General features: G+C 40.0%; 2 protein-coding genes, 1 long non-coding RNA gene and 1 pseudogene across 9 annotated transcripts in view; 2 read left to right on the top strand and 2 right to left on the bottom strand.

Moving 5' to 3' along the window:
- Positions 1 to 4,375: 4,375 nt before the first annotated feature.
- On the top strand, positions 4,376 to 64,448 carry Tmem255a (transmembrane protein 255A). Of its 5 annotated transcripts, none has more exons than XM_063246341.1 (10): positions 4,378 to 4,616; positions 10,995 to 11,137; positions 24,808 to 24,870; positions 27,156 to 27,245; positions 32,906 to 32,974; positions 34,375 to 34,446; positions 34,852 to 34,940; positions 49,128 to 49,287; positions 55,934 to 56,077; positions 62,102 to 64,448. In XM_063246341.1, the coding sequence occupies exons 1-10, from the start codon at positions 4,559 to 4,561 to the stop codon at positions 62,258 to 62,260; spliced, it is 1,047 nt and encodes a 348-aa protein (XP_063102411.1). In that variant the 5' UTR covers positions 4,378 to 4,558; the 3' UTR covers positions 62,261 to 64,448. The 5 variants fall into 5 exon arrangements, with proteins under 5 accessions (XP_063102413.1, XP_063102411.1, XP_063102412.1 ...); XM_003465587.5 differs by having other exon boundaries at positions 4,379 to 4,616; positions 49,125 to 49,287; XM_063246343.1 differs by lacking the exon at positions 55,934 to 56,077 and having other exon boundaries at positions 4,376 to 4,616; positions 49,125 to 49,287.
- A 254-nt stretch (positions 64,449 to 64,702) lies between these two features.
- Zbtb33 (zinc finger and BTB domain containing 33) lies at positions 64,703 to 72,848 on the bottom strand. 2 transcript variants are annotated; one of them, XM_063246340.1, is made up of 3 exons: positions 72,665 to 72,843; positions 70,866 to 70,974; positions 64,703 to 69,724 (listed from the first exon to the last, which is right to left on the bottom strand). In XM_063246340.1, exon 3 carries the CDS (start codon positions 69,720 to 69,722, stop codon positions 67,701 to 67,703), a length of 2,022 nt encoding a protein of 673 aa, XP_063102410.1. In that variant the 5' UTR covers positions 69,723 to 69,724; positions 70,866 to 70,974; positions 72,665 to 72,843; the 3' UTR covers positions 64,703 to 67,700. The 2 variants fall into 2 exon arrangements, with proteins under 2 accessions (XP_063102410.1, XP_003465634.1); XM_003465586.5 differs by lacking the exon at positions 70,866 to 70,974 and having other exon boundaries at positions 72,665 to 72,848.
- Positions 72,849 to 119,730: 46,882 nt separating this feature from the next.
- On the bottom strand, positions 119,731 to 121,168 carry LOC100716802 (unconventional prefoldin RPB5 interactor 1-like; annotated as a pseudogene).
- A 92-nt stretch (positions 121,169 to 121,260) lies between these two features.
- Positions 121,261 to 121,896, top strand: part of LOC134475368 (uncharacterized) — a 15,456-nt gene continuing 14,820 nt past the window's right edge. The window contains exon 1 of one of the 2 annotated variants that reach the window (XR_010046477.1): positions 121,261 to 121,393. This is a non-coding gene — a long non-coding RNA (uncharacterized LOC134475368). Of the gene's footprint in view, positions 121,475 to 121,896 lie in introns of both variants that reach the window. The other variant, XR_010046476.1, reaches the window with a different exon arrangement.

Below are 121,896 nucleotides of genomic sequence, written 5' to 3'. Positions count from 1 at the left end.
AATGCTATCACCCGTCAGATAGAAGAGACTTTCAGGGGACATTTTAGCTCTAAACTATAATAAACATTTATTGTAAAATTCAAAAAAGCACTATGTAGTTTTTAAAATATCACACTGTCCTCGTGTATTCATTGATTCATGTATTTTTTCTGTTATTGTTTTATGCCCTTAAATTAGGAAAAAGTTAAAGTCTGTGAAAAAAAATCATTTGACCTTAAAAAGAAACTACTTTCTTCTTGTAGTAGGAAACATTGCATGTTTTCCAGAATTCTCCTATCATGAACTTAGTAGAAATATATAGATCTACATCATTTTGACGTTTTGCTAATGCTTCCAATCAATGTATTTTGAAATTTTAAAAAATCTGCTTATATTCACTTTCATATAATTCTCCAGATGTTTTCTACTACATATTAGCAGTTAGAAAGGAGATATGGAATTTCCATTCCCTGTCTGTAGTAGGTATCATAATGCAAGTTCGAGGGGGTTTACTGTATAAGAATGAACTACTGCTGAGTTTGATCAATTGAATGACTTTGATGTGGTGGTGTGTTTGAAAGCTATTAAATATAAGCCACAGGGGCTGGGGATTTAGCTCAGCGGCATAAGCGCCTGCCTTGCAAGCAGGCAGTCCTGGATTCGATCCCTGGTACCGATAAAAAAAAAGGAAAAAGACAAAAAAAGAAAAACAATATATAAGCCACAGTGCTTAGTCAAAACATTTTCCATTTTATTATTTTGAAAATTTACTTTTTAAAAGGAATGTTTAATTCTCAAAATAATAAACAAAAATAAAAATTTTTGCAGTTTAACCTGTAAATCATTGTTACTGCTGGGGAGTAGAATTGTGTTTCGGGGGACAATTTGCTGCATTGTGTACTCTGCAGTTGTTCAGCGAGTAATAAAGCAGTAAATGAAAAGTGTCATTATGTTCACAAGTATCTAAATGCCAGCTCTGCACCATGCATAACTAAATGATCATTATAGAAAATTTGAAAGGTAACTATAAGGAAGACTTTGGGGATGTGCAAAGAATGTGCAGAGAATAATAATGAATACAATAACGAAAACATTTAAGCAGTTGGAGGCTTCTAAGGTGCTTGTGGACCATGACACAGTGTTGATTGCTTGTTGGACATGTCCTCGGGCTCTGGTCCCTAGATCTATGGATTCTGCCAGATACATTGTGCTCACCTGAACTCCAAGCTGGCTTCTTGACTGGCCCTAACTATTGCTGACTGTAACTGAGTGTGTTTCCAGGGCTAAAACTACTTCCTTTTTAACTGAAAGCCAAGAGGGTGTGGGGGCCCAAGTCTTTCACGTGCTGACAGTGGGAATGTGCTTTGACACAAATGTTTTGGAGGACATTGCGGCAATAGGTATTGAAAACCTTCAAAATATTTGGGCTTGATGGTACACACCAGAATAGTGCTAACTTCTAGGAAGGTGATTGCAAAGGGGGCTCAAGGGAGCCAACTGGGATGTTAGACAGTTTCAGTACTACGGCTGGTGGTTACCTATAATATTATATATGTATAAATATATCAGATTTATCAGTATGTATATTTTAGTATGTATACTTTAATATAAGCATGCAATTAATAATGTATTTGGAATTTTTTGAATCAATAATTGTACTATACTGTTGTATTCCACAGTAAAAAAAGATGCAAAGATTTAATTCATTACATTATTTACAATGTTGAGAAACAGAAAACCTCTAAGTTCTCCAATAACAGTGAAGTGGTAAGTAAATGATGTTCAACCCACTTAAAATCTTATTATCAAAAAGATTTCTTATTGATATTGGAAAACACAATGTTGGATAACTAAAGCAGATCACAAAATAGAAAACAGTATAAAAATTTATATACCAGTGCTTGGTACCTAGTGCTGTGGTTATTTTCCTGGTACCCAAAGAAAGTTGCCAGCTGACAGTGGAAACCAGTCAATCTTCATGGTGAAATAGCACCCTTAATCATAGTTCCACTGGGCATTGTGGCACATGTCTGTAATCCCAGCACTCTCCTAGGCACTCTCCTCAGCAGGAGAATAGCTGTAAGTTTGAGGCCAGCTTGGGTTACATAATGAGTTCAAGGACAGTGAACTCCACTGAGAGGCCTTGTCTCAAAAAAACAAAACAAAACAAAACAAAACAAAACAAAACAAAAACATAGTTCTCTTCAGTGAAGAATCAGCTGTTACGGTGCCAGCACTGACTAGTAGGTGACCTAAGGTAAGTACAATTCTGACCTTAAAATTCTGACCTTAATTAGGGATGTTTGGAGTCTTCAAGGTGCTTCATTATTTTGACAAATCCTTTCTGTTCTTGGTCAACTAAGTCTGGAAACTGAGAGGCAGTTGGTAGTGACTGGGCATGTGTGTAATTGCTGAGATATGTATGTATCTGTGCAACTGTGAATAATTGTGTGGCCACCATTGTAAATACGCATGTGTACATGTACATGTATATATATTTGCAGACATAACCCCTTTAGCCTATATTCTCAAGTTTGGAATCTGGAAGGTACTATGATAATTTAAATAGTCAAATATATTATCAAAATAGGGAGTGATCAAGTGTTATGGCTATTCCCAGAGTAACTAAGAGTAACTACTAGAGACAGAGCACCCGCTGACATTTTTTCTAGTGGTTCAAAGGCTTCTGGCAAAGGCCCTCATCTTTGGTTTGAAGAAGACAGAAAGGAAAGGGCTGCAGTCTTGTTGCTTTCTAAAGTAAAAAAGGTCTATTCTGCCCAACGAAGCCAGCATGGTACAGTAACAAGTCTCTATTTGGCTTCTTTCAGTATCTGTAGCTCATTGGTTGCTCTAGAACAGCCGAGCATCTCTAAAGAAGGTGTTAAACAGTCTGTTCTATCCTGTATAAAACCCCTTTTCCTCAAAGCTACTTTCACAGAAGTGGAGTAAGTTAATTATGAAGCCCTCCTGAGAAATCAGTGCTGGTTGCAGGAGTTGTTCACATTAAATACAAGGTATTTAGAATGGGAAGAGGAGGAGATAAGTAAACAGGACTGAAATGCAATCATTTCAAGAGTATAAATATGGGATTTTTCTCTGCCTTTGCAGAGCCTATGGAGACTGATCCATAAGCCAAGCATACTTAAGACACACTCCTGTGCAATAAGGGGCGTCATGTCTTTATATCTAGGACACATATCACAGATTTCTAAACCACATTTGTAGCATAGGCCTGCTAATAACACTTGAAACAGCACTGAACCTGTGCCTTGAGGTGCTCAAGCTCTTCACAAAGGGTTTCCTTTTTAACCTTCAGGAAGCATCTTTTCTTCCTTTGAAAGGTGGGAAAGGGCAAGGGCCTTTGATTTCATTTCCTTCCTGGATAAGGAAGCAAAGCTTTACAATAGATTAACAAGGCAGATGTGGAAAGAATCATGTATTCTCCTCCATTTCATTGGTTCTCAGGAGAGTTTTATATTTGACTTGGTTTAGGTTGTGTTGGGGAATTAAGGAGGTATGGATGCACCTGCCATAGCAAAAAGAGTGTTAAGCTGGGAGTCCAATAGATCTAGGTGCCAATTCCACCCCTGCCACTAAATAGCTGTGTGGTACATGCGACATTTTCACCTGAGACTCACTTTCTTCATCTATAAAATGGGGTTATTGAGAACTCCTCTCTTCCCCTGCGTAGCTGCTATGATGAAAAAATGAGATTGCTGATAGAAAAGCACCTTGAACAAAAACGCCAATTGGGATGCTGATGCAGTGTTCTTTCCTTCAGCTGAATCTCTGTCCTGTTCTTTAGGGGGCTCTTGGTTCTATAATTCTCAGGTCTGGTGACTAAGGCTGTGCTCCCTCTCTGTTTATGCGTAATTTTGTACACTCTGGTCACATCCTTTCCCAGCCTTCATCGTTCTAGACTAAAGAGTGTGCATTTGTTTCATCTGTCTTCATATGGCAGCCTCCCCCCACCATCCTCTTGATATAGAGTGGCCCTTCTCTTGGATTATCTCCAGCTCCATTATGTCATTCTGGAAGCACTAAGACCAGACTTGCACAAGTGTGTGTGTGTGTGTGTGTGTGTGTGTGTGTGTGTCTCTTCATCTGACTTTGTCCCCCTCCCCAACTGTAAATCCTAGAACAGGATGATTGTCCAAGACTCTCTTTTCAAATTACAGAGAAGGCACATTGGCCCCAGGCTGAAGCGTCCTTGTATTTCTCGGCTCAGCCCTGGCCCCAGGGGGCTAAAACGGCTCCCTGTCTGGCTTGGGAGGCTGGGAGGTGGATAACTAGGATGGGGAGGCCGAGGGAGGGGGGGTCTTGCGCAAGCGCAGGTCCCTGCACGGACCGCCAATGCTGCTGCCTCCAGGAGGAGAAGGAGGCAGAAGAGGAGGGAGGGAGGAGAGGGGAAGGGAGGGGGAGGCGGCACTTGGTCTGCAGCGCTCTACCAGAGGCAGTCTCTCTCAGCTTTCCTAGGGCCCGGGAGAAGCTGGCGTGGAGTAGGATGGTCTGCGGGGCTCCCTGAGGCAGGGGAGCTTAAAGCAGCTTCGGGGACTGGGGCGACCCGGCAGCTTTCACCATGCATCAGTCCCTGACTCAGCAGCGGTCCAGCGACATGTCTCTGCCCGATTCCATGGGTAAGTCTAACCGCCTTTCCTGCCGGCGGCAGCAGCAAAGAGTGAGTGCCCTGCTCTGTACTGAGTGCGTCCATGCCATCTCCAGAGTCCGAGAGCGGGAAGCGGGTCTAGGGGCTCCGCGTGCCCCAGCGTCTGGGTGGCCGGCCAGAGAGCCCTAGGGGAGCGGCCCAGCTGCATCGCAGGCGACGCGCGCCAAGCTAGCTAGCATCGGAGAATCTCTGCCCCGGAGTGCGGGTGTGTGCGTGTTTGTGTGAGTGTGTCTACAGACTTGCAGCCAGTGGTAAATCCCAGCTGTCTGGGGATCAAAAAACACTTCCCTTCAACCTGCGCCTTCGCTTTCCATTCGACGCTCCCTCTTTGCAAAGTCCTCTTCACTTCTAAGAGCTCACGACTAAAGATAATTAGAAGAAGCTGGATCCTCGCTCCCTCTCAACTCTCTGGAGCTGCAGTGGTGGGGCCAGATGGTTTGCACCTCGCTGATGGGGGGTTTGCGCAACTCTGGGGGATGGGCGGGGGGGGGAGGGGGAGTAGCGTTGGCGGGAGGGGAATTCCTGAGGAATCACTCGAGACAACCCGGTCCTACCATCTGCAGCGGCAGGATCAACATTCCTTCAGTTTGATTCCTATTCCGTTCCAAATGCACGGAATGTGCGTGAGTGTGAAATGGGGTGGGGGGCGAGTGGAGCGCGAGAAAGAATATCGAGCCCGAGCCCGCGTGTCTCCTGAAGCCGCGCTTTTCCTCTCCCAGTGGAATGGAGGGGGAGGGGCATCTTTCTACACCTTTCCTAACAGACAGTCAGGGACTACTACCCTGGAGAACCACTTGGAAGCCCCTCCAAGCAGCTTTTCGATAGTTACAAACCACAACACAAATTTCAGTGCCCCTCAGCTGTTAGGCACTTTCCCAATCCCTATTATTTCACTGGGCGGAGAAATTAATTTGGAGCCCAGGAGAACGGGAGGGGATTGTCAAATGGTGATCCCACCGAATCTTAAAATTCGCCTCGGATGCACTTCAACCAAATGAAATTACCTTTTTCCAACATACTTTACATTCTGCAAAATCCCTCTGACCCGAATTCCTGCCGTCCAGACTGTTCAGGTCGTCTACGATGAATTTGCGGGAACATTTTCAGGGGAGGGGGCGAGAAGATCGAATCTCCTATATGAGCGCCCTACTGCTTCCAGAAGACGCAGTGTCAACAAATTTCGTTCACAGAAGGAGCCCCAGAAAGTATTATCTCCTGGATGGTGGAAAGATCTGCATTCTCAAAGGTTTTACTTATTCAGCACAAGAATTTACTCTTTTATTTTTAAGGACACAGTTATTTGCAGTGTCCAAAGAGGCCAACAACGCGGTCCGAATTCAGAGCCCAAAGGCATAAGATTCTCTCTTTCTGCCTCTCTCCCTCTCTGTTACTTACACACCAACATGCACTCCTTACCTTGGCCAGCTGTGGCGCCAGCGCAGCCCTGGCTTCCCCGCGCCAAGCTGTTGCGCGAGGGTGGCTGGGTGGAAGAGTGCGAGGCTCTGCAGAGACATTCGCGCTGCGGACAACCACCTGCAAACCAAGCTTCCCGGCCCCGGCCCGTCTGACTGCGCAGAGTGGAAAGACGGGAGACCCAGAACTTAAGGGGCTGCTACTTGGCACGTTCTGGGTTGGGAAGAGACCGACGGAGTTCTTTCTTGGACTCACTAGACACCCCAGACACTTGATTTGTCACAACATCTGCGCAACAAGCTGAGTGGGCTTCACCCTGTCTCGACGCTGCGGGAAAGGATCCATAGATCTCTCGCAGACGCTAAACCGGCACGCACCACCCGTTCCGCTTTTTCAAGTCAGCAGACCTATGGCACAAGCAAATCCCCGACTGTAGTGGTAACCCTAGGTTTTAGAGAAGTCTCCCTGTAGTTCCCGGCACTGGTTCCATACAGTCCAGGCCCGAATCAACGTCTAGGTTGCGTAGGAACTACTCCCGTTTAGCTGTGGCAATGCCACCTTTCCTTGCATGCGTGGAGGGGGAGAGTGAGTGGGTGGCTTAGTGTTTCAGCCTCCAAGCATTTTTTTCTCGGGGTGGGGCCAGATCCCTTTCCAGTCAAGACACAACCGCAGCCAAAACAAAATTTTAAACACACACTGCCCCAAGGTACCTGCCTTGCACGTTTGCCTACGTGTGAGCAGCTAGTCCAAGACTCGAAGCTGAGCAACCAAAGGGCAATTACGATGGTAATGTGACTCCTGCGCCCTTCCATCCCCTACCAGCAACCCCTCTCTCCCTTTTGGCAACACTGCCCCCAGGCGCTAAGGCACCTTTACTACAACCGGAGTTCCTTCCCTCCCAAATAACACATTTGCAGTTCACCTGGAGGCCCAGGATTGTCTCCTTCAAAGAATTGACTAAAAGAATGGAGGTGATGGCTTTCAGTGCCTTTAAGGACATTTCTGAGAGACTGGCAGGGCCTGGAGGCTCTTCTGCGGGCAGCCATCTGTTTCCTCCAATGTTCAAGATGGGAATTTCCTAGGTTCCACCCTGTGTAGTAAAACTGATCCAGGTAAGCAAACCCTAATTGGTTCAAAAGATCAACTTGGAGAATTACCTGCCAGTCACCACAACTTGGTGTACAGAACAGGATACTGGGCTTTCATTTTTGCTGCACACCCATAAAGATTACACATCCTACCTACTCTCTTGGGAGAGGATAATCAAGAAGATACATAAAATAAAACACAAGTGAAAAGAGACAACATTCTATCTTCTAAGCGATCCACATCTTGGTTCTTGTCAGATACATATTCCTGGAACTGGTGGACATCATATGCAGCGCAGGCCAGACGCAGTTAGAATTGTAGCAGTTACAATTAATATACTAATTGAGTAGTGTTTAGGAATTTAAGGATGTGAAATAATGAGTGACTCCATTGGGCTTCATCAAGGAAAACTTCTTGGAGGTGACTTTCCAGCAGGATGCAAATGGAGAGACTCAGATTCAAAGACTGTAATGAAGATGGGGGCTCCAACTGAGAGGAAAGACCAGAAGAGGGGAAACTTGAAAGGGCTGAGACAGCAATGACTGGATACCTCTAGAGCTATGAAGTATCCTGGTCTCCATGATTCTGAGATAGCGGCAGGGCACTGCAGAGAGGGAGGATTGCAGTAATTCTGCAGGGAGGCTGCTCCGTGTGTGTGTGTGTGTGTGTGTGTGTGTGTGTGTGTGTGTGTGTGTGATGCCAGTGATGAGATTTCAGATTCTCACTGCTGGTGGTTGCAGGAGTTGTTAAGTAGAAATGTACTGGGCACCAAGTAGATGGAGTAGTAAGCGATTTAAGGTTGTGACACTAGATAGCCAGAAGGCTTTCAGTTCTAGGGAGCCCTCAGATTTACAAAATCAATTCTATGACCATAGGAAATATTTATTCACACAATTCCTATAACCTTTTTTAATGAGAAGAAAAGCAATTCTGAGATGTTCTTTGTTTATTCAAGTATTGACTGCCTCCAAGGTTTTAAAAATGTGATAGGCACTGTTTTCAAGTACCTGCTGTTGTTTTTAATTAGCTCATGATGTCTGAGTGTTTTCATGTGTTGACTTACTAAACAAAACTGGAAGAAGATGGTCATATGTTCACAGGTACACAGGTACAAACCTACATTGTATCCAAATAACAACAGGGCTTTCCTTTGCCTTTCTAAAATGAACAACCACCAGGAAAATTGTCCTAAGCAGCTACAATAAGCTGCTGCTTAAGATCCCTGGCTATATCATCAGAGAACCTACAGATTTGTTTTGGTTTAAGTAGATGTGGATTTTATTAAGTCAAATTCACATTGAAGTTAAATTGAGAGGTAAGTCATTTGAAAAGGATTTACCTAGGAGTTCTTTCAAATAGTTAACTCCTCAGGTGCAACTAGAAATTATTTTATATAAAGTAATTATGTGGCTGATAGTGTAAAATAAGGGGTGACTATGGAAGTGTGAGGGAACAGCGAGTAGCTATCAAACTGAGTGATGGGAGAGTTTTCCTAGCAATTTTATACAAAGAAAATCCTACTTTGAGGCAAGCCCCCTGTGGAGTTGTCAGATCTTGGGGTTTCTCAACTGAGTTTTCAGTTCAGGTTCTAAAGAGAAGGAAAAAAAATAGATTTTCAAATGACACTATGTGGTTTGCTGAGTCACTTTTCTGACCTGGCTCTTGTGCTTTTAAGATTTACAGTGATATTTTCAAAGAAGACCCAAGAGCTGTGAGTAAGATTAAAGGTCAGTTGGTAGGGAAGGCACAGGTGTGGGTTAAGCAAACACTAGAAAGACCATGTATACATGTGCTCTTCTCCAGTTTAGTTCAAAGGTTATGCGTGTGAGCTACCCTCTTGATGTATCCGGATGTTCACTCGCTCTCTTTTGCCAATTTAGGCCATGGTAGAAGGTGAGAGATTCTGTAAGAGTAATAAAGGAGAAAGGAAGACAAAAACAGAAGATGGTATTAGTGATTTTACGTTAGAGCCCCTCTGTGGAGCCAACTCACATTCTTAAATATGTATGTATTATCAAATACATTTAGGGGTCCTGGTTTAGAGATTAGAAATGAAATCAAGAGGAAAGATAACTAACTTGCAGGTAAACAGAAGAAATAGATTGTTTACCAAATCCCAGTTTCCTGGCAGGTTGTAGGTGGTCTGAATCACTAGCTTGGTTTATCCTGTCTACCCCTAATCAGCTTGCCATTTGCATATCCAACAGCCATCTCACAAAGAGGACCCTCGTGTCTCTGGGCTTATGTCTTTCCCCATAAGAGGATGGACTGAAATATCACTGGAGAAAAACTTTATTTCCCAAGTCTCTTTACCTCACCTCCCAGGGTTAGACCAGTGCTTTACTGTATGGGTGTCTATAAGTGTTCAGACTACCCCTACATTTCTATGTAAAATAGTTTTAGGATTGTCCTGAATTAGAAATGGCCCTGATGAGTCAAGCCCTTTATTTTCTAGGCTGACAGCAGGGAAAATGGCCAGGCCCTCCCAGCTCCGTTGGAGCCTTGGGCTGGGATCAGAGGGGGAAGACAAGAGGGATGGTGGGGCTAGCCCTGGGTGGAATTCCTGACACTTTTTTTTCATACAGGAGGGGTCACCTGCGGGGAGCTGCAAAGCCAAACACCACCCCAACAGTAGCAGGCCTCCTGAGTGGCATCTGATTTTCTCTCTTCCTCTCCTTCCTTTCCTCTCTCTTACCTCCTAGTGGTGCAGTCTGGGTAGCTTCTGTCCCCTACTGATTTCTGAGGCTGCAGCAAGGCCTCCCAGAATGACTGGGTCTAATGAATAGACCCTAGGGATATCTTTAAAGCCATAAATGACAGTCAAGCCACCCAGGTAGGTAATGCTATCATAAGGCTCTCCCCACTTCTTCCTTCTCCTCACCCTCCATACCTCTACCAGAGAACTGGACTCTCTAGCACTCCCCATTGGATCATCCTGACCCCCAGCCAGCTCTCCTCTAGTATTTCTTGTTGAGGGGCCCTTTCCTATGCCAGAGAGATGCCTGCAGAGTGGGGAATAGTATTCCATTTTTAAAAAAAATTAAATTGAAAATTTCAGCCAGGATACCATTTTTCTATCTGACTTAATAAGCCTGTTTTCGAAAAAAAAAAAAGCATTGGTTTGTGTTACCATGTCAGATAAGCTCTGAGTAACAGAATGAGTTTCTCATCGTTTATATTTGTGCCACACTCACATAACCCTAAATATGTAAGTTATAATCCTTCCCATCTTCCTGCTCCCATACATATCTTTGTGGACTAATGGCCTCTAGACCCTTACTTTATTACACACATTTGTTATGTGACAAATCTTGCCAACACACCATTTTAAAATGTATACATGAGGTGGCAAATGTCAGAAATAAATGAGAAGAAAATCCAAGTACCTGGTTTGGTTCTGATATTTACACTGAAAATGAAATTTCCTATCTCTAGATCATGAAAAAACCCTCCTTAGTTTCATATTGGTTTTAAAACATTTTTATTTAATATCTCCACACAAACTCTTCCCATTCATCATGTGCCTTACTCTTTGGCCTTAAAAACAGACTGTTAAGTGGGTATGACACATCTTTTATACAGTGCCAAAAGCACAAAATCTGTTTTGTTTTTATGTTACTGGTGAAATTTCTTCTATTGTTTATTTTCAAACTGGAAACATTTTCATTATAAAAGAGACACCAATGATTGCAAAAAATAGAAGCACCGCATCTCCCCATAGCTCCATTCCCTAGAGAGAGCTCTAGTTATCAATAGGTGTGGGAAAGAAAACTCTTCCTAATAATTTTTTGAAAGTTCCTTCTTTCCATAGCTGAAATGAGCAATTTCAGTTTCTCTATGCTTTCAGGAGCTTTCAACCGGAGGAAACGAAATTCCATCTATGTCACCGTGACTTTGCTCATTGTGTCCATGTTAATTCTCACGGTGGGCCTTGCTGCAACCACCAGGACCCAGAATGTGACTGTTGGAGGTTATTATCCAGGAGTTATTGTAAGTACAGAAAGCTGCCATAGGTCTCTGTAGCTTGCTGGTTGCCGAGATTCTGGCTCTACTTTGATGGTTTTCAATTCTGTTTGAGTTTGTAATGTTTGTTCAGATTTCCTTTTCATAACTCTTTCTATGTATAAGAGAGGTAACTTTGGTCCTGTTTAAGAACTGGACTGAGATTCACAAGAATCTTAGTACCATCCCTAAGTAGTGTGATCATATTCTTTAGTACGTTGGTTTTCCAGTTTAAGAGATATTCCTAATTAGCAGTGTCCAGGCTAAGATCTTTTCTCTCTGGTCATCTGCTTTCCTACACATGATAGAGGGCATTTGACCTTACCTGCAATCCGAGAATCCTAGCAGCTTGACATTCTGCAAACAACAGCACTGATCTCTTAAATGATCCTATATTCCTATCAGGAAAAACGTGTGTTGGGGGTATAGTTCAGTGACACAGCACCTGCCTGGTAAGTGTGAGGTTATGAGTTCAAATCCTGGTACCAAAATAAAAGGAAGAATGCATGGACATTATACTCCTAAAACATGTATGTTTATTTATTTATATACATGTACATAAAACATACAAAAATGAAAACTCAAAAATTTGATGAAAATGAAATAATAATTTTTAATATTTCATACAAACTAAACAAAATCCTTATAAATCCTTATTTCAAATGACCCACTAAAATCATTGTGGATGCTTTTGACTGGTTTCTTAATAGATATGATTTTTTTGTCATTGGAAGCCTCATTTTGTTGTTGTTTAGTCTCACAGTGTGGCTGACAAAAGCTTCACCCCAGGATTTAGGAGCATCGACTCAGCCACTTTGCTATTCTCTTACTGCTCATGTGTGCATACATTAGTAAGGTCATCTTCAATTGATGGTTTTTCACAGAAATCTCTCCAAGCTTCTTGTCCCTTTAGTTGGAACTACTTTAATTAAAACTGGATAAGACAGTCTAGGTAAGACATAAAATGGCCTACCATTAACCCTTGGTCACATGGAACTTGCCCTCTTTCTGAACGATAGCTCACTTGATCATTTGACATTGACACTAATGGTAGATGCCAGTGACAGTCAGTTTATTGAACATTAGTAGCATTTAATTTCTTTTCTTTTGGTTCTTTTAGACAGGGTCTCTACTATGTAGTTCAGGCTGGCCTTGAACTCACTACGTGTGCCCCAAACTCATGGTGATACTTCTGAGTGCTGGGATGACAGGAGTACACCACTGGACCTGGTTCTTCTTATTTTAGATGAACAATAAATATGAAACAGATGTTCTAATGGTTTCTTGCCATATTTGAGTAGATTGTTTTACCCACACCTGGAGTGCATGCAATCCATTTTGGATACAGTTTAAATTCATCAGATTAAAAAGACCTCATTTGCCAGCCTGGATAACACAGGGGAATCCTGTCTCAAAACAAGAAAAAAGAAACCCAACCCAATTCAGGTTTATGAACATTTCTCCTGAACCTGAAAACCTAACTCTGGAGGTTGGATCATAATTTTAATATCAATTAAATGGCTCTCCAGTTGTATTTGTTAAAGAGCAGGAAGGTTATGATGGTTCTGTCTTTCTATTAAGACAGCAAAGAGCTAAGATTCTTGTTGTTTTGTCCCCAGCTCTTCTCTCTTTTGAGTGACAAGGATTGGAGAAGCAAAGGTAGAGAAGGGATTCAAGATGATGCCTTTGACAAGCTACCACTGTGCACCATCACGCCTGGAGCCTGTTGCATAGGTCACCGATTCCATTCCATAGTCAGTCTCTTTAGCACCCCTTGTGAGACTGGGGCCTGGTGTGGGCTGTCTGGGCTGTGCTTCCCAAGAGCTGGAGGCTGCGTAGGGAAGTTATTTCTCAGCTTTTGGGCAGGCAGGACACCCCTATGCCCTAGTCAGGGGCAGGTGTCCCACGGACACCCGTTGGTGTTCATTGCCCTCTGTTAAACATGTGATGTGAAAACACCCAGTCTACTTCCTGTGGTGAGGCAAGAAAACCAGTCGTCAGCAGAATTGGGTTTTATTTTTAAACACAAGCAAAGGAGGAGGGAAGAAAAGGGGTTAGGAGAGCATTTTGGTGGCTTAGAAAAGCAATTTATAGGGTCTGTGTGACTTTGTGTGCTTCAGGTAGCTACATTAGTGAAATATTTTTGACTGAAGAGCAAATTCTCAAGCCCAAGATTCAGTCTACGTGGGTGAGGGGAAGGTATTTTCCATGTCATATAGGAGCACAAACTCCTATTCATGAACAGTGCCTGTGAACATTCTCTGTAGAATATCTGACCGTGGGTGGCTGGCTGGGATACATTAACAAAGAAAGGAGGGCACATGATTGTTGTTGAAAATTCAAGTACCTGATGTTCAGCTAGCACTGGAAGGTGAGGCGGTGGGGGTGTGCATCTGGATGTGTGGCTTTCACTAACAGCTGGCATGGAAGTGTTCATAGGAGAGCCCTCCTGAGTGGACAGTCTGTCCCCATGGCTTAACTTTTAAAAATTTTTCCCTCATAGTTCCTGTGGATCATTTCTTTAAGATTGGTTTTAATGATAGAAATTGAAGGGGAGAAAAGAGCAGATTGAAAAGTTGAAAAATCCATTTGCATTTATAGGTCAGATCATGTTATAGCAAATACAATTGGGACTCCTGTCTCGGATACAGTAAACATCTGAGAATCCAGACTTGTCTGGGAATAGGGTGCTTTCACCAACCGAATAGTTTGGTTATTAGGAAATTACTACAAAAACTCTAAGGCAGTATTGTTGCCACCGAAGTATGAATAAGAATTGCCTGGTGAACTTTTGAAAAACACAGATCTCTCCTCCCTCCCTGAAGGGATTCTGATTCTGAGTGGGGCTTATGAATCTGAGTTTTCACTTTAATGAGCTAATCTTTGGTTGAAAGAATAATACATGTTAAGTCTAGATTTTATGTATGTATTTGTTTATCTTTGCTACAGGATCTTGCTATGTAGTTCAGGCTGCCCTTGAACTCACAGCAATCCTCCTGCCTCAGCCTTCCAAGTGCTAGGATTACAGGCATGCACCACCACACCAGGCTAAATTTACATTTTAAGATATATTCCAGGGCATCCTAACTTAGGTGGACAGCAACCATCTTGAAAACTAAAACAAAAAATATGCTTAGTATAAAACCGTAAGGAGTATAATGTGGCATTTTAAGATTCTGTGCCGTCAGATTGGTCTCTTTGTATATAAATTACCATTGTAGTGTTAGACCGGTGTCGCGAGGAAGACTCCAAGGGCCTCGCTCTCATGTAAAAACAATGGGGTTTTTATTATTCCGTGTACACGGGGTCCTCCAAACAGGTGGAAACGGAGAACCCTGAGTTGGGGCAAGGCTGGTGTTTTTAAGGATGAAAACCGCAAAGCAAGCAAGCATTGTTACAGAAGCCAATCATAGCAGTTAGAGCAGAACAGTTGGTGATTTGTCCATTTGTGATTGGTCAGATCATGAGGGGCGACCAGTGGGTCAGAGTTGATTAACTGTCTTGTTTTGCACAGCTTATTTTTAGGTCACCTAGCTCCTGTGTGGCTTGGTTCTGACATACTTCCCAATCTTGATTAGCATAGTCAGCAGACTTTATCTCTGAGTTTCCTGACATAATTACCTTACTTTAGCACCATAACCTTTCTATTTGTAGAGGGCAACAATGGTTAACATATCAATTGGGTAAGATTTTACAATTCTTTACAGAAGAGAGCATTGATTAACATATCAATCTTTTACCCAGGGGAAAAGGAAGACACACATTTACAGTTACAGGTATTACTATGATATAAACGAAGCTATTTCTGTGAAGAATGTACAATCTAATACAATCTGATGCAATTAACACAATTTGTGACGGGGCTACCGGATAGGGAAGACCCAGGATGTCAGGAGCTAGTACCTCAGGCCTTTGTTTTATGGCCTTTAGGAAGTTAAAACTTAACCTAGTTGGATTTGAAGGGAGAAGGGGAGGGGAAGCAGCAGATGGAACGAGCTTTCTTCGTCTCTTCATTCCCCCCTTTTTTTTGGGGGGGGGATGACCTCTAATCTTAGAGGTTTGTTGTAGCTAGGGGTTTATATTGGTGACGTATGACCATTAATTTGACCTGAGAGACTTGTCCCCTTATGAATTGGGTAATTCAGTTAATGAGGCAAGGGACAATGGCTAGGATTAGGATTAAGGTCACTAATGGTCTTATCAAGGGAAGGAGATAGGGGAGAATTCCGTTTTATATTTTTTAAAGGGGGCTCCTATACAAAGATCTTTAACAATTGTTTTTTTTTTGCTTACAGGGGGACCAAAGCCGCCATGTAAGGTCGGCATTAATGTTATTAAAATCAAAACAAGCAAGCTAAAACAGTTCATGACCAGCATAATCTAACTATGTTTTAGTCAATTTTTAACTTTAAGGGTTACCAGTCTGTTGTGTAGTCCACTGAGTATGTCCCTCGTTGTCTGCTGTTTCCAGTGGCTTTACATGAGTGTAGTGAATCCGCGCAGTTTTTCCTGCTACCTTGATGGCAGTGGGGGTACTGAGCATCACGGTGAAAGGTCTTTCCCAGTGGGGTTCGAGGGAGTCATGGTGGTGACATCGAACCAAGACTGGAGTCCTTGAGGCCTTGGTCTCTGAAGGCAGGTCCAAGTGTTTTTGTCTAAACAGCTGGTGGATCCAGGCCAACACAGGTTGGAGTGTCTGTAGGGACTTAAGATCTCGATTAGTAATTTCAGCTAATTTGTCTTCTGATAATCTTGGAACCAATGGCGGGGGCCTCCCAAACATGGCTTTAAAGGGGGAAATTTTAGAAACATATGGGGTATATCTAGCTCTTAACAGTGCAAAGGGAAGAAGGCTCATCCAATTATTGTCAGTTTTTGAAGACAGCTTAGCTAAAATGTCCTTGAGACTTTGGTTCATACGTTCTACTTGCCCTGAGCTTTGTGGCTGATAGACACAGTGGAGTTTTAATTAATCTTTAATGCCTGGGCTAACTTTTGGGTGACTCGGGCTATGAAAGCCAGGCCATTATCGGACCCCATTGATAGTGGGAGGCCAAATCAAGGTATGATCTCATGTGATAGCCTTTTAACTACCACTAAGGCTGACTCAGATTTAGTAGGGAAAGCCTCTACCCAGCCAGTAAAAATGTTTATTAATACCAAGAGATAGCGGTGTCCCTGTAAATTAAGTTTTACCATGTCTATGAAGTTTATTTCCCAATGTTCTCCTGGAACAATTTCTTGATGTCGGGTGGTCTCCAACGCAGAGCTCTTGGCTGAGTTGACTAACAAGCACTGTGGGCATCTGGAGCTCGAAGAGGTGGTCAGTTTGTAGAGTTTTGGAATAAAATACTGAGTTCTGAACAATTCTGCAAGGTGAAACAGCTCCCACCCTAGTGCCTCCAGTAACAGTACTTGTTTATCAGGTAACTGGTATTAGCCCCTTGGGGTGGGAGACTTTATTCCAAGTTGAGATGCCAACTGTAGGTCTTTCTTTGTGTAGACTAGTTCTGACAAGGTCAGAGGACTAGTATCAGAGCAGTTACTTTCTTGGTTGACCCCTCTGATGTGGTTGCTATTTTTTATCTCTGGTTGGGTGAGCCTTGTAAGGAATAGCAACCCATTGAGGCAGCCAGACAGCTGCCAGCAAATCTAGAATCTGTGGAGCATTTTTAGATGGCTTTCCCGTATATGTACAGTAGCAAAGGGATGTCTTTAGTAAACAAAATGTTTATCCTCTTTTTTGTGGCTAGTTTTAGCCTCTCAGTCAAAGCAACAAGCTCCGCCTTTTGGGCAGAAGTGCCAGACTCTACCCGCTTAACCCAGAGTACCTCCTTTTCGGCGGTCACTGCTGCCCCGGCCACTCGTTTGCCGTTTTGGATGAAGCTGCTTCCATCGAACAGTTGTCGGCATTTCCCAAAAGCTGGTCAGTAAGATCAGCCTGTAGGTTCTGCTGCAGTTCGAGGATGTCAGCACACTCATGGAGAGGTGTCCTTTGTTCCTCCGGATCATCATCAGGCATAAAGGTGGCTGGGTTTAAAGCTGAAGAAGTCTTGAATATCATTAACTCTGGGTCTAGAAGCAGGGCTTGACAGTAGAATTCTGGCATTTGAGAGCCTTTTTTTAGGAGGGGTTTTGATAAGAGTCTCTAAACTGTGAGAGGTTACCACAGAAATCATTTGCCCAAAGCGAGTTTCTTTGTCTCCTTAAGTAACATTGTCACAGTAGCTAGTATTCTTAGGCAGGGGGCCATACTCCTGTTACTGGATCAAGTCTTTTGGAGAGGTAGGCTATAGGCCTCTTTCAAGGGCCAATGTCCTGAGTTAGGACTTTTTTGGCAATGTCCCTGAGTTTATCTATGAACAAGATGAAAGGCTTGGTAACGTCAGGGAGTCCCAGGGCTGGGGCCTCTGTCAAGGCCCGCTTGAGCTGTTGGAAGGCCTGTTTACATTTATCAGTCCAGTTCAGCGAATTTTGAGTTTCTCCCTTATGGGAGTCAGTCATATAGAGGCAAGCTTTTTAGTAAAATTTAGCCTACAGTATCCAACTGCCCCCAGAAACTCTCGTCTGTTTTTTAAAAGTTTTTTTCTCATAGAGCAATTTTAACACCTTGGCTATCTTTTTGTAAATTTTTTAGTTTTCAAAGACCTTTTTGTGTTATCTCTATTAACTGGCTGAGGGGCATTTTTTTAAACCTCTCAAACCTTTGTAATTTTTGTCTAACATGTGGGGCCGACTGAGTTACAAAGAGAACAACTGGCAATATTGGGAAACCTCCTTACCTCTGGATGTCCAGTCAGGGTGGCACAAAAGGAGAACATGGTTTTGGCATTCCGGATCAGAGAGCCGGCTTCATCTGGATGGCACACTGTTTTTTGTCCAAGGGTGTCACGTGACAGGCCATTATTTTATTAAAATTATATTCTTAACAAAAAGGGCTTTTTTATAGGTAACAAAATTGTGCTGTATAATCTCCCAGATGTTTACAGCACATGTAAGAACTTGTATCTTATTTTTAATATCACCTATAATCTCATTTTAATGAAAACATTTTGCAGCAAAGTACAATCTTATGTATACTTTTACCAAAACTGATCTAATACTGTCAAATTTTGAACACATTTACTTTTTGTCAAACCTGTTATTTGTAGTACTATAAACCAAGACAAATAAAATTCACATCCTCTTGAGCCTTTTACAACTTACAATAATACCTCTCAAACTAAGTTTTAATCTTTTTCTACATTCTGGCATAGCCAGATACCTTTACTTGAAGACCACTCTCTTTGTCCCTCTTTTTACTATTACCAGTCAATTACCTTTTTTTTCACTTCTCAGACAACATCAAAACTCTCAACAAAACCCTTGAAGTCACCTTCTAGTAGTCCAAAACATACTTATTTTATGTTTTTTTACCACATAAAAATGTTGTATTTTAAAAACAAAACTGTAACCTTTTAACTGGCTCAAATATAGTACCGCCTGGTTTTTACTTGGCAAAGTTGACATGACTCTTAACAACCATAGATATACATATATATGTGCACATGTTTACATTTTCACCAGAGAGAAAAAATACTCCTTTTAAAAGGCATGCCGAGGTTGCAAGCAATCAATTGAAGTCTTACATATTAAACAAGGTGCCACAACATTAAAGACACAAACAAAGGGAGCTTCTTGCATAGTTTGGTCAGCTAAAGGAAATAATTTTTCTTATCATGAACCTTGAATCTAATAAGCCATATGGATCCTGCAACAGAAATGGGCAACAAGCCCCTAAGTTAGTAATAAGTTTAAACAGGCAACCAAGGAGAGGGCGGAGGAAGGAAGGGTTTTACCCATGGTGGGGGCTTCTCCCTGAGGTCCTGCCATACCAAGATGTAGGTGACCCAGTCGGGGTGGCTCTCTCGTCCAGGGCGGAAGATGATGTTTTTAACTGCTAAGATGAGGGGAAGGTGGAAAGTCCCCTCCGGTGGCCAATCCACGGAGAATGTGGGCCACTCAGACGAGCAGAAAGTCTGCCATTTACTTTTTTTAACCTGAAAGGAGAGATTGTGAGCCCTCTCTCGAACCTCCGACCAATGGTCGAGGGTGAGGGACAATGGGGACGATGTCATTTGTCCCATGGTGTTCTGAAGACAAAGAGTGGTTAGCGTACGCGCGACACAACAAATAACCGATCACAACAGTCACAACACACAGGACAAACAGGCCGGCCACCTCACTCTCACGCATTAGTTTCACATCAAACGAGTCACCTTAAGGGGTGCCTCCAGATTGGCCCGGACGGACCACAGATTGGGAATGAAATTCCCCAGATTGGCCCAGACGGACCACAGATTGGGAATGAAATTCCCCAGATTGGCCCAGACGGACCACAGATTGGGAATGAAATTCCCCAGATCGATAGGAAAATCCTATCGCAGACGGTGAGTCACGGAAAACCGTGTGGGGCGTCCCCCGATCACCCAAGAACAGAATTTGCCCGTGAAGTAGAGCCGGAGTTCGGCCTGGGGCGAAAGGAAATGGCGGATCGATCCAAAATGAAAGTAAACAAAAACTGGCCGTACTACTTACCCCAGAGAGGTGCCGTTGGGGTCTCCCTCTGCGAGGAGGTCTCTTCTCAGTTTGATCTCGCTAGGGCCTCCAAAATGTTAGACCGGTGTCGCGAGGAAGACTCCAAGGGCCTCGCTCTCATGTAAAAACAATGGGGTTTTTATTATTCCGTGTACACGGGGTCCTCCAAACAGGTGGAAACGGAGAACCCTGAGTTGGGGCAAGGCTGGTGTTTTTAAGGATGAAAACCGCAAAGCAAGCAAGCATTGTTACAGAAGCCAATCATAGCAGTTAGAGCAGAACAGTTGGTGATTTGTCCATTTGTGATTGGTCAGATCATGAGGGGCGACCAGTGGGTCAGAGTTGATTAACTGTCTTGTTTTGCACAGCTTATTTTTAGGTCACCTAGCTCCTGTGTGGCTTGGTTCTGACATACTTCCCAATCTTGATTAGCATAGTCAGCAGACTTTATCTCTGAGTTTCCTGACATAATTACCTTACTTTAGCACCATAACCTTTCTATTTGTAGAGGGCAACAATGGTTAACATATCAATTGGGTAAGATTTTACAATTCTTTACAGAAGAGAGCATTGATTAACATATCAATCTTTTACCCAGGGGAAAAGGAAGACACACATTTACAGTTACAGGTATTACTATGATATAAACGAAGCTATTTCTGTGAAGAATGTACAATCTAATACAATCTGATGCAATTAACACAATTTGTGACGGGGCTACCGGATAGGGAAGACCCAGGATGTCAGGAGCTAGTACCTCAGGCCTTTGTTTTATGGCCTTTAGGAAGTTAAAACTTAACCTAGTTGGATTTGAAGGGAGAAGGGGAGGGGAAGCAGCAGATGGAACGAGCTTTCTTCGTCTCTTCAGTAGAGATCTGCAAAACCAACAACAACAACAAAAAAAATCAGGTTATTCGGAACTCTGATGTATTGGACTCTGGTTAAATGCATTAACAATACATGAGAATTTAAATTTTGAAAAGAGACCAATTAGGGAGAAGTTATTAGATCTATTGCATAGACCTACTATACAATTCATGTAAATATTGAGCTTGCTGGCATTTAAAAAATAATCAATTCAGTTTGCATAACTTTATGTCATCTGAGACTTTGCCGAAGCATTTTTATTTTGCCAAACCAGATGCCTTTATCCAGCAAGGTACATAATACTAGCACGTTAGCTTACTGTACTTAAGCTGGAAGGTAATACTCGGTCGGTATCATCTTCTAAGACACATAGGCACACATGCACCTTTAAAAATGTGCTAATCTATAAGGGATGAACAGTAGCCTTTAAAAATTAAAACTGACAAAGGAAAACTGGCTTAAGATTTTACTGTCCTTGAACATTCAAGACACATTCCATTTCAGAAGAGTTCTGGTGCGCTTTCTACTTTGAAAGCCTAAAAGGCTCAGCACCTTAGTTGTTTCACAAGTCTAAAAACTTTAGGTGATGGTGCACAAATCCACAAACAGTGGCGAGGGAGGGTGCTCCTTCCCTCTCATCCTCTTCCTCCAGAATAAGGCCCTTGGCTGCATTTCCTAAGCAACCCACAAGATGGAGTTGGCCCCCTGATGGGTGGGGAAAGCCTTTTTTTTTTCTAGCACCCTCTCCTCAGGTGTTGCAGTGTCCGGTCCATACTTGCCTGAGTTTTCTTTCTTTCGGGAGAGACACTGACAATTTCTGTTCCATCAGGTGACTGAAAAATCGCATCAGAATACAATAGGCTATTGGGAGACAGAGATGACAGGAATAATTCCAAACAATCAATAGTCTAGCAACCTCCTGGCCAGTGTGGCTTCAGCTTCACATATAAACACAAACACTCCTTTGATAAAAAAGAAAGAAACATGTATTTTTTTCAAAATAGTTTTGAATAATTTGAATGCTTAGGAAATATAAAAGACCTCTGGATAATCACTTTTTGAAGCATATTGTAAATTAGGCAGGAACCTACTTCTTATTGAAAATGTTTCTAAAATCTAGGTTCCTGCTAAAATCTAAATTCCTAACTTAGTAAGTACACTTTACAGTTGACACTTCAATCATGATTTGCTGACTTTTACAATGCTACAAGTTCTTAGCTTCCATTGGTTCCCTGTTGTTTCCTTAGCATACAATTTAAAACATGCAGGAAATGCCCATAACTGGCTTCTCATTACTTTTCTTTTGCCAAGACTGCCACACAACCCTGAACATGCCTTACTTTTTTCTGTCTTGGTGCAGTCATTTGTGCCATTCCCCAAATGTCCTCCCTGCTGTCTATCTAAATGCACTGTGTTCCACCCTCACATACAGACACAGCAGGAACACTTCTCACTACGGGGCTTCACGGTTGTGTCTTACTACACTTACTAGACACAACGGTGTCTCATGGTTCCTGGGGATTCCTCATGTTTTGCTTTGTGATGTCTATTGGGCCATATTCTCATTTAGCTTGGTTTATACAGGTCCACAATCTCTTATCTGGATCATTGGGCCAGATGTGATTTAGAATTTGGACTATATTTGTTTTTAGAAATATTTTACAGTGCTGGGGCTGAGAATTTAGTTCAGCACCATAATTGCCTACCTGGCAAGCATGAGGACATGAGTTCAATCCCCGGTACCAAAAAAAAAAAAAAAAAAAAAAAAAAGAAAAAAAAAAGAAATGGTTTACAGTGCGTGTATCATATATTACTTAATACTCCAGTAGGGTCTTGAGAAGTATGCCATAATAAAATATCTTCATATTTCTGTAATGAAATATAAAATTTTACATTAAATGGAATAATGATTGTAAAGTAATCTCACATCAGTTCAAGGTCAGGATTTGCTGCCAAATTATCAGAAAACTTTTTTAGTTTTATGAGCTTTGTAGATTTTGGAATTATGGAAAAAAATTGTGAACTGTTTTACCTAATTATAGTGTGAGTTCCTGAATCTCATTGGTTTTGGTGTCAGATCCCACCCTAATTCCTGGCCTCCAAACCACAGAATAGTTGTCCAAATGTAACCTACTAAGCAAATAGTCCTGAACCTCAGTCCTGGGTGTCTGGGGCAGTGGATGGAAAACAGAGATAACGAGGTGCTGTCCAAAAAGAGCCCTTGAATCTGACTTCAGTTTCTAATTATTTGTCTTTTTTCCTGAAAAAGTAGACGGTAGGCAAAAGAAAGCAAATAGCTTATTTGTTCAGATAGGAAGAAATCATGATGGTGGTTCAAAGATCTGAACATTACATGATTCCCTGAAGTTCTTGATAGGAGACCATAGAACTGACATTTCTGAGGTCTCAGGAGAGAATCAGTTGGTTAGAAGCAGCTGCCCATTTTCAGGAAGCTCTGTTGGTTTCTTTCTTTATTTCCAATCCCTCAGCTCTGTCTCAAATAGTCCGCCTCCAGCCCTGCAGAGAACTTCTTCCCTAGGGGGCAACAATGAGGCCCTTGTTACTTGAAGGTCACTAACACTGGCTGCAAGGGCCACAGGGTGTGGCTGAAAGAACACCAGATGTTAGGGGACTACAGGGTTAGTTCTGGCCCTGCTATTAACTTGATCTGAGAATAGGTAAGTCCTTAAATTTCTCAGCCTCACCATTTTCCTGTTTAATACATTGGAATGATATCAATTCTGCCAAACTCTAGAATATTCCTTTGACCAAAATGAGGAGCAAGTGCTGCTTTAACATAAAATGCTTCAAATGTGGTCTTTTTTAGTGAGTTCATCATCTTGTCTCTTTTGTTGTTTTCTTCTTCCTCCTCCTCCTCCTCCCTCTTCTTCTCAATCTCTCTCTCGACTCTCTCTCTTTCTCTCTCTCTCTCTCTCTGTCTGTCTCCCTCTCTTTCTCTCTCTCTCTGTTTCTCGTGTGTGTTTGTGTGTGTGATACTAGGGATTAAATTCAGGGTCTCACACATGCTAGGCAAGTGCTCTACCGCTCAGCTACATTCCCACCCTTTAATTTTGTTTTAGTTGAGAGAGGGTTTCACTAAGCTGCCCAGGTTGACCTGAAACTCGCCATCTTCCTTCAGCCAGCATCACAGTAGTGAGCATCGCAGGCAAGCCCCACCTTGCCCAGCCATTCTCTCTCATTCTTAGGGTCCTGCACTGCTCCACCAAATCTAACCCTGGGTTAGATTTCCAATCTGTACTGAAATAGATGCCCCTGTGAGTCAAGGATGGCCGCTAAGAAATCCAGACTATTTGAGGCTAAAGGGAAATGTAACTAAATCACTGAAGTTATGTTAAGACTTTTTGGTCTATTCTCACCACTTTTTACTCTTCCATTTTCATCTCCATCAATAGCTCTTGGTTAGTAATGATTTTTAGCTGGGACTGGCAGATTCAACCCACTAATGGTGAAACTGCGCAGACAGGAGAATCTGCTACACTGAGCCATAATCCTAGCCACTTAGACAGGGAAATTGTTTTTCAGGGTTATACACTGCCATTTCTGTTCACCCTTTAATGAATGTTTTCTGTCCATAAATGAAGCCGAGATGGAAGAAGAGGTGAATAAATGCTAACATAAATTGCTGTGGGTCAACCACAAATATAGGCCTTTCTTTTTATTTTTTTAGCGTGGGTTAAGGTGCTTGCTGATTTCTAAGTATTTCTAGAGTTTGATTAGTATGCTAGATGCATCAAAAATTGCTATTACAAACCTGTATTCTGTAACCCATGCATCAGAGTGGAAGGTCCTTTTCAAGAACAGATAAAGATCAGAATATAATGTGTGCTTTTTAACATTAGAGACCTCTTACTGACTCACTAGTCACATGATAGGTAATGGATATTGAAATTGAAATAAGCAAGCTCCAGAAAGCAATAGTTGACCTTTACTTTTAGTTTTTGAGCATATGAGAGGGGATTTTTTGTTGGTGGTGCTGGTGTGATTCATTGCTACAAAGGAAAATTGCCAACTGATGGAAGAAAATACTTTTACTGCATATTCTGTATTTGTGTAAGTAACTGCACATGATTTAGCATCCTACTCTAGTTCTTTTCATCATTTGAGTCATATCCAGGAACCAGAAGCCAGCAACGAGAATGATTGTGTTGTCAGGTTATCTTTCCACATGCCGTGTATGCCATGTTGTCTTTTAGCTTGGCTTCGGATCATTCCTTGGAATCATCGGATCAAACCTTGTGGAGAACAAGCGGCAGATGGTAAGTTTTTATCTCCACAGAGTTAATCTCTTCATCTGAACAAAAGCTCAACATTTATATGGCTAAGTAGCACATCTCTAAGTTTGTGAGAATTTGGCCATAAAAGAAACTGCTACCTGGCCTTTTCTCCTAAGCCTCCAGGGAACTTGCTGTGTTGTGGGACTTGATGTCACCTTGCCTAATGCTTCTTCACTGGCCTCGCTAGTCTCCGAAAGCCATGGGATAGAATATTCTGAATCATGCCCTTTGCTTTGTTTCTCACTCCAAAAGAGTACTCCAGCCTGTTCATTCAGGCTATTGTCCTTGCCTGGAATGTCCATGCTTCTGTGATTTCCCTTACTGCAGTCCTGCATAATTGGTGACCCTTATATTGTCGTTTCTGAGACATTATCTTGTGGGAAATGTTGGCAGAGGATTCTTGCTTTTTAGATTACAACCTAGGGGACTCTGATTAAGATAACAGATGTACTTGAGACTCAAATGAAGGAGACATAAAGTTATGAAGCCAACCTAAAGCAACTCCATTACCCATAGTTCAAAGCCAAGTTTGTCCTAAATTTGAAAGGAAAGAACATATAACAAAGACGAAGCTTTTATTTTATTTATTTATTTTTGAGTCGGGGTCTCACTATGTAGTTCAGGCTAGCTTTGAACTCTGTAGCCCAAACTGGCCTCGAACTTGAGGGATCCTTGTGCCTCAGCCTCTCAAGTGCTGGAATTACAGGTGTTCACCACCATGCCCAGATGAAGCTTTTAACGTTTAAATGTCCAAATGGGGTACCCCAAGGGCAAGCTGTTGTATTTTCCTTGTTCAATATGAGCTTTCCTGGAGGGGAGGAGTAGAAGGTACAGACTAAATTGCAAGCATATTGCAATTTATAGACTTGTAAATCAAGAGCCTTGGTGAGTGGTCAGATGGTGGACTGATTAGGCTTCCCAAATACAAGTCTCTGTGGCATTTTAGACTCTGATAATGGGGTCTATTTAACAACAAGTTTAATCAGATAATGTAATAGCTTCAGGAATACAGAACTCTAACCATATGTTTTCTCCCAGCAATTCGGGGAATCATTCTCAGGGGACTTCTAATAGTTTTCTTCTTCCATTTCACCTGGATGTCCCCCAACCCCTACCCCTGCCAGTTGTGTTTGCACTTTAGTCTTAAATTATTCAAAATAATGGGGGAGTTTTAATTGTAAGACTGATCATAGCATAGCTAATAATGCCAATTTCATGACATAGTTCATCCATTATTTAGCAATTCTCTGTAGTGCTGTTAAGTAAGATTTATGGTAAGAGGTTTCTGAACAACTCCCAAAGGAGATTAAATATTTCCTCCTAGCCTGTTGAAGTGGGAGAACCCTAAGGTGGCCTTGACTTTGATTTCTTCCTTCTCCCTGGAGAGTAGCTGGGTGTCCTCTTGTTTCCTTCTCTTTCTCTCAAGAAACTTCAAGTAAGAAAGATGCTGACAGTGGGTTCAGGTGACAGGTATCCATGCCTGCTCCTGCAAGCACCTTGAAACGCTTGTGTCCCCACACATTGGGCTGTAGTATCATATTTGTAACAGAAGGCGAATTATTAGGAAAATTTCCTGTTATCTAATATGGTTAGAGAATAGGGAAGTCTGGTTCAAGCAAACTTTTTTTACTTCACAGTTTCCACATATACTGCACAGAATTCATCTGTTTCAGAGACTTCAATCTTTGTAAACTATCCATGAACTGAAGTCTTCATATGCTAAATGCTCCTTTTTTTTTCATTGATGAAGAAAGCTATATAGGGTTATCATTATCTTCGTCACTATCCGCTATGCTACTAACATGCGAGGTAGTGCAGAGGACACTGGCATAGAAGTTGTTGGGCTCTTCTGTGGACTAGATGGACATGTACCCTCACTGTGCCTTCATTTACACATCAATAACATACAGGGTTAGGCTACATAATAGCAAAGGGACAACACTTTTTTTTTTAGTCTGAGTGTGGAAGGGCTACCCAAATTCCTCTGTGCACAGCACATTGGACACCAGCACACCTCCTCACTTGGTGCTCAGAGAGTGAATTTCTTAGCTTTCCTTGAAAATGTAAAAAAAAAAAACCTGCTTCATTTTTTTCTCTCCCTCCTCACCTACTGCCACTCCCATTCATTCTGCATGGCTGAAGAGAGTATTCCCATGGGGTGGCAGCTAGCCTTCTGCTTTGGCTAGCAGTCTCTTGGGATCACCTAATCTTGAGAAGTAGCAAGAGTAGAAGACTAACAGACACTCTTTCTTTTGTCCCCCCTGCAGCTGGTGGCTTCTATTGTGTTTATCAGCTTTGGTGTGATTGCAGCTTTCTGTTGTGCCATAGTTGATGGGGTCTTTGCTGCCAGACACATCGTAAGTACTATTAGCCCTGGATTTAAGTAAGTATGCAATACAGCAAGGCTCTGTTGAATGTGTGCTGGATAGTCAGTGCTATGCCGAGTGCTTTGAGTGGTACACACAGGAGAAAATGCAGATCCCCTTTCTCAAGAGCTGGCAGTCAGGATGAGAACACAGATGGCTGCACAGGCGTGTAGAAAACAGTCTTTGCTGGAGGTACAAACGCCAGGTGCCCTAATTGTTTATATTAGACTTCAGTGGTCAACGAAAGCTTGCCAGTGGTTGCGGGGCTAGAATTAGACCTTTGACAGAGAAGATTTGGAAAGGGAAAATCAGGGGCACAGGAGCCAGGGGAATAGCTTGGTGCTAGGGTTGCAGTCAGCAAGAGAGCAATAGGAAGTCAGATGACTTCCTGAGAGCACTGAAAGTTTTTATGGCTGACCATTGAAAGTTTTATGGATTCAGCAACAGGAGCATATTGTGGGCCCACAGTCAACTTTTCTCACATACCCAAGCGTTGCTGTTCCTACAATAGTGATTAAAGAGCAGTAATGTGGTTGGGGATATTGAGAAAGCCCAGAACCAAAAGTCTCTGTTCAGAGACTAGTCCTAGATTTCTGACTGACAAATGCTTCCTGCTCTGGAGAAGCTATACCTGGTGTAAAGGGCTACTGAACCTCTCAGTGCCAAGCCTGTACTTGGTTTCTAGAGAAGCCTGGGAGAAAGGCTTTCCTATCTGGCCCTCTAGAAAAGCCCTTGCTTCCTTTTCAACACTGTCTCACACTATTCTAGACTTCCGACCGAGGGCCAACTCCTTCATTAAGCAGGGTAAGCACAGTGCTGAGGACCCAGAGTCCCACAAAAATATTAGGATTTCTTTCAAATAATGCCAGGCATGGTGGCACACACTGGTAATCCCAGCACTTGCGAGGCTGAGGCAGGAGGGTCGCCATGAGTTTGAGGCAAGCCTGGACTATATAGTGAGATCGTGCCTAAAAGAGTGAGAGAGAGAGAGAGAGAGAGAGAGAGAGAGAGAGAGAGAGAGAAGATGAACTTCTAGGCTGAAAAAGCTTTTGCCTATAATATAAATATATTTGTCTTTATATCAATGAAGTCATCCAATGTAATTAAGACAAAGAGAATTGTTAGTATTTTTAAAGGAGCCTAGGGCAAGAGCCTGGGGATTGGGGAATCATAAAGTAACCTTAATCTATCCCATAGACCAAAATCGAGAGTGAGCCACAGTAATTTACTGAGTCCATGACAAATTCAAAGAGTCATTCTTTTTAATTGAACCTATCTTGAAAATGAAAATATTGTGTGAACTTTTGGAAGTTATGTTTCCTAAAATAATTGAATTAGAGCAAAATTGTGTCATCAGAATTTCTGTGGGTTGAATGATGCTTTTTCCCATTTTAATCACTGGCTAATTATTAAGGTCCTGAGGGAGTATCATGGGTATGGTTGGATCTGGGTTAGGATGATCTGAGACATCACTATTTCAATTTCAACCCCTTCTTAGACCTTTCTCTCAGACTGAAGAGTCAGTCCCTCATGAGCCAAGGTTAAAGAAGCCCATAGGATCAACATTCACCCAAACAGTCTCTAAAATGGCATCTCAAGAAGTAATTTATGGGCAGAGGGGTGAGAAAAGAGACTTGCCTGGTTTTCATTCAGGACCAGAAATATAAATATAAGTCCTTCTATGAGACCCATCCCTTTTGATTGTACTGAAAGCAGTCCAGTCATCTTTTTCTTCATATTTCCTTCAAGAGCAAATGACATCAGTAACTCTTAACATCCACAATTCTACTGCCCTAACATAGCAATTCCTATTGTTTATGCATATTACTCTATGATTATATGCCTATTTTTGTACTATGGTTGCAGTCAATCATGGTATGCATGCTATTTTGTATTCAGGAGGAACCATCCTTTTTGCCAGTATTGGGAATCAAAGTCAGGGCCTTACACAGGCTAGACAGTGCTCTATCAGAGCCACATCCCCAGCTCTTTCATATTTTGAGACAAGATCTTACTAAGTTGCCTCACTGGCTGGTATAATGTAAGCAGAAACATTTTTTTAAAGATTTATTCCCCCCAAATCCCTGAATCAATTACTAAAGTGAAGTCACCATTGTAGGATATACAGAGGGCCTAGATTCAGGTGAGTGGCTGGTCATTACAGGAAACTTCCCATAAGCAGAATTTGGATTTTTGAATTGCTTTTCACTGAGGTTAATTGTTCTTGAATTTGTGATCCTCCTGCCTCAGCTTCCAAGTCGCTATGATCATAGGCATGTCTACCATGCTGGGCCACAAAAGCCATCTTAATAACACTAATTCCTTGTTTTGTACAGTACATTTAGCTTTGTAGTGTGCCTTGACATCTATTATCTCATTTGAGACTGACAGCAATCCTGTGAGATACATATGTAGGGCAGGCATTATTGTCCTCATTTGACAAGCAGTATTCATTCTGAGACAGTCTCCATGGCAACATAAACCCAGTGGCTAAGGAGCTTGCAGTAGATTTAATGGCATCATGAACTAAAATGGCTTCCTTCTTTTCCCTCCTGCTTTTTAAAAAAAAATCTGTATTGAGATATGGTCCATACCACATATAACTTACCCATTTAGAGGTCTTCAGTGGTTTTTAATATATTCACAGTTATGTGCAACCATCACCATAGTCGATTTTACATTTTCCTCATCACAAAAGAAACCCCATACCCTTTTGCTATTACCTCCCTGTTCACTAACCCTCCCCAGCTCTAAGCAATCACTAACCAATATTATTTTACTATAAAGATCCATATTTTAGACATTTCACCTTAATGCTATGATATGTGTTATTGTGTGATTGGTTTCTTTCACTTAGTACAATGGTTTTGAGGTTTATTCATGTTGTAGCAAGTGTCAGTGCTTCATTCCTTTTTATGGCCTAATAATGCTCCTTTGTGTGAATATACCACATGTTGTTTGTCTTCTTATCAGTTTGATGGATATTTATATTATTTCAATCTTTTTGCTATTATTGACAATTCCTCTATAAATTTTTATGTACATGTTCTTGCATGGACATATACTTTCATTTCCATTTCCATTTCCTGTTTGACCAAGAGTAGTGTTACTAAGATAAGATAACTACGTTTAAGTCTTTGAAGAAATGCCAGGCTGTTTTCCAGAGACTGCACTATTTTGAATTTTCTCCAGCAGTATATGAGGATTCCAATACAATCTCACATTATTCTCTTTATTATCTGACTTTTTGAGTCTAGCGGGCCTGGTTGGGTCTAGCCATCCTAGGGGCTGTGAATCGTTATCTCATTATGGTTTCAGTTGGCATCTCCATGACACTCCTAACATTGTTGATCATTAACTCCAGTGAAAAGCAATTCAAAAACCCAGTTCTGCTTTTGGGAAGTTTCCTGTAATGACCAGCCACTCGCCTGAATCTAGGCCCTCTGTATATCCTGCACTGGTGACTTGCACTATAGTATTTGATTCAGGGATTTGGGGTGAGGCTGGATAAATCTTTAAGAAAATGTTTCTGCTTACATTATACCAGACCTAAGACACCTGGTAATCCTCACTGACACCCAAACATTTGAGGAAGGAAACTTTATTAGCCTATGATGACACTTGCTGATTAACTTAAATGAAAGCCATAGTTGGACCCTAGCATAGATTGGGGGGGTTAGAGCCAGCCTGTCCTGTACAATCATTTTGCCCTGTTCCTTTGGCATGAATGAACCTGAACTTCCTCTCAAGACCTAACTTTTCACATATTCCCCGTATGTGCTCATTCCTTCTCCCTCTGGTCTTGCATTTCCTTTCTTTCCCCACTCCCTACTATGACCATTAACTAACTGGGAAAGTCATTTTACTTTCCATGCCATTCATTTCATTTCTTTCAAATGTATAGAACAGTAGCTTTTCAGGATTAGCATGTGAATGTAGTTCAATATAGGGTATAAACATGCCTAACAGGTCCTGGCACATTCAATATGAAGCAGTTTCCCTTTCTATCCCTTCCTACCAAAACTGGTGGCTCTAACAGATACGAAAGGTCAAAAGCCTTGGCTGAATGACCTTTTCTCATCTCCCAGTTGTTCTTGGTCCTCTTCTGGGACATAATAAAGAATAGAAGCCAGGAGCAGCAAATGGGCTATGATCACACCTCTGTCTTCATTTAGGAAAGTCGGTGACCGAATGCTTTTTCTAAAACTAGGAAGGTGAAGCCTGGTAGGGTGGAGCAAGCATGTAATCTTAGTACCCTGGAGGTGGAGGCAGGAGGATCTTATTGAGTTTGAGGTTAGTCTTGGCTACATAGTGAGTTCAAGTCTAGCCTAAACTATGTAATGAGATCCTGTCTCAAAACAAAAACAAGTCAAAAAACAAACTAACTCCCCCAAAACAAAACACAAAACAACAAGCCGAAACAAACAAAAAAAATCTCAGGAAAGTCAAGAGAACTATGACCAGCATATCAAACCTCTTCTTCAGCAAGATGGTAACAGCTCTGTTTTCTCCAAACATGGAAAATAAACCTCGCCAGCTGTGAGCATGAGAACCCTCATTGCTTTCCAGGGTGATTCCAGGCTGAACTAATAGGGCAGTGTACTTTTAGAACATTGAGCAGCCAGGCGGCTCATGTGGAAAAAAGTGGCAATAGAAAGTCCTAGGTCCTTGCTGGGGGCATTGGCTCAGAAACAACAGGTCCTCGGGTGCTTAGTACAGGAAATTCTGAATCACGTGTGCGAAAAACCATGCAAAAGGATTGCAAATGGCAAGTGAAGAAGGAAGAGGCAAAAATATCAATTCTATCTGCTTGGACACACGCACCACAGCCTTAAGGCGAGTTTGTATACACAGTCCTGCTGCCCTGAGATACCTTTGGCAGGAGACCCCCCTGAAGCTGAACTGTATCCCCAGCTGCAGGTATCCTGGCAGCACTGGCTCTTGTCTCAGTTCTTCCCCAAACTCACGCAGAGGGTTCACTCCCCAGGAAGCTGGCTAAGCCAGGGGGATAAATCGGTTCCTTGAGCTGCACCCTAGTTTCCCAGGCTTCAGTAGTCTGTTTGGAGCTAACTGGTTATATCTAATCTGTGTAGGCCAGTCAAAATGGCTTATAGTTCGGTTGAGTTAAGATCCACAGCACAATCAGAGGTGTCCTTCCTGCAGGGGTTTGTCTCCTGAGGTCTCCCTCCTGAAAAAGCTTTGGAAATGACAGCAGGATGTAAAAGTCAGCCAGCTCTAGTCCCATTCCCAGGTGATAATGAGACCTCATTGTTGGAGCTGTGCTCCATTATACTCCTTTTGGGAGTATAATGTCACAGCACCTGGAGTTTTAAGTCCGTTCCCTGGGGACTGTTTGCAGGAAGAAGTCTACAAGTAAAAGAAAACCAGAAAGGAAATTTCAAGAAACCCATTTCTCAAATCGATTTCCTAATTTCTCATTAACCAAGTAGCCCAGTAGAAAGCAGCTATCAAACATTTTTGTCTGATTCTTACAGTGTAGGACCCTTTAGATGGGCAACTTTTGGAAATTAATTCAACTCACTGCCTACTCTGAGGGGTGTGTGTGTGTGTGTGTGTGTTCAACTATTTTAAAGTCTGCTGTTTTATTTGTCAAAGCTGAAACCCCATTAGTTTGGTCTCTCCCTTTTCAGGATCTGAAACCACTCTACGCTAACCGGTGCCACTATGTCCCAAAAACATCCCAGAAGGAAGCTGAAGAGGTGAGCCTGAGTGAGAATGCCTTTATCTCCTAAGAAAGTTCCTGTTTTACCTGAAACCTCATCTCTTTTACTCCTTTTCATGAGTCTAAGGTTTACAATGAGGTACTTTAACGTATTTGTCCAACAGGTAGAACATAGTACTATGTAATAAGGCCACAGTCATAGATTTGCACTTTATGACACCTAATCAGGTTTGTCTTGTTCTGTGGCCATAACCTGGCCCTAGGACGCCAGCCTTTCAGTGTGTGGCTGTGATTCCAAGAGGGTCAAATGAGACTACATCTTGTAGGCCCCCATTTTTGCAGTCCTGGTAGATGGTCATTTGGTTGCCTGGACTTGGAAGAAAGGTGGGAGCCCCACCATATGCTAGGTCTGGACAAGACAAGAGAGCCTGACCTCCACACATGGCAAGGGGCTGAGGCCAGATGAGACTAACTGAGCAGTACGGTCCTGAAGACTGAAGAGGCTCACTGGCTCCTCTCCTGACGCCCCCAGAGGCCAGCCTATCTGTGCTTGAGTGGGCACATGAGGGTATCTCTTTCCTGCCCATGCATCTCTCCTTCTGTTTCATGTTGCCTCTGACAAAATGAGAGGCAATGGGCAGTGGCAACAGGTCAGTTTTGGAGAGCTTTCATTTCGGTACACCGTGTTCCTCTCCAACCCAGGGAGTCCTTAGTGTGAAGCTCTCCCTCCAGCTTCCCAGAACTCTGATAGTTTGGTATATTATTAACCTCACATTGAAAGTCAGCTCGCCTCAGAATGGAAAAATGATAAGCTTGTGATTTGGAAGAGAAAAGGAAGGCATGTGCAGGCAAAATGGCCACGATATTGTGCAACTTCAGGGGAAGCCATTTTATGTAAAACATAGTGCGAATGGTGCCCTTGGAGTTGGGCAGGGTGATAGTTCTATTCTTGAGACATCGGGGCAGATATTTCTATTATGGTTCTGCTATCCACTTACCCACTTTTTGCTTTACCAGCCACAATGTACCACTTTTCTAATTATTCTTGGGTTAGAAAGGAGGAATAAAATTGTGTATGTACTAATCAGAAAGGTAGCAAACATTAGGATGAAGGATCCAATATACAGAAGAGTGCCTATTTACTGCAAATATTCTCTATAACAAAACAAACATACAAACACTTTATCGCATTCCTGTGGCGGAGGGAGCCTGGAAATTTTCTTTCCAATGAGAGATGGTAAATGGAATTTTTTTTTCAGTTTTCAAAAATGTTTTGTCAACTCAAAACGTGTTCAATGTTACTGCTGTTCTCCTGATTTCATTGTGATGGCTTTCTTGTGGTAATTTGATGACTGTAAAAATGTTAATGACTTCCAAGTTTACTTGTGACTTGCACTTGTAACCTTGGAGCCCCTAACCCTATTTTTCCTATGTAAGGTCATAAGTTCCTCAACCAAAAATTCTCCTTCCGCGAGGGTTATGAGGAACCTTACCCAGACAGCTAGAGAGGTACTACCGTACTTCAGCGTGCATGTGAGAGCCCCTCTGTCTCCCTTCTCACCTCTGCTGATTTCTGCTCCCCTTCACATCCTCACTTCCTGCTGTGCATTTGTGCTTCCCTCTGTCCTCCTATGCACACTTTTTACCTCTTCATCTCCACCCTTCAGGGATGGGGCGCTGAGGGCTACGGCTGACAGCTGACGCTGAACACAGCCGCAGTCACACAGTGTCTTGCCTCGTACACTACCTTGGCCACTTCCCTGCCCAGCTCCATCCCTCTTGTGTGTGTGTGGGTGTGTTCATTTCACAGCCTTCGTTACCATCTCCATCAGTGGCTAACTTGCATTTCCCATCTCATGGGGTCCTTACTCCCATCCAGCACTAGCTCATCTCCCTGACTCTTCTATACCCTAGGTGAACTGCCCTCACCTCAGCCGTGGGTTCTGCACCCCTCGCATCCGGGGGAACACCTGCTTCTGCTGTGATCTCTACAACTGTGGCAAGTAAGTGTGGAGCTGCAGGTATAGGAAGATAGTCTGACCACAGTGGAGACCAGAAGAGCCAAGGGTGGTGAAGGGTCTGTGGTAGGGGTCAGAGAAGTAGAAGACATTTTTCTTTAAATGAATTTCACTCAAGAGGTGTCACTTGCCTTCTCTGTGCCAGGCATCGTGCTATGTATTTTCCCATATAGTAAGTACCCAACTTAGGAACATTCGAGAAGTGAACTTTCACAAGTATCTGTATTAATCAGGGACTGACTGTACTTGATTTCATTTAATTCTTACCTATGATATATGCAGTTGTCCCCATTTTACAGATGAGAAGACTGAAGTTCAGAGGAAAGACACAACCTCCCAAGGTCACACAGAATTTGAAAATGGTAAATGTAGGAGTGAAATCCAGTTCTGTTTGTGTCCAAATTCAGCAGCATTCAACAAACAGATATAGAGCAACTTCTTTGTGTCTGGTCCCATTCTAGACACTGCAAATTCCACAACAAACAAAAGTGCTTGCCACATAGAGCTTATATTCTAATAGGGGAAATAGTCACTATCTGTCTATCTATCATCTATATCTATCTATCTATCATCTATCTATCTATGTAGCTATCTCCAGGTAATGATGAGAGCTCTGAAGCAAGGTGAAGTTAGAGAGCTAAGCACATATTAATGAAGTGTGTGTGTGTGTGTATGTGGGTCTGTATGTGTTAGAACAGCTGGACAAGGAAGGCCTTTTTGAGAAAACATTTGTACAGATACCCAAAAGAAGTGAGAGGGAAACCCAAGTACTAGATCCTCAGGGAAAGAGTGGTTCAAGTAGAGGTAACATCAAGTGCAAAGGCCCTGAGGCAGAACAGGGTTTGTGCTTATTCTGTTGTAACCACTCTGGCTGTCTACCCTGTAATTGCCAAAATATTATTTATTCTTTCTTTCAAAACATATTTAGGTACTGGGAATAGAGAGATTGCCACTGGGGAGCTCACAAGCTAGCAGAGAAGACAGACATGAATAATTGATTGCAATGTAATGTGATGAGTGCATTGGGGATTGTCAGCCTCAATGAATGAAAGTCAGAGTTTGCAGGGGGATATGAATGTCAAGGAGGAGGCCATGTGATAACTGAGGCACAAAAGATAGGAAATTAGACAAACCAAAGGGAGATAGAAGTAGGGAGGACGTGCTTGAGAGTTGTCAGGGGATGAGGAGTAGAGGAAGTTTCAGAAGGTGTGCTAGGAGGTCAGATGGTGGGCAATCCCTCGATCTTAAGAATGTCTTTGGACTTAACAACATAGGCAACTAGGCACCATTGAAGGTGGCATGGAGGATAGACGTGAACAGTTCAACTTGAATTACCTAGGAGGCTACCACAGTAATTCAGGCCATGTAGAATGGAGGCTAGATTAAGTTGGTTTTGGGGTCATAGAAAGCAGACAATCTTTCAAGGTAGAATTGACAGATGTGCGTGAGAAGGTGATGCAGAGTATGAGAGGACCTGAGACACCCATGCCCACGGGGGCAATTGCCAGCCAGTGCCTGCCCATGCACACACCTCTTATCAGACTCAATGCAAGAAAGCCAGGCCAAGGGAGGGAGGGAGTAGGGGAGGAATTCCCTCCTCCTGATACGTGGGGGCCAGTTTTGCTGGCTTGAGGATTCTCCGGCTTGAACATTAAGACACCACAGGCTAGAAGCAAGGAAAAGGGGCAGAGGTAAACCATAAGGCATTTTACTTTCTCTTTGTGAATGCCAGTCTCATTTCCTTTGAAAGGTTTGGCAGTGGAGGAAGAGAAATTTCAATGAGTTTTAGGGATTATCAGGGGTTCAATTATTTGTGTCCTAGTGATTATAATAACTAACACTTAGAAGGGACTTCCCTCCTCAGCACTGATGATTGAGAGCTGACTGTAATTATACTCCCTGAGCCCACCCTTCCAAAAGTGATCAAAGGACTGTAACATAGATCCTGTGGGCGCTTGAGCTTGTTTTGTTGTTTTTCTCTTACCTCCCCTATTCTTCCCTCCCATTTCAGCCTTCCCTCTTTTAACCTGCTCCCTCATCTACCCCTCCTTTGGCATCTTCGCTCTTTCCTTGCTTCACTCCTCTTCCCCGCCTCCCTCTTCTTTCCTCTCCTTCTTGACCTCCTGGAGACTGGGAGGAGAGAAGAGGCCTCAGAGAGAGCCGCAGCCATTCCTTACAGACACACCTTTCTTCCCGCAGTGGGCGTGTTTCTGTAAAAGGACTCAATATATCAAGGTCTACTCTAAATTCCATTTGACTGAGCCCTCGGGTGAATATTTCCCCCCCTTTTTTAAAAGTGGGAGCTCAAACCCAATTTATCTTCCTGTGAATCTGAGCTTCATAATAACTGCCTTCCTTTCTTAGAGCAAGTTACACCAGTGTTGTCATTAATAAAGGGATTCTAGGAGGAGCTAGAATCTTAAACTATATGGGCTCCCAAAGGGCAGGGGACATGATTTAATCTTATCTGGATCTCCTGACTTCAGCACAGCGTTGATGACAAGGAACCAAAAGAATTTTCTTCTCACCAGAAAAGTAAAATATTGGACTACACAACTGGCAGGAGTCTTGGAAACACTGCTCCTTAAGATCTTTAACATAGAAATGGTTTTTGCCTGCTACAGGCCTGGAAGCCAGCTGCAGGCATCTCTCAGTGCCCTTCCCCAAGCCTCCAATGCCGAGATGCCAAAGGCAAAGCCAGTAGAAGTGGATTTGCTTAGCTTTTCATCAGGTTGTAAACCCAGGCCATGAGAGTGAAGAGGAGCTGCTCCCATAAGAGAGGGAAACGTTTTTAACTTGACCCAGGGCCTTTTCCAGTCAGAGCCAATGAGACCTAAACACAAGAACTAAATATGACTAGTAACAAGCATTGTGATGCCTGGAGACTGATTTTGCCGAATGCATTTGTTTTCCTCACGTGAAGCCTATTTTTAATCAATTGCCAACTCCTTCAGTCCAGTTCCTGGAAAGAAGGCCAAGAAAAAAGTGGGAACAGACATCAGGCAGTCATTGGTACAGTGCTACAGAAACAGCTTCCATTACTCCCTGGAACCCGCAGACCTTTTTTGACATCAGGGGCAGTGAGGTTGATACCAAACATACATTCTTCCATTTAGTTTTGTTCAAGAAGGTCCATTTCTCTAAGACATGGCTCCTCTATATCTGTCTGTCAGCGTACCTCTGGCTTTCATCTACTCATTTATCTTTCAGAGATCAAGTAAACATCACTGGTTTTCAGTGTGTTGGCCTCAAGGGAATGAAAAGAAACGGAGTGGTTTGTGAATTGCTTCAGCTGGTAACAAAATTAGACAGCTTACTTCCATTCATTCCTTCATTTGATAAACTTTTATGAAGCTCCCGCTATGTGCAGGGATATTCTAAAGGAACAGGATACAGTAGGTTTTTTTTTTTTTTTTGTTCCTTAAGGAAGTGAATTTGCAGAAACATAGAGAAGGGGCCTTAAAGAACATACAGAATAAATGCCGTGAAAGAGCTGCCCAGCAGTGACAGCTTATCACTGCCTGCTCACCAAGATTTGTTGACTAGTTCTAGGCCCCCATGGAAGAGCAGAAGAATGCCCTCCTGCCTTACTCAAGATCTGCTTCCTCCTCTCTTAAGTGGGGACTGAGATACAGAGAGGTTATGTTTCTCCAAGCCCCCAAGCCGGCCCAGCAAGTTGAGAGCCAGGAAGTGCAAGCTCACATTAGGTAATCAATTATCAATGCAACAATCGGCCTTTACACTGAGTTACTCATTCACTGAATATTTACCCATGGTCTTTACATTTCTACTACTCAGCTCAAAAGTGAGGGAGACAAAGGAATGTAAGAAATGACCCTTGCACTCAATAAGTTACAATTCCAATAGACAGTCTAGTCTGGTGGCCTTGGCCTTGGTTGTAGCATAGTGCTCAGCACTGAGTAGGCTCTCAGTACATATTCGATTAGACTAAATCTAATAACTAATAACTAAATGCAATTGTGAATATGTAACATGTCAAAGTCAGAGGAATAAATGGAGGCTGTGGAAGGCCAGGGGAAAAGTTAATGAATGGGCACTGGATTTGAATCCTTGAAGCAAGTGCTGTTGAACTAACTTTCTTTCTTCTTTTTTTGACACAGAGTCTTGCTATGTAGTTCAGGCTGGTCTCGAATTCACAGTGATCCTCCTGGCTCAGCCTCTCAAATGCTGGGATTACAGGCATGTGCCACCACACCCAGCGCTATTGAAACTTCAAGCCATGGGGGAGATTAGAACAGGAGGCAGTACTTTCCATGGAAGAGGAGAAATTTGAGCAAATGTTTAGAATAAATACCTAGCGTAGCCAGTATTGAGCTTCTGAGGACTCCAACCTAACTGAAGTTTTTAGGGCTAGATTACAGTAGACTGAAGAAGTCACACATTTTTTTCCTGAAGGTAAATGGCAGCCATGGAAAGGTTTTGATTAAATGAAGGCATAGTTGAAGTATTTAGTGACGAGCAATGAGACAACAGTAGGATATGGCAGGAGTGCCTGGCAGTCTTGGACACATGAAGGTGGGGGTACTGAAAAGGCAAAACATGCAGTTTAAGAGGCAACTTAGCTGGAGAGTAGACCAAACAGAATCATGCATCTCAAACAGAAACAAACCACATTAATTTGTGAAAACCTGAACCATATCTAAGTATTATTTTTCTTGCTTTACTTTCAGTTTAAAATTGTAAATAGTCACTGAACCAATCATATTGAAACCATACATATCTTGTCTAAAATTATTAAGTATCTTTCTTTTTCTCTGCAGTGCTGGGGATTGAACACATAGCAGAATGCAGGCTAACCAAGTCCTTTACCATTGAGCCACAGTCTGCAGCCCAAAGTTATTTGTTGGCTTTTATATGAATAACTCACCTATTTGCTTGTTAAGATCTATGCGTTTAAAGAATTAGTGCCTTTACACACAGGATTCAGTTCTGAACTGCGTTGCCAACTGGTGACTCTTAGAAGAAACAAAATGTAGATACAACCTTTTGGGGGAGCTCTTGCAATGGGTGGGGGTACTTCTTTCATGCATATTCTCATTAAATCCTCCAGACACAGAGAGGCTAAGAAAGTTGTTTAAGGGTCAGACAGCAAATAAGCATCAAAACCAGGATTTGAATGCAGTTTAATCCCAGAGTCTGCTATGGCATAACCACCTGTCTGTATATACTAGCAGTCCACCCTCGTTGCTTCAGGAGGCAAGCAAGATGATCTGGACATCAGAAACAGACTTCCAAGCAACTGCACTGCCCCTGCATCCTACACTCAACCTGCACACGCAGGCCTGCACTGTTAAGAGGGTAGTCCTTTTGTAGCTAAACTTTTAGGGAGTGAGAAGTAATCTGTTTATGCTTCCTGTTGCATTCCCAAGGCCTAGGAGAGTACCAGCTCACAGGACACTTATGCTTACCAATATGCTCTTCAGATATGTTTCTGAAAGTATTGAGATCTAGTTCAAATTCAGATGGATTTCAACATCTTTAAAATTCCACTATGGAAGCTTACTATTGAAAATAGTAGGGCTTTAACATGGGTGGGCTTGCTGACACAGATTCTTGAGTCCCGCATCCAGAGATTCTGCCAGATTCTGTACAGTTGATCTGGGGCTAGGATTCTGTATGTTTAATGATCTTTCTCCAAGACCCAGGCTCAGATCCACATACATACTCATACATACGCATAGCACACTGACACAGGCAGGTGCACATAGAGAGATGCTGAACATTCTGACAGTCAGTCCTATAACCATAGTAATTTTATTTCCTCTGAGAAACTAACTCATAAAGTTTAAAAGTGTTTTCTTACATGATTAATTCCTTCTTCCTTTCTCTGAGAGATTATCCCTCCAGTTTTGGTGTTCTTATAATAGGGAAGACATCTGTAATAGCCGTCTTAAAACGGGGCATTTAACTGTGAGTTTATTTTCAGGAATGACAGTGTCTCAATTTCATGATTAATTCCAGTGGCCAAACTAAAAATCTATCTTGCATATAGGAAGATAGAACTTTCATTTAATTAATCCAATAGGTATTTAATGTAGCACCAAATATGTGTCAGGCATAGCAATGAACAAAATGACCTAAATCCCTTTCTTTATGGAGCTCAGATTTAAGTTGGTTGGGCAGACAACAAAACAGGCATGTCAGGAAGCTAATACAACATAGAGATGAATGGCTACAGTGAAATTATAGAAAAGGAACATATTAGTACATGAATGCTGCCATAACAAAATACTATAGACCATGTGGATTAAATAACAAAAAATTTCTTACAATTTGAGAGTCTGGGAAGTTGGAGATTAGGGTGCCAGCAGGGTTGGGTTCCAGTGAGAGCTCTCTAGATCTTTCCTTTAAGATGAGGGCCACACCCTGAAAACCACACTGAACCTTAATTATCTTTGAAAAGCCCTCTCTATAAATACAGTCATCCCTTGGTATAGGTAAGTGTTGGTTTCATCCACTTCCTCCCTTGATAATATCAAAATCAGTGAATATTCAAATCCCTTATATAAAATGGCATAGTATTTGCATATAGGCTATACACAGCCCCTTGTATACTTTAAATCATCTCTAATTTACTTATAAGAATCTAAACAATCAATATTGATGGAAGAGATAGCTACATGCTCATTACAGCACTCAACTTTTTTGAGAGGCCAGATGAGTAAGATCATATGTTACTTGTCTTTCTTGCTTTCACTTAGCATAACGATTTTCAGTCTCATCCATCTATCAAGTAAGAAGATCTCATTCTTTTTATGGCTGAATAGTATTTTACTCTGTATATGTACCACCTCTTTATCCATTCATCAGTTAATGTTCCATTTGTTGGCTATTATGAATGTTACTGCAGTGAACATGGGAGAGCAGATGTCTCTTGCACATAATGATTTAGTTTGTATTAATGGAATTGCTGGATTGTATTTTAGTTCTAGTTTTAATTTTTTTTTTGTCTTTTTCCTTTTTATCGGTACCAGGGATCAAACTCACAACCACCTGCTTGCAAGGCAGGTGCTTATGCCACTGAGCTAAATCCCCAGCCCCCTAATTTTAATTTTTTGAAGACCCTCCATAATGTTTTCCAAAATGACTGTATTAATTTAAATTTCTACCAAAAGTGTACGTCTTCAGCCACACTTACTATCTTTCAACTTTTTTATAGTAGCTATTCTAAGTGAGGTGGTAGCTCATTGTGGTTTTGACTTGGAGCTCCATAATGATGATTAATGTTAAGCATGTTTTCATGGACCTGTTGGTTTGTATGTCTTATTCTGAGAAATTTCTATTTGGATCTATTGCCCATTATAGGGGTCATTTTGTTTTTGAGACTGGGTCTTGCTTTGTAGTTAGGCTGGTCTTGAAGTCACTATGCAGCGCACACTGGCCTTGAACACACAGCAACCCTGCTGAGTCCACCTTCTAGGTTCTGGGGTCATAGATGTGTACCATCATCTCCAGTTCTGTTGCCCATTTCTAAACTGAGTTATTTGAGCTTTTGCTGTTGAGGTTTTGGAGTTCTTAGTCAGTTATACATTGCATGTTGCGGATATATCCATTTTGCATGTTGTCTTTTCAGTCTGTTGTTCCCTCAGCTATGTATAGGCTTTTTATGTTTGACATGATGACATTCGTTTATTTTTGCATTCATTTCTGTGCTTCTAAGGTATTGCCCAAAAAATCCTTGTCCATTCTAATAGACTGAGGCATTTCTTCTATTTACAGTTAATTCTTTAAGTCATTAGCTTTAATCTTTGTAATTGGTGAGGTATAGTGATCTAACTTCATTCTTCTGAATGTGGATGTCAGTTTTTCCAATACCATTTAATGAAAAGACCATCCTTCCTCCAATGCAATGAACTTAGCACCTCTGTTGAAGATGGTTGGTTGTACATTTGGGGTTTTCTTCTAGGCTTGCCTTTTTGTTTTACTGCTTGTTATGTGTCTGTTTTTATGCCAAAACCATGTTGAATTTTATTTGTTTCTTTGGGTTTTTTCAGTGTGTGTGTATTTAGTTTTGTTTGATTTGATTCTAGGGATTGAGCCCAGGTTCTTTGTACTGAGCTACATCCTGGCCCAATTTATGTATTTATAGACTGCTAAGTTGCCCAGGCTGGACTCAAATTTGAGAGCCTTCTGCCTCAGCCTCCCAAAGTACTGGGATTACAGATGTATTCCACCATCCCTCACTTCATGCTTCTTTGATTACTACAGCTTTGTTATATGTCTTGAAATCAAGTAGCATAATGGTTCCTGTTTCGTTATTTTTGCTCAAGATGGTTTTAGCTATTTGGGGCTTTTATGGATTCATATAAATTTTAACATCTTCTAGATCTGAAAAGAATGACATTATTATTTCGATAGGGACTGCATTAAATCTGTAAATTGCTTTGGGTAGTATGTACATTTTACATTTACAATGTTGATTCTTTCAAGTGATAGATATGAGATATCTTTACACTTCTGGTGTTTTATAATTCTTACTGTAATACAGATCTTTCACTCTTTGGTTAAATTTACTCCTGGGTACTTTATTTTTTGTAGCTATTGTAAGTGGGTTTGCTTTTTTGATTTCTATTTTAATTATGTTATTTTTTATAGCAACACTATAGACTTTTGCATGTTGATTTGTACCCTGAAAATTGATTGAATTTTTGGTGACATTTTTTATGTTTGCTCTAGGTAAGATCTTGTCCTCTATGAACAGTGACAATTTGACCTCTTTTCCAATTTGGATGCCCTTTGTTTATTTTTTTTGCCTAATGGTCTGACAAAGACTGTAGCACTATGTTGAATAAAAGTGAAAGTGGGCATCCTTCCTTTATTCTATACCATAAAGACAAAGCCTTTAGCTTTTCCCCATTCAAAATAATGTTAGCTGTTGTCTTATTACAAATGGCTTTTACTACATTGAGATATGTTCCTTGTATGCCTTATTTTTTTTTAGTGTTTTTAAAATCATGAAGCAATGTTGAATTTTATTGAATGCTTTCTACATAGCAGTTGAGATGACCATGTGGTCTTATCCTTTAGTCTATTGATATGATATATCATGTTTACTGATTTGCATACGTTGAACCATTCTTGTATTCCTAGAATGAATCCAACTTTATTATGATGAAAAACCCTTTTAATGTGCTGTTGGATTCAGTTTGCTATTATTTTGTTGAGGATCTCTACATCTATATTCATGAAAGATGTTGGCTTACATTTTTCTCTTTTTGTCATGTTCTCATCTGGTATCAAGAGTTATGCTGGTCTCAGAGAATATATGTTGAAGTACTTTTTCCTCTTCTACTTTTTGGTATAAATTAAGGAGAATTGGTAGTGTTCTTTAAATTTTTGGTGGAATTCAAAAGTGAAGCCATCTTGTCCTGGGCTTTTCTTCAATAGGAGTTTTTCTTAAAAATTATTAATTCAATGTTTCTATTTTTATTGGTCTATTCAGGCTTTCTATTTCTTCATGACCCACATTTGGTAAAGTGCATGTGCCAAGGAATTTATTTATTCTACATTATCAAGTTTGTTGGCATATAGTTATTTATAATATAAACCTTAAAACTCTTCTGTATTTCTGTAGTGTTAGTTATAATATTTTCCTTTTCATCTCTGAGTTGGAGTCGTTTATCTTTTTTTTTTAGTCTTGTAAGAGTTCATCTATTATTGTTTCTCTTTTCAAAAATAAGTTTGTTTCATTGGTCTTTTGTCTTTTTAAAGTCTCTGCTTCGTTTATTTCTGTTCTGACCATTGTTTATTTCTGCTAATTTGGGGTTTAGTTTTTGCTTTTCTAGTTTCTTGAGATGCGGTGATAGGTTATTAGATCCTTCTCCTTTTTTGATGTTGCCATTGATGATTATAAATTTCCATCTTAGTACTATTTTTGCTATATGTATAGATTTTGGAAATGTGTCAGTTTTCATTTGTTTCAATAATTTTAAAAATTTCTTTCTTGACTTTTTTCCTTGATCCATTAGTTGTTCAAAAGTAAATTAGTTTCCACATATTTATATAGTTTCCAAGGTTCTTTTTGTTATTGATTTCTAGATTTATTGCATTGTGTGTGAAAAGATACATGATAGGATTTCAATCTTTTAAATTCATTGAAACTTACTTTGTGGCCTATCATATAATCTATCCTAAAGAATGTGCCACGTGACAATTTACACATACCATGCTTACAATATTACAGCATTCTGAATTTGTTTAGTTACTGGTACTAGTAAGTTTTATATCTTCTCATATTTTCTTCTAAATTATTAATGTCTCTTTCTGCTTGAACAACCCCCTTTTAGGAGGTCTGTGATATGTTCTCTCAGCTTTTGCCAGGAAATATGTTTCCTATAACTTTTCTTGATTTCTAAAGCCAGGTACAGTATTCTTGGTTTGCAGTATTTTTTTTTGTCAATACTGTGAAAATCATGTCACTCTTTCCTGGCCTGTAAGATTTTTGTTGAAAAGTTAGCTGTTAGGTGAACTGGAACACTCTATGTGTTGATTTTTTTTTCTTTTGCAACCTTGAGAATCTTCTCTTTGTGTTTTACCTATGAGAGTTTGATTATAAGATACCTTGGTGTGTTTTTTGATACTGTGAATAGAACTCAAGATCTTGCATTTGGCAGGAAGGCACTTATGCCACTGAGCTATATCTCCAGCCCCTGTAGGATACCTTGGGGTAGACTTGGTTGAGTTAAATTTGACTGGTGATCTTTGAACTTCCTATATGTGGATAGTTGCATCCTCTAGGTTTGGAAAATTTTTGTTACTATTTCATTTACTAAAACCTTTCAACTCTGACATTCTCAAGCCCTTCTTAGAACCCCAATAACCTGAATATTTTGATTTTTTAATACTGCCCCAGAATTCCCATAACTTTCATTCATTCCTTTTTATTTCTTTTCTCCTTCAACTGTGTATTTTCAAATAGCCTTTGTTCAAGCTTTTCTTGTTTGATCTATTTTGATATTGATGTCTTCTATTGCATATTTAATTTCACTGAGAATATTTGTGTTTAATGTTTAAAACTTGCTTCCATCTCTTTAAGTCTTTCTGTTACTGAAACATTTGTGTTCTTCCAGGTTCATCGAGTTTCCTTAAAACAGCTGTTTTAAATTCTCTGAGAGTTCTCTCATACTGATCACTACCTGGTCAGTTTCTGGCATGTTATTTTGAATACTAGATGAGCTCATGGTTTTTTGAAAGCTCTTTGATACTTCTTATTGTGCAACATCATCTGGGCTTTGAAGGACCAAGAATTCATTCTAGTCTTCCTAATCCGTAATTTTTTTTTTTTTATGTGCCTGCCTGTCTTTCCGGAAATTCTAGGCAAGCTGCTTATTTCCTCTGAACCTGTAGTTACTTTCATTATTTCAGCACTAGATTGTACTCAGGTCCAGACTGCCAGGAGTCTGCTGTTGTCATTATTTCAGTACTAGAGGGCAATTTAAGCCCTGGTTTGTCCCAAATACTCTGATGGTGTATTAGTTCAAAAGAAAGGACTGGGCATATATCTTGGTGGCACAGCACCTTCCTGGCAAGTGCAAGGTTATGAGTTCAATTCCTGGTACAAAAAAGAAAAAGAAAGAGGAAGGAAGGAAGAAAGAAAGAAAGAAAGAAAGAATGAATGAACCACAGGAGTATCTAAAAAGCAGTCTGTATCTATAGTTCTCTTTCTGGGGCCAGGATAGACCCTGATACCTCATCCACACTTACTGACCTACAGTCAGACACTGCTGTCTGGCTCTGGGCACAGTCACGGTGGATAGATCAGTTCCAGGTTCCAGTATCGCACTCATGGCCACCAAAGCCCCCAAATTGAGTCATACCCTGGTTTCACAGTCCTGGACAATACTGGATTATTATACTGCTATGTGCTGCCTATTGCTGAGTTGGACTCATGGCCCTAAACACTGCAATAGCCATAGGCAATGCTAGCTAGCATAGAAGTCTTATTGACTGGAGTGATGTGTCTTTTCCTGGAACTTGAGCAGTTACAGAGGCCTTGTCTACAGGCAGGCCTGCGATAGGGTACATTAGGATGTGTCCATTACTAGAGGGTTTCATTAGCCCCACATTAAGTTCTTGTGCAAAGTCTTCTGCTTACTATCCTGTCCCCCTACAGTGAATGTGGCTTTGCACCACACAATGCTGCCTGACTTTGGGTAGTGTTGGTGAAGGCAGACACTTGGCCACCCAGGCTCATCTAAACTGGGTCATTCCTGAGTCTCACAATTGCAAGAATCTTCACAGTTTCAGGGATGTACTACGTACACACTGCAGCAAGCAGTGATGCAGGTCAAGACTTGAACCTGCCCACTGTGGTACAGGGTTCTGCCTAATGCTGGGGCAGGCCTTGATTCTCATCTGTGAGCACTTGTCTAGAGACAGCTGTGCTGTCCAAAGTTAGGAGACAGGTGGTAGAGATAGGCCTTTAGTTACTAAGGTTAACACTACATTGGGTTGCACCTGAGACTCACAGTCAAAAGGACCTACACTGTCTCTGGAGCAGGGTAGGTGTTCCTTAGGCCCACTCCAAGGCTGGAACTGGTATGGCTGAAACTTTTCTCTGACTTGCAGGTGCAAAGGTTTTTGCTTGAAGCTAGAGCTTGTCTAGACTCTGTGAGCTCTAGCCTGCATCTGGGGCTTTAGTCTTATTTGGATCATTGGTCTCAACATGGAACACTTGGCACTGGGCTCTGAAACAAAGCCCTGTACTCACTTTGCTGCCGTGCTTCCCAGCAGTGTAGTCCTGGTCCTTACTCTGCTGCCCCAGGTTGGAGGAGGGTGGGTAGAAGCTGTCTCTAGCCTCCTGACCTAATGCAATTCTAGAGCTAGGTATTGACCTGGCAATAGGGATTGTAGAACTTTGCCCAGAACTGTGTTTCATTGTGATGAACGTGAAGCTTTTAAGTCTAAGACTGAGATTTTGTTCTCTCTCCTCCAAGTAAGAGGTGCCACTTGCCATGTTGGGCTGTTTGGAGCTGAGGGAAGGGTGACACAGGAAATTCTTTCCTTCCTGCCTTCAATGCCTCATTTCATTTTCTTATACTAAAACCTTGTCGTATGGTCTCTCACTTGATTTTTGTAGCTCTTGTGCTAATAGTTTGGTGCATGGCTGGCCGTTCAATCTGATATGTCTGTTAGGAAAGCTGACAGGAAGAACTTATCTTGCTCTGCTCCCACCTTTTAATATTTTCAGCACATGGTTAGTTGAATCTACAGATGCACAACTTGTGGATATGGAGGATCAATTGAAAGTCATACTGGGGATTAGGGCTTCAGCTTATGAATTCATGTATGTGCAGGTGTACAATCTGGCCCATAGCAGGTAATGTAACTGAGAGTTACAGGGCCAGGTGAGGGAGGGCTTTGGACAGAGTGGTCAATGAAAGACTCTTCACAAAGATGATAGTCATGGTTTTGCGTAGCAATTCAGTTTTAGTTGTTTGTTAGGACATTGTTTTGTTGTTGTTGTTGTTGTTGTTTGGCTTTGCTTTGTTTTGAGAGGGAAGACACAAGTAGCCTGAATTCAGATTCCACATTTGCCACTCATGACCTGAACAAATTCTTTAATGACTCTATGCTTTCTTTTCTTCATATGCAAAATAGGAACAGTGGCAGTACCTCCTGCAGAATAAGGGAAGGTTTTTCAGTGCTGTCTTCAGCACAGGTTTTTCAGTCCTGTGATGATGGAAATATGCTGTAATCTATACTGTTTGGTACAGTAACCACTAGCCACATGTGACTATGGAGCGCTTGAAATGTGGCTAGTGAGATTGGAAAACTGAACTTTAAGTGTTAATGTTAATTTAAATAGCCACATGTTTTTAGTTGCTTCAATATTGTACATCATAGATTTAATGAATTCATATATGTAAAATTCCTAGCACTATGCCTAATAGTGTCAATAAATGCTGTTATTACTGCTAGTCACAAGTGTTTCTCTGGCAGGAAGGAGTTTTGTTTTGTTTTGGATAGACAACACTCACACCTTAACTTATAATGTCTTGTTCTTCAAGTACGTGGTTATGATGCTTATGATAATAGCTCCCCACCTACCGACCTGTCTTTTGGCTGAGCTACCTGGAAGCCAGATCCCTGGGTGGCCGGGTGGCTTGCTCCTGGGGGACTGACTGCAGTGTGCTCCTCCCTATGCAGCAGGGTGGAGATCACCGGTGGGTACTATGAGTACATCGATGTCAGCAGCTGCCAGGACATCATCCACCTCTACCACCTACTCTGGTCTGCCACCATCCTCAACATCGTCGGTCTGTTCCTGGGCATCATTACTGCCGCGGTCCTTGGAGGTTTTAAGGATATGGTAAGGAAGGAACTGACTTTGTGTTCCATAGTGGCTCTCATTGGGAGTAGGGAACAAAGACAGGCGCTTAGGGCAAAGGAAATGCATATTTTGAAGGGAGAAAGCAAAGCAGTTGCCTCAAGGATATATCCGCTTTCCAACATCTCAAGTCCAAGAGGCCAGGTAACATTATCAATCTGCAAATAGCACTTTTTAACATAAATCACCTATGTTTCATAGGCACATTTTGAAGGTGGGGAGGGAGGGATGTTTTCCATTCTTCTATCACCCTGGTTATATAAACAGTTTATTTTCCCCTACACCTGACACTTTTAGTAGAAGCCTTCTTGATTATATTTCCCTTTAACTGTCTTTGAGAGAGAAGGAAGGAAAGAGGTTTTGTAGCTGTAGGCAAGATTTCTGCTAGTCTCCCTTTCTCCAAGAATCTCACCCTCCAGAGAAAGCATCAGGCTCTTTTCTTTTGCATTTGAAGAGCCAGCCCTAGGCTAAGCTGTTTGCCAGGTCTTGCCTTCAGCCTCAACCTCAACCTCAGCCTACCAGCCTTCTTGTTCCTCTCTTCCAAATCTTTTGTGCCTGTGTGTCTACAAAGGCACACCAGGACTCAGCACTCAGTATGTTCTCTGCATGAAAACATTTCTAAGCATCTATTTGCTAATTTGATAAATTTTGCTCTCTAAATAGGGAAACAATAGTTTCCAGTTATGGTGATCAACCTGGCTTAATAGTGGAATCACCTGATGTGCTTAACAAAGCACTTCAAAACAAACAAACAAAAACCCATGTGGCCCCCTTCTCCAGAGATTCTGACTTCACTGGTTTAAACTGAAGCTTAGGCATCAGTGATTGTTTATAAAAAAAACTCCCCAGGTGATTTTGTTCTGCAGCCAGGATCCAGTACTATAGCGTTAAAGGAATGTTCCATGTGTGCTTAGAGAATTAGTTCATGCCTTTGACCCCAGAAATGAGACGGGCAGATCCTAGACTCTTGTTGGTTTCTGAACCATTTGGGGCCCCTGAAGAACAAAAACCTGAAAGAAAGGCAGTTTGTAATTTGGTCCCAGACTGTCAAAAGGATCGATAATAAAAAATGAAAATGAAATTTATGGGAAAACAAACAACAATAACAACAACAAAAACCTCTAGTTTTGGGCAGCAAGTCCCCAGGGGGCTGGACTGACAGAGCACACTGAGTGCTCCTGCTGGTGAATCTATATAAAGGAAAATCCCTTCCTGCCCATTCCCAGGCTCTTTCTCTCTTTTCTCTTCATCATATACACATTTCTCTTTCCTACTTTTCCATCACCTGGAAAGCCCAAACCCTGAGTAAAATACATCCCTAGTGTGGGATGTATTAATACAGATGAAGCCTTAGGAGGAATAAGGATTTCCTCTAAGTTAGGGCCTAGGAAGATTTTGGTGAAATGCCTGTGAAAACACTATTTCTGGCTTGAGACTTCTTTGGAGAAGACAGTTCCCATTTTCTTGGAGACTTTCCTCTGGAGGCAGGTGAAAGGACTGGAAGAGAAGCTCACCCGCCTTGGGAGTTGAAGAGGCAGAACCTCAGCACTGATTAGGAACTTGTTCCTATAGCTTTGTACGCCTAGGTGGAAGAGCAACCTTGAACACAAATGGAGTAGATGCTGGCTACTTTGTAGACTCTATGGGTCCCTTCAAGTTTACCTTGTAAAAGTTACAGTGCAGAAAATTCTGTCAGTTTTTGTTCTTTAAGAGAAGTATCATACTCATTCTCCTTGTCTGCTTTCAAAATGCATATATTGAAAAATAAAAATGTTGGGTCAGGGATTTAGCTCAGTGGCATAAGCTCCTGCCTTGCAAGTGCCCGGTCGTGAGTTCGGTTCCCATTACCCACCCCACAAAAAGTCAGTATGTCACAGAGATATTAATACCTGTGCTAATAACTTCTTTATATGAAGGACTTAATAAGGCCCCTTTTCATGGTGACAGCAGGAATTGAGATGTAAAGGCAAAAGGTACCTGGGGAAGACAACCTTTCTTCAAACCTTCCTGAATGTTGGAAAGACAGGAGCTGTGCTAAGAAATATAGTATTGTCAAGATTTTGGTCTTGGCTTTAGACCTCTGTACTATTTTTTCAATGTGCCATTTAAAAAAATGAGGAAGTGATAAACACAAAGCCAATTACTTCAACAATTAAGTGGCACTGTACTAAGTAAATATACTTATTTACAGTGTTTTACAATCATCTCCTCTGTCTAGCTCTAGAACCTTTCATTACTTGAAACCTATATCCATTAAACCATTACTTCTCTTCCCTTTGCCCTAAGCCCCCAGAATCCATCAATCTGCTTTTCATTTCTATGAATATTCATATAAATGGAATTATACTATATATGAACTTTTGCATCTGGGTCCTTTAATTTACCGTATCTTTATCTTTAATTTACCATAATTATTAAGATTTATATACCTTGCAGCATATATCAGTGCTTCATTTCTTTTTATGAATGAATAACTTATAAAATGGATACACCATGTTTTTTTTAATCTATTAATGCACATTTGAATTGTTTCCACCTTTTGGTTATTGGAAAAGTGCTGATGCAAACACTTGGGTAAAAGTATTTGTTGGAATATATTTCCAGTTATTTTTGGTATAAACCTAGGAGTTGAAATGCTGAGTCATATGGCAAAGCCAAAGAAACAAGTATGCATGGACCAAATAATAGAATCAACAGGATAATTATGAGTACAGCTAACAAGATTTCCACCAAGAGGAGCTAGTAATGGTTTCCCATAAGGAGGATAAAGATAAGGTCCAGGGAATTTTAGAGACTGACATGGCATTTATCATCTAATATCTTGAACAGCTATTGAGATATTAGCAGTAGGATCTGGAGTGTACACACAACATTCAGTTTATACAATTGTACAAGTATCCCCTGTGCTACTAAATATCTACTGCCATCCAGTTTTGGAGGACTGTCTGTCCCATTAATGTTACTTCTTCATTTAGGAGAGACCAGCTGCAATGTCTGTCATTTAAGGCCCACTGAATATAGTTATTTAAGGCCTCGATATGTTACATGACATCTCCTAACCCTAGGGAAGGGATAAAGATAGAGGCCAAGTGATCAAACAAGAATTCTTTATATATTGCAGATACCAGACCTTTATCAGATATATGCTATGAAAATATTTTTTTCATTCTATAGGTTGTCACTCTACTTTTTTGGTAATGTGCTTTGAGGTCCAATTATTTTAGCTTTTATTGCTTATGCTTTTTTGCTTTTTCTCTCATGTTACTAAGCATCAATTGCCAAATGCAAGGTCATGATGATTTTTCCTGAGATTTTCTTGTAATAGTTTTATTCTTTTGGATCTTATGCTTACGTCTTTGATCTATTTTGATTGAATTTTTGCATTTAATGTGAGGTAGGGGGTCCAACTTCAATCTTTTGCATGTGGATATCCAGCTGTCCCAGGACATTTGTCCAAGACACTGCTCTTTCTTCATTCTAGCTCTTAGTTGCTTTGTAAAAAATCAGTTAATTATAGATGAATTCTCCATTTCATTGTTTTCAGTGATCTTTAGAGTGAAACAGGATTTTGTTGATAGTCTTTCCCAATTGGTACAGTAATGGCCCTTTACTCTCTATGAAGTGCTTTTGCACATTTGCTTTTCTTCAGTCTTCACTATTACTGTCTTGTCAAGTAATTGTCCCCATTTAACAGGCGAGGAAATAGACCTAGAGAGGTCAAGTGATTAGCCAAGATATAAGTAGCACAACTCTGACTGGAGCTCAGATCTGTTGAATGCCAGAGCCTTTGCTTTTCCTACTCTAGTCCTGCTTCCCCCAACTTTTGGTTAGCCCTTTCTGGTTCTACAAATGTTGTAATGACATTACATACTTTGTTTAGTTGCTTTAATCTAAAAATTTAAAAATTAGTTGTTTCCAACTATTGGGAGCTTCTTTAACAGTAAAGGTAAGGAGTAAGGGAAGTACCAAGCATTATCAGATGTCAGGCCTAGGGATGCTATCAAAGATCAGTGGGGAAAATAAAAGGTGAAAGCCAAGATTGGGGGAAAGATCCTTGATTCATGAGATGACAAAACACTAGTGAGTATATGATGGGACCACCAAGAAAGGACTATTACCTACATCGCTTCATTACAATGAGATGATGATATAGAAAGTCTTGAAACATTAACAAGGTGAGTCTAAATAAATCCTTGGCCTAGGCCCAAAGGTTGTTGATGAATTACGTGTCTCCTCCCCAAGTGGAGTGGCCTGCAGTTTGCAGGGAGGTCCAGGGGTGCTGGCTGGTGGAAGCCATTTCCCAAGTGTGAGGACAGGAGCCAAGAGCTGTAAGCTGACAGTCTTCAATAGCATTGGTTAGGAGCCATACTGTGGGATCCTAGAAAGAAAAAGGATATCTACATTCCCTGATCAGAGGTGCTTGACAAAAAGATCTTGAAGAAACATTTAGTGAAGTGTTCATTGACCAAAGATATGAAGATTTAAGATGAGTCTTTAAATAGGGACTATATCTTGCCATATTCTTCTAACTGGTGTCAAAGTGGCCATCTTCCCGAAGTCCACAATCATTTCTCAGAATAGATTCAGTTTTGTCCTAGCAAGATTGCTTTCACCATTTCCTGTGCTACCTAGTATCCTTTCATTTCACAGGAGCTCAGAATGCTACCGATTAATAACAAGGGTCTCACATTTTAGGGCCCAGAATTTGAACTATAATACACATGTGTGCATTGGCTATGCACAATATTACATGTGTACATAAAGACAGACAGAGCTCAAATCTGTTGTAAAGTCAGCATTACTGACTTAAAACATAAACAGATTAATATTTCAGGCCATCTATTTTGCCCCTTCCCTGCCTAAGTCTTCTCTGCTTTACTTCCTCTTCCTCTCGTTTGCTCTTTCCATCCTCAACTGTTTTCTCTTCAGTCGCTTTCCTATGTTCATTCAATCTTCCTCTTTTTTTTTTTTCTATAAAAACCAACTTTCTTTCAAATATGATCCTGGACCCCTAGATTCTATAAAATGCAAAAACTTTTATAGATAAAGTTTACATTGCATGATTGTTTTTCATTTGGATAAAAGAGCTAGTTTCATTTTGCAAGAGCTAGGTGGAAATGTTTTTAATGAACCAAAGATCAAGGGAACATGATTTCCGGTCCTTCTCCAGGGGTTAAACTTCTTAGAATTCTGGTGAAAAGGTAAGGGCATTTCTGAATACTCTTCCTCTGTAAAGAGAGCCAGCCCTTGGAATGATCAAGATCTCAGCTCTCTCCCACACACTAGAAAGGCTGACAAACATTTCTCTAGTTGTCTGTGAGCTGCATTGTAATGACTGAGGTTTGTAGCTCTTCAAAACTCCTGCAGATGTAAACAGTAACCCGCTGCAAAGAAGAGAGCAACAGAACTGTGTTGAAACTTGCTGTAAGGTAGTTTCTTGTGCCAACACCCTTAAAACAGTTGCCTGTGCCACTGCCAAAGCCTGCCCACGTATTTTCACTACTTGAGAGGAAGCTTCTGCTCCATTAATGTGGTGTAGATATTATGTACCAGAAAGAAGACACGTTGAGCTTTCAGGCAGCCCTTGATTATCCATGTGAATAGAGGAGTAATCAGTGATATGGAAGATGGAAAATGCACTTATCCCACACGCTGACCTATGTGGTACAAGGCACAGTACTTGGAAGCTAATGAGCAGTGGTACCTTCCGTTAGATGTGCATCAGCCCTGTTGAGAGTAGGACCTTCATCCTGAACAAGATTAGCTTTAACTCTTAAAGGACCAGATGTACCACCAAGTTGTAAAAATGACAAAAGTTATTTCTGCACTGTTTTGTTTGCAAAAATAGGATGAGAGATGTGTTCACTTTTTGTGGTCTCTATTTACTGCTAGTTTTGTGGCTTCTGTTTACTACTAGCCATGCAAGATTGATAAAAATAATGAATACCTTTCATGTCTTCTAGAAAACTCCCTAGTACGTTTGGCATAATCTTCACAGCTTCGGCAAACTGCTTTGTAACTGAATATATTCTGTCAAAGCAAGAGAGCTTTGTCTATTTGACATTTTGTGTTTTGAGTCTTATTTTTTACATTTAACCCTTTTTAAACAATCACATATACACTTTCAATTTTTCTATAGGCTTGAATTTTTCAAATTAAAAAGTCAATGTATAATAGTTTAAAAACTCTTGCATATAGTTAGAAATCATCATTTTCTTAATATGATTCCTTTCCCCAGAGATAATCACAATCAATGTTTGTCATGAACTTTCCAGATTAATTTTATTTCATTTAAATATATTGTGTATGTTCATATATGTATATAAGGAAACATACTTATATATAAGTATAAATATATTTATAATGTAAAATATATTATAAATATATTTATATATAATTATTTGAGTTTTTCACATAAACTGTGTTCATGCTATATCTGCTAAACACAATGGTTTTTAAAAAGTTAACAATATGCCCTGGACAATTTTCTCTGTTACTACAAATAAGTCCATATCATCATTTATCAATAGCAGCATAGATATTGCATAGTATAAATGTACCACAGTTTATTTAACTATTCTGCTAGGTTGAATATTTATGTTGTTTCTACTTTGTGGTTTTTCTACAGAACCCTACTCTTCCAGCACTAAACTGTTCTGTTGAAAATACTCACCCTACTGTTTCTTACTATGCTCGTCCTCAAGTGGCATCATACAATACCTACTACCATAGTCCTCCCCACCTGCCGCCTTACTCTGCTTATGACTTTCAGGTATGTTTGAAAAGACAAAGAACTCTACTACCCTGGCTTTTGCTCACGGTCTCTTGATCTCTCTCTCAACTCAGTAGTAGTGTCATCCGATTGTCTTCATAATATTGATGAGGTAGCCAGGATGTCTATCCCTGATAGCCTTTAGCAGCCCGAGAATACCAGTGAATAGATTAAAGACTATATAGGCAGGCGATGACAGGAGATGTGTAAGGTTGGGAATGGCACAAGAACGGAAGAAACGGAGATAAAAATAAAGAGAAGGAGGGTAGGTCAAAGTATCCCAAATTAAAAAAAAGAAAAATTATCCCAAATTGTCTTGAAGTATATTAAGGAGGAGATAAGTTGGCTGGGAAGAGTCAGTGCATTATTACATTACCACGAACCTCTGTCCATTTCTCTTCATGGGGAGAGGTCTATCCCTGTTCCTTAGCACAAAAGCATTCTGAGCCATATAAGCATTCAAGTCAAACCTGCAATAAGGAAGTCCCTTTATTTTCTTCAGATTTCCCAAGACAACATTAAAAACTATTTTTATGACATCCCCTCCCCCTTTTGCCCCATTATCACATAGTTCAAAAATAGTGTTACCAAATTTGCATTTTCCCTTTTCCTTTTGAGTTGAGACTAAGTGCAGAAAAACGGAACCAAAAAAAGCACATAATTAAAATTAGGGATTCATTATGTACAGAACACTGAACTAGGCACTTTGGGAGAACAAATGAAATGGCCCTTTATGTATATATAGTGACTGTGTTAGTTCTCCTTCGCTATGACCAGTCACCTGAAATAAATAATTTAAGAGGAGGAAAGGCTTATTTTCCACAGTTTCAGAGGAGTTAGACAATGGTCATTTGGCCCTGTTGCTTGGGGCCTGTAGTGGCACCATACATTGTGGCAGGAGTGCATGCTGCATGATGCTCATTCATCTCATGGAATCCAGGATGTGACAAACAGGAAGAGTCTAGGGTCCAATATCCCTTTCAAGGCACACTCCCAATGACTTCACTTCTTTTCACTGGGCCCACCTCTTATAGGTTCTACCACTTTTCCTTCCCAAGGAGCTCTACGGCTGAGTACCAAGCCTGCAATATCTGGGCCACGGGGGGACATTCCAAATTATACCAGTGATTACAAATCTTTGACCACAGAAGAGTAGGGTTACACTAAAATCTAGTTAAGTTAGCTGCGTGTGGCAGTGTGCACCTATAATCCTAGCTCTCTGGGATGCTGAGGCAGGGGGACTACAAGTTCAAGTACACTCTGAGCAATTTAATGACTTTGTAAGACTCTATCTCAAAGTAAAAAAAAAAGTTTTAAAAATGCTGGGGATGTAGCTCAGTGCAAAAGCCTTGGGGTCAGTCTCCAGTAAAATAAAATGAAATAAAATAAATCTGATTAATTAAAAGTTTAAGAACCATAGGAAAAGCCTTTTAAAGGAGAGAAACTTATAACCAATTTTCTTCTATTGATTAAGAATCTACAAGAGGGAACATAAAAGTATGACTGTTTGGGGAACTTGCAGTTAACCAGTCTGTTTGACAATACAAAAGCTTGGGGCAGCCTAATTTCAGCTTCATTTTAACAAAATGATTGAAACTTAGACCTCAGGAAACTGAATAAAATTTAGTTGCATTTGGTTTAAATATTATTTGGAGAAGTCTAGTGCTTTCGCGTCCAATAGTAGATATGGTATTAATGTGGACTTGTTCACTTCTATAAAATACAGTACTAATACAAGGAGATTTCATTAAAGCTTCGAAAAAAATAATTTGTCTTAAAGCCAACATTTAACACAGACAACTTGAGTAACTTGTTACCCAAATAGAAAAGGATGGAAAATACAAATATGTTCAAAAAGAGCACAGATAAATTTAAGAATGATAGAGGTAATAAGATATCCTTTAAGAGAATTCAAACCTGTTGAAACTAATATATGAAGGGCCACCATTCATTCTCTTAGTGCCCCTATAGTAAAAAAAAATCATGGGATAGAGGGGCCATAATGTGTCTAGCATGAAAGGACTCCTTGATTTTTATTTTCTGTGAGATTCTCACTGTATTGCTCAAACTGGTCTCAAATTTGCAGGCTCTAGAGCCAAATACGGAGGCTCATGCTTGTAATCCTAGTGCTCAGGAAGCTGAGGCAGGAGGATGGCCATGAGTTTGAGGCTAGCTTGAGCTACACAGTGAGGTGAAGGTCAGACTAGACTACAAATCAAGACCCTGTCTCAAACTGAACTGAACCAAACCAAACCAAACCAAACCCTTGTGGGCCCTAGTAATCCTCCCACCTCAGCTTTCTGGGTAGCTGGGACTACAGACATGTACCACCAGGCCTGGTTTCCTCTTCCATTTTTATATCTATGTAAGTTACACTGATTTTAGGAATTGATACTTTATATTGAAACCATTATACAGGGTTGACAGTATCTCTGGTGACAGTTGCTACAACTCTAAGGAAATTCCTCTTTGGCATATGGAGCCATGATTCTGTCCTTCACTTCTCATTCTACCCCAGGAATAAAAATGAGACTAACAATGTCAACCAGTGATTCAGGCTTTTGCTTTCAGTTCAATCAACACTTCCTCTGTGTTTCCAGAGGCCAGGCACTTCGCTGGGAGCTGTAAATACAGAGGTTAAGACAGTCCCCTCATTAAGAGCTCTGTTGAGGGATGTGGGTGGGACAGGGGACAACAGTGGTAACAAACAAGTTAAAAACAGCAAAAATTACCCAGGGTTCCATAAAAACAGAGAACCTAATCCAGAGAGGGATCCAGATTCAGCCACATAGTCTAAACCTATACACTGGATGTAGAACAGAGACTTCAAGGACTGTAGATGCCGCTGTGTTTTAATGATATGTACTACTCATTGAGCACTTACTATGTACCAGGCATTACGCCAAGTACTTTACATCTGTCATCATTCAGTCATTTCATCCTTGGAGGGAAGTTACTGCCTCTTTTAAAATGAGAAGACTGAATTGTAGAAAGGTTAAGCAACTTCCCCCAGTTACAGAGGTGGTAAGAGGCTATAGTAAGAGGAGGTAATAGTCCAAATTCTACAGACCATTCATCATTGTTTACTTCTGCTGGGAAATTAAACTCAAGGTAGCTTTATATAAACCCTAAAAGTTCCTAGCCACACTCTCCACTTTAACCAGGGTCTGCTCCCTTTCCTGTGTGTTTGGCGAATTGCCAAGTTTAAAGCTTAAAAGTCTCAGCTTGTGGAAAATGCAAGCACTTCTGCTTGTGTTTTTTTATTAAGCTAATGAAGGTACATTATGTTTCACCTAGACCACTGAAAAATGACTCATTATACACTGGGCCCACTTAACAATAGGGTTGCTTTAATCTTGGAGGAGGTAATTATGGAGGTAGTTATGGCTGAGAGCCCATAAAGGCTGTTGCTGCTGTCATTCAGCTGTTTCGTTTTTTCTTCTCTCTTGCCAAGATTTTCCTTTCTTTTCCTCTCCCCTGCTCCTATCCTTCCTTTTTCTTTCCCCCCTTTCTTAGCTCTTCAGCTTTGGTTTTATGGTGGGGGGCGGGTGGAAGACAGAACAAATGCAAAGAACCAGCACATCCTGGATTTTACCCTTGGGATGCAGTTTCTATCTAGTTGCCAGCCAGTTCCAGGGCTCCTTTTGGAGTCATTGCTCTACAATGGTGAGAAACATACATTGATCTTGAGTAGTTCAGGTTAGCTGTCAGGAGGAGAGGAGGGAGGCCATCTGTGTCCCTGAAGAGCAGTGCCCCTCTAAGGACCTGCAGGTCGCCCTGGACTCTGAGAAGCATCTCAGGAAGCTAGAGTTGACGAGGTACAGCCGTGAACTACTTAAGATGCCCTCCTTGCTTTGTGGTATGCAAAGCTTCAAAGCTATGTTCTCCTAAGCCACCCATTACATTAATAAAGTCAGACACTCAAATAGGAAGTAGAATACACCAGGCCAGCTCCTTAGCCATGACAAAGTCAAATATTTCCCAAGGTTCTTGTCTGTTCAAAGGCAATTAAACGCTGGTACTGTGGGCATTTTCCCTCCCAAACTCCAAGGGTGTATGTACAGCTAGTCAACTCCTTAAGTCTGCCAAAAGCCCTTCAATTTTATCCTTAAGACTCCCAGTTTTATGGCCAAAAGAAGGGGAGAAACCTCCTCTCCTTTCCCCTTGAATACTTCCCAAACATGAAACTGAGAAGTGAAAATCTAAGGGCCGCTGTATCCCCTTTTATTATCAAAGCGTACAACTGCCACCCACAGCAGCTGCTGCTCACAGAAGTCTTTTAATGCCTCTCAGCACAGAAATGCCTTTAGTTCTACTGCAGAAAACCTGTCCCTCCCTTCTGCGGTTGGGAACACCTAAAAGTGGCCTGGTGCCTCTCACTATCCCTGCCACATGCCTGGGCACAGAAATCCTTGGCCTTGAGAAGTCTTGCTTTCCTCTGTCGTTAAGAGGAGGCAGCTATTAATTGAGGAAAGGAAACAAAAGTCAGAGGAAAAGGAGGAGAAAGGGAGTTTGGGGGGTGCTGGGCAGAAACAGGAAATCACTATACGGTCATGTGCTACTTAATGATGTTTCACTCAACGACAGACCACATACAACAGTTGTCCTGTATGATTATATCACCTAGTGACGTTGTAGCTGTCTAGTTTGTGTGAGTATACTCTGTGATGTTTGCACAATTATCTTATATATTTCTCTGAACACATCACTGTATTGTTGAAAAGAGGAGAAAAACCGAGTTTTTAGAGAGACATCTTGCTTGTCTCAAGCCCACTGCCCCAAATTCTTTAGCCTTTAAAGGCTCGCTTAGGTTCTATGATCCTGTCAATCCTTCACTCAGAATGAAAGAATGCATAGGGTGAAGAATTGCAGCCAAGTCACATTGTGCAGCAAGGGACACATTTTAATGTCTTAAGCAAGACCTAGAAACAAAAATACCAGCTCCTCTAGAGCTAAGATATTACAGAGTATTTGCAATTCTTCCAACCTGTTGGCATATCTTTGTTCTGAGAGCTTAAAGCTGGTTTCTTGAGTCTAGCTATTCCCGCAGTTCCCTCCAGCCTTATTCCACTACTGGAGCAAGGCAACAGTGCTCACAGGGTGGTTCTGTATCTTTGAGAAGAGATTTTTTAAAAAGCCTGCCAAGTTTATGTTACATACTACTGAAGTTATCTTCATGCATTCAAGATTTATTGAGTAGTTACTATTTGTCATACACTGTTCTGAACTCTGGGAGATACAGAAATGAACAAAACAGACCAAATCTTGAGCAGAAAGATCACTGAGAGAGGGGGAAACGACTCCTAACATGCCAATTCATCCGTTTTTTAAAAAAATCCCTGTCTGACCTGCCGCATTGCTCTTGTCCTTACCATTGGTATTCTTAGCTCTACATCTGTTACACTGTGCTTTCCAACCTACCCTATAAATGGGAGTATTTAGTGGGGGTGGTTAGTTCAAATGGAACAGAAGTGACAGGTTTAGTCTGAAGACTTCAAATCCAACCAAGCCACTTAACTCCTCTGATTTTGGTTGTTTATGAGATGGGCTCCTGACCACTGCACTACTTCCCTATGATACATTCTTGGAGGAAAGAACTTCCCAGGAATCAAAAGCTTAATTGCATTAAAGTTTCTTAAGACCACATCTACCTTTAGGAAGACTACTTGGGATGTTGCTGCCATAGCTCATGGTAGAAGTACTGAAGGCTTGGGTTATAAACTCAGAAAGTGAGCATTATATTAGAGGCAATACTTTAGAAGCAACAGGATTCAGTAACTGCCTAGATGCAGCATTCAAGGGTAAGGGGAGGATTCCCAGATAGCTGATTGAGGCTTGCAACCTGAGTGACTGAGAGGAAGGTGGGACCACCTGTTCCATGTCCCTCATTAACATTGTAAGGGTTAGGAGCTCTGTTCTTCCAAATGGAAGCAAACCTAGTCCATATTCCCGCTTAGATAGTCATGACCACTCAGGAAATCACAAATGCACTGCCTAAGCTGATGTTTTCTTTTTATTACACAGCATTCCAGTGTCTTTCCATCCTCCCCTCCCTCTGGACTTTCTGATGAGCCTCAGTCTGGCTCTCCCTCGCCCAGCTACATGTGGTCCTCGAGCGCGCCACCCCGTTATTCTCCACCCTACTACCCACCTTTTGAAAAGCCACCACCTTACAGTCCCTAAGGAGGAATGAATATCCACTGGCTATTGAGATTATTGTGGCTTTTGTATTTCTGCTTTAGTGGAAGTATGTAGGGTATAAAATTTAAAGTGTGATTCTTAATGCATAAAGTTTTACAACAGCCTGCCAGGCTAGGGAAAGACAGGGATGAAGGTTGTTGGCACTGCGAGGGGAGGATGACTAGGCAGAACCAGCACTTCCAGAACAGCTCACTCTCTAAACAAGGTTGGGGAGCCAGCCCAGCAAGAAGACTGTCAAGTTTGGACTTGCATTATCCTGTGCTCCACTTCGGTATCGAGCAAAAGTGCCACTGACATCTGTCTCACTTTATGTAAAGGAGTGTTTGTCCTCTGACCCTTGGCAGATTGCTACTCTAGCACCTTGGTTAAGAACTTGGCTTGCAAGGCTCTATCTTTCCCTACTAATGTTAGTCTTTAAGGAAAATTTCCCAGATGATGGTTCCAGTACAGAGAGTTCTGGCTAATATTTTGTTTGCTTTTTGTCTGGATATAGAAAAAGCTGCCTATATCTTACTCTTTCTTTCTGTGAGTATTGTAAAAATGGCTGTTGTGCTCATTCAGCTCAGCTTTTGTTACTGGTATCTCCTAAAGGGAAAAGTGCAATATTCTCTCACCTTTAGAGGGAAACAGGATTGTTCCAGAAGCACTGAAATACAGAGCAACCTGTGAGCAGTTTTAAGTAATTTCAATAATACATGTGGTAATTTGAGACTGAGGTTCTACTACATGTTGTGTTATTACAAAATATATTTGCTGCAGGAGATATCTTACAGTTGAAAATCAGTTTAAAGATGCTAGATTAGGTTGGGTTGTGGTATGAATTGTTACTAATCTTTGTGACTATTTAATCTTCAAATGTTGTGCTTCAACCCCAGCAAACCGCACGAATCCTGCACCTCACCCCAAAAGAATCATCTGTATTTTAATGCCACTGCTCTTATTGGTCCTTTTTCTGTTGAGACCAATCATGATAGCGTTAACTCAAGATTATGAAAGTGTTACAATGCCTCAAGTCTGTAAAACCTCCAAATGTAGCTAACTTGACAAATTTCTAAGTGTTATGGTACATTTAAAATCCATCACATTGTGGTATCCATACAGTTCTTTTAATTATACATAGCTTTAAGTCATCAACCTAATGAGTTTAGAACACTTTGGAATCATGCTTTCAATTTAGAATCACTACTTTCACTGGAATCTTGCGCTAACCTGAGAAATGGTTTAAAAGGAAGACTGATCGATCATCCTACACTTGTATAATGTAAAAATGCACAGGCTACAGAAGGGTACCTAACTAGATAGTTCTGAAAACCCAGAACACATACTGGAAAATTTTCCAGCCTATTTTGCTACCTCCTGAACTTGATGGATTAGAGGTAGCAGACAAATGCTGGTGCTCTCATCTACCTTACACACTTGGTCATCAAGAATCATCCAGGCACAACAAGCACACTCATTGTTTGCAGTAAATGTTTGCAAAATATTGTTTAACTTTCAGCATCATGAAAGTTGTCTTATAGATTCCAAATCTGAAATACTATAGTCCTTTTGTGTTATACAAAGTTACTATTATTTTTACAGTTCTGAGAATATTAAAATTCTACTGGATATCAAAAAGGGACTAATAACCAATTGACTTACTATACAAATATCACCTTGTAATACTCAATGAATATTTTTTGCCATTTACACTTTACCTTTTCCTTTAATAAATCTGTATTTTTAAAGATACCATTATACAGTATAGCGTACATTTACATTTCTTAAAGTGTGAAGATTCTATGACTCATTTCTATGTATTTTTATTTACAAAATAACTTGAAACAGTATAGATTTTGTAACACTTAATTTAAGCAGCTTTTTTAATTACATTGAAGTATATAAAGTCCATGTTACCTTAAAAAATTAGTATTTGCTGCTTTACTCTTTTGCAAAAACAGTTGCTGTAATGAAGGAATTTCTATTTCCAATATGTATCTCAACTGCATTTTGTAATTTATGGCTTTAATCCTAATTCTGCTTTACAGTATTGAACTGGGCATGAAACATTAAAATATTAATCCAGAACCTATGTAAACTGGATGTTGCTTAAAATCTGTATCACTGCCATGTTGGGAACCCAGACTGCTCTTGTGATGTTTCAAGTTAATAAAACTACCCTCATTATCCACTCACAGGACTCCTCATGGTATTTATAAAAGTATACAAAGCGTACTAAAACAACTGATAGCACTTACCTCAATTTGACCATTATGATTGAAGAAACAATGGGACATGACTCACCAGTATATAACACCTTAAGGAAAATTCTGCCAGGCTTCATCAGAAATAAGTTCTAGTCTCTCTTTACAAAACTGAAAACAATAGAATGCAAAAGCTTTCGTAATTTCTGAAAGACGATCTTGTAAAACATGCACTCAATGATTAGAATTAAATCATTTTATTTTTGCCATAAGAAGCTCTATGAGTATCAGGTAACAATTAATGAAAAGTAGAACTTAAAGTCATGACATAAAATTGTATAAGTATGAACAATATAGTATTGGGGGAAATGAACAAGGTTTCAATATGAATGATAAGAGGTGATGAAGCCAGTACAGTTAGTATTTAGCTCTAGAATATGCATGCCCTGACAATACAAAATAGCTTCAGCAATGTTTACTGTTTTATCTTTTTGATACAATGGGAAAATGTGACATCATTTCCTCATAGTGGATGTATATGGGGGATTATTACAACCAAAATGATTATCATTGAAAATACAGATCTTGTAAGATTGCTATAACATTTAAAAATCTTTTCCTGGTTTGAATATTTTTGAATTAATTTACTATTTCAAGTAATTTCTTTCTAGCATATCTAGGGTAATTTATCATTAGAGAAAATCTGAAGCCAACCTGAGAGAAAAAAGAAAATTCAATAGCTGGAAAGCTAAGTATAAAATAGGAAAGTCTCATGGTAAGTTTAAACTGCATCTTGTAAAAATTTTCAATCCAGTAGAAATTAGGAGTGAAGAGTTTTAACTCAAAAGCATATTCCACGCAAAATCCAACTTGGGGTAGGCAAACTTCTAGAAAAACGAAGGACCTAGCCACGCCCATAATATCAATACTGAGGGAGGCTGAGACAAGAGGACACCAGTTCAACTTCTACCTGAGCAAGACATTCTCATATTAAAGAGCTCTGGGGGTGCAGCTCAGTGGTACAGCACCCCTAGGTTGGATCCTCAACAGTAAAGATTAAAAAAAAAAGAAATCTGAAGACCTTGAGACGTATGCAAGTAAGAGTCTTCTGGCAAAATTGCAATTTAACTTTCCAGGTTTTCTCTCTTCAGAAACTCCAGAAGATACTTTTAGTAGGCACAGTTTAACATTTCATATTCAAAATTTACACAGCACAGCAGCAGCAAATAACTATATCAATATTACTCAGAATGGATAGTTTTCTATTACAGAATTAATTCTTGGTTTGTCATAACAGACTTGTAGAAACTACCAAGTTTTATTATGACAAAGTCATTTATCTAGCAGTTGAGTCTGAAAGGTTCAAAAGCTCTGCTGGCATCAGGTATCATTCATACTGGTAGAAATAATTATGTCTAAATGGTGAAATAACATTAATGAAACTTCAATTTCCACTGCGAATATTTCAGAGTGCACCCTATTGTCAAAGAATAATGTTATCAATATCTACACAGAAAGGAAAAAGATATTGTGATTCCAAAGATCTGATCCTTAAGTTACAAGGTAATTTCAAATTTTCTAATGGTCAGTTTAGACTCCCAAAACAGAAACCAATAAAAGCACATAAACTTGACCTTTGTAAGCAAAGGATATTACTTTTTTCCTTGTATTATTGCATATATTGACATCTGATCCTCTCTGCTCCCAATTTAAACACTGACATCATTATCTTAAAATCTTGCTTATCATCTGAAGAATGACATAGATATGAGAAATTAAGATTAAAGCTTTAAGTCAACATCAAGAAATAACTTTTTAAAAATACGGGTAAGGAGGAAGAAAATATCTATGCTGAACTAAGAAATACTTAAGCAAGGTTATGAATGACTAATAACTATGCACAACAATCATTCAGTATCTAATAATTTTTTTTTCCTTTGCAAAAAGCCATTTACAAAAGCTCACCAAGTTAGTTCTGTTATAAATGCTAGGCTATATATTTGTTCCAGTCTGTTTTCTTTTAGTACTAGCATTTGAGTAAGTTACAACTTTATTTTCTAAGTGTTTAAATGTGTCAATCTAGAAGAAAGGTGGCATTTATTGTTGTAACAATAAATGGGAATTGACAAGTCTATATAGTGCTCCATATGTAGTTTGCAACTGCTAAAATACTGTAATGATTTAGAGATGGAATGTAATTTAGAAGGGATAAAAATCCAAAATATTTTGCTGAAAAGAGAACACAAGATCATTTCAATTATTTCAAGTAAAAACCTATTAGATATTCCAAGTAACATGAACATTTAAAAATACACCTATAGCCTCCAGCCCAAAATACACAGGAGTCTCATCTACAGACTACCATTTATGAAGGTTTACAGTTAGATGATGCATAAAGATTCATTTGGTGGATTTTGGATTGAAAATTTTGCAACATTCTGTGGCAATATTTTTAAATATAACTTTGATTCCATTGTCTCCATTATGAAAGGACAGAGAAAAATATGTGGGACAGAACTTTTCTTCTCCTCCTACCTGCACTACAGATTTATTTTTCCATTAGTTTTTTGCCCATAGAGACCACACCGTGAAGGCATATATAGTGGCAAAGTGATCAAAGTCTATTACAGACAATGACAATAGGAGTGAGGATTAATTCCAACTAGCTAAAACTAATTCTTCATATGAAAGACTTGTCTGCATGGCTGTTTTCATTAGGGCAGGGAGGCAGATTACTACTCATTACATAACCAAGTGGAGATTTATTCTCAAATTTTCTAGAACAATTTTAGACATTCTTCTTTACTTTTTATGCCATATACAAGACACAACACGTATTTAGTCTCAATGTTAAGAAAACTGAGAAATCAGCAGTAAAGTGCTAACATGGAAGGGGAAAGTTTTAACATGTGCTAGGGTATGCTAGTAACTCCAGTTATTTTCAAAAAACATTCAGACTGCTTTACATTCTATTCAGAAAACTATCTCTCTGAGCTGCTCACTTTTGCCTCTTAAATGAGCTGAAAGCTAACTATATAAACATATACTTGGAGGGGGGATTCTCAACCTCTACTCAAACTTTCAGAAAAATTTGTTCCTAAATATTAACAATAACCCAACTAGGCTACCTTCAGATGTGGCAGATCAAATGGACTTGTTTCACTTTAACTGGTTTTACAGGTCTTCTGAAATCCCTGCCCATTAATCCAAACCAAAACTTTATGATATTTCAAAGGAGTTCAGTAAGATTCTGGTATTATAAATTCAAACTCAGTACTGCCATCTGTTACATTCTGTTTGAAAATTGAATCATTTTCCTGCTGAATAAAAATGTCTTCCCAGGTTACTGGCTTGTTCTGAGTAGATGCAGTCCCTACCGGAGGTTCTTTTCTGGCATCAACCTTATAAGCAATATTGCCATCTTTCATTCCAGGCATAGTGCTTGATCTATCAGAAAGGTAGGCATATTGTCTGATCTGCAAAGACTTACAAGGATGTAAACGATAAAGCTTTGAGTCACCGGAAGGATCTTGACTATGAACTGACTTTATGTGTGAAGACATAAACTGATAGTTGATGAAAGACTTGCCACATGCCAAACACTGGTACCTTCGCTCCCCCGTGTGATGAATTTCATGCTTTGTACGATATTCAGCAAGAGGAAATACCTTCTCACAGTAGCGACACGGATATTTCTTCTCCCAAGAATGAATGTTAAAATGTCTTCGTAAGCTTGTCAGACAGACATATGACCTTTTGCACACAATGCAGATATAATACACCCTTCCATCAACTATTAACTCATAATGATCATCATGTTTTACTTTCATACGTTTGCCTGTTGACTCACCGCCAGAAGTTTTTGGTATCTCGTTCTCAAGTTTTGCCTCCCCTTCATCAGGGTCATCTTTGACAGGGATCACTATGTCATAAGTATCTTCACCAATATTTGCATAAACCTTGCAACCAGTAGACAAGCCTTCAATTTCAGTAGCTGTATCTAAAGTAATGATCTTCTGGCCCTCCATTAGATGTTTTGATCCTAAGCCTGTATCATTAGTGTTTCTAGTAATTATATCTGAAATTTTTAAAGAACTGGAAAGTGGTTCTTGCAGAAATGTAGGGATCTGCATCTTTTGTATCAACGATCCATCAAAAGTGGGATTTTGGGAGGTATCAGCCTGTGGGACCAAAGACGTATTACTGACTGCTGAGTCTGGACTGGAGCTAATAGTGTCATCATCATCATCATCTATAATTTCCTCTTCTTCCTCTTCATTGGCTTTCTTTCCTGTTAAAACAGCACTATTTGGTGTTTGCTGATTCTGTACAAGTAGATTGATTGAAGAGGACATATGATTTGGAACTGAAGGACTGACATTTGGTGGTGTAGTAAGTGGTGTCTGATTTAACAAAATAATGTTGGGAGTGAGATGTGTTGGAGCTGAAGATACCAGCAATGTTTCACTTTCCTGTGTCTGGCTCAGAGTTGCCTGATTCACAGGAGTGGGAAGTTTCTGAGTGGGTGTGACACTTGTTAAAGGGGGAGAGTTACTGCTAGCACAAGGTGCAACATCTGAAATAGCAACAGGACCCTGGTTAGGCTGGCCCTGTGTCACTGCATTGTTACTCGGCAAAGCCTCCTTTGCAGGCAAAATCTCAGAGCAGAAAATGACATCATCATCATCATCATCATCTGAATCAGTAACAATGATCTTTTTCATTTCATAATCTTCAGCAGATAATGAAAAAGACTCTGTTATAATAGGCATTATAGTAGCCCCATTATCCTGGGCTTCATCTTTTGATTTTTGTATTTCAAGGTTTTTGTCACTAGAACCAGGCGGTAAGGTGTCAGCATTACCATCCTGAGAGGTAGCTGAGATGCCTTTAACCTGTGACAGTGGGACACCAAGCTCTGCTATAAATTTCACTCCTAGTAACTGCCCTGATTTAATTAACTCATCAAGTAAATCTGCCCTAACACGGACAATTTTTGAGCTATAAATATAATTGAGAATTTCTGCAAAGATCTCTGCTCTTATGAAGCTCAGTTCAACAACTTGCCCGGCAACTGAGAAGAGCTGATGGAAGTATGTACTTGAAGCTGAAAGAATATTCCTATGGGCCCGGAATTTTCGGTCTTCCACAATGACAGTAACATCACAAAAGAGTCCATGGCCACGTTGCTCATTCAAGGAGTTCAGCAGACTGCCAGAGTACTGAATGTCAGTTGCAGAAATCAGTTTTCTACTCTCCATGCCTACAAGAGAAGAGGAGGAGGGGATGAGGGAGGATTACAAAAACACACAGATCCTTTTCATTCAGAATTTAAGCCACAGAATCATTAAACAGTTCAAGTTTTAACTGCAGTTTGTCATAACATTTTGGCTTTTGTATAAATTGTTCATACGGGCTGGCCTTTGGACCATGTGTCAGACCTCGTGACTTCCTCCTGAGAAGAGTTAAGTAAATGCTAAGCTGCTATACAAATTTGAACGGCAATTTCCACAGTTGCCTTCCTTTAATCTCAGATACATGTTATCTCCATGAAGAAACTTTTAAAGATTAGAATTCATTTTCTTAGTACCAATTTTGGGTTTCCTCCTTAAGGAGAGGTAAGACTTAATTTTTAAATGTCTTAAAATTGTTTTAAGGAGCATGTTCATCATGAATGCACAGAAGTTATTTCATCAGTAAATGAATGATGTGACTATCAGAACAGCTGGGCATGTTCAATACTTAGTCTGAAACACACATTCTTCCTCAATTGTAACTAATCTTATCATTAAGATTATATTTAAAAGCTACTTTCTGCAGTCCAGGACATTTACTGACACAGCTATTTCACAACTTTGCATTACATTGGGGTGTCTGTCTCATCTTGACAAACTACTACTAAACATGATTCTTTTTTTCTGTTTTTTGGTACCAGGGATCAAACTCACAACTGTGCGCTTGCAAGGCAGGCGCTTATGCGGCTGAGCTAAATTCCCAGTCCCCAAACATGATTCTTACACCTTCCTATATTTCATCTCTTTGTCCAGCTCTCTCACCACAAATTCAACAGAGGCTTTCATGAAAAAATATGACAGTACAAAAGGAAAGCATACCACTTTTTAATGCATTATTTGCATGAAAACCTCAAACATTTCATTTTGTCGGTAAAGAATTATGTGCCCTGGAGCTGGGCACAATGGTACATGCTTGTAATCCTAGCACTTTAGTAAGGCTGAGGCAGAGGATCCCAAGTTCCTGCCCAGCCTAAACAACTTAGTAACTTATTGAGACTGTCTCAAAATTTAAGAAATGGGGAGTTATGGCTTAGTAAAAAAGCCTTGGGTTCAGTCACCATTAATTCCCTCCTCCCCAAAAAACCAAACATGAAATAGGGTGGTGCATACCTGTAATCCTAGCACTCAGGAGGCGGAGGCAGTAGGATCACTGCTCACTGAAGGCCAGCCTGGGCTATGTAGTTCAAAGCCAGTCTGAACTACAATAGTGAGGCCCTGTCTAAAAAAAAAAAAAAAGAAAAAAAAAAAAGAAAAAAGAATTATGTACATTGCTATGAGAACTTTTTTTTCACCTAAGGTTTGTGAAAATGAAAACATTAGCTTATTGGAACAGAGACATACTGGTGCAGGGGTTGCCATTACAGGGCATTGCTGTGTATCACCCCTAAAGCACTGTTTTTTCATTATTAGGAACTGAACCTAGGGCACTCGTCTGAGGTGTATCCTCTGCCCTTTTTAATTTTTTTTTAACTTTGAGACAGAGTCTTAGTAAGTTAGCTAGGATGGGCTTCAATTTGCAATCCTTCTGCCTCAGCCTACAGGCATGCATCGCTACATCTTGCTTAAAACACTTTTGTGCACTTCACAGAAGAGATCCCATACATGGTGATGCCAGAGTTGTACCTTTAGTAGAAAAAAAATCATTAATATTATTTCCCTTTAAAGTTATGTAGAGTATCACAGTGCCTAAAGTTATACACACGAAAGGCAGATCTCACATATCTTTTACATTTTTAAAAATTATACATAAAACAAAAATAGACAAAAAGTGTAAAATGAAGGTTTTCAAACATTATTAGTCAGGTGTTAATATATTAATAGTACACAAGAATAGCAGGCCACCATAAAGGTACTCAATCAGAATGGGTGACCTTTGGACAATGTGACAGCAACAAGGGATTCAGAAATACGGGTATTTTAACAGAAGTCACTTTTAAGTGGAATGGCAGGTTTTCTAAATACAGTCCCACGATATCTGTCATTGCAAATAGATTTTCTCAATGTGGGTAGGCGTAAACATACGTGTCCAGGAGATGCCAGGACTTTGTTTCTTGTTTAGGTGTTCCCCTCCAGCAGGTTAGGGACCCTGGGCCCTGGGTCAATATAGGTCTGTCTGAGCCCTTCCTCACCCAAGATTAGCGACCTGACAGTGAAAGTCCATTGTACACCTTTGTAGGACAAATCCTTGACCGAGTACAAGACCAGAGGGGCTGCTAGACAGAAAAGAGATAAAAGCCATAGGCTAGGGAGTGAAACAAACCAACACGCGGCGCCCTGCGGCAGCTGAACCCTGTCTGCTTCCCTCCACCTCCCTGTTCTCCATTTGCACCCCGCCAGCGACAACGCAGGCTTTTGATTCCCATTCACGAGAAAAGCTGGCTTCTGGCAAATACAGATGGAAGCACAAACAGCAGAGTGAATAAGGGGTGCGGGGGAAAGTATAAAGTGGTGAGCAGTAGGGTGCGGTGCTTGGGAGGGGCGAGGCGGCGGCATTGTTATGCCCCAGGAAGGGGACGGAGGGGGAGGATGGGCCAGGCAGAAAAAGCTCCAAATCAAAGTAAGGACTAGGTGGCAAAAAAAAAAAAAAAAAAAAAAAAAAAAAAGCCACAAAACAGAAAGCAGGGGGTCGAGGGCAACGCCAAGTGAGTCCCTGCGGTGGGGTCCCCACGCCCCAGGGCCTATCCCCGGGCACTGGCAGCCCTTCCAGCCCCAGAGGGAGAAGGGACCGCGCTGCGGCCCTGTGGGTTATTCCCTTGCTTCCCTCCCCGACCCACACAAAGAAAGAGCCCAGGGAGCCGAGCCTCGGGCTCCGCCGCTTCCTGGTTCAAGTGAGGCAAACGCAGGCGCGGCCCAGGGCCGGGAGGGAGGCGCGCTCCCTCGCCCCCTCCCGCCGCGGCTAGCGGCCTCACCTGCTCCGGGCACCGCCGTCGCTCCTCGTCGGGGCGCGGAAGGGTGGGAGTCCTTCACCGAAAGAAGCCGGATTCGCCGGCGCTTCTGCTGCTGCTTTCAAGAGTGCTACAGTCTTGGTCGACGTCGACGCGGCTGCCGCCTCTGGCCGCCACCAACTGCTACCGCTGCCCCACGCTGCCGACAGAGGGCACCGCGCGGGGGCGAAGCGCAGAGGCGCCCTCCTCTTCCGACAGCGGCCCGGATCTGTCCGGAAGGGCCCGAGCCCTAGGCGGCTTCGCTTCGGCGCTCCGCTCTGCATTCGGCTCTTTCCGCAAGGGGGCGGAGGAAGACTGGGAAGCTCTGCCTGTCTGCGTTTAGTGCTCTCCTAAGGGCGAAAGGGTGAGAAAACTGGAAAGGGAAAGGTCCGGTAACGCAGTTACCTAACCAGTTGCGGTGGAGGGGAAGCTGGCCGCGTTCATCTAAGTGCATGCAAACTTTTATTAGAGACTATATGGATTTCATTTCGTTCACACGTGTGAATTCTGCTCTGTTAGCCTGGTAGGTGATAAATCACCTTGAAATACAATCTGAAGAAATACAATTTATTAACTTGATAATTCGAGTTCTAGCATGGCAAGGCAATGGTAAATTACGGTAACCCCTGGCCCCTTTTCCCGGTACTATGGATGGAAACCAGGGGGACTCTACATCCCTGCCCCCCCTTTTTTTTGTATTTTGAGGCACTGTCTCGCTGAATCGACTGGACTGGCCTTAAACCTGTGATCCACCTGCCTCTGCCTCTCTGCAGGAGCAAGCATTATAAGTGTGTCCACCTCATCTGTTCAGTAACTACTTTTTAAGAATGAAATCTGGTGTTTGGACAACTGCTGACTTCTTAATTGAATACAAAATGGTTCAATCCTATTTATGTTATTTCCTTCATTTCGACCAAAGTTTACTAACCAACCATTTAATCTGCAGCAAACCATATATTAGATTCTGTGGGATGTAACATGGAATAAGCAAAGGTTTTCTGCTTTCCAGAGGGCTCAGTAGATAGGGCCACGGACACAGTCAAAACTATTTGCATACGGTACAGAAGCACAGAAAAAAGAATGACAAACTGAACATTGCCATTTGAGTGAGTAATATTAACATTATATTAACATAAGGTGAGTAAATATTAACGTTTGCAATTTTTTGAGACAAAGTCTTGCTGTGTAGTTCAGGCTATCCTTAAACTCACTATGCAACCCAGGTGGCCTCAAAACACGTGGGTATGTATCCTCCTGCCTCAGCCTCATGAATGCTGGGATTAGAGGCATGAGCCATCACACTCAGTTAACATTTGCATTGTTAATTGATTATTTTCATAGCATTTCATCCTCAGAAGACTTTAGGATCTGACTGATAGTAGGTGTTCAGAAACTGTTTAATGAATAATAAATTATGAATTACATACTTTTAAAAAAACCCTCTGGTCATTTGCTTCTTTTTAAATTTTTTTATTTTATGGTAATTTGCTTCTGACTAGCATGAAGAATGAAGCAAATGGATGCGTGGAGAGCAAAATATTTCCCTTCAAGATGATTATTGACCATATTCAACTAGGTAACTAAATAATAACAGTTTTTCTACAACAATTAAGGTCATTCACTACTTTCATTATATATATATATATATATATATATATATGATTAATATTCAAAAATTTGAATTTTTACCTACTTACCTTTCAGTCAAAATTCCTGTGCTTTTTTCTACAAAAATCTTGCTGAAAATGGACATCAGAATATTCTGCATAAAAACATACCTAACTATATCTGATTTTCTTCACTATGAAATCAAAAAGGATATTATCATCTATCCCTAATCTATTCTACTTATCCTCAATAAAGTACCTCAAATACCAAAGTCATATTATACAGCTCTATTTTCACTTGGAAATAATAAATTCAAATGAGATTCCTTAAATTAGTCTCCAAGATTTTGTTTTATGAGAAAGCAAACTATGAGGCAATTATTGAACTATCGGTGTTTTTTTTTTGTTAGCATGTAAAATTACAAATGTTCCATTGTTTAATACACATTTCACAGGAAAGAGAAGTATTAGCCAGCAGATTAATTATCATTTTGTCTGAGTTATCCTTCTGAAAAAATTAGTGATTAAAAAGTTAGGAAATAAAGTGTATTTTTTTCTTTTTGAGACGGGGTCTTGTTGTGCAGTTCAGGCTGGCTTTGAGCTCACTGTGTAGCCCAGGCTGGTCTCGAACTCACAGTGATCCTCCTGCCTCAGCCTCCCAAGTGAACAAAGTGTATGTCAAAAGTGTAGACTCTATTTTTATTTCAGTAATGCAATTGAATCTAAAATGTCTTTAAAATATAGATCATCGTGATAGTAGAAGCCATTCTCGATGTGGGATTTATTACTTTTCATACATTGGAAGAGACAATACACTTTCCTTTTCACCTACGTTAACACCAGTGAGGCCACCAATAGAATTGCCTTGCCCTTGTCCCTTTGCCAAGGGATTTTAAAAGTGAAGACCCAACTGAGGTGGAAACTCACTCTTTCAAAGGATAGGCAACTTGCTCTTCACTTCTGCCTGTACTCCTCACACCTCCAAACCAGGAAAAACTAAAGTTTAAAAGCTTCCTATAATGAAAGAAGACTAGGAAATGAATTTTATTTGCAGGAAAGCAGAGCATACCAAAAATCTCAACTGGCTTTAATAAGTATCTTTACTATAGCATCATCGACAGTTTCATTAGTTTTCTGTTTTTCAAAATGCCATTTCACTTTTTACTTTCTTTTTTTATCTGAGAGCTTAGCCTATCTTCAAACAACCCAGTAGATTATAAAGAGAAGAACCTGTGTCAAAAGGATTTGGCCATGTCAATTGTTTCATTTTCTATAAAGGTTTTGGTTGACTGTTGTGGATAATTTGTCCATGTTTGCTTCCCACATTTGAGCATTATGGATTCCGTGAGGGCAGTGACTGTCTTCTCCTGTGTTAAAATTCCAAGAATATAGCCAGACCTAGTGGTGCATGCCTGTAATCCCACCACTCAGGTGGCTGAGGCAGGAGAATTGTTGTGAGTTCAAGTTAAGCCTGAACTATACTGTAAGACCCTGTCTCAAAAAATAAACGAAAATTTTCAATAATCTTGTATATGCTAAATATATATTCATTTTTTGTGATAAAAGATAAGAGAGTGACATTTATTCAATCCCAGATCTCTTCCTCTGATTTACACTTAGAGTCACAGATTTGGTAAAGTCACCAAACCAGGGAAGAGCAAACTCCAGTAAAGTAGAAAAAAACAATGACTCGAGCAGTTGTTAAGTGGGTTGCAATGTTAATACTCTGGCCAACCAGCTGTGTAATCTTGAACCTGATTCTTCATCTATAAAATAGGGACATTAATACCTTACCACAGAATTGTTTTGAAGATTAAAAGAAATTATGTACAGTATCAAACTGCTTAGAGGTTACAGAATATGCCACTCTGTCTGTTGCTTCCAAATCTGTTCCTAGAACTCTGTATCTGGAATAATCATTCCCCTTGTATCTGTACCTTTATTTTCTGGTTGGTTGGTCACTTCCTGGTCTTCTATAAAGAGCCAGCTCAAGCACTAATTTATTTGCAAAGCTTGGCTTAGTCCAGTAAATGATAGATAGATAAGATTACTTAATGCTAAGTGAATAAAAACCTGGACCCCAGTAAGTGCTAAGTGTATGTTTGCTTTCTCATCACTATCCCCTTTTCTGCCTAATCCTAACAAATGTCTCCCTAAATGACCTGTTAAATGCTGCTAATTGCTCTTTTCTTCTTAGAACCTTGCAAAGTCAACTGTACAGGGATATATAACCCTCCTTATTAGGAAAAGGGGATTGCATAATTGCTAACAATGATATAATCTACCAAAAATGAAACAGGCAGCTTACTCCAAACATGAAAAAAAGAGGGAATATATTATGAAGGAGTTGTTTGTGAAAAATTTCTTGGCAATATGCAGTCAAGCCAAATAAGAAATGAGTAAGAAAAAGGATGGAGATTTTCCAGTGAATCTATCTATTTAAATGTAAGACTAAGACAAAACAATAGCATCCATAGGAAACTGTGATGTACCTCAGTAAGAGGGTGTTGCAGCCTATTAGAAGATCTGGGCAACTTGCTGAGGGCCTCAGAAAGCAGGAATTCCCTCTAACTCAGATGTCCTTTGAAACCAGGGGTATTTGATTGTACATCTCAGTAAATCTTATCTATAGGGATCACAATAGGATTCACCTATCCTGAGCAAGAGAGGGGACATCTGGTATTTTCGGTCTTTGCTTTAAGTGTTTTGTTTTGTCTCACGTGGTCAGTTTCCCATGACCTTGGTTGGTATTCGGTGAGTTTGTATCCAGCAAGAGAAGAACATACCTACTTGTGAATGCTGTACCAGCTTCTGGGTATCAGAGGCTGCCTGACCTCCCCTTCTTAAACAGCAAGTGAAAAATCTTACACTTTTGCAAGTCGTGAGAGGACAGGAGGAACAACAATGGCCATCACCTTGTCTTTAGTAGAAAATAGTCACTTAATAGAAAGTAGTCACTTACTAATTATTATAGGAGATGTACTAGAAATTTGTTATTTGGAATTCAAATATAAGAAGGCCTACTGCATTTTATTTTTGCTCAATTTTACAATGCCAAAATACACACTGTCAGCTACATAGAAAATACTTTGAATAGAGCTGGGGATGTAGCTCAGCAGTGCGGCACCTGCCTGGCTAGTATGAGGTCTTGAGTTCGATTCCTACTACAAAAAGAAAGAGAAAGAAAGAAAGATAGAAAGAATCTTTGAATACTGGTGGCCCTTTTTTCCTATCTCATTAATTTTTTTCATTCAGATAGATTCAGAAAACATGTAACTTGATGTGTTGCTCATCTATGTATATATAAAACTACAGTATATATCTTACATATACAGTACATACCCACATGAAGTGCAGTAAAAACCCGGTATTATAAATTATGTGACACATTCAAGGAAAGCATTTGAAATGTGAGCAGAACCGACTCTGTGTGTGGTTGATATGGCCACTCTGGAATTATGGAATATGCCCTGTGGCCTGTGGCCTGCGGTTCACTTACTCAAATAGGAGCCTAATACGGATAAATCGTGGTCTCTGGTCCAGTTTTGGACCTGGCAAGCCTTGTGAGGAACGGAAAGATGAGTGGAACGGGTGGCAGTGGTGACTTATTTACACTGATACACTCACCCTTCACCTCGGCTGAGCTGGGGGACTTGCAGACCTGGGGAAGGATTTTGTTAACGAACTAGCAACAGTTTCCATGGTTTCCTTAGCTAAGGGCAAAAGTGTGGGGTGGGCTTTCGGAGCCATGGCAACGGAGGTTTTACAAAGCTTGTGAAAGTGGCCCCTATTTTCGAGACTGCACTAGCTTCCATATCCTTTTCTGCAATTCTAGGGAGGTGACCTTGGGTGCCAGCGGTAAGAACTTCCCGGTTCCTGAAAGAATCCCAAGCCAAGCGAAATCACCCGCTCCTGGCTCATGCTCCAGTGTTCAGTCTGCAGACTCCAACTGGCCTGGGCTGTCAACCAGATGGCCTCAGCTAAGTCTGTGGAAACCGGTCCTGCTGCTCCCGCCTGCGGTCCCATTCTCATTGCTCCCCGCTGCTGGGCAACCTCGTGGCTTCAGACTTCTCTGCGTATTGCAGCAGCTAGTCGCGCTGCTATGGGAGCAACAAACTCGGGCAAACCAGGGACGGTTTGGCGGGGAGAAGGGAGAGGAAGGGGGAGGAGAGGGGAGGAGGGAGACAGGGAAAGGGGGGGAGGGGGGGAGGAGGAACGCCTAAGGCAGAGGAGAACGGATCTGCCCCGCACCTTGGCTCTGGGGAGCTCATTTGCCTTTGGACCCTCACTTCTGTCCATTTGAAGTTTGCTCCATGTAACTTCTTTGTACCTGTTTCCCTGCATTTCTTCAGTCTATCCATGGCTGCCCCTTCCTTATTCTCCCTTTTCCTCCCTCACATTCTCACCCATCCTTGGGTGCCCAGGGTTCCCTCTTAATCTTTTGCCACTGGTATTGGACGTGGTCAAGGTGTAAAAACCTATGTATGCATCACAGTGTGCGTGTTATTGTTTGTGAGCATACTTTCAATCTCCACTACACTGAGCTTGTGGAAAAGAGAAGCCCTACTCTACTCATTACAGAGTTTAAAGTGGCTTGTAGTAGGTGCTCAACCATTACGTGCTGAATGAATGAACAGAACCTTTTGAAGTTACACAAGGTTGTGCAAGTGGAAGTTCTTTGTAGGGAGTGGTCAAAGGTTGAGCTTCAGGTCTTAAAATAGAAAAACCTTTCTTGAGACGAGATAATTGGATGGATGTAGGAAAAGCAGTATGTTAAGCTTCAGACAAGGCTACCATAAGAAAGGTCTTTCTAAGTGATCTCAATTTTAACCTTTAACAATAAGGTGAGGATGAAATCAGTTTTCTTCTGAGAGCAAATATTAGAGTGGAAAAATAGATGGTTTTGTGGGGACGAAATTAATTATAATTATTTCTGTATAAGTATTTATATTGACATTATTTATGGTGCAGGTATCTTATATGCATTATGTGTTGAACATTACAAAAAACATTTAAGACGTTATAGACATCGAGAGGCAGGTTTCAATGCATCCATCTTTATTTCTGTGTTCCATTTAGAGGGTGTAATCTCTCACTTGGTTTCTTTAGCTCCTGTGAAAACCCATGAAAGTTCAACTTGTTTGTTTAAGTGAATGACCACCGGAAACCCCTATTCTGCCATATTGCTGACCTCTGTCTTCCTGGTTTGCCTTTTATGTTCTATTCTGTTCTGTTTTGTTTGTTTGTTTGTTATTTGGCTTTAATTCTCTCCTGGCTGCTCAGGCTTTCTGTAGTCTGTATCATTTGATACTGTTATCAGAAAATTACATTTTAAACTTTGAGTTTCATTTCTACCAACTTTTTATTAAAGTTTAAAATATAAAGGAAGGCTAGGACTTAACAGGACCAGTTGCATTTTATTTTACATAATTACATTTAATTATAGTGCATAGTCATATGCAGTACAATTATGTTTTAAGTATATATATTTTAAAAAGTGATTTCTGCTATTGAGTTATAAGCAACATGTCTATGTCTTTGAGGAGAATAAGCAAGAGAGAGAATTGGAAATTTGGAAGCTTCTGAAGTTTGTGGACTTTCTTCAAAGAATCTTTGTTGTAGAATAAATTTTGTCTCCATTCCCACCAAATTCATATACTGAATGTGTAACTTCCAATGGGACTGTATTTGGAGATGGGGCTTTTAAAGGGTAATTAAGGTTGAATGAAAGGTCGCAGTGGTGGGCTTTAGTTCAGTAGTAATGTTGTCCTTGTAAGAGAAGAGGGACACCAGTGATCTATCTCTTTTCATGCACATAGAGGAAGAGGCTTGTGAATACCCAGTGGGAAGGCAGCTGTCTAAAAGCCAGGGAAAGAGGCTTTGCTAGCATCAACTCCGATGGGGTTGAACTTGTCTTGAACTTACAGCCTCTGGAATTGTGAGAACATAAAAGTTATGTTGTTTAAGCTATCCAGTCTGTAGTGTTTTATTATGGCAGTCCTACTTGACTAATATAATCCTGAACTACAGTAAGTTATTTAAAAATATTTAAATATCTTAGAACATTTATTAAATCTGAAGTCTTATCAAAATTTTAGTAAGTAATGAACTGTAAAGTTTATCTCACATTTTTCTTTTTAAATGATTTATACTTTCCTATCTCTTAATTTGTAAAAACAAAACATAACCAAGAAAACTTTCTGCGCATCAATTTTAGCTGCCAGTCTCTTTAAAAAGAATTTTAATACATGGGATACTGATTTCAGTATTAAGTACTGATTCAATATTAAGACAAAAAATACATTTATAGTATTTGGAATTAGTTTTTCTTAACTAACCCAGTAGAAGTTTGCACACTTGATAATAGTATTACAAAGTGATTTCTAAAAACAAAGACACCAGTATGTTTTTACTTATTTAATTTTCCCGTATCTAATACTTTCAAAATATTAGTGTTTTTTCTTTTTCTTATTTGTTTTCAGTGTTAGTCATGTTTCTTCTTTCCTGTCCTCTAATTCCATGTACACTAGACTGAGTGTAGACAGTGTGTTTGACAGGTAAACCTGTAATTTGTGACAGGATGCTGAAGCAGTATCATCTGAAATTCCTTCTTATAGATACCTTTGGAAGATGCTCAAGGGATCTGAGCGCACAGAAGCAGAATTCAGGGAAGTCTAAAGTAATTTTCGGAGGCAATAACCAAATTATCCCAGATGTGATCTCCAGAGGATAAGGTTGTTTAATATGAAAATTCCTTTCTACACTATTGTAGTATTTTAATATTCATTTCTCAAATTTTATACAACAGGAAAACATCTCTGTAGACGATTGTTAGGCTCTTCTTGCTCTGGAGAGGTAGAACAATTATTGTTTACTTATGTCCTTTAGACATTTCCAATGAAACCCTCAGCCTTCTAATCTTCAGTTTCTTTCATCTTTCCTTCTCATTTCCTACCTTGGCCTTGTGGTTTTTTTCTGAAAATATAAATCTTCCATACTGACTTAATTGAATAGCACTTTGTAAACTCTAAAGTGTTATTCATATGTAAGCTCTTTTATTACTATAAAGCTGGTAGACCCTTGAACAAAGTTGATCTAGTGTTTGCTTTTAATGGTTCTTGGACAATCAGTGCTGTTACTAAAATTTTCAATGGCATATTTTAACATTCCATGATCCATATCTTGCCACTTTTCTAACTCGTACAACCATTTTCTTTAAATGTAGCACTGATGAACGTACATCAGAGAGGATGAAGACCCAAAGGAAAGTACTAAGTTAGTGTTTTTTATTAGGGTGTTAATGCTAATTTTATAAATAGTTTAATAGAGTTTTTTCCTTGGGTTACAGATAAAATAAAACTGATGGTCAGAAATTCTTCCTTAGGAGTCAGTTTTTTAGTTTTACTTTCTACAGGCATAAAGAAATCTAGTCATGCAAAAGAAAGATCTGAAGTAAAGGGAAAGAAGAACTGTGACTGATTCTGAAACAGACTCCAGTGGTGAGAAAGCCAGTGTCCTCTGCAAGCCTGCCTCAGCTCTATTTTACTTTGTGGAAGTTATTATAGAAGAGCGTTCTTAGAACAGGAGTGGCCTGAAGTTTCCAGACGCTTGTTGACTTTGTGCCAGGGACCCTGCTAAGTGCCTCCTGCTCATTATTGCTCTTTCATCCACACAAAAGCATCTCACGCATAGGACACAGAGGCACAGAGCAGCCGATCAGTCCACACCTGAGGTCCCAGTTGGGCTTCGGAGCGAAGCAAAGTGACTGCAGACTGGCTCTGTGTGGTCATGCGGGGAACCTGGCCCCAGACCAGCTCGGGCGTGGGCTGCGGGACATGGCGACAGAGCACAGCCCCAGGCTGGGGCTCCTGTGTGCGACTCTCATGCCCAGCAGGCACCTCTGGATAATGCTTCAAGGGAACCTAAAGGGCCCCCTGCAGGCTGACCACCACCTGACTCCAGGCGCCGAATTTGGGGAGATGTATTCCAACAAGCCCCACTTTTATTTCTCTTCTTACAGTATTATTTTCATATTTCTCCAATTATACTTGCAAAACTCATGTTTTATGCACCCTCGTGACTGATGGCTGACCAGAGGGTGCCTCCTCTGTGGTTGACGCGGGATACAAAGGTGCCTCCTTCTCTGATGTCTCCTAGGTTTCCTGGGCCCCCTGCTGTCACTTTCCTTCCTCATCGATGGGAGACTGACCTCTCTTAAAGCATAAATCCAGGGGTGTCAGTCCCTTCTTATTTCAGTTCTTCAACAGGCCTCCATAGCCTGCAGAGTGGAGTTCAGACCCTCCATGACCCCTCTCTAGTTACATACTCCCTGCCCCTCTCCCTTGCACTGTCCTCGACTACTCTGGGTCTCCTCAGGACTCCATGTGCTTTCCCCTGACCCTGTCCTTTGGTCAGAGGGCCTTGCCCTCACTGCCAGCCTCTCCCGGCATCCAGCACGGCTTCCTCACTGTAGCGATGGGCATGCATTGCTTTTGTAATAAAGTGACTTTAAACAGAACTAGCTCAAGTGTCACCTTTTCTTGATCAGCCATTCCCCACCCATCCCATCCACCTCAAATCAGCCTGGTTTTGAGACTCTTGTGTTTGCCCACAGAGTTCCATGCACCCCTCTGTCACTCTGGATAGTATGTGTCTCTTTACCAGTCTCTGTCCTTGGCTAAGCTGAGCTGGAAAACATTCCCATTTTTTGCCATGTATACATAGGTTTATTTTTCTTTTCATTATGGCAATTTTCAAATTTTTAGGGATGTAAAAAGGAAGTAGTGTAATTAATGCCATATGCTTATCACTTGGGTTAAAATTTGTTAGCATTTGGTCATATTTGCTTTAAATGTGGGGTTTCTACTGAGATATTCAAAGAAAATTATAAATGTCATCACACTTCAATGTTAAATATTTTCATATGCATCTCTTCAGTAATGCATATTTTCCTACTTAACCATAATATTATTGTCATTGACCAAATTAATAATAATTCCTTATATTATCTAATACCTAGAATCACTTTAATTTCTGTATCTCCAGTACTTAGGACAATTTTTGACATGTAACAATGAATGTTTGAATGAATTCATTTCTCTGTAATAATAAATGAAATAGCCAAAGCCTATTTACTGACATTTTAGAAGTAATTTTTCAATTATAGCAGGTTAGATGAAGATACAAAAAAGTAAGGGGAAAAAAGTAAAGAAAATGTTAAGGAAAAATGCAAATGACCATTTTTGTCCTTTAAAAGTACAGATACTAGTATAATGATCCCCCATGTACTTGTCGCAGGTTGTTTCTACTCCTGCAATTACTTTGAATCAATCCTAGATATCAGTCGATTTATAAATGCCTTAAAATGTTTCTCTATAAGACAGACTTCGTTTTAAAAAAAACATAGCCATACCATTGTCAGGCATAAAAAGTTAGCAATAATTCCTCAATTTTCATCACACCTCATATTTTCATTTTTTGTTGTTTTCTAGCTTGGAAACTTCACATGCTAGGAGACAGGACAAATAAAACCGGGCATAATGGCACATGCCTGTAATCCCAGCACTGGGGAGGCTGAGGCAGCAGAATCACTGTGAGTCGGGAGGCCAGCATGGGCTGTAAGATGAGTTCAAGAGCAGCTTGAATGGCATAGTGAAATCCTGTCTCAAAAAGACAAAAAATAAATAAAATAAAAATAAAATAAAAACAAAGTCTGATGGCTTCTTTCCAGTGACTAATCACTGGAATATTAATCAGAGGATAACCTACTTCCTATTGTTTCTGGCAAGAACAAACTAAAATGCTACCTTTTAGCATTTAATCACTTGGAATTATGGTCCTCTTGCAGCAGTTCAATACAACAAAAAGCATTTTTAGGTATGGCTGTCAACTTCTGAGCTGGAGAAGCTATAATAACATGCTCCCTGGGCTAGGGATGGGAGAAAGGGGAGAAGAGATTCATCCTGACTTTGATGGAATCTCCTCTTGTGTTTCCTTCTGGGCCAGAATGGCTCCTATTCCCATCTCCTCTACAAAAAGGGAGGTCAGTGAACAGATTGGGAACATACTAGATAGCTGTTTGGCTACTATCTTCTCACACGAGTGGCTTCTTAGGAAGATTTTCTCTTTGGTACCAGAGATGAAACTCATGACCTCACATAGACCAGGCAAGAGCTTGAGCCAATTGAGACAAATCTCTGGCCCTTGGGAAGGTTTCTTTAGAGTCTACAGGAGACTACAGATTCTTTAGAGTGTACAAGAGATTTGTTCCTGATCTCTGTTAGCATAAAGGAAGATGAGTCCTACCTTGAAACACACTGTTCTCTTACTAGAGACTTTTCCTGTCCCATTTTGCACACCTATGAGACATGTGCAGAGCCTCTTAATGGTGACTCAGAGATGCCGCCTCATGAAATGAGACTTCTGTGAAGTTCTGTTTGAATGACTTTTTAAAAAAAAGATTCTTGTCTGTATCATGTTTGGCACAAGACACAACTGTACAGAAAAATCCACATCTTCACTGCAAATTTAAAATATACCCTACAAAAAAGATGGACTGATGTTTTTTGTTTGTTCAGTTCATTGTACGGACATTGGGTAAATTGCTCTTGATGATGTGCCATGCACAATTTGAATCTGAAAGAATAAAAACACTTTGGAAAAATTGTCATAAAAACAGATCTTAAAAAAGGGATAATACACAGTGAACACTAATGAAAAGCCCGTGTTAGGCAAAGCCCAAGTCACGGCAAAGAAAGACACAAACAGAAGAAGCAGAGAGAAGGCAAACACAGCATGGGCATCCCAAGTGTCCTGGGCTACAGTTACCAAGAACCCAGCTCTGGTCAGATTCCAGAACAAGGATGGCATTATAGACCCAGTCCAAAATCATGCCAACCTGGTAGGTGTGACAATGGGTGGACTATTTCTGAAAATAAGCTTTCCAACTTTTCTTCCATGTGGTACTCCTATTCTTTTTTTTTAAATTTTATTTAAAAGGAAAAACAGAAAAAACAAAACAAAACAAAGCGGTGTAAGGGTACAAGTAATACAGAACTACAAAAAAAAAAAAAAAAAAAAAAAGTAAGAAATCACCCGCTAATAGATTACACATTATCATCTTAGAGATAGTTGCTCAAGTCACAGTATCAAAGCATACAAAGTGGACATTCAAACAGTGAGACTGCAAACAGTTGTGTTCAATGATTCAACCAAAAACTTTAATATGGTCAGCTATTTAATACCCCTAAAAACACTTGCAGTTGTATCCTTTAGAGCACTTTTTTCCCTCTGTTTTTTACAACAAAATTTACACAGTTTGGGTTTTATTACTCCTTAGTTCTTATTACTTTTTTTGGAAGAGAATAAAGTCAAATATGGCAAAACAAAGTTGTCACTCAAAACCAAGGATAGACATAGTACGTGCTGTAAAAACAGAGTACAAGGATATCAACAATGGTTACCATAATGCCTCTTGTTTCCTTAAAAAGAATTGTCTATCTCATTAGATATTATAAAGTTGAACAAAACAGTAGAGAACAAGACCAATAAAACTTAAGCATTGTAAACATTACAGGACTTCCAAAGGAGACAATAGTCAAACCAGAATAGGCATCCTAGTGAATCTTATTGCCTTCAAAGTAGTTGCCTATACCCTCAAACTTGATACTATCATACAGAATGGAACAGAGTCTAATCAGTCAAAACAAGATAGTGGGAGTATTACAGGAATTCAAGTTAACAGGAAATCAAAAAAAGTTACTATAATATATCCTGCTAATTTTTTAAATTTTTCCCCTTAATTAAAAAAACCATAAAAATAACTAAATAATTTTTTAATGAATAAGGGAGAGATTGACATAAAAGAGGACATAAAATATAACAATACAGGTCAAAGCATGACTGTTTCAGCAACCTAGTGCTTCACCACCAAATAACCCCACTTAATAGTAGTTACCATAGTGTCTGTCTTTTTCCTTGAAATATTTGAATATAACTTCGTATACTATAGCTTCAAATATTTCCATATCAAGAAGCCCAGAATAAAGCCTTTCCAATTAATAAGTGAAAACTTTATAAGGCTTCAAGGCCACATAATGGGGAATCATGATTACCACATACTTTTATATATTTGAATCATTATTTACATTAGGGAAACTATTTGGTATTCACACATGCTAGATTGATTTATTTCACTTATGAGTAGGGTCTCAAGCTGCGCCCATTTATTGATAAATATCTCAATGTGATCCTTCTTTATAGCTGCGTAATACTCCATTGTATAGAAATACCACAACTTTTTTAAAAAAAAATTATTTAAAAGGAAAAAGAGAAAAAACAAAACAAAACAAAGCGGTGTAAGGGTACAAGTAATACAGGACTACAAAAAAACAGTAAGAAATCACCAGTTAAGAGATCACATATTATCATCTTAGAGATAGTTGCTCAAATCACAGTATCAAAGCATACAAAGTGGACATTCAAACAGTGAGACTGCAAACAGTTATGTTCAATGATCCAACCAAAAACATTAATATGGTCAGCTATTTAACACCCCTAAACACACTTGCTGTTGTATCCTTTAGAGCTCTTTTTTTCCCTCTGTTTTTTACAACAAAATTTACACATTTCGGGTTTTATTACTCCTTAGTTATTATTACTTTTTTGGGAGAGAATAAAGTCAAATATAGAAAAACAAAGCTGTCAGTCAAAACCAAGGATAGACATACCACATGATGTAAAACAGAGTACAAGGTTATCAACAATGGTTATCAACAATGGCTCTTGTTTCCTTAAAAAGAATTGTCTATCTCATTAGATACAACTTTTTTATCCATTCCTCAGTTGATGCGAACTTGGGTTGTTTCCAAGATCTGGAGATTACAAACTGTGCTGCTATAAACATGGGTGCACATATCACTGTGGTATGATGCTTTCAGTTCTTCTGGGATTATGCCTAGAAGTGGAATAGCGGGAACAAATGGGACTTCCAATCCCAGCTTTTTGAGAAATATCCAGACTGACCTCCACAAAGGTTGCACCAGTCTACACTCCCACCAACAGTGTAGAAGAGTTCCTTGTTCCCCACACCCTCTCCAGCATTTGTTGTTGGTTTTCTTGATCCTGGCCATTCTTTCAGGGGTGAGATGGTATCTCAGTGTGGTTTAAATTTGCCTTTCTCTCATGACCAATGATGATGAACATTTTTTTCATGTATTTATTTGCCATTTGTATTTCTTCATCTGAGCAGTGTGTATTCATGTCAGATGCCCATTTTTGGATTGGATCTTTGAATTTTGGGTTTGAGTTTTTTAAAATTCTTTATATGTTTTAGACAAGAGTCCCTTGTCTGAGAGAGAGTTCACTAAAATCATTTCCCAGTTTGTGGGTTTTCTTTTCACTATGCTGGAGATTTCTTTTGACATGCAGAAACTTTTTAATAAGAAGTAATCCCAGTTATTGATTCTGGGAAGTATTTCCCATGCGGTTTGAGTCCTGTTCATGAATTCTCTACCTACCTCTATGTCCTCAAGGTTTCTACCCAATTTCTCTTCCAATAGATTTAGTGTTTCTGTTTTAGTATTCAGATCTTTGACCCATTTAGATTTTAATTTAGTACATGGTGATAGGCATGGGTCTAGCTTTAGTTTTCTGCAAATGGAGAGCCAGTTTTTCCAGCACCATTTATTAAAGAGACTGTCGTTCTTCCAGTGAAACTGCTTGGTTCCTTTATCAAAGATAAGGTGGTTGAGTGTGTTTGTAGTTGTGGTTGGATCTTCTAATCTAGTCCATTGATCTTTGGCTCTGTTTTGATTCCAATACCATGTTGATTTTACTACTGTTGCTTTGTAGTATAACTTCAAGTCAGGGATTGTGATGCCTCCTGCCTTGCCTTTGCTATTTAGAATTACCTTTGCTATTCTAGGTCTCTTCTGGTTCCAGATGAATTTTAGGAGTGATTTCTCTAGATTTATAAAGTATGTTGATGGTATTTTTATTGGGATTGCATTGAATCTGTATAACAGTTTTGGGAGAACGGCCATTTTCACAATGTTTGTTGTTCCTATCCATGAGCAAGGGATGTCTTTCCATTTTCTGAGATCATCTTCAATTTGTTTTTTCAGTGTATTATAATTTTCCCTGTATAGGTCTTTCACTTCTTTCATAAGAGTAATTCCTAAATATTTCATTTTTTTGCTTGCTAATGTGAACAGTGTAGTTTCTCTTATTTCCCTCTCTGTGATTTTGTTGTTAGTATATAGGAATGCTATTGATTTCTGAGTATTGATTTTGTATCCAGCTACATTACTGAATTTATTATATCTAAGAGTCTTTCAATGGAGTTTAGGGGGTCTTCTATGTAGAGTATCATGTCATCTGCAAACAATGATAATTTAACTTCTTCTTTTCTTATCTTTACCCCTTTTATTTCTCTCTCTTGTCGAATTGCTCTGGCTAGTACTTCCCGTACTATATTAAATAGGAGTGGTGATAAAGGATATCCTTGTCTTGTGCCTGATTTTAAAGTAAAGGCTTTCAATTTTTGGCCATTTAGTATGATGCTGGCTGTTGGTTTGTCATAAATGGCCTTTATTATATGAAGTAAAGACCATCTATTCCAATTTTCTGTAAAGTTCTTATCATAAATGAATGTTGGACCTGATTGAAGGCTTTTTTGCATCTATAGAAATGATCATGTGATTCTTACTTTTGGCTTTATTGATATGGTGGATTACATTTATTGATTTACATATGTTGAACCATCCTTGCATTGCTGGGATGAATCCCACTTTGTCATGGTGTATAATCTTCTTGATGATTTGCTGCATCCTATTTGCCAATATTTCATTGAGGATTTTTGCATCTGTGTTCTTTAGGGAGATCGGTCTATAGTTCTCTTTTTTAGTTGGATCTTTCTCAGGTTTTGGTACTAGAGTAATATTTGCTTCCAGGAATGATGTAGGAAGGATTGCTTCCCTTTCAATTTCATTGAATAGTTTGAAGAGTGTCGACATTAGGTCTTCTTTGTATTTCTTGTCGAATTCTACAGTGACTCCATCTGGGCCTGGGCTCTTCTTTGTAGGTAAGGACTTAATTACATTTTCAATTTCATTAACAGAGATTGGGTTATTCAACAGTTTTACATCCTCTTGATCTAGCTTTGGTACTTCATATGTTTCTAAGAATCTGTCTATTTCTTCTGTGTTATCAAACCTTTGAGAGTAGAGGTTTTTGAAATAGGTGTTGATGATCTTCTGTATTTCTGTAGAGTCTATAGTGATTTCACCTTTTTCATTTCTTATTGCGTGAATTTGAGCTTTTTCTTCCCCTTTTTAAATAAGGTTGGCTAGGGGCTTATTGATTTTATTTATTCTTTTTTTATTAAATTACTTTACTTGTTAATATTAAGAAGAAAAGGTAAAACAAATTTTCACAACAAAATAATGAAAAAGTGACGATTGTTGATAAATTACACATCATTATCTTTAGTCACTCAAGTACAAAATATGGGCATAAAAATGTCTTCAATCAATATTAGCACAACATTTCCTATTCAGTGAACTAAGTGACACTAATGGTATAGCTAACTTGCATTTTTTCTTTTCCCTTCTATCCTTTATCTTTTCCCCTATCTGTTTCTTCTTTTTATTGAACAGTTTCCTCCCATTTCACCGTGACTATTGTATATTTTGAAACTTATGGTTTCACATATGTCACTGTGGTATGATGTTTTTCAATCCTATTTGAGGTGAATGGCATATACTTTCTTCTATATACATGGCTTCTATATACATGGAGGTTTGAGGTAATTTGGTCTATTGTTTTGTCATTTTCCTATATTTCTGTGTTTCAAGTGTTATTTGAAAGCTTCCTCAGGGTCTGTTGGAAATCCACTTCTATGTTTGCAGCTCCTGAGACTCTGGCACCCAGTTCCCCCAAGCCACTGGGCCTGTAGAACCAATGGCCTTCTTCTGCCTGTTTAGAACTCCGTAGTTCCAGATAAGCTGGGCTTCAGGGACACTGTGCGCCCACCTGCTTGTTGGAAGCTCCACAGTTCTCCAAGTGCAGCCAGAATGGGGAGGCGGATGTAGATGCCTCAAACCCACTTATGCACTTCCCTTCACCCGGAAGCCTGGAGGATCCCGAACAGTTTGGGCTTGGGGCAGAGTGCACTGAGCACTTACTGCAGGCCACGGGGCCTTTGGGACCTGTGATGCTTGCCTGCTTGCTGAAATATCCACAGTTCTCCAGACACACAGGGAGGCAGATGCAGGTGCCCCAGATCCGCCCAGCCCTTCCTCTGCACCCAGATGGTGAGGTGCAGGAGTCCCAAATAGGCTGGGCTCCGGAGATAGTGTGCACCCACCTCCTTGCTGGAAACTCCACAGTTCTCCAGCGCAGCCAGAATTCGGAGGCGGATCGGTCCTCCTATTCTTAAGCAAGTCTTAGGAGAGACGAAGAGGAATTATTTGTATATTGGATGGTCAGTGTCTTAGTAGAAAAATACAACATGCAACTCTATATGCTGCTGAGATTTTAATTACAAAGATAGAAGCTATTCCCTGTTGCCAAAATACTTCAGGAAAGCTAACACTGTAGTGACCTCCTTCCCTTCACTTCACCTTCTGTGAGCATAGAGTATTTGCCAAGCTCTGGATAGGCTTCAGCTGCATTTTTATCCTCCCACATTTGCTATTCCCACTCCCAGCCTTGGATGCAAGTCTAGCTAATTGTGCATCCTTGCTGTTAATGTTATGTCTGGTAACAGGGTACAAAAATGTCCTGGTAGTTGGCCATCATCTGCCCAGCTCTCCTGCTCCTCACTATTAAACTATAGAGAGTGTCATCCTGGTCATGGGGGAAGCTCATGTTGAAAAGACAGCTTTTAGTGTGATACTAAAGAAAATAGCCTTGTGATATGATAAGAAATAAGATCTTGTCCCTTATTCCTGTCACAGAGCTCCTTAAACCCTTGGAATTTCCTCAGTAATAAAGGTGATTTGTGTTTCACTGAATGAGCCCCTTTTGATCACAGCTGAGTTTATGCTGAGGTTGAGACCTCCAGGTAGTCAATGGTGGGTCTTTTCATCTGAAAAACCAAGTGATTACAGGATTGGAAAGTTAGAAATTTCAACCTCATCCTTTAAGGAAAAGGAAGGGAAAGGAACTGAGCCTATAGATGAAGCTCTGTAAAAATGCCAGAACAAGATTTGATGAGTTTCCAGATTGCTAAATTCATAAAGGTATGGAATTTCTGGGGAAAGCACATAAGCTTCACGTCTCCTCTGCCACACATTGACCTATGGGCCTGATCCACTGTCTGTTTATGGGTGTGCCTTGTGATACCCTTTAAAATGAGCTGGTGAAGGTATTTCTTTAAGTCCTGTGAGCTAGCCTAGCAAATTAATTGAACCCGAGAAGGGGGTTGTGAGAATGCCAAATTTATAACTTCTCAATCAGAAGTATAGGTAACAACCTAGAACTTGTAATAGACATCCAAAGTGGGGGACATTTTCATGGGACTGAGCCTGTAACCCATGAGACTTGATGATTTCTACAGGTAGATAGCTCCTTAATTGAGTTAAATTATAGTACACTCAGTTGGTGTCTTCTGGAGAATCTGGTGTGAAGTGCTCTGTGTCAAAGGTTGTACTAACTATATGTGAGAACAGGAGGGAGAAACTGGTTTTATTTTTCCTTTAAAGCCTACTTTGAAAAGTCCGTATTTAGTCTGAATTAGCTGACCAGCAAGAGCACCTTGGAGTTTTAGGTAGAAGATTTCCTTCAAGTGTGACCAAGGGGCAGCTTATTTTCTGAAACCTCCTAACAGTTAAGATTGCAAGGCAAGTGATGTGGGTCAGGGAACCAAGGGCATTTGTGACTTGTCTTGCTTGGACACAAGAGTTTCTGAAGCTCTGTGTGCTACCTTGATATATTAGCTTTCAACACTATGGGAAGTTTAGCCTAACTAGGTTCAAATTCATTGAACCTTAAAATTTCTGCCCAGCCAGTGGTTTGAATGGGGAAAAGCATACTACTGTGAATTCTGTATGCTTTAATCTGCCTCTATTCTCCAAATCTTTCTAGGTTCAGGCTACAGTCGGCTAACTCTGTTGCAGCTTGAATGTCAGAATTCTAGACAGAAACTAATATTGCCCAGAGGGGCAGGGCAACTCAGACCCTGTGAACCTCACTCCTTAACTAGGAATTTTAAGCCTCATCACCAATTTCTAAGGGAGGTAAGTAGAACTAGGCATTTTAATAGAAGGTCAATAACAATGTGGAGGCAAGCGCACAAAAATACTCTTCCATAAATGCCTGGCAACTATTTTTAAAAAACAAAACACCAAAAATAACCCCATAAATCTCCAGGCCTGATGATACCTGCCTGTAATCCTAGTACTATGGGAGGCTGAGGCAGGAAGATCACAATTTCAGGCTTACTTGTGCAACATATGAACTCAGCAAGAACCTGTCTCAAAAGTAAAAATATATATATATATATATATATATAAAGGGTCTGGGAATGTAGCTCACTGCAAAATCCCTAGGTTTAATCCCAGTACCAAGAAGGAGAAGGAGGAGGAGAGAAAGGAGATAGGGAATAGGGAGATGAGAGAGGAAGAACTTGTAATTAGGCTTTACTGTCCACTTAGCATCCTAGTTATGGGACTTAAGTTGTATTTAAACTTTGTTGGAAGCTCTCAAACTCAAACTGTGTCACTGTGGGCCTCCTTTCTCTGCCTGTACCCTTTCTGTCACTGTTCTATTTTAGGATTTAAGATCCTTCATCTGCATGAACATCTAATCTAAAAGATGCCAGTGAACTGAGCTCATTTTGGGGGAATTCAAATGTATCAGGGATCAAACCTTTCTTGGTTGGACACTCTATGAAGTGTTTTATAGTTCCCTGTATAGGAATCTGGCTTGACATGACTACAATTATCTTGAACATAACCACTAGTTTGTCTTCCAGGTAACCCTGGCACGCATTCCAAATCCCATAGGAAAAACAAACTCCTAAAGGTCGGCAGTCAAGTATTTTGTGCTAGCCACTATTTCTTAACTGATATTTGACATATTAATAGAATTTTTTGTTTTTGTTTTGTTTGAGTTGGTTTTGTTTTGGGCAATCTGGGGATTGAATCCAAGGGCACATTACTGCTGAGCCACATCCCCATCCCTTTTAATTTTTTAAATTTAAGATAGGATGTCATTAATTTGCTCAAGCTGGCCTCAAATTTTTTTTGTCTTTTTCGGTTTTTTATCGGTACCAAGGATCGAACTCACAACTGCCTACTTGCAAGGCAGGCGCTTATGCCGCTGAGCTAAATCCCCAGCCCCAGCTGGCCTCAAATTTGTGATCCTCTTGTGTCACTCTCCCAAGCTGCTGGGATTACGTATGTGCCACTAGACCCAGCTCACTTTTTTTTTCCAGCACTGTGAACTGAACCTAGAGACTTTGCGTTGAGCTAATTTCCCACCCCTATTTTATTCTTTAGTTTGAGATTAGGGCCTTACTGAGTCAATAAATTTCCCAGGCTAGGCCTAAACTTGTGACCCTAAGGCCTCAGCCACCAATAGTACTGTGTTTATAAATCATGTATCATCACACCCGATTTCTGGCTGACATATTAGGAGTCTTAAGAAAGCACAGATACACTCTAGTTGATTGCATCTTGGTCTGGCTTAGTTTATGAACTGCTTCTCTCTGCCTCTTGGCTTTCTGCTGTTTAACTCTCTCTTCTATCTGTAAGTTCCTTGTAAATTGCATCCTACACTATCTTGGCTTTGTCATCCTGTGTCTTCAGTCTCTTAGAACCTTCCACCATTCTTATACACTGGGTTTTTCCAAAACACTATGGGATGTGTTTATTTCCAGAACATTGAGATTAGTTTCTAATCATGGGATCTATGCTTGACACTCTTCAAAATTGGTCCTGCTCTTACCTGCACAACCACTATTGTCAGCATCTCCATTTTAAAGCAATTAAGCCAGGGAGGAAGGGCTCTGCTTCAGTCACAGACAAGGATGGTGGATAAAGTAGTTCTACTCACTGGACTTAAAAGAATGTGGTCCTCCTTTCACTAGCAAGTTGAAATAGAAAAGTTAAGACATGAAGAGAGAGATTGGGCTTATTGTGTCAGCAAACTTGCTTCTGGAGGACAAGAAAATATGATCACACTGCCTCATATGTGCCTTTGTCCTGGAAAGCATCAATCACTTTTGTTACTAAATTTACTGTGTTTCCTGACACAGTAAATGCTTGGTCCATCTGAGCTATTACATGCATTGTTATTCTCATGCTATTGATGAAAACTACCTCTAACTCATCACTCTTACTTAAATTATTCAGTTAGGAGTGACAACTGACCTTAGATATGGAAGATGGTTAGAAATTCAATATACAACTCAAGCATAAAGGGTTTGCGTCAGAATACTAGGTGAGAAGAATGCAGGTTTTCCCAAGAAATTTAGAAATGTTCAGGAGATCAATACACTGTGTTGGGTGAAAGAAAGACTGGAGTATAGCCGGGACATAATGTTGAAAAGGAAATAAAAAATTGGTCATATTGTATCGTATTGGCAGGCTTTATTCTATATGCCAGGGAGAACCAGAAGATACAGTAGTTTGAACAAAGAAGTTATATAAGTCTGTTTGTTTTGGGAGGGTGTCCCAGGCTGCAGAGGATAAGGAAGAAGAGAGGGTGGGAGCTAATATTAGGAACCCAGTAAGCATTTGCTTAGTGGAGCAATGGAAGCATGACTGAATAATGACCAAACAAGGGACTCAGGGAAAAAAAGAAAGAATCAAAGAATTCAAGGATCTGGACACTGATTACAAGGAAAAGTGTGGAAAAAACTTTGAAAGTTTGGGCATGAATGACTGAAAAGTGGTATTATCCAAGTTACAGAGCATGGGACATGTTTTGGCAAACAAATAGTTCAGCATACACACGCTGAATCTGAGAGGCATGTGTGAGTGAATGAACTGCTAGAAACATGATCCTGACATTTAGGGGAGAGATGTAGATAAAAAGGCACAGGTCTATAAATCTGTGAATGTGAAGGGATGATAGCTGAATCCATGAGAGTAGAAAGGATAATAGAGATAGAGAGGACAGAGTGGGAATTCAGGAGCTCTGAGAATTGACTTCAGGCAACAAAATTTAGGAAAAATACTCCTACAGACTGAGGAGTTGGCCAACAAAATAGAGGGAGCAGTTGGAGAAATGAAGTATCCAACAATGTAAGAGTTCAAACAAATAAGGTAGACTGACACATGGTTCTAGCATTCGGTTAGTCCCTAGTAAAGTAAAAGTGTGTTTTGTAAGGGACAACACATACTCAATAGATTGTGGAGAAAACGGGGACGGCAAGAAATATAAGCCAGCAATAAATTTTGAGTACTACTTAAAGAAATTTGACATTAAATTAAAATGAGTGATACATGGTTATTTCAGTGTCATGTACAAATCATTCTTTTTGCAAAACTAAAAATTCCTTTGTAGCATCTATAACCCTCTAACTGAATTATACATTTGGATATGAGAATCACCTGTACACTGTCATAGATTTTGATTAGAAAAGCAAAATAAAAAGCAAGAAGGGATTACTACTATTTGACCTTGTGCGGGGACTGCAAAAGAAGTCAATGGAAAGCTAGTGCCTCTACATTGATGGTGACCTGAAGTCCCCGTATATATTTAGGTCCCACCGTTAGGAAAAAGAGGTGGGTGTGATGTAAGGAATAGCAAGAAAAAATTTTGAATACCTAAGGACAAACTAAAACCTCTGAAAACTTAATGGAATCTGCACCTGTCTCCTACTGCTACCAAGCTGGAGAAGGTAACAGTAGCATCCTTTACCGCAGAACTGCTCAGGAATCCAGCCCAGGACACAGAGAAGCTAAAGAGCACTTGTCATTGGAGCTACTTCAGGAGTCACTACTGTCCCACATGACCAATGTGCTAGTGGACCAGTGCCAGTGTGTGTACAGTGGTATTGATACCTGTGTCTGTACCAAAACTTTGCAGCATGGTATTCATTTCTTCATTCCTGCCTCCCAATTCCTGCTCAAAGATTTTGTCTGGTGAATCTCAACTCAGAATCATATAGGGAGGGCAATCTTAGGAAGGCAATCTTGGGAAACTTGGTTTAGCTAAGTTGATAAAGCATTATGGTAAAATGTCATTGGTAAGTATTCACTGGAAAAATTACGTACCTCAACAAAAGACATTCAGGTCACTGTATGTATCACTTATAGACAAGAACTTCCCAGTGTCTGTTGCTCAATCAGCAAAAACTGTGTCCAGGAAAGGCTCACTTAGCTAGTCACGTCCACCCCAACAAGCTCGCTGCATGTCTATCACCACAATGTTGAGTGGAGCAGGAGTTATTGGCTTCTGGAAAGCTTCTGGTCACCATGAATTTTGGTCACTGACTTCTGACATATGAAATAGACCATCCCAATACTTAACCTTCCACTCTGCCTTTCAGTGTTCACTTATTATTTTTTACAACCATCGAAGGAATAGGAGTGACTCATAAATAAAAGTGGCATATAAATAAAGCTTAACTGTATAGGCTTTATTATGAATAGTGATATTTCCAAATCTTCAAATAAAAATATGAACCTGAGATACATCCCATGTGACTTATGTACATCATGCCAGATTAAACACAAATTTTCAGAAGCAACACTTTCTGTTTCTGTACTCTCAATCACATCCATTAGAAGTATGCAGTAGTTGGTGACCCATGGATACAACAGAAAAACAGGAGTGAGTAGCTTGAGGGTACTGGGAAGTTTCACAGGGAACCACAAAGATATTCTGTTGATTTTATAAATTTCACATTATGCATTTACTAACAGGAAAAGAATTGAACAATTGGGCTTTTATTTAATAACCTTCAATGAAAAGCAATGTTTTTTTTTTTTTGTTTTGGCTAGCAATAAGTTGCAGCCAGAATGTGAACAAGTAGCTCATCAGTACACATATAATTTAAGTGGATTTTTTCCCTCTGGATAAATTAAGTTATGGATGTCTATCCTTGGTTTTGACTCACAGCTTTGTTTTGCCATATTTGACTTTATTCTCTCCCCCCCCAAAAAAGTAATAAGAACTAAGGAGTAATAAAATCCAAAATGTGTAAATTTTGTTGTAAAAAAGAGAGGGAGGAAAAAAAAAAGAGCTCTAACGGATATAACAGCAAGTGTGTTTAGGGGTGTTAAATAGCTGACTATATTACTGTTTTTGGATCATTGAACACAGCTGTTTGCAGTCTCTCTGTTTGAATGTCTACTTTGTATTCTTTGATACTATGATTTGAGCAACTATTTCCAAGATGATAATATGTAATCTATTAACAGGTGATTTCTTACTGTTATGTTTTTTTTTTGTAGTTCTGTATTATGTGTAACCTTACACTGCTTTGTTTTGTTTTGTGTTTTTCTCTTTTTCCTCTTAAATAAAAAAAATTAAGTTATGGAAAAGGAAATATTAATTTAGGTATTAAACTTTTGTACCTAAAACATCGGTTGGTCTTTTTTGAAGAATAATAGAAATTGTTGGTGTTAAGAGACCAATCTTCCTCAGGGGTTGTTGTAACAACAATAATAAAAACTACTATTGCTTTAGCATGTTTTATGTGCTCAATAGTAAACAATTATTTTACATGAATTGTGTCATTTAACTTTCTCAACATCCCTAGTCAGTTGATAATACGATTACCTGCACTTGAAAATGAGGAAACTGGAGCTCAGAAAGTTGTGACTTATGTAAAGGCACAGAGTAAATTCCAGAGAGTCAGTTCAAACCTCATCTATGCCATTACATAGATGCCACTTCAACAAATGATGTATGGTCATGAATGTTTAGTGTAGTGACTGCCTTAGCATTTGAAAAAGCTTATGTCTGTCAATGAGGGATTGATTAAACTGGTACATCTGTTCACTGGAATCGGTATACATCTATTAGGACTTGCATTATTTATGTTCTCTGGGCCTCCAGTTCCACATATATAATAATGAAAAGGTAGTGTAGTTTTGAAGGTTTTTTCCAGCTATAATATCCTTTGACCTAATAAATCTCCTCTATAGTCAAGTGCTTTTTTAAGAAGAGCAAATGAGCCAGGTGTGGTGGTACACGTTTATAGTCTAGGCACTCTGGGAGCCTGAGGCTGGAGGATTGAAAATTTGAGCTCATTCTGACAACTTAGTGAGACCTTGTCTCAAAATAAAAGAATAAAAATGGTTAGGGATTTAAATATTGATAAATGGTTTCTTCATGCCTTATTTGTTTTCTTTAGCATGTGATTTTGTCATTCATATTATCTCCTTCCTAGCAGTCTTTTGAGAAAGGAAAGTTAATACATTTCACCAGAAATGTGTCACATTATTACAGAAAAATGAGTACCTTTTCCCCAAAAGCATTTTTAACCGATGCTCTGAAACCACATAAATAAAACATGTTGAAACAAATGCATTCTCTCCACACCGAGTTATTCTCTGACAGTGATCCTTTTAAAATCAAGCAGGTAGAGCCCAGCCCCCAAATGCATGCAAGACACCACTGGGACTCTCCCCTGTGGGTAACTAGCAAGAGTGGGAGAAGTAGCCAACCCACCCCCCAAGCACACACCGGCTGCCACTGGGACACTCCTGTGAGTAGCCAGCGCAGGCTGAGAGAATGAGCAAACCATACTTTGAAGAAGCTGCAAGTATCTGGAGAAGCCTGGCCTGCACCCCACCACCGCCCCGGGAACTGGGGTTAGGAGAAACTCAGATGACTGACCCATCCACGTATACCGTGGACAGGTAGCCAATGTGGGAAGCGCCAGGGAATCCACACCTGGCTCACCAGGAAGAACCCAGGAAAATGTCACTGACAAGCAGTAAAAGGCAATCTCTGGCCTCCAGCTCAAACAGAACAAGTCCAGTAGACATGGACATGGAAGAAAGCAGAAATTTCTGGGATGATGGCAAGTGAAGTAAAGAAACTGCTTCATGAGACTGTAAAAGAAATCAGATCCAAAATAATATCTCAGGTAAAAGAAGAAATTATAAGCATAATAAAGGGTTTCTGAGCATATCTAAAGAATTTATAGATTAAAAAAGAGGAGCACAGGAGAATGAAGGAATCTTTGAATGAACAATATAAGAAGGAATTACAATGCATGAAACATTCAAAGATATATTCAGAAAATTAAAAACTCCATTGAAAGCTGGCAATACCACTTGAAAGAGACTGAACATAGACTTTCAGACCTTAAAGACAGGATTGCATCTAGTGATTGTGAAAGAAAAGATCTCTTAAAATAACAAGGAACCAGGAAATAACAATTCAATGTTGCAAGATGACAAAAAGAAAAATAATTTAAGACTGATAGGTGTCAGCAAAAAAGCAGGGGTCAACACAAATGATGTAAAAAGACTTTTTACAGAAGTAATAGAAAACTTCCCAAGCATGGGGAAAGGACCTGACATATAGATAAGTCAAACATAGAACTCCAACTAGCCACAACCAAAATAAATCTACACCCAGACATACAATAATCAAGATCTCACAAATTCAGCAGGAGAACAGAATATTAAAGGCTGTTAGAAAAAAAACCAGATCACTTATAAAAGAAATACCGTCAAGATGACAGCAGACTTCTCAACATAATCCATCAACTCAAAAAGAGCTTGCAGTGAAGTATTCCAACTTCTGAAAAAAAAAAAAAAAACAACTTCCAACCCAGATTGACATACCCTGCAAAACTATCTTTCAAAATTAATGGAGAAACAAGATACTTCCACTCCACAACAAAGAACAGCTGAAGGAATTCATGACCACCAAACCAACCCTACAAAGAGTATTGAAGAATATTCTAGAGAGAGATAAAAATGACCACAGTTCCAGGAACAGCAGCAGAGTGGAATCACCGAGTGGAGCAGAATTTTGAATGGAGAGGGAAAGTAGGGAGCCAGCTAAACACATCAGAAACAAATGAGTGCATGCTGGCCACAACCATTAATATAGATGGTTTTAATTCACCAATAATAAGAAACACAGGCAGAGTGGATCAAGAAACAAGATCCATTGATATGTGGTATACAAGAAACACATTAAGTTGAAAGGAAATTTATAGACTGAAAAATAAAGGAGAGAAAGCAATGCTTCATGTGACAGGGAGCCAGAAAAAAGCAGGTGTAGCTTGCTTATCAACTGAAGAATAGATAAGAAAGATATGGCATTTCTATACAATGGAAAGTTACTCAGCTACAAAGGATAATCACGAGGCTCTTGTAGGTAAATGGATGCAACTTGTGATGATGCTCTTGGGTGAAATGGTTTGAACTCACACAGCTGAACATGATGCTGTCTCTCTAGTATAAAAAACTGAAGGAATTAGTGGGATCCAAAATGTAGAATTGATATTGTGAAAGTGAAAGTGGAGGAAGCAACTATATTTTAAAGTCCTGTGTTATTTTCATTGTTTTGTTTTGACTGGTTTTCTTCTTTCTGTTTTGTTTGATTTTAATATGTCTGATAGTATTGGTGGCTATTTTGACAATAATAAGAGGCATGGCAGCCATCAAACTTTATTTTTCCTTTTCTCACCCTCATCATTATTATTATTACTGTTAAGGTTTATTAATTTTTTAGATATTTAGTAGACTATGTGCTATTCTTGCTGAATTTTTTCTATTGTTAATGGTGGCTTAGTTATTGCATTTAGTAGATGTCTACTGTATGTCAATATTTGGTTTGTCTGTGTCTATATTAATATTGTAGATTTCTGTTGTTAAAGGTGGCATAATTATAGCTTTTATTGATATACCAATATCCAGTTTGTCTCTGACTCCCTTATTGCTAATTTTTTGTTGTTGCTGGGGCATAGTTGTTGCTGTTAATTGTTTTTTTACTGTATACTAATGTGTGGTTTTACTTTGTGTCATCAACATAACTGTGGTTCATTTTTCTCCTGTGTGATGCTAGGTGGCGATCAAGTCCCCAAAAGAAGGTTGAGTATTAAGAATACCCTCAAGTATTATGCTAAGTTGGAGAGGAGTATAAAAATATAACTGAACACAAGGGCACATCACAGGGAATCAGATTCTGAGTGAAGGGGCTGTAGTGACAGAGTTATTCTACCCTTTGTGATCTCCAACCTGCAACTTAATGTTAATAGAAATATGAGAAAGCAAGGCAACATGATGCCTCTAAAAATCCATAACTCCTCAAAGATGATCACAAGGACATTTTAAGAGGAAATTATAAAGAACTCAAACCAAATAGTTAAAATGTTTGAAGCTCTCAAAGTAGGAACACATAGTGATTTCATGAGATGTTTAGTGAACATAAAGAGGATTTTAATGAACAGATAAAGAATTTCTCTAATGAAATTTGATGAGTTTAAAGAAAAAAATATACACAGTGTACTGATTGAGTTAAAGAAGACAGTATAAGATATGAATGAGCAGTTTGGTAAGGAATTGGAAATTGTGAAAAGAGAGCAAGAATACAAGATATGAGAAATTCAATGGGAACCATAAGTAATACGTTCAACCAACATGAGGACAGAGTTCAGAAATTGAAAAGCAGGTGGATGCAGTAGATCACAAACTCAGTGATATCCCCAAACAGTAAGATACCATATAAGCCAATCCAACAGCTACTACATGACAAAAAACCCAACATCAGAATTATAAGAATAATGGAAAAATTAGAAAATTACTCAAAAGTTATATAAAATTTATTCACTGAAATCATAGCAGAAAACCGACAAATCTAAGGGAAGAATTAAATATTCAAATACAAGAACCTCAAATAGCTACAATCAGAAAAGAACCTATCTATGATTCATCATAATCAAATTTTCAGAAATTTAACTAAAGAAAGAGAACAATAACAGCTGTTGGAGACAAACATTAAGTTACACATAGAGGGGAGATGTCAGCATCCCAGGGTGGCCAGGGGTCTATGGGAAAGGTCCTGTACTAGAAAACCAGCTGTCTATGTACAGAGGGAGGTGTTTAATGGCATGATTGTTGGGGCCTTTATATACAATGTTTTGGGTGATGAAAGAGAAAATAGAAAACCTAGAATCAACGCAATGTCCTGTCTCATTGAAAACAAGTCCCCAAAATTGAGAGAGAAAATCCCAAGTATCATTATTGGTGTCATTTAGTCCTAATGTGGAACCTGCTCATGTTCCTGAACAGATGTGGTGTTCATTTCCTCACCAAAAGGAAGAACAAGAGAAGTTGAGGTGCTTGTAGTACCCATCAATCTGTTCTCTTCTACATTCGCAGGGAGGTCCCCTGGCTTTATCATAGCCCCATGCATACTAAGGAGACATTAGAGACAGAGAGTCCAAGAAACCCCAGTATGTGCTCTGTGCCATTAAGGTTAGAGAAGCAATAAGAAGACTTAAGAAGTGGAGATGCAACCTGTCCTGCAGGCTGCAAGTTCTGTCCTGAGCGAGTATTTTTCCAATTGGGGAATTGAGGCCTAGGCCACCCTCCAATTCTGTCCTGGCGGGTGAGGGTATATGAGGCATTATAATAGCTTGTTTCCATTCTTGTTCCTCTAATGGCAATGTTCAAAATTAGAACTTAGCTTAATGTGATTCAGTCATTTTAGGACCTAGCACTGAAATAGATTGGTAGCATTTGCCATCTTTTTTAGGACTGGTACTACTGGATGTTGGCAGGAGACTTCTCCTATAGCTCCAAGTGAAAAAAAGGATAAGAAATGAGAGTAAGGTTCCAGTCATACTACCAGATAAATCAGTAGTTGATATATCCCCAGGATGAGGTTTACCTGCCACTGGGATGTGGTATGCAACTATCCATTTACCACAATAATATCGAAAGCTATTTTATTCCTTAGGAAGCAGATAAATCAAAGTGAGCCATTGAAAATATAAAGTAAGAGTGTCTGTGAGTACAACCAGAAAAGGGAGAAATCTATCTGCCCCTGTGAAGTGCTAGGTGCTAGCAACTATAAACTAGGATCAAGAGGGTAAAGGCTACAGGTCTAGAAGTCCTGACTGGTGTGAGCTACATCCTCTCGTGTTGCAAAGCTTTTTCATTGTGACCAGAAGTTGGGCTTTCTTTACCCAAAAGAAATGAAATACCTATGTAAGTGAAGCTGGAGAGCAACTGTTAGACCCTGTGTTATGAGCTGAAGGGCAATCAACACTAACGTGGGCAGGGTCCATGCAATCATGAAGCCAGGCCAAATAGTCTGGCAAATAGCCTGGCAAAAACTGTTTCTTCTAGAAGCTGTATCTGAACTCAAACCAGAGATTTCAAGTAGACCTCAGTGGTCATCTGCTGGGCCACTGCCATCATGTGCCCGCTTACATTATTCCCATCTAAGAAGACAAAACATTCTACTCAGCTGTTTTCTCTCTCATCCTTGTATTCTCAATGCAGCAGAAAACAAAGAACCATTGGTGACAACAGTTGGGCCAGAGAAGGACCTGGAAAGGGGTGATTGACTACTTCTGGGTGAGTGTTATAGCTCTTTAGCCACCTTTGAGCAGTACACTTTTTCCCTTAGTCTCAGACTGACTTTACAGACGTTTATCTCAACTAGGATTGACTGACCATCAGGCCTCCAAGTGGTCTTGAGTAGCAAGCTTACCTTAGCCTAAGCAGAACGCAGTAGAAGAGCAAGCTAGTCTTGTAATTGCACCTTAAGAGCAACCTCAGTGCATAAAAATTTTTTAATCATACCAATTAAACAAGAAAACAAAAATATTCGAATTAGAATCCAAAGGCAAATATTTCTATCAGGCAAGATTTGCCCCAATAGGCTCTTGTTAACTCTTTAAAGCTTGCCAGGAAGTCTTGTTCCCTCCGCTGGTATCCCTAGAGAGGAGTTAACCCCAACTTTGTTATCCATTAGGACCCAGTGCGGGCTGTATACATTTAAGAGCCATTCCCCCCCATCAATCTCAGAAAGGAAAGTTATAAACTTTGTCTGAGAACATCAGTTTATCTGATGATCAGGAGGCCAGGAGAGCAATTTTACAGGTGGAGAGTGGTGGAAGAAGAGTTTGAGCAACAGAAAGAATGTGACTCAGCAGGGAGACAAAGGACTACAGGCAAGACCCTGAGAACTCAGACAAGCAACCAGCACAAACCATTTGGGTACAAGAAAAGACTATGTGACAAAGCCATTTTATCCTTTTGCTGCACAAACATAAAACATAACCCTAGCAGATGGAATTATCTTGACCCCAGTAAAGCCTACAATGCTCCATTTAGTGACTGAGATTTTTTTTCATAGAGTCTTTCAAAATAGCAAATGCCCTCATTGCTTTTAACTATTTGACCCATGCCTGCAAGCAATCAACCATAAAATTCAAATGAGACAAGAAAATAGTCTTTCTTACCTGAAAGCTCGGCTTGCCAAGAAAGGGAGTCATGATAGAGAAAGATGATTCATTCCTTCTAATACCTAGTTAAAGGTGCAATATGTCCAAAGACTGTTGACCAGAGAGCTCCGGACACCAAGAGCATTCCTTCACTCCTAGAAGGACCAAGTTGGAAAGGAAAACCGTGGTAAGACTGGGCCCACAATCTTTCTACTCCTGTTAGAGGGCAATCCACTCAGCCCACATCAGTGATCAGTGAACCTGCCCCCTGAGCCTTCACGATCAAACACCATGCTAATCACTTTTAATTGGTCGATGGGGTTCTGATATTATTTTGAGCAGAACGTCTCAAAGTGAAAACAAAGAGACTTTACTTGCTTCGTCTTGGAATGCTGGACAGGACCCCCAGATATGTTACTGAAAGCCAAGGTTGTATCCCACAGTGACACAGAATGAAATTGTGGTCAGGGGAGGTAGGATATAAACAAATTTATTTAAAAGATGCAAAGACAAGAAAGTAAAAGATGAAAGGCAAGAAAATAAAGTTCCCACTTGCTAGGAGGCACTTTTGAGCAGCTACCCATGACGACTCTTTGTCTAGGGGTTCCTAAGGGATTTAAAAGAAGTTTGGGCCATTGGGTAAACAATCGAATATCTACTTTGTCAGATACTACATATATTTTAAAATCCAATCTATGTAGTGTTTATTCAGTGTCTACCTGCCTATGCACCTTTGAATCAACGGCATACCTGATGGTTTTCTGGGGAGGCCTCAGACAGCCAAAGGTCACCTGGCAGATGTTTTCCTAAAACCCCTCGAGGTTTGTGACACAGAAGACTCCATTTTGGACTTTCTGACTCTATTTTGGGGCTGCTATTCTTACTGTCTACTACAGTCTTAACTCCTATCTTACTAATTTCTGTTACAACACTTCCCAAGAGATAAATCATTAGCAGGCTTACAGGACCACCAAAGCAAGTTTTTATTTTAACAAGGCCTATGTTACAGCAGATTGGGGCCAATACACTGGAGGGAATCTTCCTAGATTAACCCTAAACCAATCAAAAAACCCTTTTGAGAGTGCTGCATATATAGCAGTTTCATGCCTGTGATTGGTCCAAGGTATGGTCTGTGATTGGTCTACTTGGGTGGAGGGGTCCAGCACAGTTGTAGGGGTCAGGAAGGTGATTCACTGAGGGAGCAAGGCTGAAACTAGGAATCTTTTGAAAGACTAGCCGTGAAGGTTTTAGTTATTAATAATGAGGCCAGAGTCTTCCCTCCCTGATCTTAGCCACACCAAGGTGCCGCCTTCTCTGTCTTCAGGGAACCAACAAGAATTTCTGAAGTAGCAAGAGCTGGGGAGGGGGCCTGACGGTGGACCTGCACCCACTTTAGAGTGGACTGGAGGAGAGGTGCTCCTAGATAATCAGGAGCACAGGGGAGCAAATTGTCTCAGTCCATGTTGGGGGGGAAAAGGGGAGGAAAGGGAAGTGAGGGGAAGGGGCAAGCCTGTCTCTTGCCAAGCCACACACATCCTTTATCCAGCACTAGAAAAAAATACAGTACCAGGAGGGACAGGTGCTTCTTGTCTGTGGCAGTATTCAGCCATAAAGAAGGATGTATTTGAGTCCTTGGCAGAAAAATGGATGCACCTTCAGATCATAACGCTAAGTTAAATTAATCACACAGAGAAGGTTAAATTTTATTTTATTTTATTAGTACATATTTGTAATTCACGTAGTTTACAATCATCTTGAGGACTGGTTACATGTACATACTACAGCTTTTTTTTTGCGTCCCCTTCTCCTTCCTTCCCCCTTCCCCATCGTTCTCTGGTTGCCAAATCACCCTTTTCATACTCATTGATATTATTTGTCTTAGGACATGTTATGGCTTACACAGTTCACATTAATTGAAATTATTATGTTCCTGCACATGGCATAAATTTATTCTTCTTATTGAGTGGTTTCTTTTTTGAAAATCCCATCCAAAGTGTAAATAATTTAATAAGCAAAATAAAAAAGAGATGGTAGGAGACAGGAAGACCTTTTGCAGATGGAAAGAGGACCTGAGGGATCTACATCTGCCTCCCCATTCCGGCTGTGCTTGGAGAACTGTGGAGTTTCCAGCAAGGAGGCGGGCACACACTATCCCTGGAGCCCAGCCTATTTAGGACTCCTGCACCTCACCATCTGGGTGCAGAGGAAGGGCTGGGCAGATCTGGGGCACCTGCATCCACCTCTCTGTGTGTCTGGAGGACTGTGGCTATTTCAGCAAACAGGCGAGCATCGCAGGTTCCAGAGGCCCTGCGGCTGCAGTAAGTGCTCAGTGCACTCTGCCCAAAGCACAGACTGTTCGGGACCCTCCAGGCTTCCAGGTGAAGGGAAGTGCATAAGTGGGTTTAAGGCATCCACATCTGCCTCCCTATTCTGGCTGCACTTGGAGAACTGTGGAGCTTCCAACAACAAGTGGGCACACAGTGTCCCTGAAGCCCAGCTTATCTGGAACTACGGAGTTCTAAACAGGCAGAAGAGGGCCATTGGTTCTACAGGCCCAGTGGCTTGGGGGAACTGGGTGCCAGAGTCCCAGGAGCTGCGAACATAGAAGGGGATTTCCAACAGACCCTGAGGAAGCTTTCAAATAACACTTGAAACACAGAAATATAGGAAAATGACAAAACGAAAGACCAAATTACAACCTCAAACCTCCAACCCATCTCAAGAAGCCCTAGGAGCGATGTATATAGAAGAAAATATATCCCATCCACCTCAAATATTGGACATAATAGCTACTGAAATTAACAAGCAATTCCAGGAAGCTTTAAAGGAATTCAAACTTGAAATAATCTCCCAGGTAAAAGAAGAAATGATAAAAGAAATGAAAGAGATTCTGAATATATCTAAAGAAAACACAGTTAAAAATTGGAGGAACTAAACAAAAAGATAGAATCCCTAGACGAGCAATATAAGAAACAAACAGAATACATAATGCAAATGCACAGAGATACACAGGAAACAAAAAACTCCACTGAAAGTTATAAAAAACCGCCTCAATGAAAGTGAAGATAGAATTTCAGACCTTGAAGACAGGATTGCAGCTAGTGAACAGGAAAGGAAAGATCTTTTAAAAATAACAAGGAATCAGGAAACAACAATTCAACAACTGCACGATGATGCAAAGAAAAATAACATAAGATTGATAGGGATTAATGAAAAAGAAGGAGACAACATAAAGGATGTCAGGAGGATATTTAGAAAAGTAATAGCTGAAAATTTCCCAAGCATGAGATCAGAAACTGACATAGGATCAGTGAAGCATATAGAACTCCAAATAGTCATAACCAAAATAAAACTACACCCAGACATATAATAATCAACATCCCAGAAATCCAACACAAGAATAGATTATTAAAAGCTGTCAGAGAGAAAAGACAGATCACTTATAAAGGAAAACCTATCGGAATCACAGCAGACTTCTCAGCACAAACAATAAAGTCAAGAAGAGCATGGAGTGATGTATTCCAGATACTAAAGCAAAATGATTTCCAACCTAGACTGATGTACCCTGCCTGCAAAACTATCATTCAAAATTGATGGTGAAATACAATAGTTCCATGACAAAGAACAGCTGAAGAACTTCATGAACACCAAGCCAACCCTGCAAAAAATATTGAAAGACAGTTTAGATACACAAAGGAAAAAACCACTAAACAAAGCAGATAATTAAACAGAACAGAAAGATAAAGATGCAACAGCAGAGAGATAACATGTCAAAAATAAACCAGCATTTAACAGTAATAACCATTAATGTAAATAGTCTCAATGCACCAATCAAAAGAAACAGACTAGCAGAATCGATTAAGAAACAAAATCCAACCATATGCTGTTTACAGGAAACCCATCTAACCAAGAAGGATACTCACAGACTGAAAGTCAAAGGATGGAAAACAATACTTCATGCAGCAGGAATCCAAAAAAAAGCAGGAGTAGCCATTCTGTTTGCAGACAACGTGAACTTTAAACCAACAATGACCATAAAGGACAAAGAAGGTCACTACATACTCCTTAGGGGAAAACTCCAAGAGGAAGAGATAACTATCTTAAATATATATGCACCAAACTCCAGAGCACCCAGTTATATAAAACAACTATTAACATAAATGAAAACTCAAATTATCAGTATCACAATTGTAACAGGAGACCTTAATATGCCATTGACACCAAGGGACAGATCAACCAGACAGAAAATGAGCAAAGAAATAACAGAACTGAATCATACCTGCGAACAAATGGATTTGATAGACATATACAGAATGTTCCACCCAACAACATCAGAACACACATTCTTCTCAGCAGTACATGGATCATTCTCTAAAATAGACCATATATTAGCTCACAGAACATATTTAAACAAATGCAAAAGAGTTGAAATCATCCCTTGCATGTTATCAGATCATAGCGCTCTGAAATTAGAAATTAATGATAAAAGATACTGCACAAATCCCACAAACACATGGAAACTGAATAACACACCCATGAGTAATCAGTGGGTCACAGAAGAAATTAAACAATACCTACAAGAAAATGAAAATGCAGATACAAATTCCTGGAATCTGTGGGATGCAATGAAAGCCGTCCTGAGAGGAAAATTTATTGCACTGAGTTCCCACATCAGGAAAACAGAATGAATACAAATAAATAACTTGATGCTACACCTCAAACAGCTAGAAAAAGAAGAGCAGATCAAGCCCAAAGCCAAAAGAAAAGAGGAAATTATAAAAATCAGAGCAGAAATCAATGCAATAGAGACTAAGAAAACAGTCCAAAGAATCAACAAATCAAAGAGTTGGTTCTTTGAAACAATAAATAAAATCGATAAGCCCCTAGCCAACCTTATTTAAAAAAGGGAAGAAAAAGCTCAAATTCATGCAATAACAAATGAAAAAGTTGAAATCATTACAGACTCTACAGAAATACAGAAGATCATCAACACCTATTTTGAAAACCTCTACTCTCAAAGGTTTGATAACACAAAAGAAATAGACAGATTCTTAGAAACATATGAAGTACCAAAGCTAGATCAAAAGGATGTAAAACTGCTGAATAACCCAATCTCTGTTAATGAAATTGAAAATGTAATTAAGTCCTTACCTACAAAGAAGAGCCCAGGCCCAGATTGATTCACTGCAGAATTCTATGTCTGTAAGTCAGGCGCTTGAAGACATAGAATTTTTTAGAGTATTATTCAGCTATAAAGAAGGATCACATTGAGATATTTATCAATAAATGGGCGCAGCTTGAGACCATAATAAGTGAAATATATCAATCTTGCATGTGTGAATACCGAATAGTTTCCCTAATGTAAGTAATGATTCAAATATATAAAAGTATGTGGTAATCATGATTCCCCATTATGTGGCCTTGAAGCCTTATAAAGTTTTCACTTATTAATTGGAAAGGCTGTATTCTGGGCTTCTTGATATGGAAATATTTGCAGCTACAGTATATGAAGTTATATTCAAAAATTTCAAGGAAAAAGACAGACACTGTGATAACTACTATTAAGTCGGATTATTTGGTGGTGAAGCACTAGGTGGCTGAAACAGTCATGCTTTGACCTGTATTGTTATGTTGTTATGTCCTCTTTTATGTCAATATCTCCCTTATTCATTAAAAAATTATCTAGTTATTTTTAATGGTTTTTTTAATTAAGGGGAAAATTTTAAAACTTAGCAGGATATATTATAGTAACTTTTTTTGATTTCCTATTAACTTGAATTCCTGTAATACTCCCACTATCTTGTTTTGACTTATTAGACTCTGTTCCATTCTGTGCGATAGTAGCAAGTTTGAAGGTATCGGCAACTAATTTGAAGGCAATAAGATTCACTATGATGCCCATTCTGGTTTGAGTGTTATCTCCTTTGGAAGTCCTGTAATGTTTACAATGTTTAAGTTTTATTGATCTTGTTCTCTACTGTTTTGTTCAACTTTATAATACCTAATGAGATAGAGAATTCTTTTTAAGGAAACAAGAGGCACAATGGTAACCATTGTTGATAACCTTGTACTCTGTTTTACATTATGTGCTATGTCTATCCTTGGTTTTGACTGACAGCTTTATTTTGCCGTATTTGACTTTATTCTCTTCCAAAAAAAAGTAATAAGGAATAAGGAGTAATAAAACGCAAAATGTGTAAATTTTGTTGTAAAAAGGAGAGGGAAAAATTGCTCTAAAGATACGACAGCAAGTGTGTTTAGTGGTGTTAAATAGCTGACCATATTAATGTTTTTGGTTGGATCACTGAACACACCTGTTTGCAGTCTCACTGTTTGAATGTCCACTTTGTATTCTTTGATACTGTGATTTGAGCAACTATCTCTAAATCTATTAACTGGTGGTTTCTTACTGTTTTTTTTTTTTGTAGTTCTTTATTACTTGTACCCTTACACCACTTTGTTTTGTTTTTTCTCTTTTTCCTTTTAAATAAAATTTAAAAAAAGAGGACCTGCGGATGGAGAGGGAGGAGAGCAAGGGGAGGAAAGAGGGTAGTAAAAAGGACTCAGATGCAGCATGTGTGTACCAGCTCCATGGGGTGCATTTATCATGTATGGTATACATGTGCTAATAACAAAGGGGTCAATACAGAGGGCAAATGGCACATCTGTGCTCCACGAAGGAACGAAAGAAAACCACTGGCAAAGGAAAGCTGTTGGCTGTGAAGGGGCCCCCAGCTGAGATAATCTGAGTAACCTCAGGGGAAGGTTGCAATGGGGTTTGAAATTTATAAACAGAAGGAAGTCTTGGGTGGGTCGCTAGGTAGCATTGTCCTGGGTTGTACAGTCTGCCCTTTGTGCCTGCTTTTGGATTTATTCCCAGTTTGGATGCCTGCTCGCCTATGCTAAGCTAGTGAGAACTCCCACCTGGGTTTACGACACTAGCGCTTCTGTCTGTGAGGTGAGCTGGTGGCTTTCTAAAGGGACAGGTGACATGATATGAGGTGCACTAAGGAAGTGCCAAATGTGTTACTATTTTTGCCTTGGGGACACCTCACTGTTTGGAAAGTTGTGTAGAAACAAAACGGACAGCATATAAATCAAAACACAGACTCGTGGAAATTGCATTTGTTTAAAAAAAAAGAGCCTGGCAAGCACAAGGTTGAGAGTTCAATCCCCGATACCAAAAATTAATAAATAAATACATACATAAATAAAAGAAGAAAAAAGAACAGGATAAAACTGAATGTCAGAGCTCTGTTTCCTCATACCGAATTCTGATGTCCCAAATCCTATTTTTATGTCTATATTTCGACAATTTGTAGTAGTTTTAATAGTTTAAAATATTTCCATCATTCAGCTTTTATATTAAGGATATAATTGTATTATATACCAAAGTTACTGTATTAGTAGTGTATTCTAAACTTGCCTGTATATTTTTACTAATGCATTTTACGTCTTTGGCTCTTTTCCTGTTACACATTTTGTATCATTTTTGTTTTACTTTAGAGAACTTCTGTTAGCATTTCCTACAGGGCAGGTCTTTTTGACGAATTCCCTTCAGATTTGTTTGTTGGTAAAAAGACCTTTCCATGTTATTGGAAAGATAGCTTTGCTGGACACAGTGTTCTTCAGTAGCCAGAGAACTTAGATATGCTTGTGGAAGGGAATTAAAGGTGTGTTATAACACAGTTCACATTATTAAACTGATCTGCACCATCACTGGTGGATGCCTTTTCAATACCACTCGCTACCTACTACATCCTCCCAGCTTAAGCAACAGCCTCTGTAAAATTTTCAACATTTGGTGCTGTTGGTGCCGAAGGTGGCACTATGAATTGAGCTGCCCATAAACAAAGGGTAATTCTGTAAGAAAACATGGTTTTGTGCAAAGGTCAGATGGGCCATGGAGTGGAGAAACAGTATCACAGAGCACCTTTGCTTCCTCAAGCCTGGCCACAAAGGCAAGTATTTCTTTTTATCTTCCAGGCAGTACACTGTTTTGGGGGAGACTACAGCCCTGAGTATTGGTCATCTGGTGGATTCAGTCTCCATGCCCCACTAATATACCCATTGCTTACAATTTCGGTACAGGTTTGGACTAAAAGACACATGAGGATGCCCATAACAAGTACATCACTATCAATGTTTTAATCCGTTGTGGAGCCATAGCAATGAAGGTTAGTAGGGGCCCTAAGTCAGATAATATTACCTATTTTCCTCTTGTCTTGAGGCCAGAAGTTGTGGAGAACGGGGTGTATTCTTATTTAAAAGGCCCAAGAAGTGCATTTCCCTTCCACTTTACTATTACCATGAACATAGGCATAACGCCTCTGGGACCCCTGGGATAATGGGCTAGTCCCCTCCCCCATCTTATTTGCAAAAGTTGCTCAGAGTCTCCAAGTTCATCTTCAAATTCACCAAAAGATGCAGAGCGCTGTCGCTATGAGGATCCTAGTTGGGCCACTTGTCTAGTACCTCACAGCCAGGTTCCTTAACAGGAAGCCCATCAAAATCTTTCAAGCGCCCATTGTCAAGTTATCAGACTGAGATCTCTCCGGGAGGTCCTTTGCCAGACCATCCACAAGAGGGCGCCCAATTACCATTTTTTAAGCTTGGCTGTGTTGTGTTTGTGTGTGCGCGCGCGCGTACGCGCGCTCAATTTTTGCTGTTTTCTCATTAGCCACTTTTTCCGTGCCTGGGAATTTTTCAGTTAAAATCCAGTTTGTGTCGCAGACCAAACGTCACAAGATGGTTTAATTAGGTAAAATAGTCACCAAAAGAACAAACAGACCTATTAATCTGGAGTCTGGTTAACAATTTCATCATTTAGCCAGGCATGGTGGTGCACGCCTGTAATCCTAGCACTAGGGAGGCTGAGGCAGGAGGATCGTTACCAGTTTGAGGCCAGTCTGAGCTACATAGCAAGCTCAAGGCCAGCCTGAACTATGCAGTGAGACTCTGTCTCAAAAACAAACAAAATCTCATCACTTATTGTTCCTACTCCGTCCTGGTACGCCCAAGAGATGGCCGGGTGCTGTGAAGGTGGGAGGGGGAGCTGTGGGACCTCTGTTGCCTCCACCAGAGCGATTCCTGATACATTTTTCAGAGGTCTTTAAAAGAAACCGTAAAGCTCACAGGGGAGGCCTGCCACGACCTATGAGGCTCCTGAGGTTCTTGGAGTAAGGACCCCGAGAGGATGACAAAATAAAGAAGAAAGCTGGGGTCAGGTGGAGTCCTTATTCTCCTGAGGAGGAGAGGTACTGCTCAATCAATGGTCATGAGCATATTTACTTATATACTGGGAGGAATAATGTCAATTTCAACCCCTCTGCCTAGCAGCCCATTGCTTGGATTGTCTAGGAGCCTGGTGTTTTTCTGGCTCCTAGACAATCCATGTGGCTGACCTTGGTGTTCTTTATTTTTTGGTAGGGTCATGTCGGGGTCATGTCCTAGGTCAATTTCCTGCTTCAACAGTTCCCAACAGAGGCCCTCATGTCAGAATTTACCAGTAATGAAGTAAAAGCCGTCCGGGTTTGAGTGATGGGAAAAATAACACTTGCATGACCCCATTCATATGTGGAATCTAAAAAATTTGAGCTCATAGACGTCCAGGGAGAGTAGAATGATAATTAGCATCCAGGGCCAGGGACAGCAGATGTAGGACCAGTTTTCTAATACCAAAGAATTAACACCAACCTTTTTTTTTAATGCTATGTGTGTGCATTTTGACCTATTTGATGATTCTTATCATCAAAGCATGTGGAATATATTCAATGATGGATTACTTGTACAGGCATAAATACGTCTCAACAAAAAAAAATTCTTTTTGAAACAGGTTCTCCCTGTGCAATTCAGACTGGTCTCGAACTCACAGAGATTGTCCTGTCTCAGCTTCCTAAGGGCTGGGATTACAGGCATGCACCACCACACCCAGCCTGAGAAACTTTTAAAAGTTGAACCTGATATAGGAGAATGAAACCCCCAACCTACTATGTCCAGAACAAGTTCGTGTCCTCTAAAATCAAAGAATGAATTTTAGGAACAATGGAGTTTAAGAGCAGAATATATTTATTGAGAGAAAGAAAGCTTCTCTCTGAGAGAGAGAGACAACAGGGGTCCCAGGTGGGTTGCCAGGGACTCTGTCTTTTCCAGGAACTTTTTATTTTTTTGTTACCAGGGATCAAGCTCATGACCTCGCACTTGCCAGGCAGGTGCTTATGTCACTGAGCTAAATCCCTGGCCTCCAGGGACTTTTATAGAGTAAAATCATGGGGTGATACAGGTTTAAGGTGAGGAAAACTGGGAACTCACAAGGCAGATGGGCATAAGATAGGACAGAACTATGGTTGGCCAATAAAATTAATAGTTTAGGTAAAATTGAGTACATTAGGGACAAATGGGGAAATCAGTCACATAGAAAACAGGCATTCTTAGAGAGCAGTGACTCTTCCCATAGGGAGGTAGAATGGTGATTCCAGACTTGCTCAGGGTGAGAGGGAACTATTTAGAATATCAGTCCTTAGGCTGTGGTTGCATTTGCTTGATCCTTTGTCTTGAGGCCTGGCCCACAGCTGGAAATGCCTGTCTCTGTTTACAGTTGCAAGGTATCTGGGTTTCTGCACTGGCTCCTTCAAACACCTAGCCCTGTCTGACTGCCTATGTTTCTAACTAACTCAGCTGCCTGTAACAAAACCATGTCAAGTTTTATGGAACCAAACTGAAAACTGATTTTTTTTGTCTTCCTTTTAGGCTGGGATGACTTTACAGGAAGCAGTAGTATGTGTCAAGAGGTTTTAGACACCTGCCCATGCTGCCTAGGGTAAGCAAAGGGCGCTGGAGAGGGCAAACATCAGCCCAGTCCAAAATCCTGGGGAAGAAAAACGTGAGCAGGAAGGCTCTCAGATCTGTAAAGACTTGGAACAGCCACCAACTACAACCAGAAAAAATTTGAGAACTCTTTAGGTAAACTGACAAAAAGCGAAGACACAAATAACTAAAATTAAAAATTATAGTAGGTTGCTACCAACTTACAGAAATAAAAAGAAGTATAAGACAATACTGGGAACAATTATACACTCAAAATGAAATAACAGATACAATGGAAGTATTTGATAGCACAAATTGCCAAAACTGGTTCAAAAATAGAAAATCTCATATACCTGTAACAATCAATATGTCTGAAGTGATAAAAACAGAGACCAGTCAACAAAGAAAAGTCAAGGCCAGAAGGCTGAACTAGTGAATTCTACCAAACATTTCAGGAAGAATTACCATCATTCACTCTCAATTTCCTCCAAAAATATACAAGGAGAGAATTTATTAAATAACTCTATGAGGCAAAACTGTGACTGAAAACAAAGTCAAATGAAGACACCATAAGAAAAACTACATGCCAGTATTCTTCAAGAAACAAAATATGAAAGAAAAGTAATGCAACACAGTATTGAATGTATTATGCCTTTTGAGCAAGTGGGCATTATACCAGGAACCCAAAAGTGTCTCAAAACACTACCATACGTCACATTAAAAGAACAGAAGGGAAAAAAAGAAACATATGGTCACTGCAATATACACAAAAAAAGCATTTGACAAGAATCCAACACTTCATGTTAACACATTTATAAAAGTAAGACTATGAATTTAATTTCTACATGATGAAAAGCACGTATGAACAATTCACATTTAATAACTTATTGAATGGTAAAAGGTTAGTTTCCCCAATAATATGAGGAATACAGCCAGACAGGCCTGTAATCCCAGCCCTTGGGAGGCTGATGCAGGAGGATCACTGTGAGTTTGAGGCTATTCTGGGATTTGCAGTGAGTTCAAGGCCAGTCTGAACTGCGTAGTGAGACCCTGTCTCAAAAAGACAAAAAAAAAAAAAAAAAAAAAAAAAAAAAAAAAAAAACAAAAGAGGGATATGAAAAAGATTCTCTTTTTTAAATCTGTTACCAAAGGTTATACCAGAAGATCTAGCCCAAACAACTAGCGAAGAAGAAATAAAAGACATCAGTATATTAAAGGAAGAAATAAAATTGTCTGAGCCCACAGATCACATGGTGTGGAAAATCTCAAAGCAATCCCATAAAGAAGAATCCCCCAAATATTACTAGAGCTAAAAAATAAAGGATCAAAATGTAATATGCCTACATATTGACGCCTCACAATGAATACGTTCATTATGTATCACAAATATGTACTAAGGAAAAAGAGAAAAATTTTTGGCAAAGTTTCAGGATGTACCCAGAGCAACATGTAAAAGTCAGTTATATTTCTATATGCCAGCAATAAACAGTCGAAAAATAAATTAAAACTATAATTTCATTTATAAAAGCATTAGGAAGATTAAAATGACAATGAATACATTTAAACAAGGAGATGAAATTTGTTCATAGCAAACTACAAAACGTTTCTTAAAGAGATGAAAAAGTAACCTAAATAAATGGGAAGCCAATCATCTTAAGAAGTTGGAAGATTTATTGTTAAGGTGACAAAACTATCCAACACAATTTAGTCTTATTACAATCACTATCAAAACCACAGTATCAAAATATTCAGAAGTGGAAGAGCCAATCCTCAAATTCATACACAATAAATGCAGAGGGTCCCAAATGCTACAGCAATTTTGAAAAAGTATAAAGTTGGAGGACTTATACTACCCAATTTCAAAACTTCCTACATACCTACACTCTAGTAATTTAGACAGTGTGGCACTGGCATATGAAACGCTACAGAAATGTTGAATACAGAGTCTACAAAGACAGCCATCTATCTATATCCCACTGATGTTTCAGAAAGCATGAAGATCATGCACTAGGGAAATAACAGTCTTTTAAACAAATGATGTTTGAAGAAGTGGATTAAAGATTAAATGTGGAGCCCTATTTTACACTGTATTAAAAACTAACAAAATGAAAATTAAATTCAGTTCAGCAAAAACCATACTATTTTTATTTTTTAATATTTTTGTTGATACACGTTTACAGTCCATGACTACATTTCTCATGGGGAGTTGGTATATGTACATAACACACTATATTTTTTTTTAAAAAATTCCCTTTCATTCCTCTCCCTCATTCCCTCTGTTGGTTCCCTACCCTTTTGCAAAACACCTCTCTGTTTCTAGCATCTGTCTTTTTAATTTTATTTTTCAATTATTTATGCTTTGGGGTTTCTCATATAAAGGAAACCATTTGATATTTAAGATTGGGTGTCTGATTTATTTCTTTTAACATTATGTTCCTAAGGTGCACCTATTTCCCTACAAAAGACCCAAAGTTACACATCTTTATGGCATAATAGTACTCCAATGTGTATAAAGACCATATTTTGTTTGTTTTCTTTTTACAGGCCAAGTTTCATAAAATTTTTACTTGAAGAAATGTTTTTACAAAATACTCTTCCAATGAAAGAGACTTTCCCATAGGATACATGTAGCTTTCTGCCTTAAAGATTATAGTATTTCATTTAAAGAGGAGAAAGGTTTTTTGGTTTTTTTTTTTTCTTTTTCTTTTTCAATTAGCCACCCAGCTACAAAACCTATAAGGGCAGTAGGTTTTTTTAAAAGTACCTTTACAATGGAAAAGCAAGTAATATAATTGCTGAATCCATCAAAATTTTAAAAGTTTCTTTAAATAGTCTATTGTAATCCCAAATATTGAATACGGTAATCCAAGTATTGTAATCTCTTTCTCTGTCTTTCTCATAATCCAAAAAGTTATATATTTACAATCCCATGGAGACATTATTGGAATCCCAGCAAGTTAATTCCAATGTACCACCTCCAATGCAACCCACAGTGAGATAAAGACACCAAAACATGTTCCAAGTTAAGGGCAGCCGAGGCGTCCTCGGTCCAATCCCTGCGAGGATGTGTGGACAAAGGCCTCTCCCAGAATTTATTATTTTGTGAAGAAGGGGGGTGGGCAGGGATGAGTGACAGTGAGCATGGCGGGAATTAAGTGGGTAACTTGAGCTGGCTCGCCAGGTGGGGAGAAAGCACTTCTGCAAAATGCAGAGAGAATGACATGCAGAAGAATCAATCTGCATAATGCAATTAAAATAGCATTTGAATTGTTTTAGGAGGCTGTTGCTTCAGTTTCTGATATGTAAAGTTTTGTGCCCTGGGGAGTCATGGCCTCTTGCTTTGAGGCTCCTACCCAGCGGGACATTCCTGGAGCTGACTGGCTGTACCACCCCACTATGCTGATCATTTACAGAGAGTAATATATGAGGAAACAGGAGTCTCATAGCTTTAGAGATTACATACCAGTAATCTCGGCCAGCTTTATTTGCAATATTTAGCCAATTGAAGAGAGAAGGAAATATTACAGTCAGCTCTGCACATATCAGTATAAGGGAATCAGTTTCCATATACTCAAAGTCACAGCAATCATTCTGCCTTCAAGGGGAGTCACTCAAATTATCTCCTACAATGGTCCCTATGGTATACCCAACATCACAGCTGGTACAAAACTGCTTGTATTTAGTTTGAAATACAAAACCAATGCACAGTATTCTTTGAAAAATAACTTGAAATATTACTGCTGCATCAAAAGACCAACTTAGTATTGAGAGAATGAACAAACAAGTTAAATGGTAAAGTATTTAAACATTTACTTTGAAGTTTTTTTAGCACGACTCACTGATAAAGATTTTAAAAAAGTTGCTGCCAAACTGACTTGGGATGCCTTATTTTAACCTATGTTAACATTTTCCTGTGTATGTTCTAAGCATGCAGGGTGTAAACTCCCATTTCCTAGCTTTTCTGCTGCAATCTGGCAGCTTTGAACTTTGAAACCGTTTGCAGGTTCTTCTGATGCTTCTGACACAATTTCTTTTCTTTCTGGAATTCTGGGTAGTACAGGATGAGCAATGACCAGGTGTCGTGATAAAAATTAATTTTATATTTCTTTTTTTTTGTTTGTTTGTCTTTTTCCTTTTTATCAGTACCAGGGATTGAACTCACAACTGCCTGCTTGCAAGGCAGGCGCTTATGCAACTGAGCTAAATCCCCAGCCCCTCTTTTTCTATTTCAGTCTGGGAAAAGCCTCAGGTGGTTGCAATTAGGGCAAAAGTTTCCCTTGATGACTTTCTTCTTGTGGTTCTTCTTCCAAAATGCTCTCATTGGCGTCACCGCAAAGGGGCTTCTTCACAACTAATACTCCTCAAAACTCCTCGACTTGCAACAAATTCATCAGCACTGATCTCACTGGTATCACTACAAATACTTCTACGCTTTGAGACTTGAGAATTGATTTATGAGAGACATATTTATTCCATTCACAACCTCAATAAAAACTCTGTAAATGTCAGCAGTCCTGACTGTAGGCAGCCCATGGGCAGAAGGACCATTGCCAGAGCTGTTCTTTCATGTGTGTTTGGCTTCTTCTTTCTTTTCACTGAATTCTAAAGTAGTATTTTCCCCCAGTATTTATTCAAACCTTCCTAAGTTCAACAGTATGAGAAAAGCATATTGTTGGTGCAATGTTATCTCCAAGCCCTGAAGCATCACGGTTATTTTCATTATCACGACCACCACTATTATCATCATATTCTTTTCATCGTCTTCATTAAGGTGATGAGAACATGAACCATTCACGGAACAGTTCAATGTACTATTCACTTGAATACTGATTTCACTTGACTACTCAACTTACATTTTTTCTTCTTTTTTTTGGCACTGGGAATCGAACTCACGATCGAGCGCTTGCAAGGCAGGCCACTGAGCTAAATTCCTGGCCTAGTTCTCAACTTATAAAACACTTAGACAAGTATTAGGAATAAGGGAGTCTGTTACTTGATACATCACATCCACATTTGTGTGTCAATATTCCTTTCCCTGTTTATAAGAGTTTGTATCTTCTCCATTTGTAATCACAGTATGAGGTTTCCTGTCGTTTGCCCAGAAATTCTTGTCTCTCCAGTTCTTCAAATGCAGCATTCATTTTCTGCAAATCTGTGACATCAACTCAGGATTCAAAATTTTCATAACTTTTTAAAAAATCATCTATTGTTTTTCTCATATGTCCTTTCCAGTGCTCAAATAAACCCACAGCCTGCTTGGCAGAGCACTTTGCAAACCAATTGTGCCCAAGCAAAATAGTCACTTCATTCGTATGGGCAAGTTTACATGGCAGGAAGGCAAAGGGACCAAATGGTACCATGATATTGTAAGAGAGCTTTTCAAGTCAGATACTAAGTCTTTTAAAATTTAATTTAATTTAATCTTTTTTGAGACAGTCTCATTATGTAGTTTAGGTTGGCCTTGGACTCACTATGTAGCCCAAGCTGGCCATGAACTCATAGCAATCCTCCTGCCTCAGCCTCCTGAGTGCTGGGATAGGCACGTGTCGCCATGCCCGTCCCTACTGAGCCTTTCTTGAAGAGCATCACGGTCATCATCTACCGTCTTTCAATGCTGGCTTTTCTCTTGCAGCTAGTGATCATGGTTGCCTGCTCCTCGTGGAGTCTCGCCACCTTATGGATGCGCAGCAGCGCTGCTGAGGTGGGCAAGGAAAATTCGGGTCGGGTGGAGGGGCGCCATGTAGGGGCCGCCGCGAGGGGGCGCACCCTCCAGGCCAACGAACCCTAAACACGTGTTTACGGGAGTGGCATGGCTGGTGGCTGCTTTGCGCCTGCGTGCTCGCCGTCGCTCGCTGTGCCGCCTTCACCGCCACTGCCAGGGTCCCTGTTGGGAGTCCCAGCTTCCGCAGCCGCGTCTCACAGGTGCACGCAGCACGCCCCCCGCCGCTGCCGCGCCCTCCGAGCATCAGGCCGGCCATGGAGAGCAGGACGGGCTGGCGTCAGGTGGCGCCAGACCATTATTTTCTTTATGGATTCATTTGCTACCGGACATATAGGTTACTTCTAAGATTTAGCAATTATGAGTTGTGCTGCTATAAACATGGATATGCATGTGTCACTGTAATACGATGGCTTTAGATCTTTCAGGAAGACGCATAGAAGGGGAATAGCTGAGGCAAATGGCGTTTGTAGTTTTAGTTCTTCGAATAATCTCCGTACTGATTTCCATAGTGGTTGCATGAATTTACATTTATATTAACAATGTAAAAGGATTCCTTTTTTCCCATGGCCACACCGACATTTGTTATCGTTTGATTTTTTTTTTTTTTTTTTTTTGAGAGGTCGCGCTATGTAGTACAGGCTGGCTGTACACTGAATTCACAATGTGGCCCAGGCTGTCCTCCAATTTGCAGTGAGCCTCCTGC

The sequence above is a fragment of the Cavia porcellus genome, unplaced genomic scaffold (assembly GCF_034190915.1).
Source record: "Cavia porcellus strain 051 isolate PalLab524CR breed Dunkin Hartley unplaced genomic scaffold, mCavPor4.1 scaffold_3, whole genome shotgun sequence".
Taxonomy (NCBI): Eukaryota; Metazoa; Chordata; class Mammalia; order Rodentia; family Caviidae; genus Cavia; species Cavia porcellus.
Note: the sequence above shows the minus strand (reverse complement) of the source record. Positions and strands in the feature narration are given on the sequence as shown.

Excerpts from the sequence above, each read along its gene's own strand:
- Zbtb33 (XM_003465586.5), bottom strand. The coding sequence starts at position 69,722 with ATGGAGAGTAGAAAACTGATTTCTGCAACTGACATTCAGTACTCTGGC.
- Tmem255a (XM_003465587.5), top strand. The coding sequence starts at position 4,559 with ATGCATCAGTCCCTGACTCAGCAGCGGTCCAGCGACATGTCTCTGCCC. Across the intron at positions 34,941-49,124 it reads GATCTCTACAACTGTGGCAA|CAGGGTGGAGATCACCGGTG; the intron begins GTAAGTGTGGAG and ends CTCCCTATGCAG. Across the intron at positions 56,078-62,101 it reads ACTCTGCTTATGACTTTCAG|CATTCCAGTGTCTTTCCATC; the intron begins GTATGTTTGAAA and ends TTTATTACACAG.